Source organism: Lutjanus erythropterus, chromosome 16 (genome assembly GCF_056507025.1).
Source record: "Lutjanus erythropterus isolate fLutEry1 chromosome 16, fLutEry1.hap2, whole genome shotgun sequence".
Taxonomy (NCBI): Eukaryota; Metazoa; Chordata; class Actinopteri; order Lutjaniformes; family Lutjanidae; genus Lutjanus; species Lutjanus erythropterus.
Genome location: NC_139332.1, coordinates 11,757,501 through 11,879,988, shown reverse-complemented (window position 1 = coordinate 11,879,988; position 122,488 = coordinate 11,757,501). Strand labels below are relative to the sequence as shown.

Here is a 122,488-nt window from a genome sequence, read left to right as displayed (position 1 = left end):
TGGTAAAGCTATATGGTGAAGATCATAACATATCGTCAAATGGCGTCACCCTGATGGCATGGCGAAGGTCGATGTTTCACCAAGACACAGGAAGTATACTTGGTCAAATCTGCCTGAAACTTCATGTGTTTGTTAACAGTCACGGCCTGAACATTTGATCTGACTTTTGTCAATGGGCCAAGCCATTTGGCCACATAGCCCCTGCTGCACGTGTCACTGACATGCACAAAAATTGGTACGCACATGTATCATGTCCATACACACAAAAAGTCTCTTGGATTTACAGGCTAAACTCAACAGGAATTTGGCCATTTTGAATTTCATGGTCAATTTTGGTATTTCCCACATGTTGTATTTTAACAAACTCCTCCTGCAGAGATAATCTGAATTGATTCAAAATAAGTGTTTGCCATCTATACCAGTGTTCCCCAACCCTGGTCCTCAGGGACCACTGCCCTGCATGTTTTAGATGATTCCCTGCACCAACACACCTGATTCAAATGATCAGCTCGTCATCAAGCCTCTACAGACACCTGACAACAACCTGATCATTTGAATAAGGTGTGTTGGTGCAGGGAAACATATAAAACATGCAGGGCAGTGGTCCCTGAGGACCAGGGTTGGGGAACACTGATCTAGACCACTTTGTGATCAAAAGTTACTAAAAGATTTGGTCAGCGTTGAACAGCGTGGCCATGGCGTGGCATCCAGTCTCACCATGAAACATGAGATTACTATAATTTTGGATTAAATGATGCAATGTGCGCTGAACCTCGCATTTGATAAGAGTCCCACCCCGAACATATCTACATGACAATCAGGAGTCAGTCATAGTGCCACCTACTGGACACAGGAGTTGTCATTAAGTTTCCTCCTGCAGTGTCCGAAGAAAATTCAGCGCCTCGTTGACCAGTCAGCATCTGGCCACATGGTTGTGGTCGCAGCACGCCTCGACAAGCACAGGTGATGCCTGCAGCTTTCATTTTATTTTTATTTTTTTACTTCATTAATCCCCATGGGACATTACATTTTTACACACAAATATGAAAGTGGTATCAATCTGTTCATCTAATTCATGGCAAGACAGCAACAAAGCATATTTGCCAAAATGTCCAACTATTACTTTAAGTGAAAACACATTAGATATGAAAATAAAAAATGTCAAACTATGGCGATGTCACTACATATGCAGTTGAGTTCTTGTACGCAGAGCATTTATCATGGATGACAAAGAGCACGATTTCACATACATCTTCCCATCAGGACCAGCCACTGTCAGTAACCCTCTCAATGTGAATCCTTAAAGCTGCATTCTCACCCCGAGTGTCAAGGTGCTTCAACACAACATCACAGCTGCAAGCACACTTGTGAGTTTGCTCTTATACAATTCAAGCACACACACACGCCAATGTGGTGCTGGTGCTGGTCCGTTGATACAGAGGTGGTCCAGCAGCACTTGAGTCCCAATGAATTCATTTTCAAGTGTGATGTGAAAAAGACACCTGGACTCTTGGCTTCATTCTGAGGAGGATGGAGCCCCTGATACCCCTTTCCCTGCAAACACATGCAGACACACACACACCTGAAAGAAAGGATGGATCAAGAAACATCCAACCATACATCCGTGACAAACATGCTGCATGGCTTGGAATAATAAAACGTGATTACACAGTATGTTTATGCAGAATTACTTTCAGTGGCTTCTAATCTTTATTTCCATTCCTGTCATCTTGGAATTACCATGCCTGTAAACAAGCTCGCTTTTAGATTGCTTATATCAAAATGAGTTTAATTCCTCTTTAACAACTTAGAATGACGGAGGGAAAAGTTGTTCAAACAGATTTTATTCGTGCCTGCTGAATGTGTGGGATTCATTTCCACACATGAAGCTTCTCCATTTTCTTTGCCGGGCTGCAGGCGACTCGTCTGTGCCATGTGAATGAATCTCCCCAGAGATCAAGCACCAGTACGGACAGGACAGGAAGACCTATTACACTGTGAGCTTCCCATCAATTGTTCTGACACATGGGCTGATGAGACCGAACTCGCCTGGCCACACCAAAGGGCCCCATTATGATGGAGATAGTCACACATATTATGCTGTGCAAATTACTCAAATCTTCATGTTCTCGAGGTTTTCACCGTGTTCCTCCTCCCATCTCTTGTGACAGAAACACAAACCCACAAAACAGGAGACAGAAATGTTGTAACAGAGCGGCTATTTAATTCTGATTCGATTCCCTCCGCCCTCGTTTGTCAATTTGCCGAAAGAAATTAAACTGACCTTCGAAACAACAGCGAGGACCTTTTTTGTTTTTGTTCGAGGATGCAAGAATACGATGCACAAGAGTGGAAAGAAGAGAGGAGAAACAGGATTTTTAGGGGGAGTGGGGGCGTTAGGAGACAAGTGATGTGGATGAAAGAAAGGAGGAGAGAATGACAGATGGTGAAGAAAGGTGGGAGGAATTCTGTGTGGAAGGTCTCTGTAATAACTTAGTAATTAGCAGCAAGCCAGAAACTTAAGCTCTGTTAGACTCAGAGGTTCACAGGACGGTCAATACTATCGATTAGCGTTAATGAAAACATTGTGTTACCCGTTTTTGATGATTCTCTCTAGGGTCTGAGATGCCGACAGCTTTACTTCATCTCTTTACTTCTGATTATTATGTTATTGTATTTCTGTAGTTGAGCTTTCATGTGCTAACCATCAAGTACAGCTAAAATACTTTTATCTAATTTTCCCTTACAAACTGCCACTTAACATCACTTGAAGCAGTCTAAGTGAGAAATCGTTCTCAACATTGATAAAAAAAACGTTTCATGATCTACAAATAAAAAGATTTGCAAATGTGTATGATGATTTGTGAGTAAGTTAAAGTGTAAACAAATATAGTTTAATCCTCCCAGTGTAAAACAATTTTACAAATAAATACATCCCAACTTGAATAATTATCAGTCATAAAATATCATAAAAAAACAATTAAAGTTATGTGTCTCACACAGAAGCTTCATATGTTGCTTTATACTTTATATTGTGACATTTTTATGTTTTATACTTGTTTTTAATTCTTGTTTTTAATACTTGTTTTTCTATATATATACAGGAAAGATCTGTAAAATAAATCTCTACAAAGCTGTTAGTGTTATCACTTTATTAAAGGTGTTTTATAGTAATTATTTAGGAATAAATAAGAATATAAAATAACCATTTCTCTGTAAAACCTTTAATGTAAATTTCTGTAAAAGTATTGTTATTGAACTTTATTTGAATTTGGATATTTTACTGTAATTTTATGGCTTTTGTTTGGCAGCCTCTGCTTCTAGTCATTTGACTTTTTTTTTTCTTTAACAGTGAGCCACATGTTTAATGTGACGTGACTTATGTCTTCTGTTGTATTTTACTGTAGGTCAGTAAGCTCGCCTTAGCATAATATCTGATTTATATTTTGATTACTTGCTTATCTTTATCTTAAGGAAAATTGGCCCTGAACACCAAATCAGCTTTCCTTAAGCTACTAGTCATAAGGAACAGCAGTGACATATGATAATTCACAATGAGCGAGCTCTTTGATTTGACAGGACATGCCATGTGATTCATTTTTTTCCTACATAAAAATGTGACTTATTTGAGAATAAAATTATGCATTCAATAATGTATCTTAAGTATTTCAAATATTCTAATACAAGTTAAGTATTTTTCCTGCCCAGCAAAATGCACATTACAAAATACTTCAAAGTAATTAAATACATAGTTTGAATACATGTAATTGAAATACTGTCCATCTCTTAATAGAAAGAAAATAGTTCCTACATGAAACTGCTCACAATAAGGTCTGTGGATTATCTTGACTAATCATGTCATGATTTCTGCTGTGTTAATGTTTCTCAAATGTATTTTTTGGCACTTTGAGCAACACAAGCTGAGTGTCTGTTACTTCTATTATATTAGAGAGAAGACAGAAATCTCTACGGCTGATATCTCCAAAACTATCTGGATGGATAAACAGCACTACAGGTGAGGGGAAAATGTGTGTTTTTGATTTTTGGGTTAACTGTCCCTTTAATATAACACTTGATCACCTGAGAATTAAAACCACACCACTGGCTGTATATTGTAGGACACCCCGGCATCAACACCATCTAATCTGTGCATTTATTCACCCTTGTGTTCAAACTGAGCTCTGGTTATTGCTGAATCAATCAGTATTGTATTTACAGTCAAACTGATATTGGTGTGAAAACATTCTCTTTACAGCTGGAGATAGAACTCAGCAGGTTCTCCTGTGATGATGAAATGTTCTAGAACTGATGTCACAGAGAGAGCGGTTCTGAGTGATGTCATCAATCTGTAAGCACTTAGACTCACAACCACCCTCGAGTTAAAGACACATCAACCGAGAGGCCCGGAGAAGAGGACTGGCAACCAACCAGCACTATACGGCTAAGTATCTTTTGTTAACAAAATCTACATTATTCATATTTGTTCACATCTGTTGTTTTTTTTCTGTTTTTTTCTCTTTAGTTTCTGTTTCCATAGGAAAATACATGTCTTCCAGGAGAGATGCCGTTTCACCCCCGTCCTCGACCTCAGACGACAGTCTCTACGGTCTCCCCAGCCAGTACAAGTTCCTGAAAGTCCTGGGAGAGGGGGGCTTTGGATCTGTCCTGAAATGTTTGAAAAAAGACACTCAAGAAACAGTGGCTATAAAGATCCCCATATACACCGAAATCAAGAAAGAGGTAGGACACTGTTTGATGTTCACAGCTCTAAAAGACATTTTATAGTCAAAGGTACAGTAAGTGCCAACTATTTAGTCAATTGTATTTAGCAAGTACAAGTGGAAAAACATAATTTACCTTCAGTTAGTGCCATTAAATAATACATTAAAAGGTACAGATATTGACAAATGTTTACTATGTGTTACTGTGTAGGCCTGGGTGGTACGGATGAAACACCTGTCATGACACTGAAGTTTCATATTGGTTGATATCAGTAATTACTGATCATATAGGTTGTGACTGACAACATGTTGTGTTACTGCAAAGGGTGGAAGTATAAAATAAGTTTGGGCGATACGGATAAAATCACATATCATGATATTTTTTTTCACCAAATACGAAACAAATATAGAATATGGTTGGGTTGCAAGTCTTTTGCCTTTTCCTCAACTCATAGTTGAAAATGCTAACAACCATTTAATTATTAATAATTCATAGAATACATAACACATGTTTTTAAGTAAGTAAAGACAAATAGCAAGTTTAGAAAATGAGATCACTTCACTGTAATGCAGCCTTGAAAAAACACAGGAAATAGCAACACTTATTCCATGTCATGATATCTAGTTTCATTTCACAATACAAGATAATATCAATATATTGCCCAGCCCAAATATTGTGATTATTTGTACAGAACTGCAGTTACCTGTAGTGAGTTTGTTGTTTCATACATGTGAACATCTGAACTATCTGTGAACAACTAATCATGTCAAACTTGTCATGCGTCTCCAGTCTACCCTGTTGAAAAAGTTAATGCGCCACAATTTTGACCAACGCCATATAGTCAAGTTTTTGGATTCTTTCGACATGGAATTTGGAATATTCAGTATTTTCCTCAGTGTTGGTTTCAGGTTCAGGACATAAAGCTGGACTAATCAATAATATGTATTAATGATGAGGTAAATGTGTCACCCACAGAGTATTATCAGTTTTTTTCAGTGAAAAAGCTCTAACAAACACTTCACACTACCTGCTCAGCAGCAGACACACACAGTTAAAGACACGAGCTGGTGAACACATGGATTATTTAACAGCTAAAGACATTTTTCTCATGAGCTGATGGAGACCAAAGCAGAGCTAAAACAGCTAAAACCTCGCATGAGGGGTAAATGAACCATGATTGAGGTGTTTGATTAGTTGCTCAGCTATACATTTTTCAGACAGCAGGGAGGATGCTTATTGGTGTGTAGTTACTAAGTTCTTTAGGTGCTCCAGATTTAAAGACTGGTCAAAGGGCCCCCTGTCAGGCCCGGGCCCTTAGAATCATCCTAACTTTGCATGGCACATCATTCCTTGCAATGACAAGGAAAGAAAACTGAATAAGAAAATGTATATAATTCATAAGAAATAAAACGTCATAATATTTCTTCATAAAGAATTTAAATAAAGCTAATATTAGATATCATATGTATGAATTTATTTAGCATTTTTTTTATTTTATTAATATTTTATTCTCCTTTATTTCTTTATCATTCTATTTTATTATTAGATATTTTTTTATTATTCTTTTTCATTGTAAATCTTTTATTTTCATATTTTAGCTGACTAATGACTTGTTCGTCCTCATGATCAACAACTATAAACTAATAGCTAATTATGTCCAGCTTTTCTCAATCATTTTGGCTCTTTCTTTTTTTAATAGCCTTAACATTCTGTAAACCACAGACACTCAACTTGTTTTACCTGAGGGCCACTTTTGCAAAATGACAAGAGGCCAGGGGCCAGTTAATAAACAAGCATTAACTATGACACCATTTATCAGATAAAATGAATAAACATTAAAAAAGCCCATAACTTGTCCTAGACTAAAACACATTTCAAACTGCCTTAAATCAAAATGATTTGCACAGTTTTATTTTACAATATTCATATTTACCTTGTTCTGGATTAAAAGGTAGAGGATTCGAGCTGCTCCAGGACGTCCAACAGGCAGGTTTAACTTGAGCTCACTGCTGTTTGTAAGGGAACATGGACTGTTTGTAATATCTAAATCAGGGGTGGACAAACTTTTTCCCTTCAAGAGCCAAAACTGAAAGTTACTGTTGAGCCATGAGCCAAAAGCACATACCTGTTGTACTAAGATCCCAAGTCCCCTTAACTTCCTGTGCAGAGTCACTCTACCTGTCTGCTCAGATTATGAAAAATAATTAATAATTAGGGATCCTATTTAAAGAGATTTTTGCCACTCTTTTTGTTTCTATTGGATAAGAAAGTGGACAAACAAAAATAAAACAGCATGAATAACAATTTATATCTTATCACTCTTATATTTCACGAATACTTTATTGATCCCCGGGGGGAAATTGTTAAGTGGTTTATTGTTATTGTTAAATTGCAGCTTTAGAACTTTTCCTCTGTCAATATAACACACATACTAAGGAATTTATTCCTTCAATTGATTACATCAATACATCAACACTGACCGGATACACACATGAAAATTGCCAAAGTTGCCCTTCAAAGAAAGGAGTTTTTAATCTACCTGATATTTTCATTCAAATGCTATTATTTCTGGCACTTTCCATGTGAACAAACAAGTGCAATACAATGAATGTGTTCCAGACACAGAAAATGTGTGACCTTGTCTCCATCTTATGAACTGTGTCAAGTCTCGCTGCTCTCTATGATGGAGGGTTTTTCAGTCTGTCTTTGAGTGTGGCATTTCAGAACAGCTCTAAACACATTCAGCGTGGTTGAAAAGTTGCACCTTACAAAAGAAATTTCAAGAAAGTAAAAAACAAAACAAAAAAACCCCTCATATTTTAGTCTAAAAAGGAAAATATCAAATAAGTTTTGTATTTTAAGAAAATCTCTTTAACTTTGTCTTAATAAGATGTTACAGCTAATAATTTGAATTTATCTATTTTTGTCTTTTCATTGTCAACAAGTGTGAGTGCATTAGACTGTATGGAGAACAGAACCTGTTGCCTCATATTTCACATTAATGAGAGAACCTTGTCTGGTCCATGTGATGCACATACAGCAAAATACAAATGACCATGTTGAACACAAACTGCATGGCTCATTAACTCAATAACACTTAGCAATTGCTAAGAGCATTTTCAGATCTAAATACAATCTAATGAGTCACAGTGTAGTGATGCATTTGGTTAAGTGATGCAGCAGATCCTGCAAACATCATAGTTATCAGATATGAAAATATGAAAGATTGTTATTACTTCCTGAAAACTCTCCCTGAATAATGGACTCAGTGTTGTTAATATTTAGATTTTTTTTTTCCCCAAACTGTTTTAATTTTAAAAAATTCTAAAATTAAGAATGTCTGGTGCCTTAATTTCAGACAGTCAGTTGTTTTTGTCATGCTTTAAGAAGAAATTATTGTAATCTTGTTTGCCTGCTAATTATTAATCTTTGTTTAAGGTATAGATTCTTAAAGTCAGCTCAGTCAAGAAACCAAAATATTTCCTTTTAATTAAATGTGTCTTATTATAAGATTTTTTTGTTAACAGCTTCATGAAGAGACAAAATCTCTCATTTTAAATAAGTATGTCTTAAATAAGTGAAATAGTTGGCATTTTTCCTAGTTTTAAGGTACATTATGGTCTTTAAGAGGCTACATTTATATACTAGTTTTAAGATTTCTAGGCAAACAAAACTGGCTTAAATTTGACAGATTTTTTTCCCCCTTAAAACAAGATGATTTGATTATACTGGGGAATATTTGGATCCTTTCTAGTAGGGCTGTTTTTACAGTGGAGTTTAACCTCACCTTTTCCAGCTGAGTCTCTTTTCCTATTGAAAAACTAGTCAGTCGATCAGTCTCTGGAACTGAAGCCTCTATCATCTCTGTCCCACTCGTGAACCATCTTTCAAAGTCACTTAAATCTTTTCCTCTGGCCACCTCTATCCAACATGGGGGTAAACGGGATTAGATTCTGGTGGTCAAAGCTCAAAGGTCAAGGTCACTGTGAACTTGAATGTCTTCTCCAGTTTTGTGAACATGATATCTCAGGAACACCTGGACGGAATTTCTTCAAATTTAACACAAATGTCCAAAAAATACTCTTGCATAAATACATTTAATACCTGTTATGAACACTGCAAATTTCTAATTGGAATATCTTATCTTTTTTAACTTCTTTCAAAATCTTCAGTACACATATCAGAATGAGTCTGGACAACTAACAAATGGAAAGTGCAACTTTAGTGGTTCACAGACTCATACAGCCGCTGGTTTTATTCATCACCTGCCTATATGTCAAATCATCCTGTTGTAACTGAATTTAGCACTTGAACCTATAACCTGCTAGTTCTGCAGCAGGGTGTCCCTCAAAGGACAGTGGTGAGAAAAAGGGAAAGTGGTTCTGAGAAAAAGATGTAAATTACAGCCTAAGCTTTTAAAAATCCATTAACATCAATCGTGTGTGTGTGTGTGTGTGTGTGTGTGTGTGTGTGTGTGTGTGTGTGTGTCATGCGTGAACTTGTAGCATGATAGAATTTCTATAGAGAGATGCAAAGACTGGGTTTAATAGTTTCATAAGCAAGGTTCAGACCTTGACAGGCTCTCGGCAGGAAGAAGATCAGTTTAATGTCATTATTGTTCGGTTAGCACTAAAAGAGACTGACATTTCTGATGAGAGATCAACTTGAGTCAGTCTTTATTGTCCTCACGTCGCCATGTTGCTGCTTGTAATCTCACTCACTTGCAAATGTTATTATTAAATGTGTCTTTGTGGTTTCTGCAGCAGTCAAATCACATGATGTCAAACAGGGATAAACTGAATAAACAGATTTTGTTTCCACCTTTATTAATTCCAGGCAACACAACACTGGTAATTGCAACACAGATTATTAAAATAATGGTTTAGGTGAAACCCTTATACATTTTATAAGGTAAAATGTGTTCTATGTAAAATCTTTAGAATATAAAACAATTCTTGGTTGGGTGAGTTTTTGTTAGTTGTTATCTTAAAAGGTAGAAAGGTACCAAATGAAACCCCCAGTGAGGGTTCTGGGTTGAACCATCACACCATAGGCCTCTGTAGAACCTCCGGGTGAAACATTTCACAGATGGTTCAGGGTACATAAAACAAAATACATAAACATGAAGAGAAAAATCAAGAAAAACATAAATCAGTGAGAAATGAACTTTACTGCAACTTATTAACAATAAACGGAGGGCTGGTCTGGACATCAGCACAGTGTGGTGAAACTGTTCTTTTTATACTCTATGGGCTTAAAGTTTTCTAGGGCGCCACCTTTATTAATTTATTTAGACATTTAATCAAAATAAATTTTATTCTGTCATTTCAGTAATAGCTCCCCCTACTGGTCATTACACATGTATTATACATTTTGCTCCACCAATAATTTCAGGGTTCCCTTGGTAGTTAAAATAAAAATGAATGGCACAAGGCCTTTCATAACATATTAACCTTAGCAATAACAAGAAAAATATCACTACACTACCTAAACCCAACACAAGGGTAAAAGGGTTCTGTAGTCTTACAAAGAACCCTTCAAAAACCTTTTCTTCAAGAAATTGTCCTAAAGCAAACGGTTCTGGGTAGAAACGCAGCCCTTTGGGAAGAACTCTTGGATTCCTTATTTCTGAGGGTATATAAATCTTTGACATGAAAACCTTTGCTAACCAATTCTACAGCGTGCTACTGAGCCAGAATGATCAGTCTAAAGCTTTGTTTTCCTTCAGAGTAATTTGTTCAGGATGGAATCTAGGTGCAGCAAAATGGATTTTATATTTATATTTGCGCCGAGCAGCCAGGTTTTTAGCCCTCGGCTACATTCTTGCAAACTGCTCCAGCATGCTGTGATCCTTGGCATATTCTCTTCATGACTTGTTGTGTAACAGTGGCCCTTTCTTATTTAGAGAAGTGTTTGTATCTGGGGACGCAACCCTGATGAAGGCAGAATTGTCTGTTGCTTCTGTGGACTGTCCAAATAAATATGAGCATCAGAGTGTGTGTGCATGCCTTGCTTTTTATATCTACTGTAGATCTTTTGGCCTGTACCAGCACAAGTGCGGCTCTTTCTCTTTCGCTTAATATCACTATACACCGTCACAGATGAAGAATAGCTCTCAGTGAAACTAACTGATCAATACCTCTCTGACAGGCAGTTAGACAAGATGTCCAAACAAGGAGAACTGCTGTTTCAAATATGTCTGTGTCCCAATTATGGAAGCAGCTTCCACCAGGAAGTTATTCCCTGCACATCCAAAGTGTCACCATAATGAATTTTCTTCTTAGATGCTCTGTTGAAGCCTAATTCAGCATGCAAGCATGTTATTGTGCACATTTGTGTTTGCCTGGTATATATATATGTCTGGTCAGCAGGTTAGATTAAATGTGCGAACATAATATCCAATACAGTATCCAATTAAGTTGATGAGTGTTCATTGAATCACGGCACATTTCTAAACTCAACTGCAAATTAAAAAGCTTTGGATGAGGAGCCGGCATGAAACACAAAGAAGTGAAGGGCAGCAGAAGATAGAAAAAAACATCATCATTCATAACTGGTCGGGATTATAACAATGACACGAGCTGAAACCTTATTACTGGGGAACAGACACTTGCAGATGTGTACATTTATGTAAAACTCCAGTCAGCATCTGTACAACAGAGAGGTCTAATGATATTAACCCTCTCTGGCAAATGTCATCACAATGTTTGTGTGGCTTGCATGTCCATGCACAGGATGGATGGATGGATGGATGGATGGATGGATGGATGGATGGATGGATGGATGGATGGATGGATGGAGAGAGAGAGGCATGAGAGGCTGGTAATTGTTGCACCACTCTGGTGTTGTCTGCAGAAAAGCCATCCATGTGCCTACTTGGTCTCAGTGCTGAATTATAAATGATGCTGTGGTGTGTCACTGCTGACAGAGGAGAGTGGATATAGGTTATTCCCACTGAGCAAACACAGATATCACACAGGGAAAAGATATCTGTGATGACTTTATTGCCTCGCTTTTACTTAGAAACCAGCTGCACTGCAACAGCTGTGCAACAGCATTTTCTTTTTTATTCAACAAAGAAATGAATGAAACAATCACACTTTTTTTTCAACACATACCAACACTGAAATCTGACCCTCTGTTGCTGCAATCAGATCCTCGTGACTGGATAAAACATGGTTTAAAAAAAAAAAGCAAAATAAAAAAAAAGAAAAGGACTAAAACTTAACAAGAAAGGATGAACCAAGGTGGCAAAGGTACACACAGATGTGTTAAAAAAGACTGATAAATATAGAAATATTGATTCAAACACAAGTGAAAAAGTTCAGGTTAATGTACTCTAGCCCGCTGAAGTACATCTGTACCAGATGTTTCTGTGCAACGCTAACTGGACCTCTTGTTACATGTATTTTGTCTTAATATGTCATTTTGTTTTTTACATAGTTTTTATCATTATTACTGTATTTTTCCATCTTAGTTTTCCATCTTTCTTAGGGTCTTTTTTTGTCTTTTACATCTTTTACATTGTTTTTTGTCCTGTTACATCTTTTTATGTCATTTTTCATCTTGTTACATCTTTTTTGTCTTGTCTAATTTTTAGTCATGATGTCTTTTTTGGCTTGTCTTGTTTTTAGTCTTTTTACTTTTGTATCGTTGCATCTTTTAAGTTGTTTTTAGCATCATTTCTTTTTTGTCTTGTTACTTTCTTTTTTGTCTCGTTAACATGTTTTTGTATTGCTACGTCATTTCCATTTATGTTTTTGTGTTTATGCGTCTTGTCATCTTATTATGTCAACTCTTGTTACATCTGTCATGCTTGATATGCACTGATGATACACCAGGATACAAAAGAAATGATCTTTTCTATGTATTACTGCCATCACTTTAGGTTGAAATCACTCTTGATGTTGGGAAAGTGGCACGTAATGATCATTCCCCTCAAATGCATCAAAACCAAACTAACCAGATTGTTACAGTAACAAAGTATTTGTACTTAGTTACTACCCACTTCTGGGATTAACATCATCAGACCTGTTTGTCTTATAGCTCTTGACTAGCGCAAATTATAGACATGCCATGTCGTCCATGTTGTTCTACATTATTGGACCACTGGTGTTGATATAACCTCTGCTAACAATCCCACAATGCATTGATGAAATGTTGAGTGTCCATAATATACAGGGTTGTGGATGAGTGAGGAGTGATTCTGGACGATGATCCATGTAGAAGACATGGAAATAAAGAAGTTATATTATAGTTTTATTGCATTATTTAATTAATTAGTCCCTGTGTTATTATGGTAAAACGTAAGATCTGATTATTTCATTCTAACCAATCCAATCTGGATGCTTGTTTTGTATTTTCAAACTGTGTGCCACGTAACAAGAACACAGGCTTTGAGGAAGAGAACTAACCAGTGTGTTTGGCAAATTTAACACTATCATGGAAAACATTTGCTGCTTTTGCTAGAGTGTAAACTTCCTCAAATTCAATAAAAAGCAAGACATACAGTACTGCCAGATGTACAAAGTACAATAAATAGCGTATTTGCATCATAGTTTTAACAACTGAACGATAGACGATCAATCAGTCCAAAAAAGGGCATTTGTCTGCTTGTTTGTGATTTGAGAGCAACCAGTCACATCGACACCACTGACTATGCCATCATATCAGCTGATCAACCAGCTGGTAAAGCAGTGATGCAGCGTGTAGATCTGTGGTTTTTTGTTTTGAAGTTACAGTAAGAAAGAAAGGAGTGATTGTGTAATGGGCTGCGATTTGCTCTCTGTGCAGTGAAACACAGTGGCATGGTTTAGCCATTCGGTGTATTATCCTGGCCCTATACCAGGTAATTTCAGTATGTACGATAGTTTTTGTTAAAATACAGTCATTTTAAAATTGCTTTATGATAGGGTATCACTGCTAATGTTAGCCGAGCCTCTGAGAGCATCGAGAACTGACTGCCGCTCAGGGAGGACGTACAAAGCACTCCACAATCACTGTGCTAATTGTGACCCAAGCTTTTTAAATGTCCCTTCACAAACTATTTAACTTGTTCCTTGGTTTGGAAGTAGTATTCATTTAGTATTGCAGATACTAAGCCAGTTAGCCAGACTTGATAACGATTGCAGCTTATTTTAGAGCGGATAAACAATTTGTTGGATCTATTCCTCACACTTCTGCTCCTGTGTCTTTTGTTTTGGAAGTTCGAGTTAGTGGCTCTAATGCTGGGACAATTTTATTTAATTTATTTATTCATATTAAGTATCTGCATAACACTGTGGGAGATTTTTTTTACCTCGGTTCACCTCATGACGTTCCTCTGATCTTCTAAGAAGAGACTAGGATGTTAATGCAGCTCCATAACTCACGTCATGGCAGTTAAGTACAAATCCATTAAACAAAACAAACCATTAAATGTTAAACACAAGCCATAATCATCTTTCAGACTGATGAGCACATACTGTATATTTGTGTATATGAGGTGAATGCTTATGCACGCAAGATGTTTGTGTACAGTGTGTAGATATCTGTGATACAAGGAGGAACAGACCAATAAAATGAGATAAACAACAATCATTATCTCTCATTGAGGGAAACATTACCCTGATATAACACTGACTCACAGAATCTCTATTGATCTCTGCAGTTGTAAATATCAAACAAAATAACCAGCTATTGATCACCTCATGGAGAAATGATCCTTTAATTCATCGGAAGTGACACGGTCTTTTCATTTGTTAAAGGAAATGAATGATACTGTGTGACAGTGTTCGTCTGTGGAGGTAATGGCGTGTTCACACCAACACGTTCAGATTCATTTGTTGGAGTGTTTACTCTGCTTTGCTTGGCTGTGTGCTACCAAATAACAGCATCAGTCAGGATGCTCAAAATGAGTGTCAGTGGGGTTTTTTTTTCACAACAGAACTGTGCTGCGTTTGGTTACAGGTGAAAATGAAATCTGAGCCGGCAAACAACCCAAAATACAAGACAGTATGGGATACATCTCTGCTTGAAAAGCAGAAGAAGAAATAAAACTTTTTCATTTTCAAGTATTGTGAAGATTTCTTGCATAGACCCCACCCTCTATCTGTCTTTCCTTAGTTTTTCTTGTTTTTCTGTGCTCGGGATGTTTCGCCAACCCACAAACATTGGTAAGCGGGTGTACAAACAGTTCAGACAAATCCAACTGACTCTACCTTTAAAACTTTGAAACTTGTGATAAAATTGAATTTACTGATGAGTTTTTCTACACATAACACCCACATGGAGCTCAGAGGTCAACTTCTCCTCTGTCACCATGCCAAGATATTTTACTGCTACACAACCTCAACAGCCTGATCATTAATCATCACAGGAGAGACGACCATATGATTCTCTCTGAAATCTATTATCAACTCTTTATTTCTAGATACGTTTATGTCGAAGAAGGATGACTTGCACCATTCTGTGAATTCTGCCACTACACGGCCAAGATCAGGGTCATTACTGCTGAGAAAAGACGCTATGACAGAATCGCCAGCAAACTTAATGATATGACGCCGCACATATTGGCTTTACACGCATTAGCGTTTAAGAGAAAAGAGGTGAGAGTACGCGCCCCTGTGGTGATCCTCCGGAGCAAAAAAGAAAATCTGACAAAAATGCCATTAACCTTCACTCGTTGCGACCTTTAAGTTAAGAAATCCATCAGCCAACGTAACAGGCCAGGATCAATGTTGTGGAAGCTCTCTAACCTTCCCGCTAAAATGTGAGGCTGGAAACAATTAAAAGTGGAGGAAAAAATCAATAAAACTAGTTGTGAGAAAAAGTTTTAGTGCCCTCTAAGTGTGCCAAAATCATATTTCATAGGGTGGCCATTGCATCATCAATACTCCTGCCTGACCTGTAAACAAACTGGAGTGGGTTCAAATTGTCTTGAACTGTGTTAAGAAGTGCATCCTTCACAATCTTCTCAAATGATTTCATAATAGGAGAGGTAAGCAATACAGGCCTGTAGTCAATAAGTAACTTTGGAGCTTTATTTTTTTTTTGGTAAGGACACAATTATGGAATCCTTCCAAAGACATGGGACCCTATGGAGTTGGAGTGACCATGTGAAAATAAAACAGAATATAATTGACAACTGCTCAGCACATCCAATGCCATCAGGGCCGAGACTTTTCCTTTTCTTTACGCCATGGAAAAAAATCTCATGATCCTGCCCTTATCAACATGCACACTACTCTGCTCCACCACCCAGTCAAGTTGCAGTTTTATTCCATGTCTGTCCAGACTCATATATGTAGTGAAAATTTTGAGGGAATTTAATATGAAGTCTAATCAGTTCATCCTTGACTGCGAGTGGAAATTTATCCCCACTGTCCAAGTGGTCCAAGCATCCCTGAGATGTCATGTTCATGGGAATGGGACAGCCTTGAGGTCACAGTGACCTTTAACCTTTGAACATCAAAACCTACCAGTTCATGCTTGAGCTCCTACAGTCTAATCAATATTCCCATGAGCCCAAGTGGAAGTTTGTGCCAAATTCAAAGAAATTCCCTCAAGGGGTTTCTAAGATATCTGTGGGCACAAGAGATGATGGAGGCTTTCCGTCGATGGCTTGTGTTCCTTAGGAAATATAAAGGTCTAATTGAGTAAGTTCCTGGGAGAAAGGTTTCGTGAGAATTGGAAGAATGGATGGACAGATGAGCTGACAAACTTCTCGGGAATATAATGCCTCTGACCACAGCTGTCGAAAGCACGGAGGTGTAAAAAATTCGGCTGATTTGGGGTTTGTTTACAACATCTGATGAGCTTCATAGTCCAGTTTATGTGCAAACAGAGACAGTAATGAAGTCAAACATCTATCTGTAAAAGCTACGGGGACTATTCATTCTCACCAGTGCCACTCTCTGCCCACATCTATAGCCAACAAGTGGCCATTCTGACAAATCAACAAACTATCTGTCACTGTCCTAAACTTTGCTTTGTGTAACTGATCAGCATGAATGTAAAACGGTTTGGACCAGAGAAATCAAACTGGTGCGATAGAAGCAGATCGCAGCCTGCGACTGCTCTGTTATGTCACTGTTGGTCTCTCTCACTGTTTTCCTGCCAGCTTTGCTGAATTTGAATGAGCGACAGACAGTCGACGGGCGAAGGATCCTGACATGTTTTTTTTGCCTGTCTGACACCCATGTTAGTGAAGAAATGTCAGACATCTGAATTCCTACAATATTATATCATAAAATAGAATATTAATATATAGACACTGGACAGAAAAGTAATATTAGATGTCTGTCGTCTTTCTTTATATTGCTCTCTTGACTTGTCATCCATTTTTAAACTGTTGTTGAATGCCGAAGATAGCAGAGATCTAATGATTTTTGGACACATGCACACACACACTCTTTCTCTATGCTGTCTCTGTCTCTGTGTCCCCTCCCTCCCACAGGATGTATAATTCATTAGGCGTTAGTGAGGTTTGGCAGCCATTGGCTCTGTGAGAGTTCAGAGCTGTAATGTGACACGAATTTGGCAATTGCCAGAAGAAACACGTCCAAGCGGACTCCACGGGAAGACGTACACTGTCCAGACAGAGAGAGAGTGAGACAGAGAGAGCTTTGGTGTGTGGTAGGTGAGGAAGATCACAGGTGTCAGTGGTCTTGACTGCCTCTGAGGAACCTAAAGTGGTTGGAAACCATCCGTTAGTGTAACTAATTTGCACCAATCCAGCCCATCAAATCTAAAAAGATTTTGGTGGGTGTTAGTAGAAGGCCGGGTGACATCCAGGGCTTGTGTATGATGTTGTCTTGGCTCTGTTTGAGCTTGGAAACAAAGGATATTTACTTCTGATAATGTGATACTTTATGACTCCCTCTGGGGAAAGTCTCTTTTTGCCAGGGCCAGTTTCACAGCACGACACCTGAAGCTGGTGGATTATTCAGCCCTGTGCCCAGAGATATTTCAGCAGGTCTGGCTGAAAGAGAATGTTTGTAATGACTCAGGCACCCCGCTACTTCTGCATACAGAAGAGGGAATGTGTGATGTACAGTAATTAGTAAGGAGTCATGAATGCCTGGTGTTTGAAACTTTGCCCCAGTTTATAATGCAGACTTCCTTCAAACCCAAACCAAGACAACCCCGATGACATCATCAGGGTCGCTGTTCTGGTGCTTTTGATCATTTCATAGCATCGTCGTCAACAGACAGTGTTTGCCCTGTTGTTATAGAGATGTACATGTTTATATTCCTATTTTTCTAAGCATTTTAAGGACTTCTTGCCTACGCTGGCTTAAAGTTTAGGTTGAAAATTCTCACTTCACCTTTAAAAGTTGTAGTTGACAAAATAATCTCACCACAAAGTGATCCACAAAAAGATATCTACAATGAGAAAACTGACATGACTGAGAGCTCATAAACAGCTACAAAATGGACCATGTGTTGAGATTGTTTGGTCAAATACTGTTTGCTAGGACAAGGACTTTCAACCAAAACCAAACACCGACCCCACCCAAATGTTAACATAAAAAACTTGAGATAAAACCATAGACAATATAATAATTAGTGGATAGAGCATCCATGGCATCACCCATAGGTTTCTGAAGAGCTGTTTGGAAGCTCACAGTGTGGTGGATCTAGTTGTGGTCTTCTAGTTGGGACTGACTCCCAACTAATCTAAAAATGGGCAAATAGGTGAAGCATGGGTGAAGCTGAGGTGGCTGAATGAAGCAGCTACTAAGCAGCTAGCCATCTGTGATGGTATGTACCTGTTACTCAAAGTTGGAACAGCCTTCATTGTGCATTACTTTAGGCTTTAATTTGGGTGAGTAATAAAAAAAATATTCACTTTCCAATGGTCATGACCAGAGGAATTAGCTAAAGAGACCCAAACCACTTTTTGTAGCAAGCTGTAAACATGTTTATTTCTGCTGTGACGTTAGACATTTTAATATGAGTCTCTATGGGAACTGACTCACTTCTGGACCCACCCTCAAGTGAAGAACTTAAGTTTTTGGCACTTCCACATTGTCTTCACTTTTCAGGCCTGGAAGTTGCCGCTTAGATAAAACCCTACAGAGTGACTAGAATGCATACATTTGTAACACATAACACACGCAAATGACACACACTATAATTGCTACAGTCGCTGATATATGCTGACAATGATATAACGCAATCTGAGAGCAGTAGAGCCATGGTTTGGGGTCTTTGATGGTCATTTCCTGTTTTATTTTGCAGTTATTTCCTTCCCTTTGTTCTTTTTACTGTCACCATCTGTCAGGTACGAGTAGTGGACACAAAAAAAGGACACAAAAATGTAAAGAAGGCTGGACTGAAAAGGTTCAAAATTATTTCATGATCAAAAAAAGTAAATAAACAAAGATCCCACGTGTTCAATAAGGCTGGAAACAAGTATAAAAGTCCACAGGCAAACAGAACAAAATACAGTCCAACAATGAGGGATAAATCCAAACAAACACTGAGGGAAACTATGGAACAGGAACATGCAACGCTAAATACAAAAAAGGGAGGCGGAGGATAACTTTCCATCCTCAACTGGCCTTTCCACTCACAATGCCAAGAGGATCATGGGAGAATGTGTTTATTAAAAGGTACATTTGGGCCGATCTAAAATGTTCTAGGCTCCATTATTGAAACAGCTTTTTCAATCAAAATCATCAGACATTCAAAGAGAACTGATATGTTTTTTCCAGATTTACTATCTTGTACTTAATGTTCAGTGATGATCCACTCAGAGCAGATGGATCTTTATCAGACCGACCCTCCATCTCATTGACCAGATGTGGACCTTTATTGTGTTTTGTCCTTCTACTTTCTGTTTCTGTTTTCAGGGCTTCCATTGCTGAAGAAAAAACTGTTCAAAAAGGGATATTTGCACATGCCAGCCTACTATGACCTGCATATAATTTGCCATGTGCAAAATGTCCCTTGCTACAGTGAATGGACCCACATGGAAATAAAAAGGACAAGGCAGCTAAGTATAAATCAAGTAATCATGTATGCATGTTGTTTACATGCAAAGTGCATGGCAAATGATTTTTTTCCATATATGTTCCATATAAATATAGCATGTTTTCTGATTTCTACCAGATAAGCTACCAGACTGCTCTATTTCTGTGGTTTTTAATTAAAGATTTAAACAGATTGTCATTTTTAGTTCTCCAAAGTTCCCAAATTATTAAAGTTTTATATGTGAACAAATTCATTAAAGATATTGTACCTGGTTTGACTGTCATGTATACAACAGATAAAACATATAAATATTTAATAAAATGTATATGTATTTTCCATATGAGGAAACACTTCCAGGTGTCTCTCTCACATTAAAACAATAACAAGATACAGTTTCATGATGTCATGAAGTGGCATGGGATCATGGGAGTTTCTGTCCTCACCATTAAACAAACACCATAGCTGATGAAACTCTATTTGATATGACTCAGGTAGAAATCATGTTCATGGATGAGTTAATATTAGTCGTTAGTTTAATTTGTGTTACATTCCTTCTCCACTCGTAGCCAGCGTATTCCTTGTTTTCCTTGAAACTAGCAACAAGCTCGCAATGGCTAGCAGGAAACACGCCATTACCTTGAAGATTTTATGCAAGAAATGGGCAATCTAGTCATATAAACTTTAAAGCAGAAATGTTAATTATTATAGCTTTAAAGCAAAAGTAGAGACTTTGATAGCACTTGGATAGTTTGGATTTAGTGAGGCAAGATTATAAGCAGTTGTTGACTTGATGAGGAATATCGTAAGAATGTCTGCATCCAATCTTATATGTGTTATTCATTCACTATTGGAAACTTTACTCTCCACATATCAAAGTGTAGACAAATGTTTTGTTTCATGTTGAGCTGACCTGCTGTGCTTTGGCTAAAACACTCTAGCAATTACTTGGAATGAAATAATTGGAAACGTAGCAGTTCAACACACACATTTCTGCTTTGCTGGAACAACACAATCATATTGCTGAGACGGTGTGGGTCTGCCAATGAGATGCTAAACAATTGTAATCGGAGCTGACATCAATGAATTAGTCACATGACCATGGCAGCAGCCACACTGAAATCCAGACAGTCATTAATAGGGGCACACACACACACGCACACACACACACACACATGCTGACAGGTATGTTCAACACCCAGTTTATTGCATATGGATGTACGCAGCCTCAGGCCCTATTGAAATACAGTATGCATGGTATGCTTGTGCGCTTCTATGAATCATAATGAATATTTCATATTTGGCATGCCTTGTCTGGATAAGCAGATGGTACCTCTTCTGCCTGTCTCCTGAGCACCTGGACCCCCCGTTCACATATTAGCATTTAAGAATGTCTTTCCCCTCTCTCTCTGTCCCCTGTCTAAACTCTGTGTGCTCACTTTCCAGGAAACATCTGATTAGTTTGGTCTGACAACATGAGATCAGCTGCTCGATTGCTTCCCGATTTCCACCACATTTTGTTTATAGTCAATATCCAATGGACTCTGGACTAAAAATATGAACTTTATATGACACTTTATCTCATTGTAAATACCAGTTGAAGCCATGATTACACCCAGCCTGCACCAAATGATAATTCTTAGCAGTTCTGGGTTTTTTGGTACACCAGTCTTGTTTGTGGTTTGCACATTTGTTGGACAATTTGCAAAAAAGAAAGTGACAAAGCACTTGAAAAATGTGTTCAATAAGCAAGTGGACAGGGCTGTTTTTCACCCTAGGATATATTGTATTATTATGGCTATAAAGCAAAACTGACAATGATCTTTCATCTTATTACCTTAGGAGGCTGACTAACAAAATCACCCTGACTTAAAGCAACAATATGTGGCAATTGTGCATGCAAAAACGAGTATAGTAGCCCAAATAGTGAGTTGGAGCCATAGACTATGTATTTAATAGGTTACATCCTATTATTATAATATATGACCTATAATTGAAGTGAGTTGTTTCCCCGACCCCCTCCTCTCCAGACTTGGGGAAGCAGGAGCACAATATGGGCACATCATCGAATACTGACGATAACAAGTGTCAACGAGTCCTACATTATCAGTTGATCAGCTGTTTATAAATGCCATTTGTCTATCAATGTAAAGCTAAACCTGCTTTCATGAAAACGGAAGACCACTGCTCTGAAAATACACACTCTGGTGTTGGAGTTCAGTGGCTGCCTGACTCCATTAACATATTGCTCAGTTTAACCGTTATAAACATCTACACCTTCGACAAGATTGTTAATGATTTCTTCTGACTCATAAACAGACACTTACTCATTTGGCAAACATTCGGCATTAATTTTAAATTTAATTAACTTGAAATGGGCAAAATAAAACAGCTATTCTGGCACAGAATAGAAATTTCAAAAGGGGTCACCGTGGCTGTAGTGTTGTTGTCAGAGAGGCGAGTATTTCAACATGTTTATTAATCTCTGATGACATAGCATGATCATTTTATTATTTATTACTGTGAATATATTAGAGATTATCCTTTAAACTTTGCTCAAAAGGCGATAAGAATAGAAGATGTCATTCAAAGCTTGTAAAATGCATTTTTTTTTTACCTTTAACCCAAGGTTCAAAGTAAGAAAGTCATTATAAAGCCTCCATTTGTGTTTTCATGCACAGTGGAGAGAGGTTGGCTGTTAATGGCGATATATTCTTGTGCAGAGTCACCAGTATCTATTCCATGGGCATCCCATTAGTCAGCCATGTGGTCCGCAGGATGCCAAAATTAAAAAAAAAAAAAAGAAGGAGAAGAAAAAGCAACCTGAATCTACAGAGAATCCCACAGAGATGAAGCCAAACGCGAGAGGCTGCGCTAAAGCCTGACAGACGATCACAGAGGAGCCAAGCCGCCCATCTCCCAGATGGCTCCATCTACAACAGTTAGGGGGGTGTACGCCGCAAAATTCCTTGAAGAACTAATGAAGCTTCTGTCACTGTGAGAAAACCTCTTTAAAAGAGATTATTGAAGAGTGCAGGACAGTTAAATTTCTTTAAACGCTGTGAAATTGAAAATGAAAGTCTTCAGTCCCCCTTTCTGTGATCCCATTTTTATGGATTCTTGTTCTGATTTTATGTAATAATGTATGACTTTAGTTGCTTTTACGACTCATGCTGATTTTTTGTTTTTATGAAGTGTACGGCTGAAACTATTTGTCTGTTTCTTGATTAGTTGATCTACAGAGGTTTAACTCCCAACAGTTTTGATAATCAAGCATTATCTTTCTATGACCCCAGCTCCTCAAACATAAGGATGTGCTGCTTTTTCTTGCTTTGTATCTCTGTAAATTGAATGTGATTCTTGTTGGTTGGACAAAACTTTAATTTGAAAACTACTTTTGACTGTGCAAACATGTAACAGGCATTTTTAACTATTTTCTGACATTTTAAGGACTAAAACATGATAATCAAATAAACAAACAAGACTAATGCTGAGTCTTAAATCACATGCAGTGATACTAAATAGCATGTTAGTATGGTATTTAAGACGCTCCTAAGTGTCTACAGCTATGTTGTGAGGCTTTGTGAAGCTGCTAACAGTGATAATGTTAACATGGTGATGTTCACCATCTTAGTTAGCAAATTAGTACTCCAGACAAAGAACAGCTGAGGCTGATAACAATGCCATTTGTTCGGTGACTCCTTCTTCTTTTCTGGGTTTTTCAAACAGAAACTCCCACTCAGCTGTGACTAAAAAGCAGTGATGTAGGTTTGGGCCATAGATGCATAACAGGACAAGCCTCTCATTCTTCCCAGCGAACAATGTTGACAGGACACCTCAAATTGCAAATAAGGTCAGTTATGATTTTCTATTAGTAGTTTTTGATGATGGAGTTTTTGTATCAAAACTTCCCAAAACATTTTTAAAACTACAATGTAAAGTCTGGCTGGGAACTGGTGGGCAGGACCAGAGGGGAGAAAGACTTTTGTGTATTTTCAGTGGGCCGCATACCAGAGAAGTAAACCAAGAACTCTCCTTGTTAAAATATTTCAGTCTTGCCCAGAATGGTGGACCAACCAGCCACCAGACATCGCTATCCCTAAAGCCACACCGTAATCACAGCTAAAAATAATTGACAGATGAACTGATAATGAAAATATTTAGCTGCAGGTCTAGTGAAGCACTTTTAAATGAACAGTTTAGTTTGCATCATCCGACTTGTCTTCATTAAAATACATTCTTGGTTCAACTTAAGAGGTGCTGCTAATGAAGGCCACTGAGTACTTTGACGTGTGGCATCTCAGAGCCGCAAAATCAAAAGCAGCAGTTTTCACAGCAAGCTCTCTACTTTGACCCCTTCAATGGATTCAGATTACAGTAATGGACCATGAACAGCATGGGTGAAATGACTCACACAGTTGTACCACACACTCAACTACATGGTTGTTAGATATACATTTCCATAGTTATTTATTACATTCATTTTGAACAAATTCTAATGGTTCTACTGAACAGCTGGACATTTCAGTGATCAAGGTTATTTAATTGAATAATTTATTTTAAAATAAGAACCTTTAACATGTCCCTACATGTTCTAATGAAGTGCACGATTTCCTTAAAATGTATTTGTAATGTAAATGTATTTAAAAAACACACAAATGGGAAACTGTGCTGTGCTGTGGCCTGTCCTAAACTGAAAAAAAATCTATCAACATTGATCCTTATTCCCAAGTTTATGTGAACATAAAGTGCTGAATTCATTTAGAGGACATCCAAAAAGCCTTAAATGTGCCATCATGTCCTCCTTAGTTATTATTATCTCTAAGGGATCATGCGATGCACAAGTGATCAGCAGACCTGCATCTTGTCTGAAGCTAATTTCAAATATTACTGGACTAGTCAGTTTTCTTGTGCACATTGCTGCGGCTCGGGCAACGTATGTGGAGGTCAAGTTAATGTCGACAGAGCTACAAATCTCCGTTAATTGCATCTGGCAGTTGTGATGACATTGCAGTAGGTGCTTCAGCATCTGTTGCCTGGTGGGGGCCTGCGCTCTACTGAGTGCACTCTTCTAGTTGAAGCACTGAATCAATTTTGTGTTTGAGAGGAAGCCTTGTGCTGCATTGTTCAATAGTCCTGATTATCAGTGCATGTAGGACAAGGTGGAGGAAAATGAGCACTTAAGACTAAACTCAATCTGCACCGATGTCTGTCTGAGAGGCTGTTAATTAGAATGTGGGGATGATAACATCTCTCTGTCTGGCACAGTGTCTGTCCCTCTATCCTATCCTGTTATTTTGTTCTTTTTTTCTGCACCTTTACTGTCTGTCAGAGGGAACAGCCACTGCAACACACTAATGATCAAAGTGACGTTTTGTAAGTTTATCCCACGGGTGATTTTACCCAAAATGTGACAAGGGATCAACAACACAGCCCACCATATTTTTGTGTCTGGTACAAATTATTCTGTCTGCTGTGAAAAGAGTTTTTTTCATTAAAACTTCTGTTATCTTAAAACTGAGAAAACAAAAACTTAGTTAAAGGTGCTGTGTGATGTAATGTGCCAATAAAAGATAGCCGTGATGAGGAGAAGATTTCAAGCTGATGTAAACTATGTTACATGTTACAATCTAACAAGTAAGTTTCTTCTACTTGTGTTTATGCTACATGATAAATTATTACTGTACATACAATGTAACTCAGCTTCCTGAAAAATATCAGGAATCTCTTAAACCAGTGGAGAACTGTGCAATTTATTCTAAAGAAAAACTTTCTTATTGACTCTGTTTTCTGACATATAAAGCAGACGATTCCACGGTCTGATCATTTCACATTTTCACCAGGAATCCAACTCAGATCACCCTGAACTGCCAAAATACTGTATATATCATTATAATGTTGTTTTGTCACTCATATTTTCTTTATCAAAATGTTGCAGTGTTCTGTGATTTAGATATTGCACTTTGCCATTAATTGTGCAGCCCTTTCCATACCAATTATATTACTTGGAACCACATGTGATGACAGACAACAACTACATACTCTATTCTATAGGAAGCCACACTTCCAAATACAGTAGTTGCTGTCTGAGGTAATGCAAACTACTACAACTACTACAAACAGATGCTTTGACTTTTAGCCACGGGTAAACACGAGCCAAGTCTTTGCTTTCCATTAAGAATAACTTGAGTGTCAACATATTAAATTTTTAACTTTTACCCTGAAGCATTTCCATGCTGGTGATGTTATCGTGGTGCCACTGATCATCAGTGTTTTTACTGCTGAGGCGAAGCCCCTGAGAGAGAGCTACAGAGAGATTTAACACTGTCTGTGTGCGTGTCTATGTAAATAACACACATCCTCATCCATAACAGGTTATTTAAAAATATACTACAGTTCCCCCGACGGCATCGCATCACCTGTCCTCGTTGCTGACAGCGAGGACAGCAGTAAAGCTTCTTATCTCTCGCTGCCTGTCCTGTTCAGCTTGATGGATGCATCCACCATCACCACGTGTCAAAATACAGCAGCCTTAAGACAAATCACAGCAGCATATGGTTGTGTTTCTGCTGCTGCAGGGGGATTGGTATGATAGAGCCGTCCATGTATAGTATAGCGGGAGGTGATTGTTCTGCTACAGTTGCATTGTGGGATCCTGCATTTGATATACGGGTCCTTTCTCCAGTTATTTTCCAACATCAAAAGAATCTCTGGCTCTGAAAAAAAAGTTGAAGAATCATCATGATAATGACGTTTATTCTTAGCTGAAAGTTTCTCCCTGTCACTCTGTCTTTATTTATGTATGCCTGCGGACCTTTATGGTGACGTGCGATTATGGAGTCTCTGTGGTCTTCATTAGAGTTTTTATTCACAACTTTTGTTACAGAGGGGGAAATAAAGAGAAAAGGGAATAAAAGAAAAATGACTCTGGAGAGACAAAGACAGAGGTGGGGACATAGGAAGATGGCTGAGATGAGAGAAATGACAGTAAATTTGAATTTCAAATGCACATTCTCATCAACTATTACATAAAGAGTTAGAGTAAAGGTTGAACTGATAGTGTTTAAGTCTATTAAACTGTGGGCACATTTAAGACAGAAAAACTGGAGCTCAGTAAAAGTACATGTAATGAAGCATAATGTCTAAATTTGCATAAAACCAGCAGTGTATAATTATAACTGCAGCTTGAGCTGATAATAACAGAGAGACAGACACAGTGTCAACTGTTTTTAAAAGATGTAGAAGAAAACGAAACACATTTCAGACAGATAAGGAACTGTAGAAATGTGCCTCCAATTCTGCCCTCATCCTAATGAAAAAAAAAAATACAACTCACAAACTATAACCCCTCTTGTTTTCTATTGTTTCATCTGAATTTCCTGGAGACATAAGATATAATAGAGTGAGTGAAACAATACTAGAAATCATTTGGATGTTGATGGATGTCTGTCTGCTCGCCTCGGTCCTTTAAAGATGATCAGTAGGAGAAGGATCAGAGCAACAACACAGTATTGTTAACCTTGTGCATTTTTAATGCGCATCGCTTCAATATTTGATGGGGCGAGAGGCTTCACTGATATCTTGGTGTCAGCTGACAGATGTTGGCTTTGCAAGTCTGGGGAAAATCTCACAGCGTAAAAGTTTATGTCTCAATTATAATAAAGTGTTTAGTGTGCTGTGCTTGTTTCTTCCTTTACAAGACTGAAATAATGTTGAAAAAAAGAAGTGGCAAACAGTTTTTTTTTTTTTTGACTAGATGACATTTTTCTTGTCTTACTGCTTACCTACTATTTTCTAACCTGTTGTGCCTCTTTAAACCTGGATGAACTGATTTGTTGGCCAAAACTTTTTACCCAAACCAGACTGGGACTGCAACTAACTATCATTTTCATTGTCAAGTAATCTGCAAATTATTTTCCCAATTAATTGATTAATCATTTTGTCTATGAAGTGTCAAAAGATTGTGAAAAAATGCTCATTACAATCTCCCAGAGCCCAAAGTGACATCTTCAAATTGTTTCTTCTGTCAAATTGTCAGTCCAAATCCCAAAGACTCTTCATTTACTGTCATACATGACAAAGAAAAGCAGGAAATCCTCAGATGTAACCTGCAAGTGTTTCACATTGTTGCTTGAAAAATGACTGAAACGATTAATCTCTTATTAGAATAGTTGACAATTAATCTTCTAACTGATCTAATCAACTAATTGATCGATCAATAAATCGTTACAGGTCTAAACCAGACATTCTGATCTACTTTATCACCATTAGATTCAACTTGTACAATAAAAGATACACACTTATAATGCATGAAACTGCCATCAGCTGACAGATGTTGGGTTTTCAAGTCTGGGGAAAATCTCACAGCATTAAAGTTTATGTCTCAATTATAATAAAGTGCTCAGTATGCCTGTTTGTTTCTTCTTCCACAGGATTAGGAGAATGTTGGATAAAGAAGTGGTTGTTTGAGCAGGTTACATTTTTTCTTGTCCTGCAGCCCTGATTTTCGAACCAGTTGTCTCTTTAAACCTGGGTGAATTGATTTGTTGGTTACCTGGGGGCAACATATCAAGCTGTAAAACACTGACCGTAAAACACTGACAAATGATCACCTTATGCAGTCAAAATGTCAAACGTGTTGGCTTATTTACACAGTGGATGTATCTTTGTCCATCTGACAAATGTTAGTCTAACACTCACTCTCCACTCAGCGACATGTCTGGCTCTGTAGCTGCTGAATGCTTTACTATTTTCACCAGCTAAGTTTGTCTGCTGGTCAGTCCTGGGGATGACACTGAAATCAGCTGCATCTGGAAATTAAGTCAAAGTACAAGAGGTGAAAATATTCTAATTATAGTGTGCACTTGAACTGATGTTGATTTTTTCAGGGGGGGGCGTTTTTTTTAGGTGACTACATTTTGCTGCTGTCCACACCGGTACATTGCTTAGTTTCATACACCAGTATTCTTGCTGCCGTCCCAAACTGGGGGTGGGTCAACCGCCATCTACAGTAGGTAATACAGAATAAGTACTACAGTCCCACTTCAATAAACCTGAACTATCCCTTTAAAATGGCTCTGATAGCAGCTTTAAATATCCACCTACATTGTGTTGTTGTCTGTACAGTTTTTTTTCAAAGTTTAATCCAATTAAATAGACCAATCAGATGCATCTATAAAAGGATATACGACACCTAATGCCTAACAATCCTCCACCCATTTGATCTTGAATAAGTAACTGGTGGCGTGCCACTTAATCGATCAGTAATCTGTTATGCCAATAGCCCTGTGTTTGCTGTGCTCAATTGATATTGACTAAATCATTATCCCAGCAGGAGCAACGACGCCGTCCCAGCCTCTTATCTTGCTATCAGATGACTTTTAAATGTTGTGCACACATCCCTCAGCTCAATGTGCCGTGAATGAGACTTCAAACTTACCCACGTGCTCCCTGTAGATCGTTAACAGTGCTGCTCCACGCCAACACTTCAGGATGCGTGACGGATCAATTTTCATCTTCTCAAAAGGAAGAAAATGAAAGCAGCTTTAAAAGGGATCACTCTTTATTAAGACTTTATATGTTGTAACTAATTGCTATATAATTAGTTAATACATTATTTATTAATGCTTTATGAGCATCAGTGAAAACAACTTTTGGGTTGCTACTGGCAACTTGGCAGGTTCTCTTTGGAGGCTGTTTAGGCTCCTTCAGTATGATGTTTGCCTTTTCTTTCTTTTTGCTCCACTGAACTGTGTGATCTTTTACCTTGTTAAAAGTAAAAAACTGTTTATTAACTATTTAAAGGTTAGTTTTTTGGGGACTTTTTAGTCTTTTTTGGACAAAAGAGCTGAAGAGAAGGGGCGCCCCCACGGCAGCCAAAATGAAATAGTAGAGGTGTTACCAGTGATACTAATTAAGGTCTTGTTCCATTTAGTGTAGCAGAGCCTTTTCAGTGAGTAAACATGCACAATAGCAGCACTCAGACTATGTTTGACCTGAACAGAGCCTTAATAATTATCACTGTGAACAACTGTGTTTATTCTACATGTTCATGTCACTTTCTAATGAGTCATCATGTCTGCAGGTCTAAATTATAACAAGGGTTATTATAATCATAGTCTGTAGTCTGTGACTGTAAATGTTAATAAGCTGTTAATAAACAGATTCAGGTTTAAATGTTCTGCAGGGATTTTTCACAAAGTCAAATAGTCCATTACAGGCAGCGTTAGGCAGTAATGCATTAATAACTAACTTTTTACTGTAGAAATTTTCTCTGAAATGTGTTATTGTGACATGAACAATGTCCCCTTGGTACCAATAAAGTATCTCTGATTCTGAACAGTGTTAAGGAAATACAATACAATATTCAAAGCAGTAATTATGTCACAGTTACTAAACCAAGAAATGCTGTGTTGCTGTATTCATGCATTACACGATTACACAAGTCTGCATGTCTGCATAAATCATCCACATCCCACCTGAATTTATGATTTTATACCTGCACCTCTACCTTTCTCGCTAGATTATATTACGTTTTAAAATATGTCGAGCAGTGCGAGCTTTCCAGCTTTCCAATGATTTTAAACAGATTTAAACTATGCAAGCCCATTTCCAACCATGTACTGTCATGTAATGAAAAAAAGATTCTCAACATGATTTAGTATCTCAAAACAGTGACGTATCTCAAAATAATGACTTAATATCTCAACATAATGAGAAATTTTCTGAAATAATTACTTTTAATAATGAGTTAATAATGAGAATGAATAATGAGATAATGATTCATTATTTTGAGTAGCTAACAACAGTATATACAGTATACAAAATAAAATAATTCTCATCCCTCAAGTTAAATTCATGATTTCCCTGTATTCAAAACCATTGCTTTATTTGTTGGTCTATTTGATGACATTTGTGTCATCACAAAACTGACAACACCAGAGTGTCCATGCCCATAAAATGATGAAACTGATCTTCACACGTTGTACAGTGTTGGTAGCTGACTAACTCATTTCAGTAACTCAGTGTGTAACCATGGTGACATGGGTTAACTAGCAAGAAATCAAGCTTTTCTAATGAAAAACCCTTCAGCTAAAATTAATAATGCATTCATCATTTTGTCCAGTTTAATTTATTCCAAATTAAAACACAACATTAATGTGGCCAGAAGACACTGGAAGGAAATAAAGCTAACATGTGTGTGTGTGTTTATTCTGTTTGTGTGATTTGGTGGTTGTGCTGGGAATGTTTTGGGGTCACATACAAAATCTTGTTTAGGGCCATGGAAATCTTAGGGCCAGCTCTGACAGAACAGAATGTCTCTTTACTTAATAGTTGAACCTGCCTGCTATCATTCAAAATGAGGCTGCTAAAGCTTGAGCTTAGAAGAATGGATCCATCAGCACACTGATGACTGGTGTCTGTGTTCTCATGACTTCAGAAGTGACTTGACTAAAACGGACCAGTCTTCCAAACACCCAGCGTATCTCTCTATAGTCAGTCAGAGCTACAGAATAAAAAAGACGGCGTTTGCACCCCGACATGAAACAAACTTTGATACACTTTACCACTGGGTCTTCTGCTGTCGTCAGAGAAGAAGAAATCCTCTTTTTCAAACAGAAAATTCTATGAATGAGTGGGAGGTAAAGAGAAAGACAGAGAAGAACACAAGGAAGATGGAGACAGAAAAAAATGGGGGTGTTGCACGAACAGAAGACCGTGGGTGATGTGCAGTGCGTTGCAAGTGTTTGATCTGCTGTTCATGTAATGACCTGTATGTGTGTGTGTGCTGACCTTTTCACACTGTGGCATCATGGGAAATCTCCCCCTGGCTGTTTTCATTTGTGACACACTTGTGAGAAACAAGAGCAGGAGAGACAAAGAAATGCTGAATGAATAAATAATAAGATTATCATATTGACAGCAGAACACCTATTTATGCTTGACTGACTTGTAGGAGGTTGATGTAACAAACCAGAGGAGTTAGGAAATGACAAATTGGCTGGTTAAACTATCAAAAACACAGATGCATGGTGAGTTAAACCACTCTCTGGAGAGACTGGGAGCTTTACTTCAAGCAAAACAAAGTCTGAAAAAAAATCAATAGGTAAATATTTATATTTAAAATGAAAAAACATGGGGATTTTTCAGGAACAAGCTAATTAAATTAAGCCAGGGGTCTTTTTCCATCTTTTTACTGCTGCAAAGTCAAATATATGGAGCACAAAATGTAGTGGTTAACTATCCTCAGAAAACTACAAGTACTGCTCTCGCATCACTGTCTAAATTCTTCTCAAGCATTTTAGCTAGTTAAGGCTAATTACAAATTTTTGGATAGTTTGACATTAAATCACACAAATTCACATATAAAAGTGTAAGACTTATTGAGGAAGAAGACACGCCCCTTCCGGTGTGCCCCATGGGACGTACCTTCAGGAATAATATGAAAGGTAGTCTATGACGAGAGCTAAATTATTTTTTCTATTCTGTTGGAATTGTGCCATGACATTACACATATGTGGTTTGTCAATTTAAAACAATTTTACATGTCAAGAGAGTATCAGTATCGTAGGTTTGTTGTAGTTTAGTTTTCGCTCAATGAGCTACATCTCTCTTCTCGCACAACATACATCATCACCAATCTCACTGTCCCTTGTAACATTATCTTACCTGAGGTGAAAGATGGAGTAACTTGTGACCTGTTGCTGTGTGACTACATCCCAGTATGGAAACACACATGCATCACAGCTTCAGCAGCTAACATTAGCTTCTGGAGGGAGAAAGTTGTGACATCACTCACTTCTGGGTGTGTAGTCTTTCTAATTACGTATCTACACAGTTTTATACTTCAACGGTTTTACAACAAACTGCGACTTTCTTTACTTGAAAAGTTAGACTACACTTCATCCTTTTTTCTAAAGTTAGGTGGTGGTCCAGCAGAAGGAACTTGACTTCAGTTCTCCCATGTGGTCCTTGATGAAGAGAGGAAACATGTGACTGAAGATGAAGAGATAATGTTATGGAAATAGAGGCATAGACCCATATTGATATAAAATAGTAGAGTAAACACAGGTGTCACCAATGATACTAATTAAGGTTCTGTTCCATCTAGTGTAGCAGAGCCTTTCCACTGAGCCAACATGCTCAACAGGGACCTTAATTAGTATCATTGGTAACACCTGTGTTTACCCTGCTATTTCATGTCAAAATGGCCGCTGTGTCTGTTGCGTCTGTGAACTGTGGACGTACTGTAACAACTCCAGACTGCAAAGATGGCTCCCAGCCACTTCACTGAAAAGTGAAAATAAACAGCCCAGGACTGCATTACAAGAGAGATGAACTTTAATCTCCTATAAATGTAGAAAATATAGTTTTACCTGGGAAGAATATGAGCCAAGCACTTGTGTGTCAAAGTCTTCTGACTTGAAATGACAGCTTCAGATGTCATTTGGCTCAATGTCTCTTCTCTTCAGTGTTTCTCTCTATGCCTGTCTTAACTTTATCTTTTGGGAACTAGCCAAAACATGAAGCCTATCTGAACAACACTGTGCAGTTCTGCATGCTTATGTAGCTACAATTCAAGCACACAAGTCACTGTATGAAATAGACTTCACACTTTAAAGTAGATAGTTTAGGACTACCACTATTACTACTCAGTAGCACATACAGCAGTATAGCAGATTGACAAATGTCATTTTCAGAGAAATATAACTTTACCAAAATGTTAAATTATTTCTTTAATGTTTCTTAACGATGCCGCTGCCTAGCTAGTATTGTCATCTTCATTCAAACTCGACAGAAACAAAATAATAATAATCCACTGCTCCAACAATCACCAACTCGGGTTTAGTTGACATAAACCCTTAATTCACAGAAGTAAATGTGAACTACTACATTGTGCAAATAGAGAATTTGAACTAGAGTTATTATATATCTATGCTTTACAATGAGCAACATATAATGAAGTTTCAGGTGTCTTGTCAACAGTTTTATAGATATCTATATTTTAATGGTGGCCTATTGAAGAAAAAGGTGGTTTATGTTTTATTTTCACCCTTAGCTTGCTAACTATAATGCTTTAGCTACTGTTACAAGAGCTTATACAGTGATGCAGTGTGTAGTATATGGATGGTTAACATTAAATGTACAATATGTTGCGTAAATTCTACCACTAGAGGCACTAACATTAAAACCATAACAAAAAATGGAGTTTGATGATGTGAAGTGGCATGGGATCATGGGAGCTGTTTTCATCACTTAAAAACAACCACCAGAGCAAATGAAAATCTATCTGACATAACTCATGAAATCATGTTCATGGACAAGGTAATATTGAAGTTTTATTCAACTTAAGTCACTTATCCAATATATCCTGTGTTTAGCTACTAGCTAGCAACAGCATGCAGGAAATGCACTGTTACCTTGAATAAGTTATCGATTTTTCTGCATTTGAACATTGTTGGAAACATTTGGGATAATGTAAGTACACAGCTCAGCAAAACATGTAACATATGTCTAGCAATTTTGGACAGAAATGCAGAAATGTTATATATTACAGCTTTAAGTGGAGTGACTGGTGTAGTTTTATGAAGAAAGTTAAAGAAACGGTTGCACTGTGTGTGTTGGTATTGAGCTATATTTTTGACCTGTCTGATAAGCTTTTCCGACATTTTATCAGTTTCTGGGCTCCTTTACGCCTAATATTAAAAATTTTATTCAGTTCAAAATAGAAGAGGATTCACCAGAGCAGCAAATTTTGATTTGCTTTTATTAGAATGCATTGTTGAACTTCACTTTGTCTCTCCCTCACTTCCTCTGTGGTTATTTCTCTCTATGTCATGCATACGCACGCATGAGAGGGCTTCTGGACAGGAGTGGGCTATATCAGTGCCGGAGATGCAGTGATCCACAGTCGGTTTCATTTTGCTGGCAGGATGCATGGCATGGATGGACGGGTAATTTGTGCCAGCGAATACAGCGCCCAGAACAGAGCAGAGGTCAATGAGCTCTTATACGGCTCCGTCTTGCATCTGTCGCTTTCTATGGTTATCAGTCCACTGGCTGCTGTAATGGACTGGTCAGGTGTGTGTATGTGCATGCACGAGTGTGTGCGTGTCTAATAAGCTTCCCTAATGCATGATGACTAGGGAGAGTAGTGGTCAGCGCAGACAAAACTTGAGGTTACAAGGCCGCGTTGAGTCTATAATCCTATTGGTTTGTGATCCCCCCCACATTATTCACATTCAATCACATTCTGCCTGACAACGCTGCTATAGTGGGGTTGCCATGACTCACTGACAGGAGGGGAGGAGGATAAAGATGTCATGATCCAGTACGTCTGAGGAAGAAATTAATCAGAGGACATCAGGTAATGCAGTAGTTATAAGTAACCACAAAGCCCACAGCTGCTACGTCAGCACAGCGTCCAAATTCGTCTGTCCTGTCTTTCTTAAAGGGATTCACCAAAAAACTATCATGCAGAGCTCCGTCTCTTGGAAGAACATTAACCAAACTATGACTCAGCGTGTCATCTCGATCTGCCTCGGCAGAAAAATGGGCATCATCTGTTGAGCTTAGTCGATTGCCTCCATTGAGTATCATTGTCACCGGTGTAGAGAAATGTGTGTGAGCGTGCATATGTCGGTGCATTGTGGATGTTTGTTGAAGTGGTGGCGTGTGCATCTGAATGTGTGAGTGGGTGACATTAATGGATTGCATTAAAAGTGGGTGTTGTTTTCATACCTCGGATACAAAGGAAGTTCTGTTGTAATTTCAGGCATTTCTGAGGTGTTTACACACTCAGAAAGTGCAATTATGGGTAAGAAAAGAACTTCCCAGCAGAACACATTTGAAAACTAGAACAGTGCCCTCAGTAGAGTGCAAATCTCCACCAGGCAGCGCAAAAAAAATATTTGGAAGTCACTCCTTTGTAATCATCAACATTTTGATTGATTGATTTGTCATAGTTAGGGTATAAACTATTGAATTATGAATTCTTGAGATATTGCATTCATATGAGTGGGATGACCCAAAAACAAATGCCTGTTGGCGTTTTGGAGGAATAAAAAAAGGGTTTTCAAAAATTGGGAATCACTGAGGTTCTTCAGCACAGAGTCATGAATGTGCACAGAAAAAATAAGGCTGATCAGTCCAGTGGTATGTGAGATTAGCTGCGGACAAGCTGCAGGTCTGCTGGTCATGCACACACACAAGTGACCGCATGATCCCCTCCAGGCTTACACCTGGCGGAGATAATGGTCGGTCCCCGAGGTATGGTCAAGATGGACATCCTACCAAAGTTTTTATCTCTTTCAGCACATTCTACTTATCCTTAAGAAAAAAGTTCTTTGCTGACTTAGATTAACTAATTTCTTCACTTAAGTGGAATAACAAGCCCACCCATGTTAGAAGAGCAGTACTAAAGCTCTCAAAAAGTAGGAGCCTCATAAGCAGATAGTAACAGAGCCATTAAGAACAATGATGATCTTTACAGTACCAGTGTATTTATGTCTTTGGCCTACCCATTTCCCACATGTTTCGTGTTTTCCGACATTTTGTACCAAAGCAGTTTCCTGACTTCCCTAATTGCCCCCCTGAGTCAATAACAAATACCTTTTTAACTCTGGATCCACAGTAGAACAAAAGTATAATTGCATTCTTGATCTGGTCCACCAATCCTTGGTTTATGCAAGGCATGGCTTGCTATAGTTAAAGATTTCACATAGACTCCGCTATACCAGGGGTGAGCAATTATTTTTCATGGGGGCCACATGAGAAATTGATCAGGCTGCTGTGGGTCAGACACAAATGATATAAGGTCCTAATAATGTCCAAATCTCTAATAATGGAATGGTCAGAAGTGTTCTATACCGGACACTTGTACTGTTGGTCACCTTTTATGGATTGCCATGTGATGAATTGTGCAACATTTTGTTGCCAATGTCCAAAACTTGATTTTTTTTTATGATATACTATGCATGTCGCATGCAGGTTGCAGCAATAGTAGCAGCAAAAATAAAACAACAACATAAACAACATGGACGTACAACACTGACTGAATAAAGTTACAGTTTTTGGTATTTTTGGTAAGGATGTGGTCCTAGACTATTGGACGAAAATATTTGAAGCCATCACAACTGCAATTCTAAAAAAGTTGGGACGTTGTGTAGCACGTGATTACAAACAGAGGTACAGCAGAGAGCAATCCAGAACTTTCCCAGTCTTTTGTTGCCTGTCCATTTTTGAATAGCTTGAAGATTAAATATCTTGTCTTTGTACTGTATTCAGTTGAATACAGTCAAAAATAATGTGCAAATCACTGCATTCTGTTTTTATTTATATTTAACACATACTTTTTTTCAGAATTGTGGTTGTAGATTCTCCCCTAAAGGCTCCTTGAAAACCTTGAATAAGACTTGGACGTCAAAGTTGACAGCTCTGCCTGACCCCGAGGACAGCGGGGTAGGATGGTAAATGTACAGCAGATGAGTTCATTTCTTGGCTTGCTATAAATCGGTGCAGCAGAAGCAGCAACAGGGAATAAACAACAGTCGCTGCAAGGCATAAGGATGATTTTAACACCTTATCTGTCGAGCAGAATCTGTCTGTACGTGTCGGTCCACGGCTCTGCTCATGGTGACACTACACACATTACATGACAATACTCACACTAAAACATGGGGGAGAATTCAAGGTATGGCAGTGAAATGACTAAAATGACTAAAATGACTCAAATCCACAACCATTAACAACGAGTTGTTTTCCATGTTTTCACTTTGAGCATCTTGTTATTTTTGCGGGTGAAAAACCTCATTATCTCATGCGCAGGGTTGTTTTCTGGTCATTTCCATTATGAGACAGCGTAAACATCTCTTGGCTGAGTCAATACGCTTGAAAAGTCTTTGAAGAGTGTGAAATACAAGACAAAATCAATGCCTTTCTGTCTTTCTTTCTGTTTCCCTCCTGCTGCTTCTGCCACACATCTGCCCCCTCCTGTTTTCCTCCCTCCTGACACTTCCTCAGCTCTGAGGAATGCCTCTCCTCAGGACCAGGGCTGAATTGGATATGAAGGCGCCTCGAGGGGATCACGTTCTTCTGGAGTCTCGGCTACGTCACGTCCCGCATCACCTCGACGTCAAGATTACGTCAGCTGCTCGTTCTGCTCCGTATGAGACTGGTGGTCAAATCTGCCCACGCCTCGGCGTCTCAGGTCCTGTGTCACATGTTCTGATCTGCTCAGGAGCTCAAACATACCTGTAGGATTTACTTTAAGTTGTCTATGGGTCAAAACATACAATGAATCAAAACTGAAGATGCTTTGGCAACTCAAAACCACTTTTTATTTGTGAAAAAAAGATTCAGAGACGACAAATATTGACAAATGAATAAATGAACAAATAACTGGTGAAATAATCTGAGAAATTGTTAAAAATCAATCCTCATTTTCAGTTTTATCTTTTAGTTAATTGTGGAATTTTTATTCAAAATACCCTTTTACATTAGTCTTCGTTTTCATCACATAAAGAGACCAGAGCTGGTAGAGACCAAACCAGAGCTCAAAGAGAGTGAATACAGGTGTTTCATTTACCAGGTAGACTAAAACATAATGCTAAATGAATGGTACAGATAAGTATGTGATGGGAACATTGTGTACAGTGAACAAACAAACAGAAATCATGGCACAAATATGCTGTAACATTTATTTGAAATTGTCAATTGATTCTGTAAATAACTTAATTCTTCTAAGTTAGCTTAGCTAGCTGACATTAAGTAACAAACTAAAACCACAAAGAACTCAAGATCAAATACTACGTTGATGAACATGTTCAAAACTAAACAAGCTAAACAAGAAAAAATCAAAATCAAAATATATGTTCTTGTTATTAATATGGCCATTGTAGCTTCTTTCTGCTGTACAGCCAGTCTTAATGGGAACGTTTGGTACCTACACAATAACTGCTGGATGTGAATGTGTGCGAACAAGTTTGTCGTATCGTCTTAAAATGTGAAGGTCAGTGTTGTGTTCACAACTTCTTTCTCTGCCCCATATTCACATACCGTTTTGTCACTCTCTGATGTATCCGACATATCTTTTGTTTTCCCATTGATAAAGTACAATTGTGGTAATACAAGTACACAACTCAACAAAATATGTAATTTATGTTTTTAGATATTTTGATGCAGATATGTTAATATCATAGTTTCAAATTAAAATGCAAATGGGGAAAATGCCATTATGGTATGAAAGCAGACCAAACAAAGCATGTAATGAAATTATAAGTTTCTGTGAAAGTAAGAATGATCAAATGATTTTCAGTGTCCATAATAATGATTAGAGTTTTAATAAGTGCTTGAATTATTTCAATGATTATTGTTTACATTTACTCATTGTTTCAGAAAATCTTTTTTTATTTATTCCATGTTTAACACTTGATCTCATATATTTGACACAATTTTCTCACGTGATTGTTTATTTCATAATGTCCTCTTTAATTATTTCGTACTGGAGACTTTGGGCCTTCACAGATAATGTGAGCCTCGTCTCACTGCTCGGTGAAAGAAAGAGATGGAGTAAAACTTTGAACATGCAATGCAGCTCTGTGGAGTCTAAAGGTGACTGACGCTCTCGGCTGATTCTGGCAGAGCAGCCGAGCTTGTGTTGCTACCAAGCCGAAACAATCTGGATCTCTGAGCTCTGTGGAACCGTCTCAGTCTGCTACGGCTAATTGGCTCCTCTGAGAGCCGTGTACAGCCACTCATACACATACAGTAGATGAGACATCCATGTGCACACACACACACACACACACACACACACACACACACACACACACACACACACACCAGCCGAGGACCTCCCAGCCATCTGCTGGGGTCTCACACATACAGGTGCTCCTCTGCTCCTGCTGTTCCAGCTCAGTGCTCAGGAGATGTTTGAGGTCCCAGCAGCCTGCTGTTGTGTTTGATCACAGACGTCGTGTCGTGTCTTGTCATTGTAATTTTGCAAACACACAGTTCACGACTCATCTCTGTCCAAACAGCCACTGCCTCCAACCCCCTTATGTCTCTCTACCTGAGAGCTGCAAAGACACTTCAAGAAAGACGTCTCAATCACACAGATGCTCCACAGAACATTTCACACAGCGATCAATCTGATCCAGTCCTCCTTTTGTATCTGATTCAGATCATTCATTAAAATACTGAATCAAAAATCTACTGTAAGTCAGTGTCCTCAGTGTTGCTCTCAGGGTGAATCTGAAATGCAGCGCTGCTGACATCAAGCGGTGGAGGCAGGGAACTACAACTGGGTCTGGTGCACTTCATTTTCTGTCTGTGGGGAAACTTGTCCCGGGGCTTCTTGTCAATATTAATCCAACTCCAACTCACTGGGGCAGAGTTGCTCAGTAAAGGCAGAAAACTGTTCTAATACTCTAAAGAAACTTGGCATTTTTCCCTGCTGCACATTTTGCATTTTGATTTGTCACAGCAGGAAAATCACAGGGGTAATTACTAACTATTGAATAACGATGGCTGCATTCCACTTAGTTTTAAATGTTCCTTCGGCCTGACTCACAGGTATGGTGACCTGGTAAACTTTAATGGAACAAACTCATCTTTATGGTTTCTCATAACCCCCAAAGATGGGCACAAATACATCAAAAAGTATCTTGTTACAAATACTTACTTATCAAATGAATCAACTGGCATGGTATGGAACATGTATTAAATTAAAACAAGTCATTTGAAATTTGAAAATTCAAACATGCATTTAACAAACAACAAAATACATAGTAATGGACATTTATCAATGCTCCATGTACGTCTGTATTTTGTAATTTCATGTTTTGACTGAGCTTTATCTCTAAGAAGATTTTGCTTCTTTGTAGAATTCCCCTTAGATGCATTTCTTTTACAATTGAAGCACATTTTGTGAGAATTTAGAGTGCAATTTTTATTCTCTGTAGAACAAATTCGGTTTGATTTTTACTGGATTATACAAAAAAAAAAAATCACAACATATTTTTCATTTGCTCCTGCAATTTTATTGCAAAAACGCCTAACACAAATTTTGAGAAAAGTTTCTGTGAAATCAGGCATTTTAGGCTGCAACAATGCTTTAAAGATCCCATAAAATCCTGGTGGGACTGTTAGTCAGTGTCATCACATTCCAGCCTAAAAGGTACTATGTGAAGCAATGTATTAATCACTTTTTACATTACAGACTGTAACCTAGCTTAAAATTTGAGACCTCTGTTCTCAGTTGCCTAGAGCAGTCTGTGGACTCATTTCTGTGTAACAGATGTCTTTTTCTAGGAAAATCTGAGGACGTGACATTTGTCATGCTCCTGAGGGCCTTGTCTCTCTTCAGTTCCCTTACAGCTCCAACAGTAACAACAACAGCTAGAAACAGAGTCTGTTCATTTTAAACAACCGACACCCACCACGACACAAGCCTAACTTTTACAAACCTCATCTATCAGCATGAAGCTGGACAATCATGTTCAGTCTGCTGTATGTCACGTCTTAGACTGTATCACATATTAAATCATGTATTTGAAATACGTCATATACAAAAAACACAAGCAGTTAGAAGTATTTTGTTACAAATTGCACCTTTTTGCCCAACAATGTACAAATTGCAAAATACTCAAAAGTAGTTAAGTACTTCTTTTCAAATATATCTAATTTAAACACTGCTCATATCTGGGTACAGCTGTGCTTTTTCTGTCAAAATGACTACTGTGAAATATATCTGTTGTCATTAGCGGCCATAATGGTAGCAAATGATTAGGGGGGACTAATTTGTTGATTACATCTCTTTTTTTTTCTTTTTTTTTTTACCATTAATGTCTCTTCCTCATTCCTCATTGTCGCTGTCTTTGTTTTGTATTTTCACGTGATATTGTAAGTATAATTTGATGAGTACATGCTGACACAGAGCGTGATCTGGGAATACACCTGGGCTGAATCAGGTAAAGTCTATATATAGCTTTGAGTACAACCTAATGAAATTGTTCTCAGTACATTTTTTTTGACAGGAGTATGTGTTCAGTGTGTAGGTGCCAAAGCAGTTGTTAAGTGCTGGCATGTTTACAGACATTCATATACAACAGTAGTTCTCAAATAGGGGTCTGGGGACTCCAAGGGGTCTATGTTACTCTGGGGGACCATGAAAAGATTCATTCATTTTACATTTAGACTTTTAGCAATCATCACTTATTTACACAAACTATTTCCTTTCCAACAAACACTTTCAGAGTCACAGGTACTTATTAGGACTATTTCATGTAATATCTGTTAATGTCTATTATTTAAAAGATCAGGACCCACAGTTTATTTTATGTATGCACTTTGAATGAAACATACTCAGCAGACACAGTAGAGCAATGACATTTATTTCTTTGTCAACATTAACATACTTTAGTGGAAAATCTACCAGACTAGTGCTGCCACTTAGTATATCTTAATTCAAACAACACATAAAGCTTTGGTTGTTGTTGAAAGGATTTCTGGGAAACATAGTTAAACGTAGTTGTTACGAAGTCAGTAACAGAGATAATGGTTGGGGCTGCCTCTGCAGTGCATTAAATCTTAAATAATCAAATTTCAAGTTGATATGAGGTTAAAAAGCATACCAATAACATTTATAATATCTCTCCCCTTCAGCCACAAAAAAGCTGGGTCAGGCAGCTTATTTTTGTGTCACTGGTGACATAATAACCTTAAAGCATAATGTTATTCAAATGACCTGAGAGAAAGACTAGACGTTTGCTCCTCCTCCTGACTCTGTTTTCAGGCTTTAGAAAACCTAGCCCATGACGGGAGACTTTGGCCAATCACAGGTCAGTAAGATAGTTTTTTTTTTTTTTTTCTCATTCATAAAACTCAAGTGTTTGAGGATCTTGGAATGAGACTCAACAATCAACTCTTTCTCCAGAATTGCTTATGGCATCTTTAACTTTTTAATTCACACCAAAAATCCAAGTGCTAGCAGTTGTAACAAGCATATGTGGCATTGTTTTTTTTTTCTCTTTTCTCTTGTTCTCTTCCTTCCCTCAGTGAAACCAGTGACTGTCTAAACCAGTTTCAGGCTCATTACATAGTAACACAAGGTGTGTTTATTTTTCTGTCTTGAGCAAGTGTAGCTTTTCATTATTTGAACTAACACTGTGCTGAAAGAAAAGAAAAGGTGATTACCTTGTATGCCCTCTACACTGGGACTAAATTGTGTACTGTGACTAAGTAAAAAAATAGCAGTAGTTTTCAGACATACTGTGCGTTCTTGCAGTACTTGAATGTTAAAGTGGCTGTTAAAGTCAATTTGAGTTTGACACCCCTGCCTTAAGCATAACTGAGTGTGACTTACGGTGACATTGTGTGTGCATGTATAATCACTTCCAGTAATCAAACCCCACAGCAAGTAAAGTGAGCACCAAGCACAGCTGACTGTCTGTGTTAATACAGACGTCCTGTCTGAAGTCATCTGTGGGAAACAGTTACAACATTAAACAGATTTTAGTCGCCCTCTGAAGTACATTTCTACCAGCCATTTCTGTTCAGAGCTAAATGAACCTCACCTTTTCTCCGCCGTCCAGTCATCCTGACTTGTCTGCCTCATATTGTTCCGACTTCATTTTCATCTCATGTCTTTTGCATTGATTTTAGTGTTGTTACATAATTTTCATCTTGATAAGTCATGTCATTCTTTGTCTTGTTGCATCTTATGTTGTTTTCCACCTTGTTAAATCTTTTTAGTCTTGTTATATCTTTTTTGTCTGTCACGTCTTTTTAGTCTTGTAACATATTTTTGGTCACGTTACATCTCTTTTAGTCTTGTGGCATCTTTTTAGACCCGTTATGTCTTTTTTGTCTGGTATGTCTTCATTGTTTTTCAGCTTGTTGCATCTTTTTCATCTTATGTTGCTTTTGTTTTGTTACATCTGTCATACTTGATATACACTTACAGATACACAAAGAAACCCTCTTTTCTTTATTATTGTTTAATCCATTTAAGTTGAAATCTGTCTTGATGTTGAGAGGGTGGAGTGCAATGATACTAAATAAGAATAATCAATAACTCCTCAAATACATTAAAACAAAAGTAACAAGCCTGTTTTGAAAATATAAGGAGTAGAAAAGTACAGATATTTGTGTTCAAATGTAGCAAGAAAAAAGTTGTCAGAAAAATAAATAAATACTAAAGTACAGATAGCAGAACAATATCCATAACTACTGTGATTAAATATTTGTACTTAGTTTCTTCCCATATCTGATTTTAGTATTTCTGCATTTTGACTAAAGAAAAAATGGAGTCACAGGTTTTGAAGTCAAAGAAATACAACTTTATTTAAGTGTAAACAAAAAAGCAAACAAAAAACTGCATAGGAAATGTTTAAAGTCCACAGAGTACAGAGAGAGCAGCAGGCGGCCAATATATTATAGTCTCCTCTGCCTTATTTAGACTGAAGACCTGACATCTGCACTTGAACTCAGCACGATGTGTGAGTGTGTGTTAAGAGGGAGGGAAGGTACACTTGCAGGCACACATCTACACACACACACGAACGCACACACAAGGTTTGAGTGACAAACACACACACTCACACAGCGACGCGGCCGAGGAAGCGCCAGCAGCACCCATCTAAACTCAGCTGGCCGCGCTGGCTCGCCCTGCCTCTTGGACTGTTAGGAGGATACATTCAGTGGATTTCTGCTTAGACAACACAGATGCAGCGCACAAACACAATACTCACTTCGCACACAACCGGCTGCTGGGAAAACAAAGAGTTTGGACAAGGTGAGCTAGCTGTTATCCCCTCGGGCCAAAACACCCCCCCGCCCCCCGTCTGATGTTAAAGCTGGTTTATGAATGAACACTGTGCTTCACGTTCCACTACAACCACGTGATTCCACCTAATACTCTAAGTATTGCTGGTATGGAACATTCAGCACCAAATGTCAGAGGATTTTCTGAGGTCTTTTTATGTCTTGCGATGGTACCAGCAGCTGGTTGTTGTGAGTGAGCATCAACAAGATCCCATTTAACCCTTTTCTTCACAAAATACATTCTAAAAGGGCCAATGAGCATCAAGTGGTGAGAAGTATTTGTACTTTTATTGTGAAAGAAAACAAAACTTGGCAAAAAAAATAAAAGATTAATCAGGGGAAACTAATCGAAAGCCTTATTGTTTCAGATTTAGAAATAATTTGTTTTATAATATGTAAATGGACACACAAAAGAATCAGACTAGTACTGGGAGGTCATAACAGGGGGAAAAAAGTCACTACATCATCACTACGGGACACGTTTCAATGAGACACCTGCAGGGCAGGGCTGCTGAGAAAGAACTACCTGAGTTTTATTTTTTTTCCTTTCTAAATTTTCCAACCTTTTTTTCTTCTTTCTTTAGAGTATACAATCATTAAAAGGAGGTCTACGACCTTTGCACACGTCACCTGGTGCAGCTTTGCTTTTTCTCTCTTAAAGCCTTGAGAGGTCAGAAATAAAACGGTGGACAAAAACCACAGGGGCCCAATAAAAAAAGAAAAGAAAAGAATAGAAAAACCCGCTGAGCAGGAGTGCAGTCAACCAATCACATGCTCAGCAGCCATCGCCACACTTCCTGGATTTTAAAAAAGACAAGGAAGGAAGGGAGCTGATTGCTAGTTTTGTGCTGGAGAAACCTAGCTGCTCCTCACATGACAGAGAGGGCGTTCCCATTACTAGGTCAAAAACACAAAATGGCCGCCTTCTGGATTCATAATTGTTGGTGAGGTAAATTTAAGCCTCCTAAAGTTACAGGGCTTGAGTGTGACAGGACAGTATGTTAATATGTCTACCCATATTGTGCATATTAGAGCGAGTTGAAGAAAATGAAGCCTTCTGCATTTATCTGAAAACCCTGCTTCTGTTGACCCTTTCTAAGTCCCGCCTCTTTTTGCTCTGTGTTCCAATAACAGTTGAGCAAGCTTGGTACCTGCCAGAACCTCGGCCATGTTTCTCTTTTCCTGTTTCCTCTACTGAGATATGCAGTGTGCACTGCTCATCTGTGATGAAAAGATAATGAAGATGGTTAAAAGCTGTCGCTGGGGGACCTGTAAAAGTGACATTTATACATCTTAAGTTAGCTAATGTTAACAAAACTACCCAACTAACATAGCTAACAATTTATGTAGATTAGCTAGCTAGTTAGCTAGCATTTTTCCCCTAAACATTAGCTGTCAGATGCAACAAGCTAGCTAACAACTGATTATTATCTATGTAGTTAGCTAGCGTTTGCTACAGAGCACAATGGGCACTGGGAAAATTGGAGGCAACACAGAGCAGCAACGCTCTGTCTTGGTTCGATTACACAACCATGACTGGGATATGCTATGTGCTAGGCTTGTCTGTGTTGGAAAGAAACTTTGACTATGATTAAAGTATGTTGTTGGGGACCTGTAAAAGTAACATATACAAGTTAGCTAATGTTAACAAAGCTCTAGCTGACTAGCTCGCTAATGATTTATGTTATGATTAGCTAACTAGTTAGCCAGCTAGCATTTTATTTGCTGTCAGATGTCATTAGCTAGCTAACAATTTATATAAATTAGATACCTAGTTTGGTATCACTTTGCTAGAGAGTTAAACACTAGCTAACTAGATAGCTAATGTTTGATGCAGATTAGCTACCTAGTTGGCTAGTCTTTTTTAACATTATAGTTAGTTCATTTTCAATTTCATATACATGTTTTACAGGCCCCGTGTTAACATCCTAAGCATCTTCAAATTTTAGTTTTCTTTTAAAAAATAGACAAGTCTTGTATATAGCACATCTCAGTCCAGGAAACAGGAATGGAGAAAGTTGACAGAGGTTTCAAAATGGGCCCAGAGGGTCAACTGTTTCTCAGGAGTTGAGGTATGGCTGGCTGAACAGGTTGTGCTCTGCAGAGCCTCTTGAGAACAGGAAATACAATCGCAAAGGTCAAAGGTTAATTCCATCCAACGCAATCCTAACACACACATACACGTCTTTGGGTATACATTTTGGTAAAAAACCATCCCAATAGTCAGCTACCCACCCCGTCTGAGTCTTGCAACACCTATCTGAGAGACGTCATTATAATACAAGGACTTTTTAAAGCATGCAACAAAATGAAAAACAAAAAAAAAAAGGTTTAAAATACATTTTCCTCTTTAAGAGTGAAGACCTAAGTATCTTAAAGATAGAATTCTGCAATCTTAAAAAAAAAACTGATGCAACATGAATGAACATTTCACAGAGTAATACTGAAAAGCAAAAAAAAAAAAAAAAAATCTTATTGGTGAATCTAGGTGTTGGGTTCAAAGCAGCAGGGTGTGTGGAATAAAACTGGCTCGCCATCAATGTGCTAATAGCTCCACTTCAATAATAAACCAGCCTGTTGTAATCCTCTGATGTGTTTGTTTAAACCGCAGTCACAATGGTTGAGTTTGGACATGTCTCGAGGTCCTCCACAACCAACATCAAGCATCTTAAAATCCACACTGAAATATTGATAAATTGTGCTGAAATTAGAGGTCATTTTTGTGCATTCGAAGGCGGATTTGTGAAGTTGTTAACTCTTTAAAAGAGGCCACGTCCTCTTCCCCTCACTCTTTGCGCACAGTAACAAAGTACAAATGGAATCTGCATGTTCATCATCATCATTATCATCATCATCATGAGGTAAAGATAAATGGGGCCCAGCCCTCTTAAGTGCATACTATCAGAGAGCGAGGATTTCTTCTCAGGTGCTCTGATTCAACAATTGTATCTATGATATAATGGTCCAGTGACATTTGTCGTCTACAACAGTGTGGTCCAAATGCCAACCCTGTTTGGCACAGAACTCGCACAGATCATTTTGGCACAATGCTTTCATCTGAAATATTTGGTTTCTTGGTGATAAAAAGGCAAAGACTACCAGGCTAGTTAGAGCAGAGGCTTGGAAGATGGAGCAATGACCATAATACAAATTTAATTTCAACTCAAAACAGTACCATGATCTTTGGTCCTAGAGCTGTGAGACATGTACTGTACTGTAACACAAGAAGATTCAAAGAATGAGGTATATTTGTAATGCATAAATATCTGACGAGGTATGCTTAAATACAAGAGTAAAAATGAGGTATTCAGAGTGAGTAACAAAGTTGAGGTATTTGAATGTTTAAATGCACAGTAGCAATGAGACATGACATATTTGAGGTATTTAGGAGACGAGGTAAACGAGAACAGAGGTGAAAACAACTGTTTGAGGAACAGGATGTCTGAGATATGATGATGTAAATCCTGATCATGTGCAGACGGGCCCTCTCCTCAGAGGTGAGAGTCAGTCGTAGAATCTTTTCAGAGGTCCCAAGATTCTTTGCTAGGCTAAGGAAGTGGCTAACAGAACCTTAATTGTCTAGTGCTTCCAGTGGGACACAGATTAAACAAAAGGGCAAGGGGATTCAAAACCCCACAATGCTTTTCACCACAAAGAGTTAGTATCTATTAGTTTATATGGTAGTTAGATGAGGATAAAAAGGCTAATCTGAGATGCTACTTCGAGGCCGTCTAATAATGATAAAACTGGGGCGTCGATTGATGGGCTGGGGCGATAAATGCGAGGAGGAGAAAGGGGGAAGGGGGTTCTCTTTGGTGCGGGTATCTTCTGTTCTCTACACGAACTCTGCAGACAGATAAAAAGGGTCTCCTTTCACAACCTGCCTCACACAATGAGGGCTGTGGTGTTAGAATGGTGTGAAAGTACTCATGCATGATAAACTGTGACCCAAGCACACTTAATTGTTCTAAAGCCTAACATGGACAGTGCTATGAACTCAACTCCATGAGTTTTAAGAACTTTAGACGTCCCAGCAACAATGATTATTCAAGATAATATTTCTTAAAGGGGATTCTTTTTAGTTTCTTTAATTGCCAAATCTACAGTTGGCCATTGTGCAGAAATTCTAACTTTGGTTGACTCCAGTAGTCGGTCTATAGACCTCCGTCCTTAGAGGAATCGGTCTACTAGCACTCAAATCTGGAGAGGTCTCCTCAACTCAAGGATCAATAAATAGGGCAGGGCTTTGTAATCGAGCCCTCTCATTGGACTGGACTAAATCCTAGGCCCCAGGAGCCAAAGGAAGTGGCTTTCAACCACAATCTAAATCCAAAGGATTGTAATGTTTGGCCTGCTATTTGATGTCATTAATGTCCTCTGGACAGCCAAATTAGGAGTCTACTCGTGAGGCTTTTGTCACACAGCATGCCTCACCAGAAAGGTGTCATTCAATTATATGATTAAATCTGGGTTAAAATCACTAATAGATCCAGATCTTGGAATCTCCAACATCCTTTGGTGGGTCCTCCCTTTTGAAGGAGACACTGCTCTCCTTGCATACAAATTTTTGCATCTTAGTTGTTCAGGCATCCAACTGGAAAGTAACGACACAGGTTGTCTTATTTTATCAGAAATGTTACTTCATCCAGTCTTATGCAACACAATTGGGGGCAGGGGTGTATGGATGATCAAACACTTTGAATTATTTTATTACAGGGCTCATTTTGGAGGCAATTTCCTCAACTTTATATTTTTACTTGTCAATAAATTCATCAAATCAGCATTAGTCAGTAAAGCTAAAGGAAGAGCCTGGAAAGAACTGATCGTTTTAATCAGTCTTACGTGACCTGGGCTAATTTTGATTCTATCAAGTTTGGCATCGCGTTGTGCACTCTTCTGAGGCTGTAATGACACTATAAACTCCACAAAGCCACAAAGAGACAGGGGTCGATGCATAAGCGAAAAACTAAGTAGCCTAAAAAACATGAAAAGGACACTACTGTAGCCTAGGTTCCTCTCTGAGCGAAGCCCACTAATGAGAATAAATCATGCAGCCTCTACAGCGGTCTGAGTATTGTCTCAGCAACAACATTCAGGAGGTTCACTTTAACTCATATTTAAAAATGCACAGCAAGAATTCCATTAATCCTGTGCAAATATCAACTGAACAGTCTATTTTTTTGTCTCTCTTAAATAACAAAGTATAGAGGTAGACTTTTCTTCTTTGTAAAACTTCACGGACTAAAACCTCTGCTCAGTGACTATGAGTACATTCATAAAGAGCTAAATGAGGTAGGTATGGAGCAGAGGGTACAAGATTTCAAGAAAAGCGAGAAATTCCCTGAGATGGATACTTAAGGAGAGCTCACGGAGAGAATTCAGAGCAGCTGGAGACCGAGGGAGGGAAATATGGCTCTTTTTCTACTGATTATCAATTTGTAGAGGTCCCCTTTGTCACACATACCACAGATATCTGACTGGGAGAATAAAAATAATCATCTACAGTTTTAATTTCCCTTCACTTCAACATGCTCTCAATCCTCTCCAAGCTCTCCTCCTGTTGTGTCTGTTGATTCATTCTCTCGCCTCCATTTCCTTCATCAACAAAAAAAAAACAAAACTGCAAAAGGTCAAACGGAGGGAGAGAATGCAAAAATAAACTTTTTTTCTAGAACTTGAGGATGCGATTATTTCCAAAGTCAACGACCACAATGACTCCGTCAGGCGTCACAGCTACACCGGAGGGGCGATCCATTTGTCCGAACCCGCTCCCCTGTGTGCCAAATTTGCATAAGAAGTTTCCGTTGGGCTCGAACACTTGGACTCGGTGGTTGCGGGAGTCCGCCACGATGATGCGGTTCTCCTGGTCCACAGCAACGCCCTGGGGCCGCAGAAACTGGCCATTCCCGGTGCCCTCGGAGCCCAGGAAGCGAGCTGACTGGCAGTCTGGCCGGATGACCAGGAGCCGGTGGTTGTTGAAGTCGGTCACCACCAGGTGGTCTTCGTGGTTAAAGGCCACTCCTCGGGGAGAGTCAAAATGTTTCCACAGGGCCCCCTCGAAGCCGTACTTGTTGAGGAAAGAGCCGTCGGGGGCGAAGAGCTGCACGCGGTGGTTCCTGGTGTCGGAGACCAGGATCTTACCCTCAGAGTTGACAGCCACATCCCAGGGATAGTTAAACTGCCCGTTCTTGGTACCCTTTTCCCCGAACTTCAGCAGGAACTGGCCCTCAAAAGTAAACACCTGTCAGACAAAGCAAATGTGTCAGGGCCAGACATGTTTACATCTGCAGCAGAGAGAGAGCTATGTGTTTACACGTGTATATGAGTTCACAAGTTTTCAAAGGCTAACATGCTCTTTTAGCTTATACAATTTTACATTTTTTCTTATGTAACTTCCCTGTAGCTTTTGGACATTTTGATCCGTGTGTGAATGCAACAGACTTGAAGCAATTAGTAGGTTTCTGCATGTTTAAATTTAAGACTTTTTGAGACCATTATGAATGCAATTTAAGACCTAAATCACGTCCATATTGGCAGAGAAAGAACTTTAATTAATCTCTTTACAATTCATATTAATTTACCTCTCAATGACATCCAAATCACCTAATGTAAGACCTGGTCCTTTCCAAACTTGAAGGTAAAGTATGAAGCTACATGGTTTGGCTCTGATAAATTCTGACTGGGCAGCATAGTTTGCATTGGTTATTCATTGCATGCTGGTTTCATTTTATAATTGTTACAGCGTGATCAATATTTTTTTTTCTCAAAAACACATTTTAAAGTGAGACTGAAGATAACAAAATGCTAAAATTTTAAGGCCTAAAATTCTGCTTGTTGTATTTCAGATTTAGAGATTATGCAAAATTAGTGAGTAGAAATGTGATGATTGTGTGTGAATGGGTGTTCATACCTGCACACGGTGATTGTCCTTATCAGCCACAATGATTCGTCTCTGACTGTCACATGCAACCCCTGCTGGACGATCAAACTGACCAGGCCGGGAACCCAGAGAGCCAAACTTATGGTGGAAGTCACCAGAAGGCTTGAATATCTGGAGAGAGAATGAGCAGTGACATTGTTAACTGATCACACTTGATATTACAACATTGGAGCCCTCATTACGTACCAACTCTTCTGAAAAGCTCTCATACTAACCTGCATGATAGATACAAGCTCAGTTGTATGTCTGTGTAGACTCTGTGCTTGGCCTTTTAATGTAAACACAGCTAATGTCTTCACCAAGCAAAGAAAATGAGTGTGTGGAAAGTTGTTTGAGCTGTCCTAACACTGTAAACTTAATGTTTAGGCTATTTGTTCTATTGCGCTGTTATTAAATAAAGTGCTGTTTTTAGTTTTAGTTTCATTACTACAAAAACGTTTTAGTGACAAGACATTATCATGACTATGGTGTCATAGATGACATGGAGGGGCAGCAAATACTTGCACCTTCGAAGCTGAAGGCAACAGATGCTTGACATGTTTGTTTGGAAAAAGGCTGAGTGATTGATTGTCAAAATGGATGACAAATAATCTTCTCCTGACCAACTGTTGAATTAACTGACTAATTTTAACAGTTCCAACGCCTTGGTTAACCATGTCAGGGTTACAGGATGGGGATGGAGTGGATTGGGGGGAAGAAACTAGTTGTTAAGTGTTAAGGGGCAAAGAAATTACTGTGTTATTTCCTTGTTTTGCTTTGTGTCAAGTCAGTGACTGTAGTGTTACCTCTCATACCAATACTAAATAATAAACAATTCATCAGGAAAAAATTACACAGGTACAAAGAAGTAGGCTTTGTGTTAACCAACTCACTGACCATACTTTGTTGCCACAGTGTGCATGCAGAGAGATGAATGTTGTGGCCTACCTGTATGCGGTTGTTGCTGCGATCGGCCACCACCACGTATCCCTCCTTGTCCACGCTGATGCCCCAGGGACGACACAGCTGACCGTCTCCCTCCCCCTCGCACCCGAAGGATGACACCTGGGAGCCCAGAGAGCCATAGCTGCGCCCGGACTTCACGATCACCTTGAAGGGGCTTCCCTGGATGTGCTGGTTGCACACCAACACTGACACGAGGTGCTCCCCCTCACACTTAGGCAGGTAGCTGACAGTGTACGAGCCGTTTTGGTGGTCTGTTACCTCCACCGCGGACAAGTTGCCGTCTGTGACCGACATTACAATTGCGGACACTGTGTCGCCGCCGGAGAGACGCGGCTCGCCGTCATGGTCGTATCCAATAACAGTGAAGGAGGCGGGCTTGCCACGGAGCGCGCTTTTTAGACCCTCGCCATGGGCTTTGGTGACTGGGGCAAAGGCTCCGCTGCTGATGAGGCCCATGGATTGGATGGCTATGTACAGAGCCTGTGAGAACCATGATGAATACACTTAATTTAATGCAGCACAATTAATTAAAATATTATTGACATCTCAATATGACAAAATACAGTGTTCAAATCCCAAAAACAGTCATTTTCAGCTTGAAAAAAAAGGAAAAATGTGTGACAAAACAGCATGCTCTGGCCAACAAACCTCTCCAGATGTAACAACATGTTTGTTTGGTACAGATCCCATTAAATGTCACATGATCAAGATTTTAACAGTGTTTTTCTGCGAAAATGAAAATTTAGATGCAAAAATTCTAATTCCCACTAATCTTGAATCATATTGCAATATTTGTCAAAATAATGGCTGTATGATTCTTTTTTACCACATTGTACAGCCCTAATTCAATTGTTTTGTAAAATTATACAAGTATAAGAGTAGATAACACAAAGGTTAACCAGTCATAGCCCTTATGCAATTTTTTTTTTTCATCAGGCTAATTAAACATAGCCATACTCTCATTAAAACCCATGCAAACTTAAGGTGCTGGCTACTCGTACATCTATGCAATGTCATTACTACATGATGATGCTCACTCCTATTTTGCTACGCATTCAAGTGTTGACTTAATTGCTCCAGAGCAAACCCCGTTTTGGATAACAAGACAATGTGGAACTTTTATTGTGGAGAGTTTATAGGAAATCAAATATCCACTGTTTAAAAGTCACTTGACGCAAACAAGCATGTCATGCCAGGATCAGTGTATGGGTAATTTATTCTAAATCTAACTTTACATTATATTTTCTTATGCTCTTAAGTTAATCATTGTGATGTTCTAAAGAAAGAAAATAGATTTGAGGTGTTTGTTACAAGACACTTAAGTTTAAGTCTAACACTTTGATAAATGTCGTATATGCTGTTTGTTTAAAGCCCCGTCAGGACAAAAAGCATCTCAGACAGGTTATTTTTACTTGAGCATATAAGAGTGCAATAAATGTTTATGTTGAAAAATAATGTCAGAGAATTATAATCTCAAGAATTGCGCAGCCCTCGTGCGGACCACTTTGTTTATGATTCATGATCTACAGGGTCTCAGTGCACACCTGGTCTGGAGGAGTGAACATGAAGCGGTCGTCTTCTTGCGGCTGCAGGAGGCCCCTCAAGGCCTTGAGCTCATGGATCTGGGTGAGCATTCGCTCCCTGGCCAGCAGCACATCCAGGTGGCGGCCCTCATCCAGCACCTGGCTGACCGCAGCGATGGTGCTGTCCAGCTTGGTCAGACTCTGGTGCAACTTCTCCACCTGCAGGTACAGAGACTTGGCCTTCACCTGACGAATCTTCTCCACCTGAAAGGAGACAGAACCATGGCACAGACTGAGACAGAGGCAACTGTAAAATCATTATTTTTTATGTCATAATATATAATGTTTATTCAATAGAAGAAATATGAAGGCAGCATTAATGCTGAAAAGGCATAGACAGGTTTTGGGGGGACACATGCTGCCTTCCAGTCTTTTTCAGAGACATCCCTGCTTATTTCAGCAAGATAATGTGTTTGCGCATGTAATAACAGTTTGGCTTCATAGTGAAAGAGTTTGGGTACTAGACTCCAGACTTCTCTCCCATTGAAAAGGTGTAGTGCATTATAAAGCGCAAAATATAACAACAGAGTGCCTGGACTTCTTATATCAAGCAAGAATGGGAAAGAATATCACTTTCAAACCTTCAACAATCAGAGCCCTCACTTCCCACTGAGTGTTGTTAAAAGAAAAGGTGATGTATCACAGTGGTAAACATGCCCCTGTCCAAACCTTTTGGGAATGTGTTACAGCTACCAAATAAGTATATATTTACAAAAAATAATGAAGTTATCACTTCGAACATTAAATATCTTGTGTTTTTACATTTATTCAGTCGAATATAGGTCAGAAGGTTTTTGCAAATAAGTGTATTCTGTTTTTATTTATGTTTTACACAACATCTAAAAAATGTTTTGGAATTGGGTTTATAAATAACACAACAAGTTTGAGTTGTGGTTACCATTATTTGCAAAAACTTCCTTTATTTTACTTATAAAATTGAGGGTGGAATTTAACAAGTGCCCCTGCACCCCTATAGCACAGACTGTTAGTAGCAGGTCTGCTCACAGGATGGCAGCAATGTGCTGACCCTGCCAAGTCTGTGAGATATTCAGGAAGAGGAAGAACATCCGTTGCCTCCGCATCAATTTTGATTGTGCATCCTTGTGTCAATATTTATAGACATTCTCTGATGTGATAAAATTGATGTTAAGATTATTTAAGCCTGTTGGGCGGAGAGAAGAAATAATGCATTACTTATTACAGTGGTTAAATCAAATTGTAGGAAATTGACAAAATGTAAATGTTTTTTTAATGAAATCATAAACCTCTGTTACTGTAAATCACATTTATGTCTGTGTATTAAGGACAACATGAATAACACAAAGGAAATATGGATATCATGTTCACTGGAGAGATGTGATCTAGATTATTTCTGTCGCTTTCTTTGAACAGAAATTCAACCTTATAAAACATTACGTAACCTGCCATAAGCGGCTGCATAAAGCTTCTTTATATCTGCCTAAACAATAGAATAGAACACAATAAGATAAAAATGTGCAACACTGCATACAAAGTAGTATATTGAAAGAGACAGTCAGGTCAGGGGCAAACAAATCTAAAAAAAGAAATAAGAAGAATACCAAGCTGTTACAGGGGTAAATTATTCATCTAATCATAAAAAAACAGTGTGACCGTCACTTAACCACAACACTGTTCTGTTATGGTGAGAAGGCAGATGAAGTTACAGTACAGTGAGTGAGAATAAAGCATTAAAGAGGCTGCTAGAACCTGAGAGGCAGGGATTGGGCTCTTACTTAACGTCACCTAACAAAAAGAGTACAACACAATAGCCTGCCTGTCTCTGTGGTTACAAGGACTTTTGGTAGTAAAGAAAGACTCCACAAGAGAGGGGTCTTTTGTTAATCCTTGGCATACATGGAGCTGCAATTAGCATCTGTGAGACTCTAGTTAGGCTCTCTCTCTCTGGACAGACAACTAGTTTTAGTTCATCAGCTGAAAACACTCAGTGGCAGAGCTGGTGTATATTTCACAAAGAGGGAGACCTACATATTCTCTGATGTAACAACTTCTTATAAGTACAAGCACGACTCCCGCGCCACAAATTCACACAATAACGTACAGAAGACACACCCAGACTCACACTCATGGCCCTCAAGTCGCGTGTTTTACCCACGAGTCACATTTAGCTTCTCTGTGGTCATCTCACAGTCATGAATCGCTCTACTTCAGTGACACAGAGCTGCTGAGTCACTTTGGAGAGCCTTCCAGGACTCAATTACATTTTCCCCAACACCACTGTTAGCACAGGTGTCCATCAGCACTGGCTCAAAGTGCAGAAAGAACAAGCTGAGTCATTTCCAATATCTCGTATGATTCAGGAGTTGTTCAGCCCAACATGCATGCTTTCCACACCTGGTGTGATGACAGTATTCCTACACCTTTTCCAAAGTCAAATTCAAGCTTTCCCAGCACCTTACATCTATGGTAAATTAAATATTTATAGACATATACAGAATATACTCAAAATGACTACTGTATTTCCACTTCATCACACTAAATCAGATGTTATTGTGCTATAAACAACCAAAACTGTTTCATTAAGGGTGATAAATTAAAAGAAAAGCCAACCAACTTAAATGTAGAATGTAAAATGTGTCACCTGTCTTTGAATAGACTCAGTAACCTATGTAACCTGGTATAAAGCGATCACATGACAAATAACTTCTATTTCGCTAAAAATCTTTAGTACGTTATTGCTACCTAATTTACATGACTTGAAAGTGCAGACTGTCATATGGTGAGAAGATGCACGTTACAATTTTCTGCAGTTTCAAGCACTTTATCCAAGTGCTTTCCCTGTAAGAACTACAATTGTCAGCATGCACAAACATTTTTCCTTTTTTGGAAACAGAACAAAATGGAGACCAAGTTTGCAGTGAGAATAAACAATTCAGCAAGAAGGGGAGGTGAGATTTTAATTGTTAGTTTTAATATGTGTCAACAGCAGTATGCTAGCTAACATTAGCCTCAAGGGCTCGAATTTTTACGGCTGTTTGGTAACACTGTCAGCTGCTTCTTTTTCCTTCTAGGCTTCTTCTCCTCATTTGATCCTGCTCTTGGAGTCTATCTCTCCTCTTAACATGGACGACATGTCAGGTCAGAATGTTACTGTCTGTATTGCTGTGTGCATGATGTGAACCATCGTCTGACACAAGCATGTTAATTTGATCAGCACCCAATCAGATATCTTGTAGATAGTAGATAGTAGATAGCTTGACTGGCCAGTAGCCGGTCGTGGTTGGTCAAGCTGAAAACCAGCCGATTCCAGTTACCTGCCGATTGATCAGTGCATCCCCAAACCCAACAACATAGTCTTATTTGAGTTGTAGTTTTATTCTGCCTCCACTCATATTCCTGAAATTCTCAACGCTGTTCCTCAATTCTCTCTCAGACAGAAAACACAGACCAAAAATAAGCACAGCAAAACTCGCTCACAACTCACCACATTTTTACTGTACATGCTTGAGGAAAAGCGTCTATATTCATAACATATGTGATGTGTGTAACGGTCTGTCAGACACAAACAAAAGCCAAGACGGAGATTATGCGTGCGTGTGTGTGTGTGTGTGTGTGTGTGTGTGTGAGAGAGAGAGAGAGACTGCTTTGGTTGCCTATAACAACTTGAATCAGGTCAGGGATGAAGAGTGAGTCCTGTAGTGGCGTAAAAAGGATTAAAGTGAAAACATGGGTAAGTGAAAACCATCTTTGTGACACACATGCACACACATACACACACACATAAAAAAGCCGTAAGATCTGAGGGAGTAAGACAGCTAAGTTTTTACGATGCCAATGAGCCTGCTCTCAGGGGAAGAGGAGAAAAAAACAGTGGTCGACTGCTGGGTGCTGGGCTCAATTATTGCTTTTGTTCCATCAGGCTCAAACTACAAATTTGCACGTGTACATAAATGCACATAAACACATTTCACTATCTGGTTTCAGTCAATATGATATGATGCAGAACCTGTGTGTGTGTGTGTGTGTGTGTGTGTGTGTGTGTGTGTGTGTAGAACTTGACTGGTAGAATAGCATGCGTGAAGTAGAGTCTGTTTTATGTGGTTATTCATTTATTGCCCATGGGTTGGGGATTTGGAGGCACAGGGGTGGGGGGCCTCAGGGACGAGGGTTCTTTCTTTCACCCCAAATCTGACTCGTTCTCTGGGTAACCTTAAACCTGCAAGGTTACTGAGCATTCCTTCAGCGGAAGCTGCAGGCCAAACTGCCTGCGTAACAGCTGGCTGCTTGGTTTGATTTAACAAACTTAATTAATGAATCCTGACAAGACGCACACATCCTTATTCTCCCTGCTGACAATGGCTTCAATCAGTCTACTGTGAGAGAATCTAAGGCTATAATATTATGGTTATACTGTTGATGCCAACATGGAGTACATGAGCAATTTGAGTAGGTTCAGTAAACCCATACTTTAGTAGCCCCGATGTATTGGTAAGCTAGCCAGCAGCAAGGCGCAAAGGAATTGAGATGTTTGCAGAATTTGTGGAATGAAATTTGGTGGCCACAGGAGGCCACCTACATGGAATATTTGCTGGCCATGACCCACGGTTAAGGTTGAAACCTGGTGAGTATGGATAAGGATGTAGGTTCCTCTCTTTTCCTCCTCTGATTTGACAAAATCACATCTTTTTTCCTCACAGTATAGAGACAAATCAAAGCCTGTGATCTTATATTTAATTGTTATTTTATTTAGCCAGTTCACCTTCCACAGTAGTTCACATTCCCTCTCCTCCAGCGCTTTCTTGTGTCTGAGGACGAGGGCCTTCACTTCGGTTTGCACCACCTTGGCTTTGATCTCCACCTGCTCTGCCATGGCCTGCACTTTCTCCATGCTTAGCTGTGGAAACAAAACACAACATGAGGTTACTGATGTGGCATAACTCCCCATCAGTTTATTTGACCATCAGCTGAGGCAAGAGATAAAAAACAAACAAACAGGGTTTCAAGAGTGACCATTTCCAGTAATTATGGACCTGACAGTGATATAGACAACAGATGTGGGGATAAATGAAGATACATGATTATCTCTCACTGTCGTGTGACCAAGGGACCGGACAGGAATGTCTGTTTTATTACTCAGATGGGATACGGTCAACCCCCAGAAACAGGATGCAGGACATCAGGAAGCATTACAAGAAAGGACACTGTATGTGACATCTTCCTGGCAAATAACACAACACCTGCTCAGTTGTTGTGATCTATTTCTTTCTCACGTTTGACGGCTCCTTTAGAGGGGAACAGGAAACACGGGTCAGGAATAGGAAGTCACTTCACACTGCACAAGATGATGAAACTTCCTGCTGGGGTGAACCCCTGTCTCAAGTAACAAAAGTTGGCACTGCATTCTTACACTTGTTTACTTATTCTTCCAGTATCAAATATTTTTTTTAAAAAATAATGAATTATCTTAATTTTTTTTTTTATCATTTTAATCTAAAATAGAGCCACAACAATAAAGCAATTCATCAACTATCAGAATACTTACAGATTTTCTTTTGATCAATTAATCTTTTCAGTCGCTTTGCAATTCCAGCTGCTGAAATGCAAGGATTTGCTGCATTTTTAAATCAAGAGTCTTTGGGTTTTGGACAAAAGAAGCAACTGAAGACGTCACTTTAGGCTCTGGGAAACGGTGATGAGCAATTTTCACAATTTCTTTCAATATTTTATAGACTGAACGATTAATCAATTAATCATGAAAATAACTAGCAGATTAATTGATAATGAAAACTGCAAATTTTATACCAACTTAGGCAAAGTTCTTTATTTAACACTAAGAAGTTTGACATGTTTTGTTATGTTAAAAATACTGTATCATTACCATAGTATGATAAAAAACTAACAAAGTATGACTGTACAGGTATTGATCAGGAATCTCATTTTATCCTCTGCCTCTCACTTTCTAGGGGTGGGGGGAAATGATTCTTAGATGCATAGATGCATCTCTTGAAAGATTATGAATTAATAGTCAATAATCATGAATTTAAAAACCCAGTTCTCTTTTGTAAGACCAGGTTGTGTGTAACTGATGTAAACACGTGTGTCATGTTTATGTTCTTAGCTAGGCTCCTAGTGTGAGAAACTGCAGATGGATACAATCTGACCCACAGCCCCTGGCTTAAAAGCTGTAGGGAAGAGGGACCTAGACAAGAGCCACTTTGTGTGCGAGTTGTGTCTACCCAAACTAATTATTGATAATTACACGCACTGTTATTAAAGTGGCAAGTACACAATGAGGAAAAATAAATTGTGCAGAAATGGAAAAAAATGTAAATATTGTAAACCGTTCTATAATCATATCTTAGCCCTCTGAGCCAGAATCAAATTGAAACGTGATATGCCAAGACATGCCCACCCCTATTCACTAGCTTGAATGGAATTACATTGTCAGTGCTTCAGTACAAAGACAGGAGTGTCTTTATTATCATGATAAAAACAGTCACTGAAATGCAACTGTATGACCTTAACTTGAAAAATTTCACCTTTAAGGGTTTGAGTTTTTACAACCCACCATTTATGCTAAATGCACATTTTCCTCTTTGTCTCCCCTCTGTTTTATCTGGCCTTTCCTCTGGTGTTTTCTGGGAGGTCAAAGGGTGAACTGGACCTCACAGGGACGAAGGGGAGGTGGGATAAGGCTCCCTTTGTGATATCAGCCGCAAGGATCAAAGGTCACCTAAACCTCTACAGGTCGTGATCTGCAACCCCAGTCTTAAGACACATACCACCCACCCCCAGCACGTCCCTGCAGGAACAAAGCCTGGCAGCAGGGTCCTTTTTTTCTTTTGGCCGGACATTTGAGGTGGGCAGCTACAGGGTCAACTAAATCAGGCCCCCGGAGAGGGAACAGCAGGGAGGGGATCCTGAAAGGGTCGGGGGAGGAAGAGAGTGAGGAAGGAGGCAGGGTGAAAGATAAAGCCACCATCTTTCTCCACTTATCTTTGTGTATTCATATAAAATGCTAATTCTCCCTCTATTCATTTGTTTTTTTTCTTCCTTGTTCTTTTCCCTCCCTCTGAGCTACAGTGAGGGATGGAGAAACTAATTGGTTAAATATATTGGTTAATTTTTTTTTACTTCTTATATTTTACTTTCTGTCCTCAGCTTCTAGGTCTCATAGTCTTGGTTTCCATGTCTCCATCATCTCTCTTTCTATCTTTCCCTCAACATTCCCAGAGCAGCACAGCTTGGAACACAAAGAGGGTCAACCTGACCAATCAAAGAGCAGAGTGAAAGAGCTCTGGCCAACCACGAGGTCACAAGTCCAGGGTCAGAGGTCAGGGAAGATAATGGGTGTGGAGTGGGCGGAAATTTCCTACCTCAGGGGACAGGAGCGTGTGTGGTGTGTGTGTGTGTTTACATATTATCTGGCGTCAGCATTTACTCCCATAGTGACCTGGGACAAAAAGGACAAACACACACCAGACAGACATCAGCACGTTTTGCCAGATGGCAGGCCGTGTTTCTTATGACTCAGCTCCACGGATTCTGGTGCTTTTCATGAAATAAATTATTGAGGTTGTTGATTTGATTCTGACTGGTCAAGAACATGTGCACACTGTGGTATGTGGCTTTAGTTTTAAACTTACAACCGGCATTTAACTGAGCAGATCCATGCGGTGATATCTTGGAATTTGTAGAACACCAGGAGTGACATAAGTACAAAACCAGTAAGGTACAAAGTGTGAAGCAGTCACTTAAAGTTCAAGCTCTGCTGAGGAGATAGTATATGCCAGCAGGTCACATGACCTTAGTCAAACAGCTAATGTTTCATGTTTCAGGAGTCTTTACCAAGGTCATAACACTGCCCCATTTTCCAGGCACCATGGACAACACTGCTGTGTGTGACCTATCCATGTTACACCTTGTCATTTGTGATGAATGAGACAATCTTTTTTTTTCCCTGCTTAGGAGATGAATTGTCAACAAAATGTCCAGATCTGTCTATCAAATTTAATTTGGCCCAAGCACCTGCAAAACTAAGGTTGTGCTAATTAGCAAATGTTGTGCTAACCTGCTAAACTAGGATGTTGAGCATAGTAAACATTTCCTGCTAAACATCCGCATGTAAGCATAGTTACTGCGAGTATTTACATGCTGACGTTCACATTTAGCTCAAACCACTTCAGTGCCTAATCACAACCTCAGAGTTGCTGTAGACCCCCTAATCTACCTCTTTAAGAATCGACTAAATTAAATTAAAATAATTAAAATACATGACAACATGACTGATTTTGGTATTTTTATTTTAAATTTATTACAGTTTCAATAATTTTATTTTATAATTTGTTGTTATGGTTTATTTGCTTGCAAAACCTTTTAGTTTAGGTTAGGCACAGATTTTAGACATATGCAGCATTTTTAGATAATCTGGGAAATTACCTTTAATATATTTAATAAGCAAAAATACCAATGAAGGCACTGGAGAAATACATCTGTTGCAGATGAAATCAAATGCTTCTGAACTCTGTTCATAATAATGAGCCTTTCCCAAAAACTGAAAACTGTACGTAGATCAGAAAAACTTAACGAAATTTAAAGAAATATTTCACTCATGTTTCTGCTTTCAGAATGGTTTTGGCTCTGATGTGTGTTTATTTAGTAAAAAGTGATAACTGAATTGAAAATAGTTCCCTTCAGATCCATGACAGCAAACGCAGCTCGTGTGGTGCTTTTGGACATGAACAAAAAAGGCCCAATATGACTGTTAAGGCAGTTTGCAAACTGTTGGCGAAAGCCCTCATTCTTCCCTCACTTGTGCATGTTTTTTTTATTGTATAAGCTAGAATCTCGGGGGTGGGGGGTCTAGGAAGCTGCCATCCAATCAATAATTACGTAAATGAACAGAGGCAGTTTGTATGTGTGTGTGTGTGGGGAGGGGGAGTGAGAGTAAGAGGCGGGGGAAGAGAGTGAGTGACTGAATAGGGAGAGGGCAAAGTGTTCCACTTCTTTAAAAGAGGAGGGGAGTTTTCCTTTCTCTGAAATCCTTTAAATACCTCATCTACCCTACCCCCATCCTCCTCACCACTCCTCCTCCCCTTTGACCTTCAGCCCTGCCCCCGCCAGACCTCACCCCATGCGACCCACCCCCTTTCAGGGCCAGCTGGACACCTCTAACCCCAGGCTTCCCAGCAGCCCAGGACTGGTCACTCTCAAAACAGATTCAAGCTGATCATCTCTAATAGTTGCTCTCTCTGCACTGAGGGACGATGGAAAGACACAGCTGCTCTCCCCAGCTTCTCCTACGTCTCTCTGGGAGATGGATGAGTGTGGATTTGTGTGGGTTGACCTTTATGAGGATTGTCTTTTTGTCAGACCTTGGAGGATCGTGCAGAAGAGCTCTTGGCTTTATTTAGTTAAGACTTAAATCAGTTTGACCTATTTGAGTCCTGCAGAGTGATACAGGACTTTTTCCTTTAAGGCATTACAAAAACATCTGACCATGCTGTCTTAATTTTTTTTTCTATATTTTTCACATTTTATGATATTGTCCAAATACAAAAAGAAGTGTTAAATTATCCAGGTGTTATGATTTCTGCCTTGGTAAAACAAACAAAAAATTCCCTATAAATGTGTCTGTCTGTGCTCCCGTCTCACCTGCACGGCCTGTCGTCCCTGCTGTGCATCTGCCAGCAGCTGGATGGTGATTGCCCTGCAGTCCTGTACAGCATCTTGTAGATAAACAAAGGTGTGGCCCATATGAAGGCCCACGCTGCACTCCCTGCAGATAGGCACCGAGCAGGTTTCACAGAAGAACAGGAATACCTGGAAAGACAGAGTTATATGTACATGGACGGATCAGTTTTGTATTCAAACTGGTACAAACTGACACTGCACCTGCTGTTATGGACGTACAGTAAGGCTGGGAAATATATTACAATTTTCCTGCTGTCTGCCCAATTTTCTCTCTTTTACCAAACAAAGATGAGCTTAACTGTCTTGTTAACCTATTGGAAAATATCCTTCATTCACGGTCAGCAAACAGAAATGGGTGGGTGTGTACTGCGTCACTGAATGAGAGTGCGTTACTCTTTCACACCGTTAAACTATCAAAACAATATGACAAAAATCGCCACGTCTGGGACAGTTGAAAGGTGAATTCAGGATAGTTGTGGGAAACTGAGGAGAAAAGTTAATTTTCGAGACCTGGCTGCACCAAAATTATACCAAATACTTTTTAATTACTACCACTACATTTAATATACACTTAGACCCCAAACAATTACTATTGTGATATTGAAATATGGCAAAACAGTCGGTGTCTTTTAAAACAGATACAATGACATATTTGTCATTGTCACAACTCTTCATATCACTTTGTGTGTTTTACTGTTGTGAGTCACTAAATGGCTTACAATGAAAAGAGAGTGACAGAATGAAGCCATTAATCACAAAGTGTCACTCTTTCACTCTTTCCATCTCTCTCTCACACACACACATACACAAAAAGCTAATTAATGAGAAAAGACCATGAATGATAATTAAGTCATCCATATGCATGTGTTAGCAGGGAGGCTCATATTGGCCTCGACGCCCCAGAGAGACTCTCTCTTCCAAAACACAGAGCCAGAAGAAGCTCAGAAGGACTAAAGGCCAAAAACTAGATCAATACTCATTCTGGACAATCTTTTAACATCTGAGGAAGAGGGCCATAAAGGGACATTACTCCCATTTCACATTTTTCAAAACATTTATTACTGTAACTAAGATGGCAACAGCCTCATGCTTGTTGGAATTTTTGTTTGAAAGGTTTTACTTGCTCCCAAAAATGTTAAATTTTCTTAAAGATTAATTACCTGCATTCTTTCTGACATATTCTTACCGTAAAAATAATATAGAATATGTTATGTTAATATACAGAGATATTACGTTAATCTGGGTAAATGGGTTTGCCTCAGGCCTTAATATTCAAATTCAATTTCAATTTCTGTATCCTCTTTCATTTCACATCAAGAGTTTTCGATTCCTAATTCTGCTATTTATTTATTTTCTCTCTGTTATATATTTTGTTAATTATGTCCTATTTGCTTAGTTGAGGCACCTCTGGTTTAAACCAGTTTTTGTTATTTGCTCAGATATGGCTATTCTTAAAATTCTAAAAAGATATTTATCAAATTGTTGAGGAAGTGGCTGTGATGTTCTACCAAGTAATAATTGCTCGGGCGCCAGATGAAGTGTGGAGTGAAAAACAGTATCCACTACTTTGCTTATTTCAAAGAAATATGAGCCAAATGCATTCCATTGTCTCCTAATTTTTATTATTATTTTTTTTTTTGTTTAGCTTACTCAGTGTGTTATTCTCCTTTTTCGTTCTCGTCTCCTTTCTCTTCTGCGTTATTCAAACTTTTAAATCAAATGCATCACTATTCCTGATAATGATAACATTATTGATCCTCCTTTATCTTTATTACTATTTTTTGGAAGGGATATACAGTAGCTTAAAAGTTGTTTGAGAAGTAACTACTGTAAGGGACAACACATTAATAAAGAAGAGTATTAAAAATGGATTATTTTAGAGGAAATGCTTAATATATACACAATGATGACGTGAAGTAAAAGCAGAATTGATCATGGTTTGCAAAAAAGTCACTCTGTCCCTTGGGATGAGAAGGAAAAATGTCATTTAACCTTTATTGCTAAAATCTAAAGCTTTGCTTTAAACCCCTTGTCTGAATGCTGATTGGTTGTAATGGAAGGCTAATTAAATATGCACTGGCCATCATATCCCAAAGAGACTACAGATCAATGGCCTCCAATAGCAGGAGACCTGAGTGGATGGGGAGGGGCCTGCAATCAATCCATCAATAATGACTGTTCCCTCAGGGAGCAGTATAATCTAATGAGACACACACACACACACACACACACACACACACACACACACACACACACACCTCCCCCTTCATCTGACTTCCTCCTCCTTTCGGCCTTCTCCTTAAGCTCCTCTTGGATCCTTTTCTTCTTGTCCTTTTCTTGCTGTCCCTCTTTCTGCTGAGCCCTGTCCTCCACTACAGTCTCCACACTGCTCTGTCACTCAGTGCCCTCCTCTGCCCTCCCCTCCTGCCCTCTCCCACCCCCATCGACATCTCCCAAATTCCAAGGGGACAGGACACACAAAAGCAAGGAATGCAGCTGGGCTGGAGTGGAGGAGGAAGGCAGAGAAGACGATGACGGACGCAGGGCCGAGGCAGATTGATGGTGCAAGGACAGGATGGATTCTGATGAGCGACTGAGCCACAGGATTTACAAGACTGTGATCAGCAGCACTCTGATCATCAAATGATCATCATGTTCTAATATTGACAATTACAAAATGACTGGCTTAATGATCTATAAATTTTTACAGCGATAAGAAAGCTGATCTTGACATGAAAACGCTGACTAACTTACTTTCCATTTGAAGAGTTAAAGACCTAGCACCTCTTGTTCAGGAGAGGAGCCTGATAAAGTCTTAAAAACAAGATATTTAAGCTAATGACAATCGTATCAGATAGATTTTCACATTTCAAAAAGATCTTTCTCAACTCCTCTACCTATCTCTGACACAACCAGATATTAAACTGGCTTGGTATCTTGGTATCAAGCACTGAGCAAACACTGACTTGGCTCTGATCAGGGCTACAATCTTTACTTGGAATTTTATTTTCTTTTTAAAATGTTCTTCCAATTTAAAAATACCTCTGCAGGAACTTATCATTTATCTGTTGTAGTTTTACCATCTGCTATGAATATCGCATCCCAAATGTGTAACCAAAATGTTAAATGTCTACAGCGACTAACAATTTTAGCTGTGTGTAGGAGGTATATTGATGTACAATAAGATTTGTTATTTGTGTACAAATTAAACAGTGTGCATGCGTGGTTTTAATTAATGTGAAAGCAAGAGGGTTTCACTGGATTGTGAACTTAACATTAATATATTTGTGCTTTCACAATGACTAAAATGTTGTGAAATATAAGAACCATCATTATTTGTTAATTTTGTTTTTACAAAAAGTGATTCATATGGGTGGTCTATGCAACAAACTATGAAGTGTATTCATCATCTGGTGCTGGTCCACCTCAGTTGTTTCCAAGGTAACACCATGGGTCCATCGTAAACTATTATTCCTGAGGCCCTGACTACTACTGCTACCACAGTAATTTCTCCATAGCTCTTAAGACAATAAAATGACACCAAAACCATACATAAAACTTAAAAAAAACATTACACGGACCATTCAGAAATCAATATCTTATGACTGTATGATGATTACAGTCACCATCTGAGTATGTGAAAACAGCAAAATGAAAAAAACATAAGAAGCCTGTTGTTGAAAACACTGGAGGTCTGTTTCATAAGCAGATCTTATGAGAAACACCGGCAAGAAGCGTCAGGTATCTTTAAATCTATCTGCAGCTTATGTGTCATAAACAGCTCAAAGCTCCTCGAGGTGAAACACACTCATACACACAAGGTTGTAGATTACATAATACGTCGGCCTCTTGGAAAGCCAGTCAATATTATTGACTCGCACAGGATACTGGCTCTTCCCAGAGGTCTTCATGGAAGGATCCCGTTCCCGCTCTGCTTGCCTCCGTCTTTATCTGTCTCTCACTCAAACCCATCATTCAATGAGCCGTTAGTAATTTGCCACAAATACTTATTTTAGTCAATCTATGAGAAAAAAAATGCATCATACATAAAACAAATTCTTTGCAAGCAAGGAACACAGCCGCCGTGTTACACATGTGGTACTAGAAGAGGTCAGGCATTTCACAGCCATGCCATACACGCCAGATACCCTCACACATGCAAGAACACACTAGAAACGTCCAGCGTGCACGTGATGCCAAATGTGAAAAACAACCTAAAAAGATGTGAAATAGGCGTGGTGTCACGCTAACAAAGTTGTAAATTCCTCAGAGAACACCCTGGAGGGGAGGCCTTCAGGCAGAGGTGACTTGCCTGCAGGATTTATTTATTACACACCAACATGTAGCACGCTCTAACAAAATACACAAACACACGCACACGATGAAAACACACACAGGCACACAAAGTGAAATGCTAGTAGTGAAGTGCTACTGGAGAGTGGCTGGAACAAGCATGCCATCAAAAGCTATAAAAGCTCTGAGCAGGAGGGCTCGGCTACGTTGGGGGAAGTGAGTTATTGTATTTCATTAGTGCACCGGATGTTTCCCTTTCACCCTCTCTGCCCATTACGCTCTTCAATTATGAGTTTACACTTAGACACACCCACATATGTTTGTGTGTGTTTGAAAAGATCATAAAAAGACAATATAGGGACTATTTTTGTTAGTGTTTTGTTTTTGCTGCCACCATGTTGCCACTGAAAACTATTCAAATGAAGCTGAAATGAAAAGCCGATCAACTGAAAAATAGCTAAAGAAAATAACAATCATCTTTCCCATCAATTGAATGGCTATGGATCCTGGGCGTGTGCATTTTTGTGAATTTTCTATATTATTTCATGTATACTTGATCCTTTGTATTAATTCATTAATTGTCAATATATTCTACATTGTGTATGCTCAGTTCTGTAGAAAGAATATTTGTTGATATAAATATCAATTTTTTTGCTCCCTAATGTCAATATGTACCCCAAAAAATCCAGCATTCACCCGAACCACCATCCAAATGCTGGTAAAATATTAAAGTGGATTTATATCTGTCAATCACAGGTAGATGTTCATATTTATACACATCTGTAATGGATATGACAGTAAGACACTATATTCTAGCTTCACAATAGCAAAATACCGAATTTTAAGTGAAACAATGTTAGAATAAATGCATGATGGCTGTGAGCCTGGCTTTGAGCTCACACACAGCGAGCAGGCAGCAGGAGGACCCACCCCCTTTCCTCCCTCCCTCCCCTGGTAGGTACTGGGAACTGGGGGAGAGGGCACAAGCTCAACTAGCCAGTAAAATCGCTCCATGCAGCACTTGCTGCCTGTGTGCACAGCCGAGTGGGGGGAGGGGATGAGGGCCATGTAATGTCACACTGTGGTGCCAGAAAATCCGGGACTGCTATGGGAACTGTGAAAGCACGTTCTGTCAAAGAATTTGACCACTTTAACTGACAGTGAGATGCTCAGACATCTGCGGTGGTCAAAATGACATTTCTCAACAACTTCCATTCCACTGTAACTCATCTGTCACATGCAAGAGAAATGTAATTCACATGTACATCAGAATATGTTTTGAAATGCTGTTCAGATTCATGATTTGCATGACTTGAAACTTGATCTACAACTGGAGACATGTGGATTTTTTTTGAGCAAGTAAAACTAAAATGATTGATCTGGCTGAAGTCATTACAAGGCTCATATGCTTGCAGCAGATAATATGTGTACTTATCTTCATAATCAAGCAATAGCAGTGGAACACTATAATAAATGAATTAGACCTTCAGATGCAAAAGGTACTGATATCAATTAAATATACCACTTTAGAAAGATAATACTGTTTGTGACCCAGTCTGAAGTAAGTGGCAAAGGCATGAGCTTATTTGTTCAGGTGTTGATCTGAACTGTTAACAAAATGATTGTAACTCAGAGAAACAAAATTGATTTCTGTTTAAGACCACTAGGGAAACTGTTTGTAGCTATCAGATATTAAACTCAAAACATCTTTTGAAAGGATACTGTGTTTTGAAAGTTCAAAAAGTAACATACAACTACACGTTTTAGAATTTGCTTGAATCCTTAAAACATAACTCTCCTTCAGTATGTTTTTCTTTAGGCTTCAAGTAAAGGTCACATTCAAATAGAATCTGGCATTGTAATAAAAATGCTAACTATCTCATTTACACATGCAGGTTATGTTGTAAAATAGCAACACAAAGAAGCTTCTACTGATTTGTGTGTATGTGGTTGAGACAGAGTGTTTGAGAGAGAGAGAGAGAGACAGAGAGACAGAGAGAGGGAGACAGAGAGAGAGACAGAGAGGGAAACAGAGAGAGAGAGGGAGAGAGAGGGAGAGCGCAGCTGTGGTCATGCAAGGTAGAGACTGAATGTGGAGAGGAACTGTTGTTAGTAAGAAAGCCAGTGAATAAGAAAAATAAAAAGTTGTTTCCCAATTGTTTCACAGCAGTTATGTTCCAAGGACAAATAAACACCCCTGCAGCCAATCGCCACAATGCCTGTCTGAATGTGGCCCAACTGTGTGGATATTAAACTGTTTTCCATAAGCCCTGTCAGTGCCTCAGGCCTGTGTACTCCTTTAACTGTCTGTCAACACACAGAAACAAGAAAGGTCAAAAAGGTATGGACATTAAGACCCACCCACACCCACGTACACACACACACTGAAAGGACATTCCTGCAGTGTGATGTCAGATGTCAGTGTGTTTAGCAGCTTGAGCCAAACATATTTAAGAAAAGCAGGTTCTTTTTGAAAATATCCTGCTTGAAAGAATCATCTGAATGCACTTTTTACAACACCCTACTTCACAGTCACTTAATTACCTACAATTTCATGTGTGTGCTATACCAATAGTCAGTCATAACCCCACTGAGAAACATGCCAGTCCAGGACAGAACAATGAAGGAAAGTTCCTCTACTTTCTGTTAGTGCAACATTTAACTATCTTCAAAAATATTGCTTTGAGATGACAACTATGCACACAAAATTAAGTGTTCAGTCAAAAATATATTTCACATTGAGTCGAAAAGGTGGGCTCTAATAATTATTTGAAAACATAATAATAGCAGTCATTGTGACATGAAATAGCAGGGTAAACACAGGTGTTACCAATGATTAAATAAGGTTGCATTCAGTTCAGGTCAAACAGAGGTAGGTCCCTGCTTTTGTGCATGTTGGCCCACTGGAAAGGCTCTGCTACACTAAATGGGATGGGGCCTTAATTACCATCACTGGTAACGTGTGTTTACCCTGCTATTTCATATTAATACGCTGTGTCTATCCCAGCAGCAATTTTCAAATCAGGAAAGGCTGTTTTTTTCCTGTAAGGAACCTGTATATCAGTCACATTTAAACCTGATTTAAGATCTCAACAGGACATCCAGTCAACAGAGCTGTGCTACAAATTTCGCTGCAATCTTGGGGGTCCCTTACATTACAAGTAAAGTCATGTCAGGTAAGACTGCCAAGCATTTGAGAGATTTGATGACTAACACATAACTCACACGCCCCATTCCAACACATTAGGCAGAAGCAGGTGTCTGGAGACTCACACACAAAACTGTGCCTTACTCTGTGAAGAAAATATTTGGGTGATCCTGCACTGTAAAAAACAAAAAGTAGAGAAAACTTTAATTTTCAACTTACTGCGATAGATGTCAATTTTGAGCTGGATAAACTTTAATCTTTTAGTAATAGAAACCCCCAAAAATGTATTTTATTTATTTACTGAGCAAACTCACTGAAGAGAAAGTGAATGATGGCTCATATTTTAATATTTTCAATTAAACCCATTTAATTTTCAGGCACCAAAATAATGACAAATAAGGTTCACAGCTCACCGTACCATTTTTTTTGAGTTTCTAAAATGCAAAGATTTGAGTTTATCTTAAGAAGAAAGGGTATAAGTTTCCTGTACAGCAAAACAGATCAGGCAGACTGTTAATCTAACCAACCTTCATTTTATCTGTCAAGTTTCCTCTTATCTTAACACATCTGTCTGTGAGGAAAATTGCTTTAACATTGTGCCTCTGTTCTAGTTGGGGTTGAGAACTCGGGTAGAAGAGAGATGAGCTTTACTTCACTTATGAAAAGCCAAATAGACAGCAGCACCAGCTCTGAACAAGTCTGTTATGTCCACGCTGGATAATCTGTGGAACACCCAATCCCAGCATTCCCACCAATCCCAGCAATACCATCTGCCAGACAAAGCTCCTTACATGAACCTCACAGACACCTACACTCATCTTTTCCAAGCCCCCTCCATATCTTGTTTACATATAGTTTTTTCCTCTCGTCCCTGTTCCTTCCATCACTCTTTTTCTTCTCTCTTCGCTGCTATTCTCCTTCCTCCTCTGCCACCGCCCCGCCCTCTCGTGGCAACCCCTGTTGGCTTGTTGCCACGGACACAACATGCACACGGACATGCCTGTCGATGTTTTGAAACTCTGCCAGATACATCATGGGGGGCGGTGGCCGTGAGCCGGCGATCTGATTGGACGGCCCCACAGCGGAGAAGGAAAACAAACCACAGTCAGCTGGCCTCCTTACCCAGCGAGCATGTGACTGACTGTCCTGTGCTTAACACTTAAGCAGTAAAAAAAAAAAAAAGGAGAGGAGCGAGCAAAGGGACTGAAAGGGCGGGAGAGATGGGGGGAGATAAAAGTTGAGGGAAAAAGGAGAAAGAGGGAGAAACATCAGAGGCAGCCACAGCTTCGAGCAAACAAGCAATGAAATGGAGAAGCTGTGTGAATGAAATGTGGAGCAGCTGAGACGTAACAAATGTGCATATCTGTATACAATATATACAGTCACAATCCAGCTATTCTTGGTTACTGTGGCATTATACAACCCACATGCTTAATGCCTCTCAATGCATGACAACAAAGACTGCTCTTTTCCCCCCTCTACGACTCACATCAAGCTCCCATTGTTGTCTTCTTCACTGATCGTGTCTACAAAACATAACCATATGTTTGGTTCAAAAACAGCACATTAATATTCTACATATGGAAGCCTGATAACAAACATTCTTTGTTGTGTACAGCGCTCTCTGTCCGAAAGCCCTCGTACATTCATCGCCTGTTTGTCGCGCGCACACACACACATACATACATACATGGCTGGCATACCAACTTGGCAGTCTAAGGAGAATGGCCTGTACAGGAAATGGCCTGGTTACACAAGTAAGCCGAAACATCAACATGAGTTAATGCCTGTCACATGTAGCATTTACCCATAACATAAAGAAAACTAAGTTGCTAATTCCAAAAATGCAAATGCCTGAAGTAAAAAGAGAAAACAAAGAAACTTAAACACTTCAATATATAATAATGCAGATTTTTTTAAATCAATCGGCTGCTAAATTGCCACCCAACAAGAATACAAGACGATTTATTCATCATTTACAACAAAGTGGCATAACAAAATTTCAGTGTAGTTCTCTCTTTTAGTGATTGATTGGTATTGGCTGAAGGGCTACATAAAAATATGAAACAAACTATTTTATCTAGAGGAATGCTGAGGATGAATTAAGCAATTTCACAGTCTGAGGGAATAAAACTGGACAATAATGTAACGCTGACTAAATTAAATTCACAATTAATATTGACCAGGTTTTCAGACCAAAACAACGCTGCTGAAGGCATGTCGTTTCAGATACCAGTGAGACGATGAAATACAATCTAAGAAGGTCAGTGTGAGTAATGGCTAAATTCCACCAGGCACGGCTGTGTCGCGTTACGGCCACGCCGCAGCAGCCAAAACTGATCGCTGCCGTTCTACACAATGATTGTGGTTCCACCAGCAGTGCCTCTCCGCTCCGCTTCAAATATGTGCGAAGTCCATCTTTGCCGGTTGGTGCATCGATTAGCACAGAGCCGTAAAAAGTATCAAGAACCTGGTCAATTTTCAAAATAAAAGACCCTGTACAGACTCGCAATCCTGAAGGCAGACAGAAAAAACTATTTAACTACATAGTCGACTGACCCATGGTAGTAGGACAAAGAGCAGGGAAAGAGGACCAAATCAACAAATGCAACACTGCTGAAAAGCTTTTGAAATGTCATGGCACAGACATGCCATGTCTAGTGGAATCAACCAGTATTAGATCCATGAGTTTGAAGGCTTATCAAACACCAAAACACTGTTGTCATCTTCCATCCCGGTGATTGTGAGATAAACAGCAGAAATATGACATTCAGGTTACAAAGTTATCTACTGGGAACAGAGATGTCAGAATTCTCCAAACCATGGTTTGATTTGACTTTTGTTTTTAATCTTATGATTTAATCATATTTGTTTTAGCATTGATTGCTATGCCATTGTTTGACTATAGTCTTGATTTATCAAGATCAACAGATGACTGGTTTTATGCAGAAAAGACAGAAAAGTGCAGCTACAGGTTATGTTAAGCTATGCCATGCCATGTTTGAAGTGCTGTTTAGTTTTTGATTTTTTTTCTTTGTACATGCAGGCAAGTAGGCAGAGGGTAGAGAGAAATGGAGAACTGTCCATCCTACTTTCAATTTTGATTGGTTTTAAATTTAGAATTGAAATTGTGACACCCCTAACTAGAAATGTGCACATATTTGATTGGCCAACACAGAACCTTGCCCAATGACAGTAAATTGCACTGTGGCAAAACAGAGCTATTGTTCAACTTTTTTGCTGGATTGCGCTGCAGTTTTGAAGGCCTCTGTTTTAGCACCCTGGTATAATTCGTGGTCCTTCCTGACTGAAGCAAGCGATCTGAAGCTTGAGACTACAGCATGTGCCAGCTGTTTATTTCACCTGCGAACAAACTAGCACAGTCTTGGCCTTGTGTTACAAAACCACTTTGGGTGGACACATCATGGCTGGAAGCTGTGCAGTGTCCCCCAAATAGGGTTGAGAGCTTTAGCATTAAATGTGTTAACAGCGCAATCCTGTTGAGTGAGGTCAAATAATGGCCAATTAAAACCCCATTTGTGCCCAACCACTGGGTAGGAAGTGGCAAGTTCCAGCTCTTGAATGGGTTTTAAATCCTGTTGTCAAAGAGAATGTGATAAATGCCTTCCTTTCTATCCATTAAATTTATATGGCCCAAAGTCCTCAAATGGACATCAAAGCTAGGACACACACACATACACACACTGCCCCTTCGCCTACATGAAACACATTCACAACACACAGGAAACAGGGAATGCTCTCTAATTACTGGGCACATGTTGCACATTAAAACCCTGGAAGTCCAACTTCATATAATCCAACTCTGCTGGGCTGACTGTGTGGAAACACACGCACACATACACTAGAATCCTCTTCAGAGGATAACTACCTACAGATGGGAGATGCTCTTAGAGAGGAAAACACTGCTGCCACACACTCACACGGATACTTCCAGGAGTGATGAAATGTAATCACTTGGCCCTCAACGGCAACAGCTGCTAAATCATGTTGAGGAGACTTTCTGTGTCCATAATGTCCATTGTCTGTGACACAGAGCAGACAGAGAGTGCTGATGAGAAAGGCAGGAGTCGGCAGAGGAAATACCCAGAGAGTGTGTGTGGGTGTGTGTGTGTGTGTGCATGTGTGTGAGAGAGAGGGAGCGAGAAGGGGAAAAGAGAACCCAGGAGGTATAAACTCAAGTTACAGGAATTCCTCTGGCCTTGTATCAGCGTCAGTGTTGGGTTAGGTTTCCTTACAAACATTCTAGGCTAGTGAGCTCCAGAGAGGGGGAGTGAAACTGGTGATCACAAAGACAAGCCAGCATATGTTTCAAGTGATAGTCCTCCTCTACACAACTTCACAATAGAGCAGTAAAACTTTACAAAGAAAAGTAGAAATGTGTGACAAACTACAATAAAATTCCCAGACCTCCCATTGAAACCGAACATCCCACTGTCTTCCTGACTGAAACGCAAGACAAAAATGGCCCCGGAGGAGATACAAGAGCATTGGTAGGCCGTCAAACTGATTAGTTCAACTTCACCTCATCCTTATAAACACGATGCATTGTGGTCGCTCATTGCCCAGCAACCACTTTCTGTCCACTCTTGGCCTGCTTTAGTAACCCCCCACTACTACCACCAGTATGGAAAGACTATTCTTGTGTTGCTGAGACGCCACGTGCACAGCCAGGCGCGTCGTCATGGTGACAACAATTTAATCTAAAGCACAGAGTGACATTTTGCTGGATTATCATATCATTAGGTGGGTCTCGGATGGAGCTGCATATGTATTTCTATGTCGGAGGGTGACATCACAGCGAGTAGAGGGCAGTGCTTTGATGTAATCCAATTTTCCATTTCCACTTTACACACACGCACACACGCACACACACACACACACACACACACACACACACACACACAATGTGGGACCCTTACTGACTGCCAGTGCTTCAGATGAGTAACAACTGACATTCATGCTGTCTAAGTAGGCCGACATACTCACTCATGAGTGCACATACCCTATATATTCTTATCAGTGGGTAGCTGACTCCCTTTACTGCCCAAGGAGCCTTATCTTCCAACTGAAACCCTTCATTTCACCATCAATCTCTTGTTTTCCATTGTTTGAGCATCAAAACAATTTCTGATACTTTCTATTAGCAAATAATCTTCAGATGAAGTAAAGGGAAAGTTCATCGCAAAATAAAAAAAAAAAACTATTCTTCCTCTGGCCTGTAGTGCTATTTATCCATCTAGATTGTCTTGAGTTGCTGAGTTTAGGAGATATCAGCCACAGAGATGTCTGCTTTCCCTCATATACCAAAACCTACTACGGGCCAGACGAAAAATATGTATTTTTGATTTTGGGGTGAACTGTCCCTTCTAACTATGAGTTAAATAAAAAATACTGATGTATCTGTGTGCAGAGAATTGGGAAAAAGCCAAAGCAAATAAATGTGATATTCACTCCACAGCCCCCATAAAGAAAAAAAACATAACTTCTCTCTCTATTACAGCTGATGGACTTAAACATGAAGCAAGAGATGTCCCTCCCTGTCCGAGTATCACCATCCCTGTTTTTCCAATATCAGGGTCTTAACCAGATTTCCTGAGTCTTAAGATTATATCAATTCCCAAAAATTGAATCAAGCACTATGTATCAGGGCTGGACCGTATGGTTTGAAGCTTCATTCATAATGTTGGCATTCATTTTTTTTTTCTTTTTTTACCCATCTATTCATTATGTTTAAACAGAGTATATATTTATTTCTGTATGGCTGAAGATAAAGATTAACCTACACAAATATCATTAGGATTATACTATTTGTAGAATTGTATTTGGGTGCATGAGACTGTTTCAAACTCCATAGTGCTGTTAAGTCAAAATTTATTTAAAAAAGATAGATGTAATCTCTCCCAAAATTGACATGATGGTTTTACATAATAAAATATTCTGCTTCAACCTATATTTGTTGCAGTTTATACTTTCAAAAACTACATTTTCACTGCAGTGGAAAAAAAGTGTTTGCTTTCCTGCTTGCCGCACATGAAGGGAGGTACAGACCTGTACTAACAGGATGGTCCAGCAGCAATCTCACAGCAACATAAATTAAATACATGACAAAACTGGTGAGTTATGGTCATTAAAGAAAAACTTAATGACTTAATCATATGAATCACTATTCAAATGGCGGATTTTGTTTGAGGATTTTCATTTAGGGCAATGACATCATCAAATGACAAGAGATATTTGACGCCTCATTTGATGACCTCAATAGGAGCTTCAAATGTAAATAAATGACACGAAGTACAGCTCAACTATGTATGTACTTTTATAGAAGGTTGCTACTTTTAGCCCACAACTGTCAGTGCCACCAGTTGAAATGAAAACTGTTGTTGGCAAATCTTATTAGCTGTAGCAAAGTGACATTAATACTGTATACTGGCCAGATGACAAAATTCCCATACTGCAATTTAATTTATTCAATTTATTTTTCTTTCCGTCTACGCTGCAACAACTATAAAATCTTTTGAAAGTCCGTCCCTCCTGGCAGATGGATCCCACCTGTTTTGTTTGTTTTTCTAGTTTTTCCCTTATCCAAATCTAGGGTCTTAATATTGAGTGTTGAACGCTGTAGAGAAAGTAGAGCCCTTTGAGGCAAATTAAGTGATTTTGAGTAAAAATTGATATGATCTGAAAACTGATTACAGGTAAACCTAAAATTTTAATTGTTTTTTTTTAACTGTGACCTCCAGACTACAAAGCCGCGAGGCAGCTCATCATGTCAGTCGGTGAAACTGATGTCTGCTGTATTGTATAGAGCTGTATCCTTTGGGGGTCATCAGTCAGATATCATTAGCTTCAACATCGTCAGACATGATTTACCCGTTAATCGTCATTATTACCAGAAGCTGCAGCACAGAGCTACGAACACCGTCTTCAGTTCCATACTGTTAAGATGTTATTTTACACCTGCGCAATAGCAGGGCCCTGAAACTTCAATACCTAAATGTAACACAGCCATTGTTAAGGTTATGAAGTTAACTTGTGCTACATTTCTTCTTGTTGCACCTCTTTTCCAAACCATGATCACAGCCTCTGACTATGGTTTTGTGGGCTAACAAAATCCTCATAAAAGAGGTAAGTGATTAGTCTTTTAATTGGCCCTTTACTGGGTTTGTTTTTACTCTAGTACCCATTTTATACACACAGGGCTAAACACTTCAACAATAACTTAGAAAACAACATTGTTCTGTTGTTTAGGTGTTTCAGCAGTAAGCAGTAACCATCATCACCACCAATCTCCTGGGAGAGAAGAAATTCCTTGGCAGGCTTACGTAACACTGCAGAGGGGACAGACCCCGGCTCGTGGAAAAAACTCTGTTCCACAACACACACAACAGAGTCCTCTCATATTGGCATAAAGGTCCATACACACAAACACACACAACACCGACCTCAAAGAAGTTGGTCCAGACAAAAGCGGATGTGGTGCCTTGTGTCTTGTTTTAAGAGTTGCACCTGAATACATAGAAAAGGCCACAGCTGACGGCCAGCTGACTGCAGGCATACAGTACAATGTATGTTCTGGGCTTGCGTGAGAGGGAATAACTGAAATACAGTCAGTAGTCTACACTCCAAAGACTTAAAACTACATGGAGAGACTAACTGAACATGCCAACCAACTGTTTTTGCACTACTGCAGATCTGATTGAATTGGATGGCAGAAAAGAAAATCATGTGAAAGATATCATTTTGATAAGATCCTACCCTGCATGCAACAAACATCTTCTGCCCCGTTGTCCTCTTCAGTAACCATCTCCCACAACACATAAACTAGATGACAGAAATAACTGGTTGGAGCTTTGCTGGACAATAACATTCAAAACATTAAAAAGGTCAGAGGTACGGTCAATCAGAACTATGTTGTACAACATGTTGTGATTTTGGAAATCAAATGTGTTTAGTTGTTTTTATAGTAGCTGAGAATGGTAAACTAAATATTGTTTAAATGTGGGCATGCAGAGTTCAACAATAAGATTGCCTGCTTGCCTGAGGCAAGTAAAATGCTATGTCAGGCAATTTAAATCTGGCTACTCACCTGACCAGGCAAGTGGTAAAAAAGAATTAAACTGTTTAACTATTTTGATAATCCATTAATCGCTAAAGTTACTCGTCATGCAAAATGGCAAAAAATGCTCTTTTCTACCTCTCAAATGTGGAAATGTCCTGCTTTGTTCATTTATGGGTTGGGGACTGTCAACACAAGATATTTAAAGACATCAAGTCAGACTTGGACATCATGGGTGGGACATTTTTCACTGTTTTCTTTGTTTTATAGGCATTGCAGCCCTAGATTAATTAATTAACTTTAGTCTTTGTTATTATTTACTAATTGCTAATAAAATAAACTGTACAAGGGCAGGGCCCAAAATTAGCACTGGTCACCAGCCAGCCTTCACTCACCAGCCAAAAAAAAACAACAAAAAAACAATGGTAATCTCTGAAGTGGCTGGTAAAACTGGAAATTTGGCCCATGGATAAAAAAGGTAATGTTGGACCCTGAATGTAGGCATAATAGTATATATTTTCAAACAGTTTCTCCTGAATTCATTCATAGTGTCACACTCAGTTGTTCACATGAGAAGTGGCAGAAATCATGTAACAAATGAAAAAAGAGAGCTAGAGAGGGAATTTCTAACCCCAGCTCCTTTCTCACCTCCACACAGCTGGCCAATCGTGGTGTGAAGTGAGCAGGAATGTCAGATCGCTGGTTTTGGAAAGTTTCAGAAATGGTCGCACGTTCCAACATTGGAAAGGTGTTGGGCGAGGGGGTTTCTGAAGCTATTTGGTGCTTTGACAGGCAATTCTTATAGAGTATACCGGCCCTTTAAGAATGAGTCCCACACAAACTAATAAATGGCTTTAATTAAGTTAGTACTGGACAAGCAAACTGAGAACTAAGAGAAGAAAAATTAACAAAAATTAAAAGGATTTCCACTTCACACTTATCAAATATGAAAATCCTAACAAGGCCTAAACTGGTCTTTCAAACAGACTGGGTATATGAGGAACCACTATAACACAAGATGGATGTGGAGCTGGGTGACGGACAATGACTCTGCTTGCTCAGTACTCATAGGTAAAGAAAGACCAGCCTTCTCCTGTGTCATTCCCTCCCCCAGGGCCGAAGCACAGTGAGTGAGTGAGACATTACTGGGAAATGAAGCCCTTACTGGAAAACTGAATCCACCTATTTACTGGCAATGGACGGGAGGTGTGTAGGGGGTGGGGTTGGGGGGGTCACAGGAAAAAAATTAATTGGAAATCTGAACTGGGTCTTTGTGACTAGGTGCTTAATTAATGTTTTGAAAACTGCAGACAGAATTACTCATTTATTGATATCGCTGCACTTTTATTTACATTGAGCACGAGTTTTAGAATGACACCGCAAAAACATTTCAACACAAGCTCTACTTGAGTTGAAATGCTGAATGTCCCAACTCCACTACAAAAAGCACAAGCCATCCTGCTGGTTCACCCCATACCCTCTGAGGCAGTGATGTGCACAGAATCAACATTAAGGATAATGTTATGCCTCTTTGATGTATGCAGATTAGACTCAGGCAATTGGATCAACATATCGGCCATCTGCAATTGGCTATGTCCATCACTGATTGTATTTTTTGGGGGCCATCTTTTTTCGCTATATTTGTCATTTTATCTCGCTAATGTAATGGTCTGCCTCCACAGAACAAGCGAGAGCCGCTGCAAGCTAGTGAACTTAAGTGTAAACATTGCACAACTTAAAATCTTCCAAAAATCTCTTACGCAAATGTTTTAGGAGGATGGAAGTGCTAAATGTAAACAGACCTTTTGTTTGTTTACTTTTTTCCTTTAACCATTTTATTTTTGCTTTTTATGCCTCTATTCGACAGGACAGCCAGAGTTAAGACATAAAAGCAGGAGAGAGCGTAGGGGGACGACATGCAGCAAAGAGATGTAGGCTGGAATCGAACCCATGGCTGCTGCAGACGGCTCGGCCCCGGTACATGGGCCGCAAACTCCGCTAACCGAGCCACCCGGCTTTAATTTACATATTAATTTGTTTTCTCACATTTCCACTGACAAAATAGTTCATTTTCAAAGCAACATGTTCCATGCATTGCTTTTCTTATACTTATAAGTCCTGGCAACTTGTTTTAGTTACATCATACAGGATTGGAGAGCTTGTCTGGGATGATCTTTTTCCCCCTAACAATTTTGTTTTAAATTCCATTATGCAGTTGAGTGGAGTAGAAAACAACCATTATTTTGTTTCTGCTTCACAAGGTAATAAAAAGAAATTAGTTGTGACCAGGTAAATTAGAACATTTTCATGAAGTTGAACCTTTCCCAACATTCCCACTTAGTACCACTGAGCATATTTTGAGTATTTACATCACAGTTGTCGGTGTCGGTATGTATTTCGAGGTTCACTTAACAATGAATGGCACCCTGCCAGATCTCCAGCGTTTCACGGTTGGATAGTTAGTAAGACGCACACATTGTAACTTTAAATATATGCTGTTTCAGTGAGAAAATGAATATGGCCTTAGCTTGTGCAATAGTACTACACTATTTGATAAACTGAATTGCATGATTTGCTGATCATACTGACCACAATTACAGCCCTCATTTGGCCAGACCTTTCTGACAATAAACTTAGACAAAATATATATTTTTGTTCATGTTCTCGTGGCCTAGAAGTATATTCTCCAGCAGCTTCTCTGAGCCCCTCTATAGAAACCAGAAATGGTACAAAAAGGACATTCCAAGACCCCCTACTAATGCTATTTGTTATTCTTCCTGACCATATGACTACACCAAGAAAAGGCTGGTTTCCTGTTTTACAGGCCTTTGTAGTTCGCTTTGCCCAGATCACATGGTCCAAAAGAACTTTGGGCCCTGGGTTCCAACTTGTCTTTCCCATTATCATAGAAACGCTGGATCTCCATAATATGTCCATAGACTGGACTTCTAACAGTCATAGAAACATGTGTGCAGTTACTACAGGGGCCTCTCTCTGCCCTGAAAGGATGGTGTGGTACAGATTAACCAGACTCTGCATGTGTCTATGCTTATGAGTGTGTGTGTGCACGCAGGATCTGGATATATGTGTGTGTGTATAAATCCAGCTCAGCACACGTGCCTGTTTGTCTCCAGGGAACTAGGTGAAGAGCCACTCAGCTCCCTTTGAACCTAAGGCCATATGGCCCCCAGTATGGTTCTATACTACACACATAATGCTATTATACTATATGACATGTGTGTGTGCACAATAAATATGTTATTACCCTATCAATACCACAGGGCCAAAAACACCCACCCCAAAATTTGTCATGCATAATCCCTACTAATTTCTACAGTGTGTTATTCATTTGAAAGAATATACAGCCCTTCTTCTGTCTTCAAGGTGCAGTGGTTTAAATTTTGGACTCACCTCGTTGTCATGGTGTTGGCAGAAGCTCATGCGGTCCTGGAACAGGGACAGGAGGGCGAAGTTGTTCTGCAGGGACTGGGCGAGAGACACCGACACCCCTGGCTGGACCGAGTTGCTGTTGGCGTTGACCCGGCCCAGGTGGAGGTTCTCTCCCAGGCACTCGATGAAGTGGTCCTTGGTCAGCCGCACCCGCTGGTGTGCCCGCACACAGTTGTCACACAGGTACTCCTGGCAGTCAAGGCAGTGGGAGGTGGCTGGGTTCTCCTCGTCACAGGAGCTGCACTGAGGCTCTCCCAGGTGATGAGGGTGCAGCAGGCCTCCGTGAGGATGATGGAAGCCGGAGGAGCCTCCTCCACCTAAACCTACCCTGTGGTGGTGGCCGTTCTTGTTCTGGATCTGCTCCTCGGAGCTCACCACCACGTCCAGCAGGTTGCTGAAGAGGAAGTTGGAGGAAGGCAGGGAGTCCACGCCGGCCTTGGAGATGGACACCTTCTGGTCACAGGTGGGGCACCGCAGCTTCAGCGGGTCTCCTGGACTGCGCTGGCCCTCTAGGCACTGCCTGCAGAAGGCATGGAGGCAGGGCAGGACGTGCAGTCTCCTGGTGGTCTGGCTGGAGGAGGACGAGGTATGTGAGGAAGATGAGGAGGTAGAAGAGCTGGAGGAAATGGGAGCAGAGGAGCCGCAGAGCTCCTTGCAGAGCGGGCAGGTCTGCAGGTCCGAGTCTGGAAACGAAGCCATCTGCAGCGTTACCGTAACACTGAAAAGGCTGGGTTTACAACATGCACAGCAGTGAGGTTGAGGTATTCATTTGGGGACACATGTGCCCGTTGCGTTGTGTAGAAAAGAAAGTTGTATCTGAGGTAGATTCATGAGGTATTAAAGTCAATTCAACAGTGAAAACGGTGCTCATCGGCTTACAGATTTTCTCTGTATCATATAACTCTGACTTGATGCAAAGCAAGGAGGTAGGTAGCCAGTTCTTCTAAACAGTTCTTCAAAAATTGTTTCTGAGGTAACAAAAAGAAATATTTAGGCTGTTAAGATCATAATTCGGTTGTGTAAGGCGTTTTAGGGCGAATTTATCCAAATAAGACCAATAAGCTGGAAATGGACGACGCCTCTGTGCAGAAAAAAAGTGTCTGGTGGTGCTTCGTTTAGGTTCATAAAATAAACCCGAAACTGGAGTGACACTGGGTCGGCGTCGAAACACAGGGGACTCCGTCTTTCCTCCCACAACCACTCGACAACATGACTCCTGCGCTGCAAAACACCACCACGCCGCGTTTTAAAGAATTTATAATGTTGTTATATTTTTTTCTTTTCTCCAGTTCAGGCCCGTGTTATCGCTGTGTCGTCTCCCTCTAGTCCACCATCGGGGCCCGGTCAGTCGGCGTCGGGCGCAGCCAACGGTCGGTCGGTCGGTAGTCGCAGCCTCCTCGGACAGCGAGAGCGTGAATTATTCATCAATGCAATGATCTCATAGCGTGCCTCGGGTCGTCAGGGCATCAAAAACAAACACACAGAGTGTCCAGTAAAGCCGAAACATCAGGCAGGATGTCTACCCGGAGCCTGTGTGTGTGAATTCACCGGCGGTCCACCTTGTGAAGAGGCCGCTTCCACTTCTCTCTGCCCGTCGGTCTCCCTCCGTGCCTCTCTGCTCTGCGTGGAGGAATGCGCTGTGTTTTTCCTCCGCCAGCGTGGAAAGCGGTGCCCTGCACCCGGGAAAACCTCAGTCCAACGACCGAAAATACGTCCCGTACTTCGCTGTAGTCGCCGGTGTTTACTCTCGGGTGAAATAACATTAACATAAACATGAGGTGTGCGCTCTCCTGGGCGCGTGTTGCTCGGGCTGCAGCTCCTCGAGCCGCTCTTATCCGACTGAGAAAAAAATGGACCCACTTCCGCCCTAGGGAGGAGGCAGTTTTTCCCCCCAGGATGGAGAAGTCAATACCCGCCCTACCCTGACTCTGATTGGCTAGTACTCGTTGCTTCGTTTGTTTGGGTTCGTTTAGGCATGAAGACTGTATTTGGTTAGGGTCAGAGTAATTACCGTTTTTACAACATTTGTTTTGACTTGTACTGAATGTTACAATGAATTATTACGTGGCTTTGTTAAATACTAAATTCTGATTGGTCAATTAAAATCACTGTAAATCACTAAAATCTTTTTTAATTAATATTTAAAAAAATGTTGTGCCAAATATTTTTTGTAAGTAACCCTGTAATAAGCAGGATAATGAACAGTGAGCAGGTCATTATTGTGAAATAAATCCTGACAGGATGATGCAGGATCTTGAATCACCCTGAAGGGGTTCATTTTCAATAATGACCTGCTCACTGTACATTATATGTTACTTGTTTGCAACTTTCACATTAATTAGTAGTCAAATTACTGCCGAATGTTCACTGACTGAGTGAGTGTCTGTTTATCAGTATTAAGAAATCATTAATAAACTTTAAAAAGAGCATAGGTTTGTAATTATTAAATTGAGCAATATGTTAATGTAGTCTGGCAGGCAGTAAGACAGGGAGCCTCTGAATACAAAGTGCATTTTCAAAGCAGTGGGCTTTTGTTTTCAGGATAATGGTCTTAATTTTACATCGACAGACAGCTGACTGTCATAAACAACTGTGGAGGACTTCCTGTGGCTTGTTATTGTCAAATTACAATGCTGCGCTTCTCTTGCACTCCTTCAGTGTTCATGCAGCCTGCCTGAGTTTCCTCAATTCTGGGAAGGAGGGGCCACAGAGAAACAACTCGCCTCAACCGTAACTGTATATTAAAGAGGGATTCAGCCTATTTAATGTACCATCTATGGCTCCAACTCACTTGGACTGCAGTACTCATTTTGGAAATGCAGTTGTGATATTGCTCCTTTAACTATCTTCTAATAGTCTCCAAAGTTTGCACTGTCTTTGCAACTTCTTTTGCACAGTCGCGCTCTGTCTGTACAACTTCAGGGCCAGCGTGTGACATAACAAAGAACAAAGTGGGACCAAGCAAACATTTTGTATGATGGCATGTGGATACAAAACATTTTTTGTACTCATTTGCATTTGTATGTATACATATATTTCTAAGATCAACACCACATTTTTCTGTTTATGTACCTTTCTGTGGTTTGAACTGAATTGAATTGGAATGCAAGAATATCCAATCAGAGGCAGAGTAGGGCGGGACATGCCTTCATCGTCCTGGGGAAAAAAATACTATGGCAGGCAGAGGACAGAGGAGAGATGGAGAGAGAGGCGTGCGTGCGTGCTCTAAACGCTCGTGACCGGTAGTGAGGGAAGCGTGGTCGTGCGCGCGCGCGCAGTGCTGACGGCCGTCAGTCAGTTTTGAGTGACAAGGTGTGCTGACAGTGAAATATGGGTCTAATTTTTTTAAACATTAGGATGGAAATGAAATGAAATGGGATAAAACCCAGAGGTATTTATTTGATTAAATTTACTGTTCCCCCAGGATATACAGCGCATAAAGGTAATTATGATTGATGGAATACAAAGAGTTTAGTGAAGCTGGTGGATTGGTTAGCTAATGAAGTTAACTGCACAACTTCAGTAACACAAAGTGAACGGTGTGTAGTACGACTCATTTCTTTCATCTCTTTTTATTTATTATTGAAGGAGCTGTGCATCATTACAGTCGTGGGCAAAAATCTCCCTTTTCTTGCTGTATTCAACTAAATTTTAGTCGAACTTTGTCTTTCATATAATACAAAATTAAGTCATGAAAATATATAACATATACAGATATTACTGATATGTAAACCACGGAATAATCTCCACTATAGGGCTACAACTAATGATCATATCCATTTATGTGAATTTAGCTAATAATTAATTGTTTTCACCATGAGAAATGGGGAAAAATGGGGGGGGGGGGGCAGTCCAAAACCCAAAGATATTCAATCATACCATGACAAAGAAGACCAGCAAAATGTCACATTTGAGAAGCAAATCAGACAATGTGTTGTTTGAGAAATTATTGAAAGAATCTGTCCAATATCCAAAAAGCTGCTGGTTAATATTCTTTCATTACTGGACTGATTGTTTCCCCAGAGGAAAGAAAAAGTTCAAAATAAGATCTTGTCTTTGTCTAACTAGACATAAATCAGCTCAATTTAAGACCAATACGAGACTTTGACCATTTTCTCCTGCTTCTCTAAATTCGACTCATGAGAAATAACCTTTGTCTCTCTTAAAGGGCTGAAAATGTTCTTTTTTTGTCTCAAAGCACTGATCTTAAATTTGTCTTAATGAGCTCATAAGATAACAGTGTGATCTAAAGGGAAAACTTGGTTGTGTTAAATGAGATCTTTAATTTGGTCAAAATAAAGTCTTGTTGCTCCACACGGTCATCAAGGAGAAACCACTGAGCACAGCAAAAGATCACCTGCTTTTCTTTTCTTTTGCTCCCTTTTTCTCCTAAAACAAACAGTGAGCTCAAAATAAGAATCTCATTTATTTCTCATTGTGCTAACCACAGTTTTCCTCTGGGTCAGCTCTGCTCTGCACCCACAGTGGATAAAAAGATGTTCTGTGCTCTGTTGCTGAAAGGAGGCCAGAGCGAGGGACTGGGTCAACAACAACAAAGGTTACACAAGCGCAGTAGTAGGAAAGCAGCTGTACTGTATATGGAGCAGACACATCCAAACTGTGGGCTTTTAGCTTGTTATCTAAGTGAGATCATATGAGCCACTTAACTACCTTAATGTGACACAGGTCACAAATGTCACTCCATTCATCTCGGGGGTTAAAGGAAAGAACAACAGCGACTGGGACTACAGCGGGAGATGGTTAGTTGATTTACAGCAGCCTCGCAAGGTGATCAAAGTGAGCGAGGGCAGATAAAAGGATGAATCGCTTGAAAACACGCCAGAGGTTATGATGATGTGTCAAAGTGAGGAAACATTCCTCCTGAGGGAGAGCAGCATGTTTCACACAGGCCCTTCATGAAGCCACCGCAGGCAGCTGATGAGTCTTTATGACGCTGGCTGCAGAATCAGCACATTTAGTTCTCTTTTCTTTGAGTTTGAGGAAGAATTCACTCTTTCATATGATGCAGCGTCAGCCCTGAGACTACACACATGCTAACGTCTGGAGGGCAGTCAAGGTTACTGACCTGAGGCGACAGGGTGGTCTTAACATGATTGAGATGGTACTGCTATGAGCAAAGAAAACAGATAAATCACACAAACTGCTCTATGTTAGGATTATTTCTGTCCCTGGATGACACAAACACTGGGGTCAGTCACTTTCCATTATTTACAGCAAATCATATGACTGAATGGTGTGGAGGGGAGGCTTTAATTAATTTAGAAATACACTAAAATGCAAGCTGGTGTGTAAGCCTGTGTAAAAGGCATAAACCTGAAGGGGACTGTGTGTTTGGTGGTGTGTGTGTGTATGTGTGTGAGTGTGTAATACACTTATATCCGTCTATATTTAAAATTTTTTAAAGCTACATTGATGATACCATATGAATCTAGATGACCTCATAAGAAAATTCTCAGAAATAAAGGTGCTAACTAGAACCACAAAGCGTTCTTCTGCTTCTACCCACAGGAGAACGCTTTTTGGTTCCTACTAGAACCCATCATGAAGGGTTATACCCATGGTGGGTTTCACCCAGAACCCACAAATGAGAGGCTTTACAGAGAATCCTTTTATGGCATAATGGTTCCACCAAGAACCCTCTCTTGGGGTTCTATAAAGGATCTTTCCAGCTTCTGGGCGCTAACAAGAAACCACTCAAGGGTTTTATATAAATTAAGTGAAGAATCATCGTTTAACAGTACAACATTCAGGAGGCACGGTATTTGCACCCCAACAACACCAGATATTATGTCAGTCACCTGACCGACTGGTTGATGTGCACATAAGTACCAATTTGATTACAGAAAGTACATATTAGGCTTGAGATCATCCTCAACTAACAACACTTCCTAGTTGACAGATAATACTGACGATTCATTTTATAATGTATCAACTGGTAATTATAGTTGCGTGATGTTAAGAGAAATATTGCACCAAATTCTCTTCAGGTTCAAATTTATTGTTTCATTTTGTTGACATATTGTTGTATGTTCTTACAGTGGAGATTTAGGATATCTCTCCATAAATCAAAAAACGATGTCAACAGCCATAAAACCATTCTTTAATAAATAAAATGTTATGTAAAACAGTCTGTGAATGATTTCTGACCAAAGCCTCTGTAAAAACATTCAGAACAAATAGGAAAACAAGTTTGGTGTATTAAGTGCTTTTCTGGCTCATATGAGAAAAAAACTTGTTTTTTTTATTTTAAAGGCATGTATTTTGCAAGTCACTATAGGTAAACAGAGTACAAGAAATCTTAATTTGTCTGTTTAGCTATTCAAGCTCATCCATTACTATTCATCTCAACACAGTCCAGTACTTCCCTCTGGTGGTTCAGTTGCTCTGTAACACCTTTATGCACAGAAACAGAAGAGGAAGAGAGAGATAGATGATGTTGGCCACATGCAGCTCTTTGACATCAGTATGTGACTACATCATATAAGGAAATAACAAAATACATTCTTTCCTTTGATCAAAACATAAAGTCAAATTGGATGGTCTGTCCATTGCAGTTTTATACTATGAAAAACAACGCTTGATAATGCATTTATAAATACAGCCCCTGTAATAACGTCTGAAGAGGTTAATAATCATATGTCAGCTGGACATGAAAGCAGAGGGTCAACTGAAACCTTGGAACCTTTCTGCTATATGTTTAAAGTGACTGAACCAACTGTGCTTGTAAGGATTGCCACTTGTGTGCAAAGCATGTCATCACACTGAACTGTCAGCTCTGTTTTGCATTGTGAGGACATTTTGCCAAAGATTTACTCCTTTAACTCAGATATTCTAGTAGTGGTGTCTGAATTATCCTTCCCAGACAGACGAGCCTCCTTACGGACAACTTGGAAACTGAGCTGTCAGCTACCGGGGGTTTTTCATGGACGTTACCTTATATTACCACTCCACACACCAGCCGGCAGCTGCGATGAACGAAAAGACAATATTAAGAAAAGAATTAAAACTGACCAGTGATGTTGGCAATACAACAAAAACAAAGGCAATGTGATTTTAACCACCTGTTTTATTCAAAAAAGAAAAAACAAAAACTTTAGAACTTTAGAATATTTTTTCCTTTTGTGAAGAAACACTACAGAGTCAAAGTTTTCGGAGCAGAACAACTTCTTTTTTTTTTTAATAAAAACCTTATACAAAGAAAATGTAAATCACAGCTTTTGAACTCCCAACAATTTGATTTTTTTGACGATAAGTAATGTAACATAATACTGTCAAAGACTAAACACCATCATTCATACAGACCCATACACACTCAGATTTATTTACATTTTGTTAAACAAAAATTGAATAACAAAATTATGCTGGACTTTTGTTCCCCAAACAGACTTATTTTTTCAAATACTAAACCACACAAACACTGAGTGACATTAATCAAAAACAAAACAGGTAAAAGAACTCGTCAGAAAACAACAAGGAGTAACGAACAAATCATTTAACACATTATAAAACAAATTTGAACAAAAATAAGTTAGTAGCTTTGTAAAAAAGCTAAGTGTAATTCTGGCGTCAGTCTCTGGATGTGATTTTCAGCTTAGTCAAAGGCTAAATTGAAATATGACTATTAGTTTTACAAACGTACAGCCATCAGAAATGCACACGTTTGTTTTCCTGATTTCATTGGTTGTTTTCCCAGAGGCAGCTGATGTCTCTGGAACGTAAGCAGTTTCATGTGAAAGGAAAGAGAAGTACTTTGGGGACTGCGGTTTGGCTCAATGCACCCACACCTCATTGGCCCACAGATGGTTGTGACGGAGCCAGCATCGGGCAGAGGCGATGTCGAGGGTGAACACTTGCTCCTGCGACGGGTTAACTGCTGTGTAGTGAATGATCAGTTTGGGCTGAGGGATAGAAGCCGCAGAGAGGAGGCGGCTGCTAGCTGAGAGGTACTTGCTCTCACAGCTTTGAGTCCTGCAGGAGGAGGAAGAAACACTGTAAATACAGATCACTTAAAAAGGGATAGTTCACTTTATTTGAGTTCAGTTTGGCTGAATGAGGTACTTGTCGCGAGTCAGTGTATTACCTGGTGGCCGACAAACCCTCAGCTTGGAGAAAAAAAGAGGAGCACCAGCAGAAAAAGCTACGCGATGTACAAGAGTTGCTGGTTTACAGCTGCCTCTGTTAGTCTGTGTTATTGTGACTTCTGTGTTGTAAAGGGTTAGTTTGGATTTACTGAAGTCACACAATAACACAAACAACCTAACATATTGAGGAAGTAGAAGACCAACAACACCTGTGTTCTGTAAGGTAAAATTAATCAATCAATTCATTTCCCATCAGAAAAAGTTGTCTGGCAGCAAAGTACAGCAGTAAAAATATTCTAAATATAGTGTACACTTGATGGTTATGATGTTTTTAGATGGGCTTTTTCAGTGGCTAAATGATGTTTTGCTGCCGACTGTCCACAGCAGTTCATTCCTGAGCTTTGGTGTTGGTACTCTTCTGTCTGCTTCTCCAAACTGGAGCGTGTCAGCCAGCGTCTACTGTGGCTTAGTGTTGTCACAATACTAGAATTATAACTCTGATACAATACTTATTCCTGGCAGAAAACTGTTACAGCTGTAACCATATTTTTAAAATATTTTTATTTAAAGATAAATTCAGTGTTTTACCATACCATTAGAAATAAAATATTTTATTTATTATGTTGTGAATTCACATTCAGACGCTTCTGTTGAGAGACTTTTATTTTTCCATTTTATTTAAAAGTACAGGTCTGCTGTCATGCTAACTTGCCTAGCAAGCTTTCCTTGTGTTACTGAGAACATAGTTAACTTGATTTCAGTGTGATATTTTAACAGTAGTGGTTACTGCAACAGTTGATATATACTGAAAAATAGTTTTGACAACAATACTGTAGGTAATATACTGAGGGTTGATAAGTACCTCATACAACCTGACTTCAAATAATCTGAACTATCCCTTTAATGCGACCAGGGTTCTCATGCACACACAAACACACACGTTACCTTTTCAGAGTGATGCTGAGGCAGCAAGTGCTGGTCTCTGAAAGCTGGAGAATGACCGTTGCATTGACGGTGATGAACATTTCGAAAGCGAGAGCGAGCTCCACCTCTCCCAGCTGGCAGGGGACGATGAGCACCATGAAGCCAGGCGGAGCCGACACACCTGGGTAGTAGCCGACACTCAGAGAGTCTGATGAACATATGTTAAATGAAAATTAATTGAAAAGTCTGACCAACAATCATTTATTTGTCCTGTCTTCCTTTCTTAGACTCAGTTCATGAGCTACACTAATATAAGAGGGGCAAGTAAAATAAGCAGAAACTGATACTCACGTCTGAAGACTTCCCGTGCCCGCAGCCACAGGTTTTGTTTGCCCAGTTTGTGTATTAGTATCTCCAGAACTGTGGGGTCAACTGCCAGGTTTTTAGAGAGCATGAAGTCCACCATGTCTGAAGCTACAGGAAGTATCTGCCTGTCCACACACACTTGCAGGTGAGAATTAAACAGAGGACTGTACCTGGAGACATCGACCAAATCTGAAGGAAACAAAAGAGACAATTAGTTGCAATTATATTGAGGGCTGTAGCAGAAATACCTGTGGAGTCATATTTTAGCTTTGCTTATCTAAAACTAATCTGCTCTTACCATGAAATAGTTTACTTTGAAGTCAGATCAACAAATTAAGATTCCGTACAGATGTTACACGTGTACCTTTAGGTTTCGCCTCAAAATAACTCTCAAGCTACCTAGAGCTGCTTTACACACGATGCCTGTGTGTTTCATACCAGGATGTTATATGTGGCTCCAACACTGGCTAAAATCACTAGATCGGAAATTTGGAGAACGAAGTATAATCCAACACAATCCATTAGCCTAAACTATTATGTAAATGTTCAACTAAACTTTGAGCAACATGTTGTACAAAGATGTGTAACAGTAAACTGGATAGGCAGCACATCATGTGAGTGTAGCAGAAGTAGTAGTAGTAGTAGTAGTAGTAGTAGTAGTAGTAGTAGTAGTGAGACCTGTCAGCAGCGCTGTCAACATGTCAGCTCTTCTACATTTTTTTTCCCTTGCACTTATAATAATTCCACAAAGCTGAGTGCAATTTATGCATCTTGAATGTTTGAATGGTAAAAACCAATCAAACATGCTGCTAAAAGCTCTCTGTGGGTGAAAAAGTTTAAATAAAAAGCAGCAGCAAGATTATATAACTGAGTCTTGTCGTGGTCTAGTTATTTCTGCCTTCACAGAATAAATGTTTCACCGTTTGACATTTTAAAAATGGCTAGGTTAAGTGAAGTGCATCCACACTAATGTATTATAAACAGCTTAGCTGTTTAAGAGAGTGGAAAAAGACATAATCGGACTGGCAATCTTGATAATATTCTGCACTGTGTGATGTGTCATTTACAAGTCTTGTCATACATGTGGTGTGTTTGAGATTAGAAAAAAGAGAATTAAAAAGAGAACAAGCTACATGTGTGAGCCACAACCTAATGAAGTTAGTTTTTTCTGGCTCTGATGCACATCACTGAATCTCAACAGACAAAAGCAATTTTTTTCTTCTCTCACCATTTGGTTCTTTGAGTCCGGGGAGATTACAGAGGACATCCAGTGTGTCTCTGTGAGAGGTTCTCTCAGCCAGACGCATCAACACACGAGTCCTACTCTCCAGATCAGCAGGCTCACATGGCCACAAGCACGAACTCAGGAACCATTTGTTTTCTGGGTTTACAGACACAAACAAAAGGCAGATATGCAACTGTCAAAGGCACCTTTTTTAAAAAACTATAATCTACAAGATACTCTATCCAAATAAAGAACAAACAGTGCACAGTAAGAGTTACAGTAGTGTACAACTGCCAGCTGAAGCTGTAATAAGCCTTTAAGTACTGCACATGAAAGTTTCACTCATTTTCTCCCCTTCTACAACTTTTTTCCTGATTACTATCCAACTTTTGACCCCATGTTGACTGTGTACTATCAAAATAATCATATTACAACAGTTTCTAAAACTTATTCATGAGCTTTATCCCAGACTAATGTCCCCAACACCAATATAAATATTCATCTTTCTTGTAGGATTTTTTTTTTTACTTTCACCTGCATAGAACTTATTTGACCACCAATACTTAAAAGTACATTTTCATTGGAGCCATTGAGCTGTGAAAACTGTGCACGAGGTGAGCTACGTCCGTCATGACTACCCTCTCACTCTAGACTCAGAGCAGTTACCTCGGAGTGTGTTCAGAGCTCCCTCTGCGCTGCCGCTCAGGAGGAAGAGCTCAGTGGCCACAGTGACCAAGCAGCAGCGGGACGCTCCGTCCTCGTTCCCAAACAAACCCTTCAACATGGAGTAGCTGACCTTTGAAATGGACAGCACCTCCACCACCCTCCGACCCTACATGTGCACACACACAATAAAAAGTTAATATCCACTAACATTCAGACCAGATACACAAATGAAGCCTTTTGGAGGCTCGTCAAATTAGAATACAAAGAAAAACAACAACTTTCTCCTGCATGGAAAATGTTACCTAAGTAAAAGTATTTTAAGTATAAGCTTTAGCATCAAAATATTCTTAAAGTACCAAAAGTAAGACTAATTATACACAATGGCCCATTTCAGAATAAAATATATTATATGAAATGTTACATTAATGTATTCAGCACTTTAATGTTGCAGCTGATAAATGTGGATCTAATTAAAATTTATTTATGTATATTTTATCTATTATTTTATATACTGTGAATTCCCCCTGAGGGATCAATAAACCTGATATAATGGTAGCAGAATTTATTTATTGATTATAGGATTGTTAATCTGAATCTGCAATGTAACTACTAACAACAGTTGTCATGTAAGTGTGGAGGAGTTACTTTTTTCTTTCTATCATCGAATCGACTGGAGCTTCTTTCTTTCAACTAGACAGAAAATAGTTCCTACATGAAACTGCTCACAACAAGGTCTGTGGATTATTTTGAGTAACTGTTTCATGACTTCTGTAAAAGGACATAGCGTCATTTTTCAAACTTATTTTCCAGGCACCATAAGCTGAGGGCAATTCAGTCCCATTATATTCAGGAGAAGAGAGACATCTCTACGGCGGATATCTTCAGGGGTCAGTAACTCACACCAAAACTATCTAGATGGATAAACAGCACTACAGATAAGAGGAAAAATATGTACTTTTGTTTTTGCGGTAAACTGTCCCTTTAAGTACAGTACTTAAAATGCCACGAATCTAGCTAATGCTAACAAGTTGAGCTAACATTATATATCAGGAAGGTGGCCTTAGCAAATTAAAGTGCTGGTAACAGCACAGTAGCCGCCGTCTTTCACGCCTGGGATTCACTCCCTGTCTGGACCGGAGCATGATGGCTGCCTCGCTGAACTGCTGCAGCTTGCACATATGTGGTGTCCACACAGACAGCTGCTGCTCGTGCTGCTACTACCAGCCGGATTGTTGCAACAAGATTGAAGATATGAAAGTCAAGGCATCTTAAATGATTAATCTTTTCAAAAATGTGAAGTTCTGTGATAACATCTTTGCATATCTACCATCTATCATCATATCAAAAATGTTCAACATGTCTAATCTTATGATAAAAAGAACATAGAGCTGATTTGAGTTCGTTTCTGTGATATGGAAATCAAGTTGTCACATTATAGATGGTTGCATAAGCTCCCTTGAGTGAAGACAGCTCAGGAGAGTACAACATGAATGTTGTGTAAAAGGCACACATGAAGAGAGTTTATTTACCTTGGCCCACTGATGTGTTTTGTGGTATCTTAACATGAGCGAGACTCCAATTCTGCCTAAAGAGCTCTTGATCAGGCTGTCCTCCTCGTCATTCTGACACACTTAAAATCAGAATAATCAAATTATTAGGAATCACTGTTGTGGGAAATTAGTAATTACACAGAACCATGTTTTAAGATCAAATGCAGTTTTTTTTTCTAGTGTAACAGACTGGTTTGTACCTGTCTCAGCAAAGGCAGCAAAGGGCAGTGACAGCTTGTCTTTGCTCTCAGACAGCAGCGCGATGGCAATGCGACCGCTGATTCGCTCCACTTGGTTAGGACGTTGGCTGGATTGGCAGATGGACCTGAAAACCTCCCCCATCCGCCTCCAGTCCTCTTGCTTGGTACAAAGCTGTCAGACAGAAAATATAAAAAGCAGGCGTGAATACAATGACAGACTGAACACAAAACCATTTCATCCTTGGATAGGCTGACAAAAATAATCTACTGAGGAGAACTAACCTCTATTTCCACAATGGAATGGGCCAAATTCAGGTACTCTGGAAAAGGTGCACTGCTGGACAACCTGCTTTAATAAATAAAAAGATTAGTAAAGAGTAAATCAGCCAAATAAACTAGAAAAAAAATGAAATACACCACACAACTACAAGTGGGGTTAAGCAAATATCTTCTGTCACTGAATTTTCTGAATTTATTTTAACAGTGACATAAAAATCTGAAGAGGGAGGAAAATTAAACAATTTACAAGCTATAGCAGCATCCTAAACAAGAGATCTAGAGGGAAGGAGGGAGACAGAAGCTGAAACCTGTCTGCCACAACTTCGTGCCATTGAAATTAATTATGACATGACATATGTGAATATATTTGCCTTTTCCCTGATGTTCTGAATAAGGCACTAAATTTGTCAATAGTCGCTTTTTAGAAATTAAGTTGCTAAGGGCATCTGAAAACTCTCTCACTAAATGAAGCAAGGAAGTCGCCAAGCTGGAAACACTGAGCCCAATAATTATGATGTGGTTAATTGTGTTGGTTCACTTTCTCTCTCTATACCCTTTTAAACACATAACCTGTAAGTCTGTGCTGTAAATTCAATGCTACAGCGATTGTTGTTTTTGAAAATCAAATGCAGTAAAGTAGGCTATATCTCATTATCATTAAAACATTAAAATTAAATGACCTATGCCAGAATTTTTACAACCCTGACCATCAAAATGACTGACAACCAGCAAGTCTAACAACCTTTGTGCTCAATATTTCAGAATTAATAGTACAAGTATAAGAGTGTTGTGACTGTCTGTGTTTGACATGTGGTGGCTGAAGAAGATCCACTTACTTGGGTTTTCCAGGAACTGCCACACCTGAATTTGGATGAACCGTCTGCTGGAACTCAGGAGTGTTTTTTACAGAGCCAAGGCAGTCCAAACTCAGCACGAGGCCGGCACTGGCCATCTGCCAACATATACACAGGATCAATTCTTCCACATAACACATGACAAATACAGATCCTTCCTTACTTAACGTCTATCAGAATATCAGGATACCTTGTATGTGAGCTGCATGAGTTCAGGTACTAAACCCATGAGACCCTTTTCTCTAACAAAGTTGAAGAGCGCCAGGAGGAACTCATGGCCAGGCTAGCAAGAGAGACACAGAGTTTGACATTTATTCTTATTCCCATAGTGGTGATGGGTAATTCCACAAAAAAAAAACACAAAGTAGAGTATGTCCTGTCCTCTACTGGAAACTAAGTGTACTGCAGCATGAGATTATTGTGAAAAGATGGATGACAGTGAACCACACTGACCACTATCTTGTGGGCCAGGCTGACACCGAGGACTGAGAAGACGTCAGACACCATGCCGGCTTTGAGCAGAGACCAGAGGAGTGATAAAAGCACTGGCATGGAGAAATACACTCCGGGTGGGTTGTCGTTGTAGTAGCTTGTAAACACTGCTCCTGGAGACAACATGAGACGGGCAGAAGACACACAGTAAGACACCCGGGGCTGCAACTAATGATGATCATCATCATTTAATCTGCCAATTATTTTCACGATTAACTGATTCATCTTCTGGTCTATTTAATGTTCATTACGATTTCCTGACATCTTCTAATTGCTTCTTTTGTTCAACAAACATTCCAAAAACCAGAAGACTCTTCATTTGCGCTCATACTTGTCAAAGAAAAGCAGCAAATCCTTAATTTAAGAGGCTATAACCAGCAAATGTTGCACATTTCTGCTTGAAAAATGACTGGCACAATATTTGATTATCAAAATAGTTGCCATCTAATATGCTTTTGATCAACTAACTGATTAAATGACTAATTGCTGCAGCTCTAACGGCACCCATGAAAAGTGAGACTGGCAGAGCATCTTCACACTGTATAAAATCACCCATGATGAATTTCTAAACTGTTACAATGTCAATTTAATTATCATACTACAACACAGGGTTGCACAACAACATGCCAAGGTGTAGTTCCCTCTATGCTACTCACAGAAAAACTAAAGTTATATTGTAAAGTATTACAGTGGAAAGTTACTGGATGAATTTTAAACTTACCTGCTTTTTGAATGCACATTGGATTTTTGATGAACCGTGCCACAGTGTCAACGCAGAACTAAAGGAGAGGAAAAAGTGAAGTGACTGGACAAGTATGAAATGGAGTGTGGAGTTACAGCTATAGCACAGCAGAGGGGGGTGTTACCTCACAAAGTTTTAGCATGACTCCACTTTCCAGTCAGCAGGTTTACACATCAGCTCTACTACAACTGACTCACAGATCAAAAATTCATCACTTTCTATGTAATATACTTATACAGTGCTCCAGTTCATGTTTTGGCTGCTGGGTAGCTAAGAAAACAATCCTTTCTGCTTGGAGCGTACCTTCTCGTCCCCCTCCATAGGCACATGCTGGAACCGACACATTTTGAAGCCACAGGACAGCGACTCACTGAAGTACTGTCTGCAGTACTGAGGTTTACAGGAGGAGAGGAGTTACAATACTCAGGTAAAATTAAAACATCTGCAGCAGGAGAATATACAACTTAACTCTTAATTAAACACCATTAACATGCTGAGTGCGTTTGTAGTACATCCACAGTCATGAATTTTCTGCCTCTGGCCAAATACACGGCAAGATTATGATGTCTAAGTATGGATCTTGATACAAACAGTGATGCTGGTTTTTAATTTCATAATGTTAAAACTAACCACTGTAGCTTCCAAGATATGAATCCCACAAATGAATTAAATGCACTCTTAATATGTAAAAACTTGTATTATTCATTCCTCCCGTTAAAGGGACAGCTTCACCCAAAAATCAAAAATGTATATTTGTGTTTGCACCTGTCGTGCTATTTATCCGTCTACATTTTATGGTGCGAGTTGCAGAGTTTTGGAGGGACAGATCACTGAGATGTTTGCCCTTTCTCCAATGTAATGGGACCAAATGGCACTCTTGTGGTGCTCAAACTCAACTGTTCCAGGACTCATGACTTGGATAATGCAAACCTCTCTGTGAGCAGTTTCATGCAGGAACTATTTTCTGTGTAACAGAAAGAAAATAGTTATCATAGATTCTACCATAGAAAGAAAATAGGTCCTACATGAAATGGCTTACAACAAGATCTGTGGATTATCTTGACTGTACACTAATGAAAGCATACTACTGAACATTATATTTAATTTCTGTCATATTCTGCCAATAAATCCACATAAATCTTACACACTGGACCTTAACACAACACTGCAAATGAGGCACAAGATTTGCCTTTTACACCGAGCATTAAGTTAGAGATATCCCAGAGATGGTTTGCTTTGCCGTCAGATTTGTTTGTATTAATACAATTCCTCAGTCTTTGGTATATACTTGAAAATTTGCATCCAGGATTGAAAAGGGCACATCACCTACAGTAAGTTTGTTTGGCTCTGATTCATTTTGGTCAGATTCTTTGGAATGTTTAGAAAACACAATTTATCGCAAAGCAAATAAAAGATAATAAATGAGGCCTTTTTTGTGGGAAGACTGTGACTGGTATACTTACGGCACTAGATTTCTGGCGCCTGAACTCGACCATGTTTGCTGGGTTTGTGTTCCACAGCCCTGTGTGGAGAACAGAGGAGCAAACGAACAGTCATACGGAGCAGTTCAAGTTTTTATCCTACGTAAGGAACACTGGACTAACATTTATATTGGCAATTAAACGACAAAATGACACAAGTGACAAGAGTATAAACATTAATCACTGTCTGCTGTTTTCACTTCCCCTCACCATTTTTTATGCTCATAAGTGGAGGGATATGATTATATGGGGAGTTCACTCTCTGGATGGGCTGGATCCTGTTACAGGACATAAACACAGTGATTATCGAAACAATTAAAGATGAACTGGGCAGAAGAAATCTGTCATCGTGAGACAAACAGCTACCTTTCCAGACCTTCATTTACATGATTGTTGTTGGAATCAGGTTGGCCCTGTTTAAAAACACCAAAGAGATTTAACATAGTAAGTAAGTAAATGCTCCTAGTGTCCATTAGGTCTTTACTTCATCCATGACATTTCAAGTTAAAGCAGCAGACACGGTGATATTTTGATAGTGTGGATGATGTTGGCTAAATTACGAATCTGATTATTTTGAAAGTTACACAAAACTTTGCTTATTTATTAATTAATTTTGTAAGAATAGTACTTCTCTTCTTGTAATGTGACATTATGCTCTCATTCTCTCTTTTCATTCTGGACTTGTACTCGGGAGCATTCATGCGAGAGGGACCCTGTCAATGTTTCATATCTCGACTTTTGCAGGGAAGTTAAACTGTTGGCTTGCAGTTAAATGTGGAAAGACAGTGCCGGGAAGTGTGGTCCTTGTCCACTACATGTCTCAATGTCAGCCCCGCTACTTTACCATGCTTTTGGTTTGTTTTTCTGTGGCAGTCCACATGTTGCCTTTTTTTTGGGAAGGGGTGCTGCTACACTGAGGTCTCCATGGCCTGTTGTTGCTCTCTTCTTCTGTAAAATACACAGAAAAACATTTAAATCACAGGATGATCTTTAAATGAAATACTTTTAAAGGGGTAGTCTTGATTTTTTTTTTTTTTAACGTAGTGTTGCATAAGGAATTTATTTATATTAAGTGTATTAACTAGAGTAGATGGCTGTCAGCACACCTCCAGGCAGAGAGGCGTGTTACTTTAGGAATGAACCTAAGAAATGTACTGCTGTGGACAAGGTCAGAAATGAAATTTTAGCCACATGAAAGAAAAAATTAATCATATCAGTTTAGGTGTACACTATATTCTAGATGTGGAATATTTTCCCCACTTAACCTTGCTAGCATCCACCTGAAAACTAGTGGCACACAAGCCAAATATCACTCTCTCCAAAGCAACCAGACAGTAATTCTACCTAGAAGAACATGGGAGTTGTTGATCTACCACTGCCTCAATTGATTAGTTTGTGTTACTGTCTGACTTAAGTGAATCCAAAATGACCCGTCAAAACAAGTCACATACTAACACAAACAAACAGATCGAGGCAGCAGTATAAAGGAAATTCCTGTATTCTGCAAGGTTAAATTACTGCTTTTGTCAAAAGAGTTTGGTTGCTGTGGAGAGAGCAATGTTTGACTTATATAACAGTATTTAACTACAAGCAAGATAATGCTTTGAAAAATATTCTAAATATACTGTATATTGAATTTTTTTTAGAAGGACCTTTTCTTTTTAGGTGGCTAATACACATTTTGCTGCTGACCCTGCCCACAGCAGTACATTGCTTTGCTTCCTACACTGATACTCCTGTTGCTCTGGGGGTGCGCTGATCACCATCAACTGTAGGTAATACACTGATTACTGAGACCCATTACAATTTTCTAAACTACCCCTTTATGCAAATTCCAATTCTCAAATGGACAGATCATACTTTTTTATTCAAGGAAATATGACTTACACATCAGTTGTGAATTTGATGCATGAATATTAGCTCATTCAAATCTAAAGAAAACACATCTTCAAATTTTTTAGTTGTGCTGGAGCTCTGGCTATGTTTACTCTTCGTGTCTGTATTGAATAGTTCGAAGCTCTGTTCATTACGTTGAAATTCAAATTCTAAATCAACAGTGGAAATGTACACAGCTTTTTTTGCATGTCTATTCACCCTACTTAAACCAATTATTTCTGCACATTTGCAGATTAAGATTAAAGAACACTAATGTTATTTGTAGAATTAGACTGAATGAAAAAAAGACCCCTACTAAAAATGCACTTTGGCTTGAAAATCTGCAGTTTGAGGATTTGTAGGGTCATCTTGTGTCTATGCATCAGTGCCATGACCAGTTAGCAATGACCATGTGATACAACCTGAAATATAATGGATTTTAATTGGTGCATTGGCCCTACCTGTGATATCAGGACTGTCACAGTGAAAATCAACTTTAACTGGGGTCAATCTGAAACACAAATAACATAATTTAATTTGTAATGGACTACACATTTAATTTGTGACTATCTGAGAATGCCATCAAATGTGAGATCCTACCTTTGTTTACACTCCTGTGATGCTCCATTTGTCCTTGCTGACGGTGTTTTCACCACTCCTATAGGTCTGATTTTAGGGGTCTTGGTAACCCAGGCGGGACCCAGTTTCAGTAAACTTTCCTGGGGCAGGTTTTCAAACAGCTCTGGGTCGTCCTGGATTACATCGACGAGCAGGATGTCCCTTTCATAAGCTGTGAACTCATCCAAAGCGCCCTGCTGAGTATCACCAGCATCCTCCGCTTCGGTTTGATCCCTTTCACTGTCTGTTATTTCCGACGAACTTGATCCCTCATCTTGAGAAGATCTTGGCTCTCCCTCGTCACTGGAGCCTCTGCCATCATCTTCATCACTGCTGGGACAAGAGCAGGGTTCTGTCAGAACACCCAAGGAAAGGTTTTCCTTTATTTTAGGGTCTGGGGGAACTTGTTCAGGTTTTTGGTTACCCTGTTCCACATCATCTTCGCAGTCAGTTTCATCCTGACTTTCGTCTTCATCATCATCCGTGTCTTCATCAGTGCTTGGAGAAGACTGGGATTCCCTCAGAGCAGCTGGAGGTTTGAAATTTGTTGAGACTCCTTCCAATTCTTCAGTTCCGCGCTCAAGATAATCCTTTGAGTTTTCACTGCTGCTGTTAATTTGTGGCATGAGATTTCCTTCATTTATTACCTCCTCTGCCTCAGAATAGCCTGGCCTTTGTGTCCGTGAGCGCACTTGCGGTGAAGTGATGGGAGAGAGCATTGGTGGAATCAAAAACTCCCAACACTTTTCGGTGAGGAGACTGCGCAACAATCTCTCATGGTTAATGGGGCTTGTATAATATGGCTCCAGTTTTGGTGGGCACAAGCCTGTGAGACTTTCTTCATCACTCTCTTGCTCGTTTTGAGGGAGGAGGTGGGAGGATTCACATGACTGAAAAGAGTCAGAGCTGAGCAGAGGATGAGCAGAGGAAGAGATGTTGCATGAAGTCAGTTGGGTTTTTTCACAGTAGAACAGAGTCTTTTCTGCAGCTTTGACCAAAGAGTTGGGTGAAAAGGCATCATCCGACTCCACACTTTTGACTTTCCTCGGTAGTAGGAAAGATGAAGGGGACGGTGTGGTGGTGAGGCTGCACACACCACCATGTGCGAAGGGAGATGACATGGAAGACAAAGCAGTGGCAGTTTCCAAGTCACTGAGGCCAAGCACTGAGGGCGACGGGGTAGACACCGAGCTGTTGGTTTTAGGTCCATTAACCAGCAAAGATGAGGCCGAGACTGCATGACTTCCACACTGACTTGGGCTGGAAAAGTCATCTGTGTCTGCAGGAAGACTGGCTAGCAATCTTTCAGCCTCCGTATTTGTGCTTCCTGATGAATATGGAGACATATTACAGTGTATCTTCCCATTTCTGACTGCTAAAATGCTTTCTCCATCCTCTTTTCGCTTCCTGTCATTTTGATAAGAAAGCTGGTGGGTTGTGTCTGGAGAGGGGTCTGTATGCATGTCATTGCTCTGTGTGCTGAGTGAATGTGGTTGATTCTGATTTTTTGGAAAGTCACTGTTATCCGATGAATCAACAGGTTCTGCCAGACAGGCTTGTGCTGTCAGGGTCTGGCCACTTTTAGAGAAGGGCCAGCATATGTATGTGCGAGCACAAGAAAAGTGATTTTTCCTGAAATAAGCCCTCACTCTCTGGCAGGTGAACGACTCTAGATCATCCATGTCTGCCTCGGTTTCGCAGAGCAGTTCTGATGACATTTGTGCTGCATTTGTCTTTGTGGGACTTTCCATTTCACCACAAGGTTGTCTGTGGACAGAGTTTTCTCTCATATCTGAGCCAAAAGTGCTGCTGCCCCCAGCTGCATGCTCTGAACATGACTGACTGTCATCAGAAATGCAGGAGCACGCTTTCTCTGTGTCTCTGGAGTCATTTTTTGCTGGGGTTTTGCTTTCTAAATCTGGAATGGATGGCAAAATCCCATCCCGAACTCTATCTTTGAGCTTTACTGTTTTGTCTGTGTGTATCTCCGCTCCTACGAGGCAACATCCTGGTCCAGGATTCTCCTCAGCATCTCTGTCCCACATGCCAATCCTGCACTCCCCCTTTTTAGTACGTTTACCTAGTGAGAAAGAAGCAGAACAGGTTGCAGAGTCTTCATTTGTCCAACTCTCAGGGAAACGACATGTGGTTTGACTGGATAACGTCTGTGCATCTGTGCCTTCTTTCAGGTGTCCCTGGTGTTCAGTCAGACTCTGAGACTGACAGACGCTCCTCTCAGACTGAGCCCTGGGACAAAACTCTCTATTTTTAGCGAGAGCACTTTCCCGACTTTCATGTTTGTTATGTCCGAAACAACCAGGCTCATACCGAAGTCTGGCTCTCATGTCTTGTTTGAAGCAATGCATAGACTTGGTCTTGAGAACATCTGGTAACATGTAGCCACAGTTGTGACTAAAGGCAACACATTTTTGGGCTATGTCACAAAGCATCACCTTCGGGTACTGACCTATCCATACGGTTATCTTCTGAGAGGTCTGAGTGACTGCGTTTTCTTCCTTGTTCTTAACCTCAACCATAGGCTGCTCTGGCCTTGGGATACTGCTTTTTTTCCCTTGCTTACCCAACATCTCCCGCTGAGGGGAAACGTACTTACAGTCGCCGCAGAGACTACAGCCAGGGGGTCTGACAGCTCTTCTCAAAGACCCTTCTGAACTGGCTGGTCCAGTGGGGCTCAGGTGAGTATTTCTATTAAGGTCTGAAAATGAAAACAGCAACTTGTAAAATAATGCAAAAGTGAATACAACTGTCGCCAACCGGAATTATTAACAGTAAGAGAACCAACCCTATAACTATGGTAACGTTTTTTTGGGTGGCGGTGTTAAACAGCATGGACTCCCATCAAAGTCAGCCCCATTTGGGACTGTCTCATCCACTGTGACACTGGATGGGGCCAAAAGTTTATGAGCACAAATGTGTGCTGCCTTTATTAGATTTAAGGAGGTTATCAACACATGCATTTGCCAAATCAAAAAGTATGAATTTCACCTCTCTGCGGCTTGTCAAATCAGGTATTCAAGTGCAGCATATTATGTGTCTCATTCTAGTCCACAAAGCCACAATGGATTCATTACTGGGTTTTTATAGCAGAAATGAACCCATGCCATGGACAGAAATAAACTTGGACAAGCCAGACAAAGATGAAGTTTATGCTTTATTGTAGGGCTGAACGATATGCAAGAAGAAGCCGTTATTTTGACAAACGTTGTGGTATGAGTGACAATTTTAGTGGGAATTTGAACTTTAAACTTTTTTAAAGGATGCTAGTATAAAAATCAATACTTGATAACTCTTTCGATACTGTGGCAAAAATAAATGAAGTCATAAGTATACAAAATAGTTTGTTTCTTTTCTTTTTGTTTTTATTAACAACCTGCACAAAGTGTAGTAAGGAAAAAGTCAGTGAACACAACATGATCTTGCTGCGAGCTACATTTCAGGCAGAAAAATAAAGGCTGAAATGAACTGAGGTCTTACATGAGCACTGAGATCTCTTTTCTTAATAGCTTCGGTATTTCCAATACTATTAAATGTCATTATTGTGTTTTTAAACATGGGCTATTGAATAATCATTTAAGTATAAATACTTTTGACAAAATTAATCACAATTTACGTTTTCATTGACAACAACAACAAAAAAAGTATTAAAATCATGATGATGTGACATTTTTTGGGGTCTGTATCAAACATGGTTTCTTACATCTAGAGAACAAGACATCTCTGCAGTACTTCTACAGCACTTATAACTTATAATGCTGTTTTGGCACACGTTTTACATTTATTAAACAAACTGCAGCTTCTGCAATTTAGATATTGTACTTTGCGATTTCAATCATACTTCAATATAAGGTAATCAAAAGTAACGAAGTCTTGAAACTTTTTCAATACCACGTTTAAAAAAAATACAAACTAAGGTTTCTTAGTATCAAAAGTAATTTAGCTCTAAAACAAATATCCAAGTGCTAATTCAAGACCTCAGTTTTTAATGTCCTGCCTAAAATTGGCTTGCAGCAAACCTTTTTTCTGTATCAGCACTGCGTGCAGGTGGTAATTTTCATGTAATAAGAACATCATATTTTGTGTAGCTAGGACTTGTTCTTTTTTCTTTTTGCCAGTGTCAAAATAGGTACTGAGCATTGCTTTTTATTTTGGTATTGTACTGAAGTGACAACTCTACTTTGATAAATTGTGCAACCCTAATAAATCATAATGATGTGATTTTTGCTGGACTTTCTCGCAACAAAGAAACATATTCCCTCCCATCTGTAGAATATGACTGGTAGGCATCACTGCAGCAACACAATGCTTTATATATAACTGATTGGTTTTGCATATGTGCATCTGGATACTCTCTGGATCAACTTTGATGAAAAGCAATGCAGAGCTGCTTCACAAAGCTTTTCAATGTGATGTATCTGGGACTCTTTTCCAGGTTGTGGATGAGACGGTCCCAAACGGAGCAATATATACCCAAAATTGTTAGATTGTGTTTTAATCCACTTTGTCACAATGTTATAGGTTTAATGGACAATTGGTAGGCAGATAAGACTTTTTTGTCTTGTTACCAAATTAACCCAATTGATAAATTCAGCTCAGTCCAGAAGGATACAGAAGGATATTGGGCCAGGTATACAACGGAAAAATGAGAGGAAGGGTTTTTTGTTGTTGTTGTTGTTTGTTTTTGATATTTTGACTTTTTTCTCTAAATGCAAAAACAAACAAAGTCGACCTTTCAGCATTAGTGTCAGGCATGAGAAAAAAGACATCAGTAGGAAGAATGAGAAAATGGTATTTCGGCACTGGGCAATACAATGGTAGTATATATCTTGAAATGAAACTAGACATCGTCTTGGATTTTGAATATCAATTGTGAAATGGCATAGGCTAAGAATTGTCTTTTTTGGTTTGAAAGGCTGCATCACAAGTTGGTGATTTAATTTTCTGAACCTGCCACATTGTTCTAGCTGTTGTATTATTTACCTTTATCCATTTAGTCACCATATCCACATTATTGATGATTATTTATCAAAGATTTCATTGAGTTAATATGTTGTGAAAGCACCAATGTCCATATCACTCAGTTCTAACTACTTTATATATTGTTGAGTGGTTTAATCTCCAGCAATGCATTAAGAATTAATTAATGATTGGTGACAACCATGTCTGATTACCTTGCTTAGTAAAACTCATGATAAATACTGTCCAGCAAACAAAGTTAGCAATAGTCTCACAGTTGCAGGCACAGTGTGCAAGTTGGATATGTTTTGAATCAGTGAAAACATTGACATCGTAGAGGACATACCATTTGAATTCACTGAGTGGTTTTAAATATAAACAGTATATTCATCACATTTTAATAACACTCTGATAATGATAATTTGGTCACTGTAATTGTGATACACAATTTTCATACTGCTTCATCTCTACAATGCATTATATTCTACAGCTAGAACAATTAATCCATCATTAAATTAATTGTCAACTATTTTGATAATCGATTAATCAGTGTGAGTATTCTTTTAAGAATAAAATGCAAAATATTTCTGATTCTTAAATGTGATTATTTTCAGTTTTCTTTAGTCCTCTATGACAGTAAACTGAATATCTTCAGGTTTTGGGCAAAACATGACATTTGATGCCATCTTGGACTTTTGGACACACTGATTCCCTTTTTTGCCATTTTCTGATATTTTACAGGAAACAATTATTAATTGAGAAATTTATCTAAGGATTAATTGACTATGATCTTAAATGATCGTTATTTGCAGCTATGGGATCGTCATTTGCAAGTTTATTTTTGAGACGTGTATATCGAGATATATATTGTATATGTATATGTAATATGCAATAATTCAATAGTTTAACTCTTTTAAAAAAGTTCCCCCTCACTCTGATTTATTTATTGTTTCTCATGCCTGGCACTAATACTCTGAACAACAAACCAACTGTCTTGCACAGCTCCTTCCCAAATGCAAAAACAGTAAAATACAGAAAAAAGACCCACATGGACTCAAGCTAGTTTTGAGCAGAGGACCAAACACGGCAGTTCATTTGATGGGTTTCTCTTGCAGATATTAGCTGCCTAACCATCGGTTAGCATCTTAATTAATTCGCTAACATTAAAGAAAACAGTCTGGGGTCAGTAACTGAAATTTTAGAGGTATTTTACATGAGTCTCATCTGCCAGAAAACACCCCACTGTCACTCGTTAGCTCAGTAAAGTCAGGATTTAGCTGCGCCGTTAGCTTAGCATCTGACACGTTAGCGTTACAAAAATACACACGTGAGCCATAAATTAGCTTAAAACAGACACCTACCAAAAAATTCTCAACTGCAAGATGTTAGCTGGAGCACAATGTCACTGCCTTAACAACTTGTCTGATAGTGACTTAGCAAACCAACCGAAGGCAAACCACACAGCTCAAGAGCATCTTACTTGACATTTCGGTGGATCCATTGTTTGCAGCCGCAGCAGACTGAAGATCCCACCCCGAGCCAGGCGGCCCGCTGTCCTCCACTTTACCTCTGTCCCTGCAGCTTTTACCAACGTGGCCCACACCGGTTTTATCTTTAATATTCCCCCGTCTGAATTTACTCCTACCAGTCGATTTGCCCACACTAGACTTAAGATCATGCGGTGTCTGGCTCTTTGTGGTCAATGACTTTCTATTCAACGTAATCTGACAGGATATTTTGGAGATTTTGGCTCTGGGTTTGACCCGGCGGTGGCCCCCTGTCTGTCTGGACAGTACATCAGTGCAAAAGCAACAAGTAAACCTTAGTCTGTGGTAGAACTTCCTGGGGAAGTCCACCCTGCTCTTGCTTCTGGTGTTTGGTTTTCTCTGTTGATACTTGCCTCTGGTGTACGGTTCGGCCTGTTTAAACTCACTACCACCGCCTCGACATGACTGGACGCTACTTCTCCTCTTTGTCGTCTGCGTACCTACGCTCTGCTCCTCCGTCTCTCCTTCGGGGATGTTAGTCTCCGTATCGGTCACATTTTCTGGGTCTGTTAAAAAAGTTTGGTCAGGTTCATTACTGCTAGGAACGGAGGTAGTCTCTTTCACCGACACTTGTTCAGAATCGAGGTGTTTTTCCTTTTGTTTTTGGGAGTCAGCTGTAGCATTATTCAGCGACGATCCTCTCCGCCGCGGTACCACTTTCAGCCCAACCGCGTCTGTTAGCGCCACCCGGTTTAGTTTTACCCTGCTAGAAGATGGCAACATACTGACGATTAAAACAACGACTGTCTAAATTTACTGAACAGAATTTTCTTAACGCGGTTACTATACAACACTTTAAAGTGTCACCTGTTAGAAATAAACCTGCGTAACGACGTCAACTAGTTCCGACACTCATTTCTCTCTGCGCACATTTATTAAAGTGAACAGCAGCGAGATGGCCATGTTGCGCATGCGCAACTACACGAAAAGTTCAGATCTGATTTTAGCTCTTACATTTTAATATGTAAATGTTTCCTTTTAAACACAAGCTGGTCATGCGTATTAAGGGCGACATGTGTGTATGCGGTATAAAGTGAATGAAATAAAGAAAATATTCATTTAAAAAATAACAAAGTAAACAAAGTATCAATAGGTAAACAAACAGCTCAATAAAGACAGAATCTAAATACCTACAGAATAGGGTTTTCACCAGTACTGGATTTTTGGGGCCCATGCTGCAATGTCAGGGAATAAATAAAATCCACGACCGATATATCAATGTGATTCACAGAATATACAACATACACAGAAACACACATTTTTAAAATGATCCTTCAACAGTGGCATGATATTTTACAGTTTAACAATAAATGTTATCATCCAGATTCATATCAGGGCAGTGAAACAGTAAACTTTCACTGCTATTTTTAGAAATTATACATAACTAATAATTTAAAAAACATAAATAGAACAAAATACCCGAATCAAGAAAAATGATTAAATATACATAAAATGCTGCCTAAAAATGCCAATATTAGCATATTGAACAACATATTTACGTATATAACATACAGTGTGTATGATAAGACAATAATATTGGTAAAGTGCTGTATTGGTCAAGCTCTACCATAGAAACTGTAGAAGTGGAACAAACAACCACAGAGTGAGAAAGAAAACTTAAGTGAAAATAAAATGTACAGGGGGAACATCTAATTCAGAGGTTCCCAAAGATTTGATGACCAAGTCAGCATATGATGTAGGGCTACAGAGGAAAAAACATGAACCTGTCGTAGGATTTATGATAATCTCATAATGGCGTTTAGTTTAATTTCCTTGAGCATCTAATTCAGCAGTAGCCCAGCTGTGTATTAAATGTATTAAATATTAAAGGCTACTGAAAGTCTTGAGATGACCCATGGATGACTAAAACATAAGGCACGCATTTCATGTCACATTCAGGGGCGGCACAGAATGTGTCTGTGTGCCGCATTTGGGTCATGGTCTGCACTTGGAGAAACTATGATCTACACCACATACATTTCACTAAAAAACTACACAAACACATATACAGTTGAGTACAAAATTATTAGCTTGTAAAATCAAGTTAAAACTGAGGGTTATCTTCCTATTTACACACAGTATAAAAACCTCAGTAAGGGTTTGAGCTGTCACTTGAGAAACCATCATGCCAAATACAAAAGAAATCAGTTTAGTCTTGATAAAACGAATTGCTGATGCTCACAAGTTAGTGTCAAGAACTGGAGTGGAAAGTATCATCAAGAAATTCAAAGAGAGCCACACAGTACAGAACAAGCCTGGCAGAGGTAGGAAGCAAAAGATTTCAAAGGCTCTGGAAAGAAAACTAGTGAGAGACGTGTCTAAAGACCCCAAAACTGAATGAGTTAGCCAAGTCAGGAATTGTAGTCTCAAAGAAGACAATCACTAGAGCCCTGCACAGGAATGGACTGCGAGGTTGCAGAGCAAGAAAAACTCCTCTTCTACCAAAGAGACACCTTCAAGCCAGACTGAAGTACGCTAGGGACAACCTGGAGAAAGATTATGCATAGTGGAAGCGTGTCCAGCTGAGACAAAACTAGAGCTCTTTGGCCACAGAGACGTTGCTTATGTTTGGAGAAAGAAGGGAGAGGCGTATAACCCAAAGGACACCGTCCCCTCAGTGAAACACGGCGGTGGGAGTATTATGCTGTGAGGACGCTTCAGTGCATCTGGAACTAGGAATCTCGTCAAGGTGGAAGGAACCATGAAGATTCCTTGCTCTGTTTAACAGCACTTGGGAAATACTTAAAAACAAATGAAATTTTCATAGGGGGGGCTAATAATTTCGTCCTCATCTGTATATTTTACATCAGCTTGATGCAACTTTGTGTTTGATTACTCTGATTACTGAGATTTATAATATTTATCACAGGTCTAGTAGAAACATTAATGAATGTGTATAAATGTAAATGGCAAGACAGTGCTGTTGGGAACCAGTTCTGCTGGACAAAGTGAAAAGTACACTTCGATACTGAAGTGATCAGAGCGTAGCTTTAGTTAGAAACACTAGGGATACACATTGCTCTATATCGTACCATTGCTGCACTGAGAAGGCTGCACTGGCATGTGTGCACACTCATGCACAGTGGTTCAAAAAGAGGTTAAAAAAAAGGTGCATAGTTTGTGCATAACCCTCTGGTGGAAAATTGCCTTTACACTAAAACATTCAAATATAATAGATGCCTAGAATGTGGCCCTACTGTATTCAACGGGAATTCAAGCTCAATTTCTGCAGAGACAGACACAGCTGTAACTCTAACTTTCTCTTGCTCTCCCTGTCATGAGCATTAGAGCAGTCTCATCTCACTTTTAGGCATTAAAGTCAGAAACATTGGGGTAAGAGCTGACATACACAACAAAGAAAGGAGAATAAGCGTTCACCCACGGGAAGTATGGATTTTTAATAATATTGTCTTATGTGCTCTCACAAAACGTATGCTTCTTGCCAACCTGTGCGCTTGGGTGTATGTTTCAGTCAGCCTTACTGGATAGGATTATGCAATCGCAGTTTTTTTGTCTCGTATTTGAAAAGACACAACAGTTAGTCCTGAAATTTGAGAATGCTGACAGTGCTCATCATTGGACAGGTGGATACATCCCCTGCCTGGGAGAACCAGCCTATAAATGTGCAGCAATGGTAGGGTTGGGTACCGTTTAAAAAATTATCAGTCAACCATAAAGTGATACAGATACCAATGGAATAGTTCATTTAATATGTTTTTTTTTTGAGCTTCTCCTTTAATGAAAGAATACTTGTGGCGACAGGCTGCAAGCAAAACCATATAAATAGTAATTTTTCTAGATCTGGTTACCAACAGGTTGGAATGCGGGAATCATTTGACTGGAGGAGTTTCAATACTTGGTGCTGGGTTATTTCAATCGATACCTTAAAGGTACTGAGTACTAATACGCCTACGGTCTAAGCTATGGGATTTTGTTATGTATTTTAATGGAGATCAGAAAAAATCAAACCAGACCTAACAATAGATCCTTGTGGACTCCCATTGTCAACTACAACAAAATGCTACCTGTTAAGAACTGTGTAGCCATTATTGAGTGTTTGGCCCTTTCAAATATGTCAGAATTTATTATTTGGAAGGAGTGATTCATACACAATCTGCACTCATTTTGAACAAAACACAACAAATGAAAAATTTTCAACATACAACATCCTGAAAACTTTAATTTCCATATGATGTCTTGGCCTTTTCTGAGTCATTAAAAGAGTAAAGACACAGACATATTTTTGAAATGTATATTTCATTTATTTATTTGGGGAAAATGTCATTATCATCACTGCATATGTTATATGAGGTGTGGTATAGTTGTGAAAATGTATTTAGGCTGTTTTATGTTCATTATAATTTTTCTCTGATTCATCATTTGAGAGGACAAATAAGTACTAGGATTACGTGTAAATAATCACAATTACATCAGGCATAAGTATGTAAAATATATGCCAACTGCATCCTCCAGGACAGAGGTGAAAGCCTGAAAAGACGTGAGGGGTGAGGGTGAGACCCTGGTGTTGGGAAGTAGCCGGTCCTTGGACTGCGGCGGCCTGATTCACAACACCAGCTGTCCCGCCCCACCGAGCCAGCAGAGGGCGCTCTGATGGTGGGAAGTAGTTTTCCACTGGAGAGCTGAGAAACAGTTCCATCTCGCTGCGTCCTCCCCATGGGGCACGGAGTCAGCTCTCCCTCTTTCCTAATCTTTGCTACATCTGTGACAGCTGTGAAAAGAGAACATGCAAATTAGATTGTGAGGAAACCATTCGAGGTGTGCAGAGAGACACTGAGACATGAGGGGAACTTTCTCTGGGTTCCTCTTGTTGAGTTCTCATCATAAATCCAGACACGAGGGATTCTGGGAGTCTCTGCCCCACCTCTCTACACCTGATAGGCATTAGGCCACCCACAACCCCCTGCTTCAGCTTCGGTACTTCAGCACTCCACGACTCAGACAACATCCTCTATGCAAATTTTATAATCACACCACAGCAATGAGGAATGTGTGTGTACGTACAGTGAAGGGGGATATAAGCTTTTACTTAGCATATGAAATGAGTTGGGATTAGAATGAGATAAAGAGCAGAGTGAAGAGCAGAGGGAGTGTTACGAGAGAGGTCACTCATAATTTTGCTTCTATGAAGCACTTTAAATCTTCCTGACTGCTCTCACAGGCGCTGGAACAGCACGCTGGGCTCAGCTGAGTGATAAAAGAACACCGGCAGTTTCACCAATAATCGTGCACTTCAAATTAAAATGCTGTCGAATATCAGCAGGATAAAAGGACATAAAAATCAGGAGCATTTATTTATAGGAGAGGGAGAATCACCAATCAACCCTGTGAGCTCAGACCAGTGAGGTTGATTCCTGCAAATCATTGTACGTTTTGATGTCGGGCATTTAGATGATGCTCATTTCTGGAGCATATGAGCATTCAGTGTCTTACTCCTGGACAGACTGTTCATGGCTGCTCATAACGATTATTGTCATTATCAGTTATTCTACTCATTATTTCCTAAGGATGTAACAATGTATTGAATACTGCGATATAAAAAAATTGCCACAACACCGTACAGGACTGTGATGGTGTCTACCATGATATTACATGGTTAATTATTTCATTTTTATTTTTATTTCACTGTATAAAAGGACTGCTACTGACTGCTGCATCGTTTTGTTTTGTTTTTTATTTTTTTTGCAGTTGTACTTGCATAGTCCAAGCATTCATTGCCAAGGATATTTCATGCCAATTTTTTTGCAGTACTTTTATTTTATTAAAGACAGAAAGCAGAAGCATCATAAGATAAAACAAACAAAACATTCTGTACACATCAGATTTATTATTTAATAAATGACTTTTCAAGTTGTCATTTTTCTTTGTTTTTTAATAATATAGATAAATATTATCACGGACATTTTATATTTTTATATTGTTACATCCCTATTATCTTTTTTCATCTCTACTCAATTAAATAAATAGTTTGTCACAAAATGAAGAAAGTATAAAAAAAGAAAAGCATAAAATTCTCAGCCAGAATTAACTACTGCTTGCCATTTTTTCTTGAAAAATGATTTAAAGGATGAATCAATCATTTAAAAAATAGTTAATAGATTAGTTTTTTGTTAACCGGCTCATGGACTAATCCTTTCAGTTCTATATTAAGTGTGCTATTTCTGTTATGTGATGGCCTCTCTAGCTACTCGGACACAGAGATGCCCTGGCCTACAAATCTTGGCGTAGACCCCAAAAAATGTCACATCATCATGATTTTAATTTTTCTTTCAGTGAAAAATGTGCTGCAAAAATGATCATTCCCACTAATTGTCAATCATATGCTGTAGAATAATCACAATTTTTTTTTTACAATATAGCCCGTCAGACCACCAATAGAAAGTAAAGGTCTCCTTGTCTAATTACAGAGTAAATTTCGCAGCAATGGCTTTTTAAAACCACCAGGTAAATGTTTGATCTATGCCTTCATATACTGATTGAACAACTGAAGAACTTCTATAACCTGAATACAGTGTTCAAAACAGAGTTCACTTAAACCCTTTTGGTGGTTGTACGACGAAAAGCTCACAGATGTCTGCTAAAAGCTCCAGAATAGAAAGGAAGTGCTGCATTAACCGCGTTAAGTGTTGAGACAGAGACACATGGGAGGTTAAGTCAAAATACACCAATCCTCTCGGTAGGCGATGAGAAATAAATGTCATTTTCCTTCAGGTGTACATCCTCTTTCAGCCAACTATAATAATGACAGAGAAATATGTGTATGGAGTATGTGCTTAAGAAATTGTGTTTTCCTTTGTTTGCTCCCCGCATCTCTGTTTGGCATGCAAAGCACTGTATGTGCACAGCAGTTGTTCTTCCTCACACTTGCCTCCTCATGTGGTGCTGTCCACTGAGAAATACCTCTCGAGAGAAAAAGTATGTTTTTTTTAAATTATGAATAACTTGAGGCATTACATGACAGTGACCCCTTCTGCAGATAATTCAAACATACTATGCACATCACCGTAAAGGAAAAAAAAAATCGTAAGATCCTAGATACATCGCACAATTCATATGCATTTATTTGAGCAGGAAAATATTTTGCCATTTTGGCAGGAGCGTGTGTGTAATGCATGTTGGTTTTAAGTGAAATGTGTGTGGCATGTTCTCACCAAAATGACAAAACGTTGCTTTGCTGCTGAGTGGAAATGCTGCAATTAAATCTGATTTATTTAATTGGCACTAGGGGAGAAAGAGGTGCTTCAAGAATAAATACTAAGGAGCAGTGGACAAAAAAACCTAACATGAATCTCATGGGTAGGAGATTCTAAATTAAACAAATGTTCAGATGCCTAACAGAGCATTCAAGATTAAATGTTTGAGCAATGTAAGTAACCCTTCATTTCGACTGTTGCTAAGGGATTTTTACTCCTTTTTGTAACCCTGCCTCAATACCAGACATTAGACTGTGAGGGTGGAACTATGAGGATCTATATTTTCCTGCATTCACATCCATTTCTTTGTCTTTCACTGGACCGGTGTGAAGCTGACGGGAACGCGAGCAGCAGCTGAATTCCTTTAAATAGCCCTGCCTGCCTCATCATATGGTTGCCATGGCAGCCAGCCCCTCGTTTCAAGATATCGTCCACATGCTTCGAGAGACCTCCTCCACCTGAACGCTATAGATCCGCGCCGCTGCTCAGCGGAAGAGAGATCTGCCAAAGCGATGCAGGCACTTAACTGCACATACAAATGATGTTCAGTGTCTCTGCATGTCCACAGTGTGAGGAATAATCAATATTTGAGCTATGCATTTGTGTGTGAGATCAATCTGCTGTCGTCGTGATTTAAAAAAAGCATTTATTGGAAAAAGGGACAAATGTTTGAAGGATATGAGGGACAGAAGGAGGAAAAGATGTGAAGTAGGTAGAGAAAGAATATGGTGGGAAAAAATGGGATGTTTGGAGATCAAAAGTGAACCAGATGAGTGAACAGCTGGTACAAGAAATGAGGTGATACAGAGAGAAATGAAGGGTGAAAGGGAGGATGAACACTCCAACTTCTTCTTCTTCTTCACCTCCTCCTTCTTCTTCTCATTTCTGCCATTCCCAGCCCCCCATCCTTTGTCTCACCACCCGCTTCGCTCTCTTCAAATGTTTTTTTTACCCCGGCTCTCAATTAGTCGACTGTTTAGTTGAGGGTCAAACAGGACATTAACAGCGCAGGACCGTAGGCAGCTGGTGTGTGCGCACGAGGAGGAGATCTACATGGATGTACCTTTCAAGCTGACTTCGTCCTGAATCTCTCCCCTAAGTGCACTCAGAAAACTATTGTGAGGCTCAAAGGTGTGAAATCAATTAGAGGGAGAGGCAGACTTTCAGGGTATCAGCAGGTTTCACAAAGCCAAATTTAAAGAACTTTTTAATGCTACCTGGAAGTGAATTGAAGATCAATTTAACAAGTAAAATATAGAACAAAAAATGGTAAAAACTAGGTCATTTCTGACTGAAAAAGAAATATCAAATGCAAGTCATTAAATGTAAAAAGGGAGAATTGTATCAGTCCTGTTGACACGCATAAAGACCATATTAAACTCAGTCTATATTTGAAAGCATATTTAATGTAAGATAACTGCCATTCCTATTAAGATTTATTAACATAGTGGCACTTGCATTATTTCACATTATTTTAATCTATGCCAAATTTTGTAATTAATTCATTCCAAATTATGCCATCAGTAAATATGGGACAACAAGAAGAATCTCTAAATTTAGACACTTTAAAATAAAACTACCGTACGAATCCTTAATCATGGAATATGAGACTTTAAATTTAATTAATTAAAACATTTGAAAAATTGCACACATGGAGATAAATCATTTCATGTTAGTACATTTAAGCACATTCTTCATCGTCTTTTACAGTCAGATGGTTAAGAAAAAAGAGTGAACATAACTTGCTCACGTTGGAATATAATAGATGGGGTGTCACGATTCTCCAAATCCATGGTTTGACTTTTGATTTATTTTTTTTTTTTAGATCTGCACTGATTGCAGTGCCATTGTTAGACTACGGAGTCTTGACTGGTAAGGATCAATAGATCAATGGTTTTATGCTGCAACATCTGTCATTTACATTGACATTTTCCTTTTTTTTTTTTTAAGAATTTTAAAAAGTCTACGTGGTATCAAGTGTGATATAACAGCCGGTTAACTACACTATGTCATCTTTGAAATGTTGAAATTTTCTTCTGACGTGCCATATGCGGCAAGTAGAATTGCCACTGATTTCAATTATTGAAAGTGAAAGCTTGTTTCAGTTGATTTTTGATTCAGCATTGATATTGTGACACTCCTAATCAGTGGATGAGACCAGGTGGAGATAGAAGGATAGCGTAAAGAGATTTTAGGTCTAACAATCTAAACTGTATGTGGCCAGGTATATTTTGAACTTACCTTATCTGAAACTATCTAAATATTTCTGACACCAGTCTAAACAGTCCTTACAAACATCCTCTCCAAGCAGCCTAAAAGGGAAACAAATCAGTGAAGGACGATCTTGAGACAAATCTATAGAGGCAGCTGTTTACATTTTGAAATGATTTTAGTGGGGAAAATGCGTCTAGAAAAGAGGAAGTCTAAAAGAAGTCGATAAAGATGGCACCCTCAATTTCCTCTTAAAACACAGAGGCAGGCTGATTGCATTTGAGAGAGAGTTGGGCGCGCCTCAGCATCTCCTAATGCGTCTGTAAATTGAGTTGGAAAATGACGACGTCTGTTGTCTGCACTTGGGATGGAAGCCAGGGAGGCAGAAAGCTTTGCTGAGGAGAACATCCTCCCCATTCCTGCGTTTTAGACCCATGCTATTAACCAGCAGACCTCCACTTGTGTCCAACACTATCCACTATCCTTTTGTTCCATATCACCTCATGCTCAGAAACACAGAACCTCATAATACTCATTCCTTTAGTTTTCTGTACCCTTTTCCCCTTTTTGTGTCTGCTGCGTCATATTTCCCCTCTCTTCTATCTTTAAATCAGACAATAAATGACCGCGTTAATAGAAATGAACAGTCTCCTGCTTTATGATATGTTATTTTGTGCGTTCATGTTATCTGTAGCAGCACACTGGAAGGCTGAGAGGTGTTAGCGGGTGCATAAATAGAAATGACTCTGTTTTTTGTGTCCATTATGAAGGAGCTGTGGTGGTCAGCTCTGAGAGCAGCAGCGATAAGGATGCTCCCTGAGCATTTGCCAAGCATCCATTTCCTCTTTACTCGAGTCTAAAAGGACTTTTGCCGAACACAGGTACACATACACACACGCACACACACACACACAGACAGACTGCTGTCCTCATGTTCCCTTTACTCAAAGGTGAACATCAATATCTGTCCAATTAAATAGGTTAACAAAACAAGATTATGTCTTTACCCCGGCCTCTCTGACTCGATCTCTTTTTATGGACTTATTTCTAAATTGTTGTTAGCATAGCGGTGAATACCAGAAGCTCTTTTAAATGGGATGCAATAATACTAAATGGGCCTCTGGTCGCTCTGCTTACTGCGGCTCTCCAGCAGCTCATATGATAATTATCAGATAACATAACTAACATAATGGTTTTCAATGTGAAGATTTCTCTCACTTAGAAAACAATAGTATTTGAGATGATAAACCAGAACAATTATCAGCATATAAAGTAAGACTAATAAGATCACGATTATGCTCATTGTCGGTTAATCTGTAATTGATTAGTTGTTTGGTTCAAAAAATGTCAGAAAATGGTGAAAAATGTTGATCAGGAGACGTCTTCAAATGTCTTGTTTTGTCCACAACCCAAAGATATTCAATTTACTGTCACGGACGACTAAAGAAACCAGAAAATGTTCAGATTTGAGAGGCTGAAATCAGAGAATGTGGACATTTTTGCTAAAAGAAAAATTACTCACAATGATTCATCGATTATCAAAATATTTGACAATTAATTTAATAGGTGATTAATAATCTATTAATCGTTACACTTCTAAAGATCATATTTTGTCTTTTCTTAAATTGCATGTTTTTGCTTTTAATGATCTCTATATTCTTTTACAGGAAAAATGTCGGCCTTCAGCTGTGCTTTCGCCCCTCGTCTACTGTATGTATAGACATGAAACAAATGGCTTCATTATAACCTTACAGGAATAGTTGAGAGAAGCATTTTTCACTGAAATCAATAGCAAATAGTAGAGGTATCTCACATTCACATTCTCTCTCACACATACACCTACTGTATGTGCACACAGCCAAAGACACACCCGTTACGGCGTGCTGCATGCGAACGTACGGCGATGAATTCCCCCATCATCGTCCTTCCTTTCTGCTTTATCTCCACCATTCGACTGAACGGTGTGACCGCACCACTGCTCGACAAATGCATTAGAAACAGCGGCGGAGATTTTAATGTGCAAGCGCCGACCCCTCGGCTGTCACATTCAAGACACATTCACACACACTCTTTCTCTCTCCGTCTCTCCCTTACATGAGCACACAAGCCGCACACCCACACAGCTGCGATAAGGCCTGAGCGCTGGTAGTCATTTAGTTCAGCTTTGTCTTTTCACAGCGTCTCCCTGATGAACTGCAAAAAATGCTAACACTTGCACTATTTGAATTATTAGCAAAACGGCACAGCTTTAACTTAATCCAGCGATGCTTATAATCTGTGCTCCGTGTGTGTGTGTGTGTAGCCGAATATGAATGGAAGAAAAAGTGGGTATGTAAATGAGAGAATGCTGCTTATCTCGCTACAGAAGTGTGTGTGGCTGCGTGTGTGTGTGTGTGTTTAAGAAGGTACCCACCTCTGAAAGCTGCTCCTTTGCAGAGATATTATATTAGACTAGTGTCATAAGAGAATTGATGTGGGGGAAAATGAACGCAGACTTTAGAGAAGTCATTGCTCTCTTTGTGTCAAAGTATAAAGAAATACAAGCATAAATCAAACAAACAAAATTGCCATCACTCGATATCTCCTCTAAGATTACAGTGAAACATTGGTTTTTGTGCTTCAATAAAACCACTGCATGTCTCTTGACTTGTCCTATTGACTGTTATAAATCAGGAGCGGCAGCAGTGTTTTATGGATGGCTCGGGATGTCTCCCCCCTTTTCTCCCTCTTTTCTCTTATGTAAGTATATTATTTGATTGTCTGGCCTTTGGTTTAAGTGCAGATCTATAAATTTACAAGTTCCTGCCTGATGCTTACAGATGATTCTGGCACAGAGGCGTGCCAAAGGCGCACTAACCCTGATGACTCCTGCAGGTTGCCAGTTCTGGGCAGGGCAGGGCCGGCCTGGCTGGCTGGCTGGCTGGGCGGATAGATGGATGGGCGGATAGCTGGATAGCAGGCTGGGCGGCCAGCTGGGTGCTGGGCTGGCGAGGCAGAGAGCTGTAAAGAAACAACAAGGTCAGCTTTTTAACAGAACACATTCAGCACCTTAATGCTGTGAAAATGCCGACGTTCTGAAGATGGTGGACTTGGAGCTGAAGGGACTCCGGCGACTCCAAAGCGGCGTTGCTATCTAAAGCGGAGAGTCGAGTTTGATTTTCAAAGCTAAGTGTAGGCTCTTTTTCTAGGTGCTAGGAAACACAATCATCAACTGTTACAGTAAGGCGGTTTGACATAATGGCTCCTACAGTCTAGGTATATTGAGCTTGGTAATTATGGATTAGCAGAGATCTCCAGTGAGCAGAGACTTCCCCTGACACAAAGCAGTCAGTAAAAAGCAAAAGCAGGATTACTCTCACATGGAGTTTGCACAAACACACAGAACAAACACATACAGACACATACACATAGACATGCGCAGCTATACACGCACACACCTTAGACCTACACACTCTCGTCGGCCATCACAGACAGCGTGCCAGCTCGGCAGCCATTTTGCAGGGCTGCTCTGGAATGTTCAATTAGGGTAATTGTTGCTTACGCCATCATTTCTCAGCATTACAGACATCATATATGCAACAAAGTACCAGTTCAGTCACCAAGCGGCTACACTCACCTCCAAATTATAGAAAAAGAATCCTGACCCTGCGTCTCCCATGTCTCTTGTCGGCGCAGAGGCCCCGTAGTGTAAACCAGGACGTACATGACGGGCCGGCATGTCAGTTAGTGTGCAGCCATGTGTGACTCCACATGGCGTAGATGTATGTACGCTGCATGGCTCATTGTAACGTATGTGGCGAGGAGTAACGGGGGGGGGTGGGGGGTGGCAGGCAGGGGGGGCACGCCCTACAGATTGTCAGTGCTCACATATGGAGGAGGGGGGGGGGGGTGAGTGTGTGCATGTGAGCTCAGAGAAAAGAGAGGAAATGCGAAGGGTGAGAAATGGAATAAAATGGAAGAGGAGGGAGACAGAGAGGGAGAGGAGAGAGGAGAGAAGGGCACTGAAAGAGAAATGTACAGTTTGTTCTCGTCGCCACCATTTTTACACACAGACTATGCAGTTTGGTCACTGTTAATTCGGTTTTCGGAGAAGCCGCGGGGTAAAGATGTAGATAATGACACTCTTGTGATATATAGAATACTCAGAGAATAGAGGACAATGGCAGCCCACACCTGTCATGCACCATACGCTGTCATAACCTAAAATATTTCTGTTGTCTGTCTTTATCAAATACTGAATCGTGCTTTTGCAGGTTATTGCACGCTGAGCGGTCCGGTGTCACTGTAGGTGGATGCATGACCTGTGCACTTGCATGTCCAGGGTTCGAGCCCAGCTCTCCACCCATGTAGACCCTCTCTAACCTAACTTTCCTGTCTCGCCCACATGGTACCGACCAATAAATGCCACAAAAATGATCTGAAAAAGATGGAATCGTCACTTCTTACATAAGAGATATTTTTGTCCAGAGAAAATGGGTCTGCATCTGAATGCAGAATATTGTCTTTTTTGAATACCGAATGAAGAGCTGTTTAAGAGTTCACCTATCTGACACAGCATTTG

The 122,488-nt window shown here is 39.5% G+C and overlaps 2 protein-coding genes across 2 annotated transcripts; both read right to left on the bottom strand.

The window, feature by feature from the left end:
- Nucleotides 1–50,047: 50,047 nt before the first annotated feature.
- Nucleotides 50,048–84,565, bottom strand: trim71 (tripartite motif containing 71, E3 ubiquitin protein ligase). Its single transcript, XM_084739371.1, has 7 exons — nucleotides 82,572–84,565; nucleotides 63,604–63,771; nucleotides 58,709–58,843; nucleotides 53,932–54,174; nucleotides 52,370–52,867; nucleotides 51,413–51,553; nucleotides 50,048–50,743 (listed from the first exon to the last, which is right to left on the bottom strand). The coding sequence occupies exons 1-7, from the start codon at nucleotides 83,307–83,309 to the stop codon at nucleotides 50,171–50,173; spliced, it is 2,496 nt and encodes an 831-aa protein (XP_084595497.1). The 5' UTR covers nucleotides 83,310–84,565; the 3' UTR covers nucleotides 50,048–50,170.
- Nucleotides 84,566–89,813: 5,248 nt separating this feature from the next.
- On the bottom strand, nucleotides 89,814–109,367 carry topaz1 (testis and ovary specific TOPAZ 1). Its single transcript, XM_084739831.1, has 20 exons — nucleotides 108,439–109,367; nucleotides 101,967–104,700; nucleotides 101,828–101,877; nucleotides 100,336–100,439; nucleotides 99,858–99,904; nucleotides 99,702–99,769; nucleotides 99,474–99,532; nucleotides 98,314–98,400; nucleotides 97,990–98,047; nucleotides 97,230–97,381; nucleotides 96,967–97,059; nucleotides 96,759–96,874; nucleotides 95,926–95,989; nucleotides 95,644–95,815; nucleotides 95,423–95,523; nucleotides 93,894–94,059; nucleotides 93,231–93,383; nucleotides 91,988–92,191; nucleotides 91,658–91,844; nucleotides 89,814–90,599 (listed from the first exon to the last, which is right to left on the bottom strand). Exons 1-20 carry the CDS (start codon nucleotides 109,226–109,228, stop codon nucleotides 90,401–90,403), a joined length of 5,604 nt encoding a protein of 1,867 aa, XP_084595957.1. The 5' UTR covers nucleotides 109,229–109,367; the 3' UTR covers nucleotides 89,814–90,400.
- Between the last annotated feature and the right edge of the window lie 13,121 nt (nucleotides 109,368–122,488).

Bases quoted from the DNA above. Each gene is read 5' to 3' on its own strand.
- topaz1 (XM_084739831.1), bottom strand. From the start codon at position 109,228: ATGTTGCCATCTTCTAGCAGGGTAAAACTAAACCGGGTGGCGCTAACA. The intron at 104,701-108,438 runs GTAAGATGCTCT...TTTCATTTTCAG, and splicing joins TGGATCCACCGAAATGTCAA to ACCTTAATAGAAATACTCAC. The intron at 92,192-93,230 runs GTGAGAGAAGAA...TGTTTCCTTCAG, and splicing joins CGGACTCAAAGAACCAAATG to ATTTGGTCGATGTCTCCAGG.
- trim71 (XM_084739371.1), bottom strand. From the start codon at position 83,309: ATGGCTTCGTTTCCAGACTCGGACCTGCAGACCTGCCCGCTCTGCAAG. The intron at 58,844-63,603 runs GTGAGACGGGAG...TTGTTTCCACAG, and splicing joins AGGGACGACAGGCCGTGCAG to CTAAGCATGGAGAAAGTGCA. The intron at 51,554-52,369 runs GTAGGCCACAAC...TTCTCTCTCCAG, and splicing joins GCAGCAACAACCGCATACAG to ATATTCAAGCCTTCTGGTGA.